The 135572-nt window shown below is 42.2% G+C and overlaps 1 protein-coding gene across 3 annotated transcripts; it reads right to left on the reverse strand.

The window, feature by feature from the left end:
- Window positions 1-10301: 10301 nt before the first annotated feature.
- On the reverse strand, window positions 10302-86564 carry SLC9A7 (solute carrier family 9 member A7). Of its 3 annotated transcripts, none has more exons than XM_075265241.1 (17): window positions 86126-86564; window positions 53443-53642; window positions 44017-44094; window positions 41482-41558; window positions 36745-36857; window positions 36230-36335; window positions 35173-35319; window positions 34386-34486; window positions 32089-32177; window positions 31860-31973; window positions 29779-29890; window positions 27810-27963; window positions 21407-21466; window positions 17995-18058; window positions 16056-16138; window positions 13916-14021; window positions 10302-11503 (listed from the first exon to the last, which is right to left on the reverse strand). In XM_075265241.1, the coding sequence occupies exons 1-17, from the start codon at window positions 86352-86354 to the stop codon at window positions 11258-11260; spliced, it is 2079 nt and encodes a 692-aa protein (XP_075121342.1). In that variant the 5' UTR covers window positions 86355-86564; the 3' UTR covers window positions 10302-11257. The 3 variants fall into 3 exon arrangements, with proteins under 3 accessions (XP_075121342.1, XP_075121341.1, XP_075121343.1); XM_075265240.1 differs by having other exon boundaries at window positions 34386-34491; window positions 35178-35319; window positions 86126-86563; XM_075265242.1 differs by lacking the exon at window positions 21407-21466 and having other exon boundaries at window positions 34386-34491; window positions 35178-35319; window positions 86126-86562.
- Between the last annotated feature and the right edge of the window lie 49008 nt (window positions 86565-135572).

Consider the following 135572-nt stretch of genomic DNA (forward strand, 5'->3'; position numbering starts at 1 on the left):
GCTGGTTAGAGGCTCCCTCCACCATGAATTGGTCCAAACTGGGGTTTTTAGAGGCTCCCTCCACCATGAATTGGTCCAAACTTGGCTGTTTAGAGGCTCCCTCCACCATGAATTGGTCCAAACTGGGGTGGTTAGAGGCTCCCTCCACCATTAATTGGTCCAAACTGGGCTGGTTAGAGGCTCCCTCCACCATTAATTGGTCCAAACTGGGCTGGTTAGAGGCTCCCTCCACCATGAATTGGTCCAAACTGGGTTTTTTAGAGGCTCCCTCCACCATGAATTTGCCCAAACTGGGCTGTTTAGAGGCTCCCTCCACCATGAATTGGTCCAAACTGGGCTGGTTAGAGGCTCCCTCCACCATGAATTTCCCAAAACTTGGCTGTTTAGAGGCTCCCTCCACCATTAATTGGTCCAAACTGGGCTGGTTAGAGGCTCCCTCCACCATGAATTGGTCCAAACTGGGGTTTTTAGAGGCTCCCTCCACCATGAATTGGTCCAAACTTGGCTGTTTAGAGGCTCCCTCCACCATGAATTGGTCCAAACTGGGGTGGTTAGAGGCTCCCTCCACCATTAATTGGTCCAAACTGGGCTGGTTAGAGGCTCCCTCCACCATTAATTGGTCCAAACTGGGCTGGTTAGAGGCTCCCTCCACCATGAATTTGCCCAAACTGGGCTGTTTAGAGGCTCCCTCCACCATGAATTTGCCCAAACTGGGCTGGTTAGAGGCTCCCTCCACCATGAATTGGTCCAAACGGGTTTTTAGAGGCTCCCTTCACCATGAATTGGTCCAAACTTGGCTGTTTAGAGGCTCCCTCCACCATGAATTGGTCCAAACTGGGGTGGTTAGAGGCTCCCTCCACCATTAATTGGTCCAAACTGGGCTGGTTAGAGGCTCCCTCCACCATTAATTGGTCCAAACTGGGCTGGTTAGAGGCTCCCTCCACCATGAATTGGTCCAAACTGGGGTTTTTAGAGGCTCCCTCCACCATGAATTGGTCCAAACTTGGCTGTTTAGAGGCTCCCTCCACCATTAATTGGTCCAAACTGGGGTGGTTAGAGGCTCCCTCCACCATTAATTGGTCCAAACTGGGCTGGTTAGAGGCTCCCTCCACCATGAATTGGTCCAAACTGGGTTTTTTAGAGGCTCCCTCCACCATGAATTTGCCCAAACTGGGCTGTTTAGAGGCTCCCTCCACCATGAATTGGTCCAAACTGGGTTTTTTAGAGGCTCCCTCCACCATGAATTGGTCCAAACTGGGCTGGTTAGAGGCTCCCTCCACCATGAATTGGTCCAAACTGGGGTTTTTAGAGGCTCCCTCCACCATGAATTGGTCCAAACTTGGCTGTTTAGAGGCTCCCTCCACCATGAATTGGTCCAAACTGGGGTGGTTAGAGGCTCCCTCCACCATTAATTGGTCCAAACTGGGCTGGTTAGAGGCTCCCTCCACCATTAATTGGTCCAAACTGGGCTGGTTAGAGGCTCCCTCCACCATGAATTTGCCCAAACTGGGCTGTTTAGAGGCTCCCTCCACCATGAATTTGCCCAAACTGGGCTGGTTAGAGGCTCCCTCCACCATGAATTGGTCCAAACTGGGGTTTTTAGAGGCTCCCTCCACCATGAATTGGTCCAAACTTGGCTGTTTAGAGGCTCCCTCCACCATGAATTGGTCCAAACTGGGGTGGTTAGAGGCTCCCTCCACCATTAATTGGTCCAAACTGGGCTGGTTAGAGGCTCCCTCCACCATTAATTGGTCCAAACTGGGCTGGTTAGAGGCTCCCTCCACCATGAATTTGCCCAAACTGGGCTGTTTAGAGGCTCCCTCCACCATGAATTGGTCCAAACTTGGCTGTTTAGAGGCTCCCTCCACCATGAATTGGTCCAAACTGGGCTGGTTAGAGGCTCCCTCCACCATTAATTGGTCCAAACTGGGCTGGTTAGAGGCTCCCTCCACCATGAATTGGTCCAAACTGGGTTTTTTAGAGGCTCCCTCCACCATGAATTTGCCCAAACTGGGCTGTTTAGAGGCTCCCTCCACCATGAATTGGTCCAAACTGGGCTGGTTAGAGGCTCCCCCCACCATGAATTTCCCAAAACTTGGCTGTTTAGAGGCTCCCTCCACCATTAATTGGTCCAAACTGGGCTGGTTAGAGGCTCCCTCCACCATGAATTGGTCCAAACTGGGGTTTTTAGAGGCTCCCTCCACCATGAATTGGTCCAAACTTGGCTGTTTAGAGGCTCCCTCCACCATGAATTGGTCCAAACTGGGGTGGTTAGAGGCTCCCTCCACCATTAATTGGTCCAAACTGGGCTGGTTAGAGGCTCCCTCCACCATTAATTGGTCCAAACTGGGCTGGTTAGAGGCTCCCTCCACCATGAATTTGCCCAAACTGGGCTGTTTAGAGGCTCCCTCCACCATGAATTTGCCCAAACTGGGCTGGTTAGAGGCTCCCTCCACCATGAATTGGTCCAAACGGGTTTTTAGAGGCTCCCTTCACCATGAATTGGTCCAAACTTGGCTGTTTAGAGGCTCCCTCCACCATGAATTGGTCCAAACTGGGTTTTTTAGAGGCTCCCTCCACCATGAATTTGCCCAAACTGGGCTGTTTAGAGGCTCCCTCCACCATGAATTTGCCCAAACTGGGCTGGTTAGAGGCTCCCTCCACCATGAATTGGTCCAAACTGGGGTTTTTAGAGGCTCCCTCCACCATGAATTGGTCCAAACTTGGCTGTTTAGAGGCTCCCTCCACCATGAATTGGTCCAAACTGGGGTGGTTAGAGGCTCCCTCCACCATTAATTGGTCCAAACTGGGCTGGTTAGAGGCTCCCTCCACCATTAATTGGTCCAAACTGGGCTGGTTAGAGGCTCCCTCCACCATGAATTGGTCCAAACTGGGTTTTTTAGAGGCTCCCTCCACCATGAATTTGCCCAAACTGGGCTGTTTAGAGGCTCCCTCCACCATGAATTGGTCCAAACTGGGCTGGTTAGAGGCTCCCTCCACCATGAATTTCCCAAAACTTGGCTGTTTAGAGGCTCCCTCCACCATTAATTGGTCCAAACTGGGCTGGTTAGAGGCTCCCTCCACCATGAATTGGTCCAAACTGGGGTTTTTAGAGGCTCCCTCCACCATGAATTGGTCCAAACTTGGCTGTTTAGAGGCTCCCTCCACCATGAATTGGTCCAAACTGGGGTGGTTAGAGGCTCCCTCCACCATTAATTGGTCCAAACTGGGCTGGTTAGAGGCTCCCTCCACCATTAATTGGTCCAAACTGGGCTGGTTAGAGGCTCCCTCCACCATGAATTTGCCCAAACTGGGCTGTTTAGAGGCTCCCTCCACCATGAATTTGCCCAAACTGGGCTGGTTAGAGGCTCCCTCCACCATGAATTGGTCCAAACGGGTTTTTAGAGGCTCCCTTCACCATGAATTGGTCCAAACTTGGCTGTTTAGAGGCTCCCTCCACCATGAATTGGTCCAAACTGGGGTGGTTAGAGGCTCCCTCCACCATTAATTGGTCCAAACTGGGCTGGTTAGAGGCTCCCTCCACCATTAATTGGTCCAAACTGGGCTGGTTAGAGGCTCCCTCCACCATGAATTGGTCCAAACTGGGGTTTTTAGAGGCTCCCTCCACCATGAATTGGTCCAAACTTGGCTGTTTAGAGGCTCCCTCCACCATTAATTGGTCCAAACTGGGGTGGTTAGAGGCTCCCTCCACCATTAATTGGTCCAAACTGGGCTGGTTAGAGGCTCCCTCCACCATGAATTGGTCCAAACTGGGTTTTTTAGAGGCTCCCTCCACCATGAATTTGCCCAAACTGGGCTGTTTAGAGGCTCCCTCCACCATGAATTGGTCCAAACTGGGTTTTTTAGAGGCTCCCTCCACCATGAATTGGTCCAAACTGGGCTGGTTAGAGGCTCCCTCCACCATGAATTGGTCCAAACTGGGGTTTTTAGAGGCTCCCTCCACCATGAATTGGTCCAAACTTGGCTGTTTAGAGGCTCCCTCCACCATGAATTGGTCCAAACTGGGGTGGTTAGAGGCTCCCTCCACCATTAATTGGTCCAAACTGGGCTGGTTAGAGGCTCCCTCCACCATTAATTGGTCCAAACTGGGCTGGTTAGAGGCTCCCTCCACCATGAATTTGCCCAAACTGGGCTGTTTAGAGGCTCCCTCCACCATGAATTTGCCCAAACTGGGCTGGTTAGAGGCTCCCTCCACCATGAATTGGTCCAAACGGGTTTTTAGAGGCTCCCTCCACCATGAATTGGTCCAAACTGGGGTGGTTAGAGGCTCCCTCCACCATGAATTGGTCCAAACTGGGCTGGTTAGAGGCTCCCTCCACCATGAATTGGTCCAAACTGGGCTGGTTAGAGGCTCCCTCCACCATGAATTGGTCCAAACTGGGGTTTTTAGAGGCTCCCTCCACCATGAATTGGTCCAAACTTGGCTGTTTAGAGGCTCCCTCCACCATTAATTGGTCCAAACTGGGCTGGTTAGAGGCTCCCTCCACCATGAATTGGTCCAAACTGGGTTTTTTAGAGGCTCCCTCCACCATGAATTTGCCCAAACTGGGCTGTTTAGAGGCTCCCTCCACCATGAATTGGTCCAAACTGGGTTTTTTAGAGGCTCCCTCCACCATGAATTGGTCCAAACTGGGCTGGTTAGAGGCTCCCTCCACCATGAATTGGTCCAAACTGGGGTGGTTAGAGGCTCCCTCCACCATGAATTGGTCCAAACTGGGCTGGTTAGAGGCTCCCTCCACCATTAATTGGTCCAAACTGGGCTGGTTAGAGGCTCCCTCCGCCATTAATTGGTCCAAACTGGGCTGGTTAGAGGCTCCCTCCACCATTAATTGGTCCAAACTGGGCTGGTTAGAGGCTCCCTCCACCATGAATTTGCCCAAACTGGGCTGGTTAGAGGCTCCCTCCACCATGAATTGGTCCAAACTGGGGTTTTTAGAGGCTCCCTCCACCATGAATTTGCCCAAACTCTGCTGGTTAGAGGCTCAATCCACCCTGATTTTCAAAACAAATGTTGGTGCCAACCTCAACTTACTACAAGGGCCAAATTCACTGCTGGTGACAAGCTCTCCTCACTGCAAGTGCCAAATACACATGTTTCAAGGTGTTTTCCTACTGTCAGAGAGGTGGTATTGAGTGTGTAAAGTGTGTAGTTGTTAGGCTGTGATGTTGGGGTAATAGAGGGTCTTTGGTGTGTTAGATGCCCCCAGACATGCTTCCCCTGCTGTCCCAGTGTCATTCCAGAGGTGTTGGCATCATTTCCTGGGGTGTCATAGTGGACTTGGTGACCCTCCAGACACGGATTTGGGTTTCCCCCTTAACGAGTATCTGTTCCCCATAGACTATAATGGGGTTCGAAACCCGTTCGAACACACGAACATTGAGCGGCTGTTCGAATCGAATTTCGAACCTCGAACATTTTAGTGTTCGCTCATCTCTACTCTCCATTCCTGGGTGTAGTTAGGAAATAATGCCTTTGTATATTGTCTGTGCTCGAGTCCTTTAAAATTGTTATACTCAATGGGCACATTTATTAAGGTACTTGTGCCTTTTTTGGGATAAATTGTGTCTTTTTGAGGTCATTTTCTTCCCTACACTTAATTTATGAAGCATCTGCACCATTTCCAGATGTTCTGCTGCTCTCACGCTTTTGCTTTATGGTCTAAATGGAGATGTTTTCTCTCCTAATTCACTGGGGGACACAGCACCATGGGTATAGAGCTGGCGACTAGGGAAAAGCTGTTGTCTCCACCCCCAGGCTATACCCTGCCACAGCACTGTGCATGAATTCAGGTTGAACCTAGTGTCCATAGAAGGCAGACATGACTTGACTCAGTTATTCCATCTTAGGGTTGGTTCACATCTGCTTTTGTATTCCGTCCAGGGAGAGTCCGCATGGGGACCCCCCCTGAACGGAATACCATCACAATTGCAAGCGCTGTCCTGTAAAAGCACACAGACCCCATAGAATATAATGGGGTCCAGGCGCTGCGCGCACGAATCATGTAGACAGGAAAGTAGATTGGGAACTACTTTCCTGTCCACACAATCCCTTTGGACATCTGCCGGTAAGCCATAGTCTATGGGGTCCGTGCGCTTTTACAGCACTTGCGTTTGGTATTCTGTTCGGGGGTAGTCCCCATGCGGACTCCCCTGGACGGAATCCAAACGCTTATGTGAACAGGGCATTACATAGTATTTCTTTTAGGTGCAGTGAGTGACCCTGTGTCGCTTGAATACGCCAATCAGGCGAGTATAAGGCTGCGTTCACACAGAGTTTTTTGGTCAGGAATCTGCCTCGAAATCCTGACCAAAAAAACGCCTCACCATACAGTTCTATGTAATCTCTTTTCCGCTAGCAGAGAAAATCCGCTAGTGGATTTTTCCACTAGCTGAAAAAAGAAGTGACATGTCCATTCTTCAGGCGGATTCCGCCTCAGGAAATCAATACAAGTCAATGGGAGGTGGAAAAACCACTAGCATTTTTTGGCAAAAAACACCAGGTGTATTTTCCACCTCCCATTGACTTGCATTGATTTTTTTTCAGGCAGAAATGCCTGAAAAACGCCACATGAATTTTCCCGAATCTGATTTTTGCTGACCAAAAAACCCAGTGTAAAACGCAGCCTATGGGCCCCTTCACACGGAATATACGCTCACTGATTCTGAACGTGCAACACATTCCGAATCAGCGGCGTTAAAACAGGTCCCATTGCTTTCTATGGGAGCCAGCATACGTGTGCTCCCCATAGAAATGAATGGGCTGCTTTTTTCCCTATTGCTTTCAATGCGATACGCGCATATACTCCGTGTGAAGGGGCCCTTAGAGTAGAAGACAGGTGAGTATGAAAGTTACCATGAAGTCTCTCCCTGTAGGACAGGCACAGGAAGCGTAATGTAGTGAAGTCATCACACCACCTGCGCTGCAACGTCCTTTGTGTTACCGTCGAACCCCTATAGCAGATCAGGAAATTTTCAGCTTCCTGTATCATAGGATTAAACAGTATCGCCAATACTGCTGTGGAGCTCCCGGGATTCACGTCAACAGGCTGAAAGCCTAATGCACCGGTATAAGTGAATTATGCTATCAGGTGAATTTCTTGTTTGTTTGTTTTTTCCTGCATTATATGTTATTCTAGATGTACAACCTATTCATGTCTATGCATTCACATAACAACCTAGCAGTAGACAGTAAAGATGCAAGGCTTATAATTATATGCTATTACATCTATTCAATTTAGATAAGAATAGATTTTATTACACAAGGCTCTATAAATTATAGCCCCATTAAATCCATTTGTACTTTATGCTTTCTCCAGTATCAGATTATTTCCTAGTAAACAATGGGCATGATATGGGTGAAAGAATGTCTGACAATGCAAACACAACAAAGACGGCAAGATTTTCAGAGCTATTTGGCTACCATGGGGATACAAAGCATATTTTACACCACCATATAAACATACCTCCCCACACAGTATAATGCTCCTGCTGTCACTATAACATGATATAGCCCCACATTATAATGTCCCCTCCAGTTGCCCTCACAGATGATTGTCGCGAGTTGTTCCTCCCACTGCCCAGTTGCAGTTGCTTCTTTAGCTCAGCAGCTTTTCAGCAATTCATTTACTACCCACACATTTCCCTTCCTGCATACACAGTTCTAGCTCCATGCTCTAACTCCACACCTACAATTCTGCTACTTCCAGGTTCCCTCCCATCCATACTTTGAGCTCTTCTACCTCAACTGCCCCCTCCACACATACTCCCCTCTGCTATCTCCATGCCTCCCCTACAAGCAGCTCTGGACAGCTTCCATACTCTGACCTATTTCTATGGGTTGTGTTTGCTATTGCAGCTAAGGGGTATGGAAGTGTATGGGGTTGAGATGTAATTCCACAACCAAAACTATAAACAAACAGACATGGCAGTGTTTTTAAAAGAAAACCACCATGTTTCTGAACACTCCCTTTAATGTCTATGGTGAGGACTTGGTCACTACTTTATTCACTATACCTTGGAGTGTTGCTTCTCTAGGTACAGAGGAAGGCATCATCCAAGGTATAGTGCAGGAGTTACCCAACATAACAGAGCAAGTATGCATGCTGGGCATTGTAGTTGTAGAATATCTGAATTGTCAAAGGTTGCTGACCATGGTATACTGAACATAGTATATTCAGCAAAGTTTCAGTTCTTCTCCATGGGACCTTTTTCAAGGCATAGGACTGAAATATTACATTAGTGAATAAAACTATCCACTTGCTTTATTTACTACACTTTGGAGAGCTGACTATTTTTTTGCATATCTTGGGACATTAGTTGGGGACCCCTGGAGACTTGCACCCATCTCCTATTGTGGCAGTGCTGCTATCTATTTGCATCTTAGGCTTCAAGGTTTTCAACAAATAAGGCACTACTTACTCATCTACCATAAATCAGTTTTTTCTAAGAAACACTTTCTTAGAGAGACAGGACTATCATATAAAGGAAACCACCATTTCCTTTCAGCTTAGTATGTCAGTTTGCAGACAGCCAAATGGTGCATTTAGATAGAAGAGAAATATATAGACTATACAGATATCTAATACAACACCACAGGTACCTGGGCTGTAGTCAGACCCCAAGTGATTGCTGAATGTACATGTATTCAACTAACCTGTGAATCCAGTGGGACAACTCCTTTAATTCACTCTGTAAAGTTAGGCTGGGTTCACACTAGCATCCGTGTCCGACAGCTAGTGTCCGTAGCTAACGTCCGCACAAGATTTTAGCATCGGACATAGTTGTGTCTGTTTACAATTTCCATTATTTTAAATGGGATATTATGTTGTGTCCGTTTACAACCATGTCCGATTTTTCAAGCGGACAGCAAAAGGATTAAAGGACACAACATATCCCATTTAAAATAATGGAAATTGTAAACGAACACAGCTAGTGTCCGATGCTAAAATCTGGCACGAACATTAGCTACAGACACTAGCTGTCGGACACTGACGCTAGTGTGAACCCAGCCTTACCCATCTAGATCTAATCCAGAGTTTCAATCTCTATTATATCCCAGAGATGTGTACACAACATTACAGATTTAAAGTGTACCTGAGTTTTAAGATAAAAGGTTGTTATATTGTTTGCTATAATGCATTATCTGATCACTTCACGTACTTCTTTGAGGAATAACTCAAGTCCACCATTTCAGATAACAAAGGGACAAAAATATAGTAGCAGTTAGGCATCTTTCACCAAAATAACTGTTACCATACCAATGAGTACAACACACACAAAAATAAGTATGTGGACTATGCATTCCCAGACCTGCACAATGCCGTAGAGAATATCATTTATTTTAGTGTGTTTACTGCACATAATGGGGCAGATTTATTAAGAATGGCATTTTTGTATGCAAGGTATAATAAAGGCTGACAGGTGCAGGGCATGGCTGATTTATGAAGATGCTCCTGTGTATCAGAACAGAGATCAAAAAGCTAGTTACACAAAGCATTGATATCCTGCCACAGAGACAAGACAGTCACTGAAGAAACCCCAAAACGTCAGATCTTCCCACAAAAAAAAATAAGCCTTACATAAAGCCATTACCAAAAGGTATGGATCTTGGAAAGTGGCAGTGCAAAAAAAAAAATATTACAAAGGGTTTTTACTTAAAAAAAATAAAATTAAAAAGCTTAAAAAATATATACAAATTTGATCTCAATTTCATCATATTGCCCCATTAAATATATGTAGCATGATATTTAAGCTATAATGTGAATGGCACAAAATTTATACCATAAGAAGGCAGTGGCAAAATTGCTGTTTTCTTCTATTCCTTCCCTGAAAGGGTTAATAAAAGTTAATCAGTGAGGCATATCTAACTCAAAATAGTGCCATTAAATACTGCCGCTTGTCCTGCAAAAAACCATGCCCTCATAAGTTACACGGATGACAAAAAGTTATAGGGCTTGGTAGGTGATGATGAAAAAATGCATAGAATGGTTTGGTCATCAAGGCCTAAAACAGACCAGTCAACTAAAGGGTTAAGAAAAAACCACCCAAAACATTACATTATGGTCCCATGCTCTATTAGATGAAACTAAGTTATCCTAAAAGTGACCATTTAAAATGGCACAATGTAGCTATACTATAGAAAAACAGCAGGTAAATCTAGGACACTTACAATTAGATATCCAAAACCACAAGAGACACCTTACGTATAGGTCGCGGAAACTGTTAGAGTGAAAGTTTTGTCACACTGCTTTTATGCATGTAAAAAGTACGAAACCAACTACTAAGCATTAAAGCGTCCATTTTAATAAACTGTAATGTACAATTTCATGTCAGTCAACAGGTCTTAAAATATTGCATTTCTGGATAATTATTTACTTAAAACTAGACCTAGATGAAACACAACATGGAGAAAGTTTTACATTTCAAGCATCTTCCACATGGCAGTCCTCACATGTATACAGTCTGCTCTTCTATGCTATAGTGAAATAGCTTTGTAGGCAACTGTGCTTGGGCTCACATTTTGGAACATGTATAAATATAGGAAGGGCAGAACTTTAATGTACAAACTTCTAACAACGTACTGTGCACTGCATTCATTCACTAGCCTAGGTCACGTGTGAATGGGAGACTATTTCACTACGACATTACATTTATTAGTCATGCTTTATCATTAAACATACATTAAACCTAAATATACAAAATGATAAAAAACCAAAAATAATCTTATTCTTTATGTAAACTGTCCATGTCATCATGCAGTTCAGATGCTATATACTGTATAGTACAGGAATTGTAAAAATCTTAGTTAACGCTTTCAGTCACCATAACATTGCCACTTGCTCTTTAAATGACAGGCACTTTCCAAAAGAGGATTCTCCTCGCTATTATGAAAGCTGCTAGTATACAGGATGGGATAAAGCAGTCACAAGTACCTTACAAATATATAGTTAGGATTAAGCCATTTAGATTTCTACTAGAAAGGAGAGGAACAGGCAAGGATAGATCCACAGCCAAATTAAATTGCAGATTTGTGTGCCATATCTAAAGAATCTCAGTTTCCGTATTGGATGAGGAATTAAATAGTCTTGTAGGTTCGCCAACAGTACCACAGAATGGTCATATTTCTAGTGTGTGAACTGCACCCAACTCTTCATCACCACACTGGGCCTGAGATGCTTCTGGTACCACATACTGTATGGTCGTACATCTTTCCTTTCATTGTGTTACTTGCTTGATGTCATGCATTCTCTTCTAGAGGAAACACTAGTCGAGTTCCTCTGTTTGTGATCTCATAGTCTCCTCCAAGTTCTCGTTCCAAAGCCTCCTCTGAGCTGCTTTTTGTTCTTCTGCCATCAAGGCTTGTGGTGGCTGTATGTGAGCCAGAGGAGCCATTGGCTGTTATGGTGGTGTCACCATACGTTAATGTTAAGTCACCATCATTAAGAATAAAGTCTGCATCGTCTTCCCTCAGCTGCTCCGGGTTCTGAACAGAAAAAAAACAAACACAAAGCCTTTATGCCTGAGATATGACAAAATTGGACTTCCCCATGTTAACTGACCGTTCAGGAGACCATTATCTTTATTTCAGCCATGTAAAACCAGAAATTGAGCAGTTGTACAGCCCTTTCCCCCTGGATACTGTTGTATGGAATAGTGCAGTCTCCTGTGTGATTTCATACTGTTTTTTAATGGTATACTGATATATACTGTACCATCCAGAGACCATGTCTGATGTAACCTATAGGCATGATGAATGTGCACATTAAGACCTTTCACAATGTACACACTAGAGATGGACAATACTCAAAAGATTTGTTTGGCAGATACCTGTGAGGTTCACTTATCAGTTTGTTTTCAGACCAATCTTCTTTGTTCCTAAAGGTAAGTGGTTTCTTGAGACCCCAGAGTATAATAAGCAGAGGCCACGAAAGGACCAAAGGCACACATGAAGGAGCATCAGACACCACAAGGGAGCCCAGGAAAGGTGAGAGAACGTGAGCAGTTACTTTTTTTTTTTTTTTTTTTTTACACCTTCCCTGGGCCTTTACTTGTTACACTCTGGGTTCTCAAGACACCCCTGAATATATATCCTTAGGACATATCATCATAATCAGAACTGTGGGATCTGACAGAAGATTGAAGGGGTAAGGGCTCTCAGGTGAGTGCTACAGCCTCTTTAGTGTATACCAGGCATAGTGCCATGCATAATGTAGTAACTGTGATATAGCAGTTCAGCCCTTTTCACTTTCTAAGAATAACATGAATGGTATATTGTCAGACACTAAGAATAGGCCGTACTGGTCACCTGATCACAGCAGCCCCTTCACCTGACCAGTGTCAGAAGTCCAGAGATCTGATATTTATCACCTATCCTAAGACTAACTCATCACTAGTAATATCCCAAAATATGCATTTAACCCCTTCCCTCTGCATGTATTTTTCAATTTTCATTTTTGACTCCCCCACGTTCCAAACCCCATAACTTTTTTTATTTTGCTGTTCAAGGAGCCATATGAGGGAATCATTTTTGAGGGCCAAAACTTAAAGGGATTCTACCACTAAAACACATTTTTTTCTAGTTAACACGTCGGAATAGCCTTTAGAAAGGCTATTCGTCTCCTACGTTTAGAAGTGCTCTCCGCCGCGCCATTCGTTCAAAATACCGGTTTGTACCGGTATGCTAATGAGTTCTCTCACAGCGATGGGGGCGTCCCCCATTGCAGGAGCAGCGATGGGGGCGTCCCCATTGCAGCTCGAAAACCGACCGCAGCGCCGCCTCTATGGTCTTGGGTATCCTCCCCTTGCTTCTTCAGCGTCCTGTCGGAGGCCTGCGCAGTACGCTCTGTTCAGCGAAGATTGCCGAACGTACTGTGCATGCGCGAAATTGCAGTGCCCGCACTATGGCTGGGACCACAATTTTGCGCATGCGCAGTACGTTCGGCAATCTTCGCCGAACAGAGCATACTGCGCGGGCCTCCGACAGGACGAAGCAAGGGGAGGATACCCAAGACCATAGAGGCGGCGCTGCGGTTGGTTTTCGAGCTGCAATGGGGATGCCCCCATCACGGTTCCTGCGATGGGGGAGGCCCCATTGCTGCGAGAGAACTCATTAGCATACCGGTACAAACTGGTATTTTGAACGAACGGCGCGGCGGAGAGCACTTCTAAAGGTAGGAGACGAATAGCCTTTCTAAAGGCTATTCCGACGTGTTAACTAGAAAAAAATGTGTTTTAGTGGTAGAATCCCTTTAAATTTGTAAATGGTATTATTTAATATTACGTACGATGTGCTGGGAAGCTGTAAAAAAAATAAAATAAAATTCTGAATGGGGCGAAACTGGAGAAAAAGTGCATTTTGCTACTTTCTTACAGGCTTTGGTTTTACGGCATTCGCTGTGCAGCCAAAATGACATGTCACCTGTATTCTATGTTTCGATACGATTCCGGGGATACCAATTTTATATTTAACCCCTTAAAAATTCCAAACCAAAGCTTTGTCAAGCACTGCCCTGGCACTTTAGTTCCTTGTGTGAAAAAAACCCCCCACATTATGGCTGGGGCCCCACATTGCAGAAACACAGCTTTTTTGTTGCAAATTTTGTTGCTTTTTTTGAGCCAAAGCCAGGAGTGGATTGAGTAGAGGGTAGAAATATAAGAGCTTCCTATATCATTCCCATTCCTTATGTAGCCATTCTTGCCTTTGGCTCAAAAAGCCGCAACAAAAAAAGCTGTGTTTCTGCAACATGGGGCCTTAGCCTATAAATATTTATTTTCGTAAGTTTATACATTCAAGTCATCTTGCAGTTTCTGTTGATTTGCATAAAATCCTAACCAATATATAAAAAAATAAGTTAACCTGTTATATAAACTTACTCTCACCTGCTAATATACTTACATTATAGACTTGTGGACTAGTGAAACACCTGGCCACCAAACCACACCAGCTGGGCAATGTTGTGGTTAATGGAGGACCACTGTGCGTCAGCATTGGCTTGAGATAGCTGATTTTTCTGAATTAAGGATTTTACTGCAGAAGGAGATTGCAAACTAAAAGGGAAACTAAGGTCAGGTTTTCATGTAGCATTTCCACTGAACTAACATGGAAATAAAACCAGCAACTTGGAGATATTGCTCTGGACAACGCTTCTAACAATATATCATCGCTTTATGATAGGCAAGGGCTCCAACCGCTAGGAACCCCACACATCCATCCTGAGAATGAGAGGGATGAAAAGTTGGGGTAGGACTGTATCTCTTATTTTTACCCTGTAGAGAGGCCCCCAGGGGTCAGACACCACTGATCATAAGGTGATGGCTTATCATATTGATTGACTGTCTCTTGACAAAATTAGAATAACCATTTCAGGACCAGTCAACACTGCTCACATGTCTGTCTGTGTTGGTAAAATAACATAAGACAACAAGTGTGAAGCACATGGACAATCCCCAGCTGGTAACATGTAGTTGTAAAATTAATTTATAAGCTTCTACTAGGAGAGCACAACATAGTTCAAGAAAAAGCTGCTACAGGAGTTTTACTTCATGGGGATTACTATTATTTTCCAAAACATACATGTCAGGAGGGGCAACAGGTCATCTTTAAAGGGATCCTATCATTAAAACTCAATTTTTTCTGCCTACCACGTAGGAATAGCCTTAAAGAGGACCTTTCACCATTTTGCCCACAGGCAGTTCTATATACTGCCGGAAAGCTGACAGTATGTTGAGTTCAGCACACTGTCGGCTTTCCCGATGTGGGCCCGCCCCCTCCCTCCCTGATAATGCTCGTCTATGGACGAGTACTGCGAGCAGAGGGAGGAGGCGTTCCTCCCGGCTCTCACAGCACAGCGCAATTGGCTGTGCTGTGAAGAATGACGTCTCTGGCTAAGTGTCAGAAACGCCCTTCTGATCATAGAAGAGCTACGGTACCGGACCATAAGCTCTTCACACCGGGCCCACATCGGGAAAGGCGACAGTGTGCTGAACTCAGCGCACTGTCAGCTTTCCGGCAGTATATAGAACTGCCTGTGGGCAAAATGGTGAAAGGTCCTCTTTAAGGCTATTCCTACGTGGTAGGCAGAAAAAATTGAGTTTTAATGATAGGATCCCTTTAAAGATGACCTGTTGCCCTTCTTTAAGAAAGGCTATAATTCTCCTACCTTTAAATGTCTTCTCCGCGCCGCCGTTTGGTATATAATCCGGTTTTTGTCGGTATGCAAATAAGTTCTCTCACAGCACTGGAGGCAGGCCCCAGCGCTCAAACAGCACTTGTGGGAGTCCCCACTGCTGCAAGAGAACGCTCCACCACCGCCTCCATCTTCTTCAGGAACGGGTCTTCTTTGCATCTTCTTCTGGCGGTGGCTTCAAACTTCTAGGTCTAGGGCAAAACAGACTGTGCATGCCTTCCGGCCACAAGAAAATGGTCACTTACAATACTGTGTAAGCAGCACTGGGGGCCATCCCCAATGCTGTGAGAGAACTCATTTGCATACTGACGAAAACCGGATTATATACCGAATGGCGGCACGGAGAAGACATCTAAAGGTAGGAGAAGAATAGCCTTTTCCTATGTGGTAGACAGAAAAATTGAGTTTTAACAGGTTATTAGTATTCCCATGTGAAACAAACAGATACCTATTAGATGAATGGCATAATGGTTAAACTTATACCGGTACTTAATTCATGTTTATAGGGTTCAGTGTTAAGTGGTAAGGGTACCTCAAGGTAGAAGTCTACTGTTGTAAATCAGGTTATACAGGATTGGATAAAATTGTGTCAATGCATCTGGACACTATTAAAGGAATCCTATCATTAACCTTCGTCCGGCTGAGTAGGTGCAATTGTCTTCCCACAGTGGAGGTATATATGAAGGTACCTCTGCAGCCTGTTAATGTTGTAAAATTATGCAGCCTGACGAAGGTTAACACAATAAAAATAGATTTTTTTTTTGCACACTGTTAAGGTGTCTGGTGAAGCTGAGAAGTTGATACAGAAAATACTAATTGCGCCAAGATCAATTAACATGAAGAGGATACTTGTGATCAAAGCTGTACCAAAGTCTAAATATCCAGGCACTTTCCTGCTTTGTGCGACTTACTCCATTCGAAATTCCACTGTCCTACAAGAAAAAGAAAAAAAATATTGTAAACATTTCTAAATACATGAAATGTCTAAACATAAATTTACTATCCCATGTAAAAAGCAATATCCACAGCCCTACATAATATCACAGCCCTGTGTACATCCAAGGCTTGCATGTCAAGAAGTGGGCTGCAAATATAAGCTAGAAACCCAAGCATAAGAAGCCCAAGGTTATCTAAAGAGGTTGTCTGTTAGTATTCCGCTTATCCACATTATATAAATGAGATACCTCAGTAATACCTCTCTCTTGTAAAGTCACTGACCCTCAGTTTACACCTCAATTGTTAATACAAGTTGTGACTGAGGAGGAAAGGGCCGTACAAGTAAAATGGTATTATATGGCTGATGTGTTTATTTCAAAATTCAATGAGGAAATAGTATTTTTTTTACTCTCCACTGTATGTGTGTGTTTATGTGTTTGTGTCTATATCTATATGACAAACATACACTCACCGGCCACTTTATTAGGTACACCATGCTAGTAACGGGTTGGACCCCCTTTTGCCTTCAGAACAGCCTCAATTCTTCATGGCATAGATTCAACAAGGTGCTGGAAGCATTCCTCAGAGATTTTGGTCCATATTGACATGATGGCATCACACAGTTGCCGCAGATTTGTCGGCTGCACATCCATGATGCGAATCTCCCGTTCCACCACATCCCAAAGATGCTCTATTGGATTGAGATCTGGTGACTGTGGAGGCCATTGGAGTACAGTGAACTCATTGTCATGTTCAAGAAACCAGTCTGAGATGATTCCAGCTTTATGACATGGCATTGCATTATCTTGCTGAAAGTAGCCATCAGATGTTGGGTACATTGTGGTCATAAAGGGATGGACATGGTCAGCAACAATACTCAGGTAGACGTACTGTGCGTTCAGAGATGCTCTTCTGGCTACCTTGGTTGTAACGGGTGGCTATTTGAGTCACTGTTGCCTTTCTATCAGCTCGAACCAGTCTGGCCATTCTCCTCTGACCTCTGGCATCAACAACGCATTTCCGTCCACAGAACTGCCGCTCACTGGATGTTTTTTCTTTTTCGGACCATTCTCTGTAAACCCTAGAGATGGTTGTGCGTGAAAATCCCAGTAGATCAGCAGTTTCTGAAATACTCAGACCAGCCCTTCTGGCACCAACAACCATGCCACGTTCAAAGGCACTCAAATCACCTTTCTTCCCCATACTGATGCTCGGTTTGAACTGCAGGAGATTGTCTTGACCATGTCTACATGCCTAAATGCACTGAGTTGCCGCCATGTGATTGGCTGATTAGAAATTAAGTGTTAACGAGCAGTTGGACAGGTGTACCTAATAAAGTGGCCGGTGAGTGTATACCTACTAGTATTTGTTAACAGCAATAACTTATATGGATGCCGGAAAGTGCAATTGCTCTAATATTATTAACATCATGCACAGCCCGGTCAGACATAGCAAAAAAAGTAACCCTTTTAACTCAGTTTTATGTACTATGCCTTATATTACCAGTATGTACTGTCACTGCTTGGACGATAAATGTCTGGCAAGCAACCACAGAACGCTATGATTTATATTTATTAGGTATGTGGAACTAGTTAAGTATTACAGACTGGATAATATTAATCTTTAGTGTACATATGGGTACAGGGCTGGGTGTTTGTGGATACCTTGTACAGCTCTGTAGACTACATTAGCACAACCAGCATTACAGCTCTACAGCAGCTTTAACCAGTTACATTCTTTATGACATATTTAACACTGAAATGGCTAGCTGAGATTGCTTCATGGCCAGCAACATTTTTACAATATTTCACAAAGTGATTTGTCAGTGAATGTTCTCAATTTTGTTACTTACTGCATGTAACACTTGGAAACTGTCATTAGTTGGAGGGGGGTCTTGATCTGGATCAACACCAACCCTGAAAGAACAAATAAGGAGCATGAAACATTGAATATTATAGAACTCTAAACCCTATTACTGGTTGGGGATCTCTAATAATGTCTGTAACTGCAATCAACTGCAACAAGCATAATATTGCATGGCGGCAGAACAGGGATCCATAATGCAGTGTTTTTCTGACAGATTAAGCAAAAATAAAATCCAGAAACAAAAAAGCATATTCCATTAAATGCCATGTTACGGCACAGGATCTAGAGGATAACTCTGTGCTTCTGTATAGAATCCTTTATACAGCTTTGCTATGCACATGAGCCACAGCCGTTTAACGTATACTGATGGCGACGCATCCTTCATTTCATTAGTTCACACATGTGGCGGTAGAGTCAGTGTTAGTGTAACAGATGGGATGGGTTCTCACATTGCGGTTCAGTTGTAATATGGCACACATGTAAAAAGGTGTTTTAAAACAGGCTTGTGTTTTGCCTTTTTGATCAATAGCAACTGATTAAAAGGCAATACATGTATGCCCTTAAAAAAAATAAAATAAAAAAAGCTTTCTTAATGTGTTTCAAAGCACAACGTGTGAACCAAGGCGTGTGCAACCATTTCCTTTGACTTTGCATAGACAAGAGAACGAGAAGCAAACATGTTTAGGAAACAAAAATGCTGAAGCAGCAGCTTAAGACAGACACCGGAGGAGTGGGGCTTTGTTAAAAAGTTCTTGAATGTCTAAACTTGCAGCTTCCTGTGCAGAATTAACCATTTGAGGAATTAACCATCAAGGATTGTAGTTACAGCTTAAACAGTGGAGAACATCTAAAAATACAGCAGAGAAAACTGTGCAGAGGAGTGACACCTTCACAAAAACCCATCACGTCACCTCCCAAAAACACATACAAGAGGTGCAAAATGAAGAAATTTAAATTTACAGAACCTGTAACCTAGCAACAGCAACTATTCACACCACTGACACTTTTATACACATGTGCCAATAGGTGAGAATCACAAGACCAAAGCAGTTTACAAAGCCATTATGTAGCATGAAGTAAACGTTGTAAGGGTTGTCAGCAAATGAGGCTTTGCTTTGAGATACAAGTGTGATGGCAGTGGCAGCAGCAGGCTGTGCTTGTAAATTCTAGATAGGATCCAACAAGAGGAAGGTAGTTCCTTGTTTGTTTTATCAGCGAATGAATGGAATTTGTCCATTCTTCTCAGATAGCAGCTGTGGAATGACACAGTCCATTCGAAGGGCTTTTTACATTCATTTCAAATCAATGGCCGAGACACTGTGAAAACAAGAGAGCCTTGATCTCGCTACAGAGCCTCTATTGTTGGCCTATTGGAGAGAAGTTTATGTGATTTGAAGGGCATGTCATTGGAGCCCAGCCAGCGTTGAAATAGACAAGCGCTCTACTAAGTGCATTTACTTAAGAGAATGTTACCAGTTTACCACTTACAGTAACAATGTAAGTGACCACTCGTAGTGACCCGCTTTAGACTGGATTTAGGTCACTTACATGGTAAACACAACAATCAACATCAATGGTGTTGAAACACATGAAACAAATAGGTCAATTTATACATATGTTTCTTATTGCATGACTAGTTCGGGGAAGTGGCTCATTCGGTTTGCCTCAAAATTTCAGATGTAAAGTAACTTTTCTTTTTTTTTTTTTTAAAGTAGGTTTGGATTCCCTCTTTATAGTACCTGCTTATGGTAGGCCTTATATCAATCTAATAGGGTAAGAACACATTCCTGAATTTGTCAGGAATATTCAGCATCTTGTCTTCTTGCAAGCAGTCACTGCAAAAAGAAAAAAAAAAAAGCCCCCCCCCCCAAAAAAAAAAAAACAAAACAAAAAAAAAAACAAAAAAACTCGAAACTGGGGTTTCTTTTTTCCAGCTGACATGTAGGAATCCCCAAGGTCCTTCAATTGCTTTGAATCTTTGTAACAAATAAGTTGAAGGCTGCTGGTAAATTCCTCAGCATGACATACTATAGATTTGACACCGCTGCAAGTTTTAGTCACAGCATGTACAGTAGATGAGATTTGGTGAAGTGTTGTCCAATGTACAGTTACAGTAAATTGTAGCAGGTTAGCTCTTACATACTCTCCATGAGTACGTCTAGTGCAGTGGTTTTTAACCTTGTTTGAGGTACCGAACCCACCAGTTTCATATGCACATTCACCAAACCCTGCTTTAGTGATAAATAAAATATGATTTTTTTTCCAAATTCAAGACATAGGTATAATGTTTTTTTTATTGGTATACAAAATGAACTGTGCATATGGCCTAGGGTTCGATCGAACCATGGTTAAGAACCACTGGTCTAGTGTTTCCCCAGACTTAAGGCTTTAAAATACTTCCAGTGTATGGGAAGATGTGAACCTAGCGTAGTCAGACATCTACCTGGTGCTTACCACATGATCATGGACTGTACAGCACATACAATAGCCCCCAGAATAGCCCATAAAACAAAAATTCCTGAGCAAACCCTTTAATGATAGCTCATCAGTTTTAAAAAGGTGGATAATCATTTTAAAGAGAACTCGTCATATTTTACATGTGGAAACAAATTTGGTATACATGGTCAAGCATGGTGGTGGGAGTGTCATGGTTTGGAGCTACATGAGTGCTGCAGGCTGTGGGGAGCTATAGTTCATTGAAGGAACCATGAATGCCAACATGTACTGTGACACACTGAAGCAGAGCATGATCTCCTCCCTACGGAACTGGGCCATAGGGAAGTATTCAAACATGTTGATAACCCCAAATACACTTCCAAGAAGACCACTGCCTTGCTAAAGAACTGAGGGTAAAAGGTGCTGGACTGACCAAGAAAGTCTCCAGACCTAAACCGTATTGAGCACCTTTGGGGCATCCTTAAACAGAAGGTGGAGGGCTAAGGCAGTGCTGAAAAATAATGGTGGCCATAAAAAATATTGACACTCTGGGCACAATTTTCACATAGGGGTGTACTCACTTTTGTTGCCCGGGGTTTAGACATTAAAGGCTGTGTGTTGAGTGATTTTGATGGCACAACAAATTTACACGGTTATATAAGTTGTGCACTGACTACTTTAGATTGTATCAAAGTGTCAGATATTCAGTGTTGTCCCATTAAAATATATAATGAAATATTGTACATAGACATAAGAACAGTATACATATGTATATAAAATGTCATATAAACCGTATTCAAAAACACTAACCACAGTGACAATAAAACAAAATAGATTAGAACATTACAGATGACAAGGACAAATGTACAGAAGCGCTAATGTGATACATAAGACTACACAGACAAGGAAAAGTGAGAAGATCTCAAGCTGAGTGTTAATTACACATGGCAAAAACCAGTCACCTGAAATACTGCCAACGACTAGCGTTGAGATCGTCCAACGATGGGATATGGTCACCAACTCTGGTACAGTACAAGAATGAAATGGAAATGAAGGTTGTGGAATGGGTGACCTAGAATATTGAGCTATTTCACTACTTAAACTGAGATTACAAGAGAAAATCCAACAAACCTGTTCATATAGAAATTACAATATACCAGCTGGAAACTTACCTTCTCTACTCTACATCACATGGGACAGAAGTACAGTCACTGCCTGAGCTTCTCCTCTGCTTGGTTAACAACATTTAATGACATGCTTTACAACATAGTCATGGCCAGAAGCAGCAATATATCTATGTGTCCCATATGTCAACAGAGTCTATGGGAGAGTTTAGATAAGCAGTGCGTGTAATTTGTCAGTAGTGGATGCATTTATGGGATACTGGGTATGATCTGTACAGATGTGATCTATCCTGATCGTGTCTAATCTGGAATCTAAATGAGGTGACTGCTGAAATGAAGATCCCTAGAACTGTTAAGTGTCAGTCAAATATAAGGTTAATTGAAAATCACAGGAGATAGATAGATAATATATATATATATATATATATATATATATATATATATATATATATATATATATATATATCTACATACATACATATACATATTATTCGGCCCCCTTGAACTTTTCAACCTTTTGCCACATTTCAGGCTTTAAACAAAGATATAATTTTTTTTTTTTTTTTTGGGGGGGGGGAAATCGACAAGTGGGCACAATTGTGAAGTGGGACTAAATTTATTGGATATTTTAAACTATTTTAACAAAAAAAACTGAAAAGTGGGGCGTGCAAAATTATTCAGCCCCTTTACTTTCAGTGCAGCAAACGCACTCCTTTCAGTTCAGTGAAGATCTCTGAATGATCCAATGTTGTCCTAAATGACTGATGATGAGAAATAGAATCCACCTGTGTGATCAAGTCTCTGTATAAATGCATCTGCTCTGTGATAGTCTCAGGGTTCTGTTTAAAGCACAGAGAGCATCATGAAGACCAAGGAACACACCAGGCAGGTCTGAGATACTGTTGTGGAGAAGTTTAAAGCCAGATTTGGATACAAAAAGATTTCCCAAGCTTTAAACATCCCAAGGAGCACTGAGCAAGCAATCATATTGAAATGGAAGGAGTATCACACCACTGCAAATCTACCAAGACCCAGCCATCCCTCTAAACTTTCATCTCAAACAAGGAGAAGACTGATCAGAGATGCAGCCAAGAGGCCCATGATCACTCTGGATGAACTGCAGAGATCTACAGCTGAGGTGGAAGAGTCTGTCCATAGGACAACAGTCGTACACTGCACAAATCTGGCCTTTATGGAAGAGTGGCAAGAAGAAAGCCATTTCTCAAAGATATCCATAAAAAGTGTTTAAAGTTTGCCACAAGTCACCTGGGAGACACCAAACATGTGGAAGAACGTTCTCTGGTCAGATGAAACCAAAATCAAACTTTTTGGCCACAATACAAAATGATCTGTTGGTATAAAAGCAACACAGCCCATCTCCCTGAACACACCATTCCCACTGTCAAACATGGTGGTGGCAGCATCATGGTTTGGGCCTGCTTTTCTTCAGCAGGGACAGGGAAGATGGTTAAAATTTATGGGAAGATGGATGGAGCCAAATACAGTACCATTCTGGAAGAAAACCTGTTGGAGTCTGCAAAAGAACAGAGACTGGGACGCAGATTTATCTTCTAACAAGACAATGATCCAAAACATAAAGCAAAATCTACAATGGAATGGTTCACAAATAAACGTATCCAGGTGTTAGAATGGCCAAGTCACAGTCCAGACCAGAATCCAATCGAGAATCTGTGGAAAGAGCTGCAAACTGCTGTTCACAAACTCTCTCCATCCAACCTCACTGAGCTCCAGCTGTTTTGCAAGGAAGAACGGGCATGAATTTCAGTCTGTCGATGTGCAAAACTGATAGAGACTTACCCCAAGCGACTTGCAGTTGTAATCGCAGCAAAAAGTGGTGCTACAAAGTATTAACACGAGGGGACAGAATAATTTTTCATGCTCCACTTTTCAGTTTTTTATTTGTTAAAAAAGTTTAAAACATCCAATAAATTTCATTCCACTTCACAAATTGTGTCCCACTTGCTGATTCTTCCCCCCAAAATTAAAAATTGATATCTTCATGTTCGAAGCCTGAAATGTGGCAAAAGGTTGAAAAGTGCAAGGGGGCCGAATACTTTCTCAAAGCACTGTGTGTGTGTGTGTGTGTGTATGTGTATGTCTAATTATATATATATATATATATATATTATATACATACATATATATATACATATACACACACACACACACACACACACACAGCACAGCCCAAAAGTTTGGACACACTCTCTCCTTCAAACAGTTTTCTGTATTTTCATGACTATGAAAATTGTAGATTCACACTGAAGGCATCAAAGCTATGAATTAACACATGTGGTGTTATATACTTAAAAAGGTGTGAAACAACTGAAGATATGTCTTATATTCTAGGTTCTTCAAAGTAGCCACCTTTTGCTTTGATTCCTGCTTTGCACATTCTTGGCATTCTCTTGATGAGCTTCAAGAGGTAGTCACCTGAAATGGTTTTCACTTCACAGGTGTGCCCTGTCAGGTGTAATAAGATAAGATAATCCTTTAATAGTCCCACATTGTGGAAATTTGGGGGGATTTCTTGCCTTATAAATGGGGTTGGGACCATCAGTTGTGTTGTGCAGAAGTCAGGTGGATACACAGCTGATAGTCCTACTGAATAGACTGTTAGAATTTGTATTATGGAAAGAAAAAAGCAGCTAAGTAAAGAAAACGAGACGCAAAAAAGAAAAAAAGGTGAACAAATGGACTCTACATGCCTGGTTCCCACAGTGAAGCATGGAGGAGGAGGTGTGATGGTGTGGGGGTGCTTTGCTGGTGACACTGTTGGGGATTTATTCAAAACTGAAGGCATACTGAACCAGCATGGCTACCACAGCATCTTGCAGTGGCATGCTATTCCATCCAGTTTGCATTTAGTTGGACCATCATTTATTTTTCAACATGACAATGACCACAAACACCTCCAGGCTGTGTAAGGGCCATTTGACCAAGAAGGAGAGTGATGGGGCACTACGCCAGATGACCTGGCCACCACAGTCACCAGACCTGAACCCAATCGAAATGGTTTGGGGTGAGCTGGACCGCAGAGTGAAGACAAAAGGGCTAACAAGTGCTAAGCATCTCTGGGAACTCCTTCAAGACTGTTGGAAGACCATTTCCTGTGACTACCTCTTGAAGCTCATCAAGAGAATGCCAAGAGTGTGCAAAGCAGTAATCAAAGCAAAAGGTGGCTACTTTGAAGAACCTAGAATATAAGACATATTTTCAGTTGTTTCACACTTTTTTGTCAAGTATATAATTCCACATGTGCTAAATCATAGTTTTGATGCCTTCAGTGTGAATCTACAATTTTCATAGTCATGAAAATACAGAAAACTCTTTGAATGAGGCGTGTTCAAACCTTTGGTCTGTACCATGTACGTATGTACGTAATAATAATATTATTATTATAAAATAACAATTTGGTTCACCTTGTATCCTTTGACTATTTTGAATACCATGTTCTTAACCTGGATAAAGTGGTGGCATCGAATGAAAAACAGTTGAAATCTTGGCAATCTTTCCATTTCTCTATATGGTAGTATTAGCCTTTTAAAATGAGTTTCCTCTCTAAAATATCACTACTTTTTCCATTTGTGCCCCATACTACTGCCAAAAAAAATTTGTTCTATCAATTGGATGGATTAATGCCAATCAAAACTGCTGCTCGTGCCTGGCAAGCAGCCCAAGCTATCTTGAGAAGAAACTCTGCTTCCCAGCACACCCCGAGGACCTTCACCCTCTGGTTGAATCCGCATTTTCCACTTTATCAGTTTCTGTCTTTAGTGGTGCTGAGGACAAAAGCGGGGGTTCTGGGTCAACTCCACTAAATAGGGCCGCCTCACTTTCTGAGTTTGTGGGGCATCACTGGTTCCCAAGGAATGCCTTTTTCCAGTTACCTTTAGTTTCAACATGCCTTTTTAGCACAGTTTGGATCTCTTGCTTCTCAGGTATTTCCAAGATGGAGGATATCCTTGGGTCCTCTGACCTTCCCAAAACCACTTGCATAGTACTATAACCCTCCTGCAACCTGCTAGGCCTAGGCCCTTAGACAGTGTCATGACCTTTTTTTTGCTACTGTGAGTGCTAGAAATTCCCTAATTCAATCCAGATTTCTACATAACATTACACATCAAGTCGCCAACACAGTAGGGTGTTTCCAATTCTTCTAGTTGTTCAAATTGTCAAGTTGAGCTGCGATCTGTTTTGCACTGTGTGGTCATGCTCTAATGTTCCCCCCAAGTAGTTTCCTTTCTTCAAGATCATTTTGAGTTTTCTTGTACATTTCTGCTCCAGGTATGTCTTTTTGGTATTATGAATGTGGCAGAAAGTTACTATATGACTGTATGGCGAATATGTGTCTAGTAGTGGCCTAACATCTCTTTGGGGACGGGGGTCGTCGGCAAAAACAGTTTGCTCCATCCTCTCCTTCTCCCAATGCCAGCAGTGCTTAGTTGGGAACAAGTAAATGGGATCTGCACTCACTAGGCCCAGTCACCCATATGGAAAAGCTGTTGTGTTTGTGTAGACTAACAATGAGCTATGTGGTCAGTTTCTTGTGTTGATCCACAGGGGGTGGATGTCCTGCAATCAAATATTTATTGCCTGTCCTAAGAAAACAAAAAACTGAAAATTAAAGACCAGGAAATCCCCTTTACTGCATCAGCCACTTGAGTAAGCAGAATTGGCTATTTAAACTTCCCTTTCCCAAGTACTACTGATGCAGATAGATTTCCTGTCTATTATTTTACAAATTAGCCGTGACATGGTCAGGGATTTCTTCATTAGCAGGAAAAACCCTTCACACTTCAATTTAGAAATCCTTCATTTACACTATGCTGACAACGCATTTTATCAAATAAATTGGCAACTCTACTCGACACAAGTGTGCATCCCTTTTTTGTAAAAATGTCCAGTGTTGCAAAAAGTACAATAAAACCACAAACAAAAAAAAAGGCATTGAAGCTGTGAAAAATTGTATTAGAAAGGTAATGAACACACCAAATAAGAAGTTGGCATCAGTACAATTACACCAGGCCTTCCATTTATCATAGTATGTATTATTGTAATTCATCAGTATCTATAGCATGTGCACGACTAGCCAATGAAATCACTGCCATGAGGCTATAGTGCTGGTTAAAGAAATTCTATCATTGGCAAAAGCGGTTTTTGTACTGTAGCCTTTATAAAAGCTTTTCCAGCAGTACCATTGTTTTTCAGATGCATCTTGTAGATTTTAAATCAGCTCACTTTCCTTCTTTATCTTCAGCCTTCTAAGGGAGTACTGGGGGCATATACTTTCACCACAGAGTACTGCAACTTTATCCTTCTGGTCCCACCTATGTACCATTATGCACCATCCTCTAGTCCTTTCTAAGCCTTCCTCCACTCTTCATGCTAGTATTGTCGCTACCATTCCAGCACTGCTCTGACCACCTACTTGTTCCAAATCCAGCGCATGTTCAGTACATACATCCACTTCAGGTCTCAGCTAATATGCATAACATTTCCAAGAAACCTATGCGAGTTAAAATGTCTGTAGCATCATGCCCCTGGTTTGGGGCAAAAGTAAAAACCTTTAATACCACAGTGACTCTTCTTGTTATAGCTAAAAATATTATTTGACCCTACAATGTGGAGGGCACAGTGTGTCGTGGGCCTAGTTTGATCCCTGAACATGATAAAATACTTACTATACCAGTAATAGTTACACTTGGTGTCACAAATATTCCCTCAGCTGGACATAATGAGATCCAGAAGATATGTTCTAATATTCATTCCAGCCATTTCATCTCTATACAACAACCAATATGATTTTACATATACATACATACATACAACACATGATGCCTGTAAGATGTAGTCCTATGGTAGGCAGAATTCTTCCACTTTTCATGTCTTATATTGTCAGACGGTCCCCTGTTTCTGCTCATTATCATACCTTATACTTCAGTTCTACTAATTTTGATTGGATTAGGGTAAAAGCATAAGGCCACCACGTTTGTTTGTTTTTTGTCCTTCAACCCAATACATTTGGTGGTAGCCATTATTTTCCCTTGTTAACTAAATACTGAAACCATCAAAACCAGAAAAATACCATCATGATAGTCTGTAAACATTACTATTATGGATGATAATTGTAAAAAATAAGTTAGCTAATACTCCTTTTGTCAAGACAATCTCAGATCAACTTATCTGGTTTAACTTGTGTGTTTAGAAAAGTACATACCTAATATTAAGCCAAGATAGCATAGGTGTTGTTCCACCTCCTATGACCCACACAGTAAAGAAAACAATCAAGAGCGTAGTAGAGAACATCATCTGGTGGGCATAAGTAGCAGTGTCACGTATAGAAAGTGCAAATGCCATGGCTCCTCGGAGGCCTGTTGAAAATAAAACAAGTGGGTGGGGGTTTAAGATCAACAAAGAAGAATTGAGCTTAAATAGTGTTAACACCAGACTTCTATTATAAAAGGTTTCCAGAAGTTTTTGAAGACCAACTAGCGTATTCAATGCCAGTCTTCATATTCCCTGTGTTGGTGGAGGTTGCATCTCATTTATGAATCAGTGCAAGCATCTACGTAACTCAGATGCACGCTAAAATCAGATTTTAGGTATCATTTAGGTCAATACCTCTATGTACTCCATTCATGAAAGTGCCATGGGTAGCACAAAATAGAAGGGTATCGCAAATTTTTGAAAGTCCGATTTGCAAAAGAAACTTGTAAACTACATAAGCGTCAAACAAGGTATAATAAAATCGGCCTCAATATCAATATTCAGCCCTCTAGATCTTGTCAATTGCCTCACAAGATAGCAAGAAAGAGAAGGGTCCAAAGACTCAACTTGTACATTTTTTACTTTTTATCTGACAGTAGCAGGCTGTGTAGGCCGTGCCTACATGAGACGGTCCAGTCAACCACCAGATTAGAACTTTGTAAATGATAGGAGACCGCTCAAATCATATTACAGGAACTGCCTCATTTTTCTATTATGCACCTTTAGATAAAATCATCCCCCATTACGTCTTATGCTTTTTGGACACAGATTACAGTTTTAAGTCATAACTAGTGAAGAGGGACAACAACTCACAATGGGATCTTTGGTGTGACTTAGAAGTATTTCAGGTGCTTAAAGCAGTCCTGACCATAAGATTGTCATTTCATATTTTCAATGTGTATTGGACTTGACTCAGGCATGGATTAGCCTTTTGGAAAACCTTGGAACAAATCCAATAAACACACAAACAGGCAGACCGATACTTTATATCCGGGAAGAGCTGGGTACTTCTTCTAGCATTATAAATCAAAAACAAATACTTGTTGTAAAATCTACCAATTATAATCATTATAGTGACACAGCACTCGGAGACATTCAGTAAGAGCTCTATATAAGCATTGACACAAAAGGTTAAATGCATATTTATGTCAGTGTTGAGAAAAATGATTTTATACACCTCTAACTGAGCTCTTTTCCCTAGGGAGCAAAATCATACGTACTGAAATCCAATGGTACTGTCCTTATTTCCCCCAAAAACCTTTAGAAGTTGGTGTGTTAAAACACTGTGCACCAAACTTCAACTAGAGCACATGAAAATATTGGAAGATTGCCGATGGGTAAAATTAGGTCTGACAGATATCAAGAGGACAATTTATGCTCAAATGAGTCACCATCTGTAAAAGTTCAGGGGTCCAAGACTTCCCTCATACATTCAGCCCCTTTGTCATTAAACACTGGAACCAACTGTTTGAGAAAGGGTCTCTCTCTTTTTTAGCATACGAGAGTACCCAGGAATATTGAAGAACTTGAATGTTCTTGCAGAGCTTAAATCCCAACCCCATACAGAACCACTGGGTGGCTTTAGAACCCAGCTTTGAACCAGAACTTTGTGCATGGCATTAGTACCTACTTACAGCAACAATTCGGCCGCATGTACACAGCCATACTATGGTTTGGATTTGTATAATATTTTATATTTGTATTTGGAATCGCTACGATATATACATACGTGTCTGATTTTAATACATGGGTTTTCACCCCTCCAAGCATTGCTTAGTACCAGACATACAGCACTTGGAGCCTACATGGCTAAACATAGGGCATATATAATAGAGAACCATACGCACTATGTGCACGGTGTACGCAGCTCTGCCACATACATGAGTCTATAAATGTAGTATGAGGGTTTGTTCACCAACCTGAAAACATCATCATATGCTGAAAATTCCATCCAATCTTGTGTCTTCTACCCAAGTTTAGGAAAAACGACAGCGGGTATACGTGAGCTGCTCTACCAACAAATACAGCTATCTGAAATAGGCAGGAGTTAAGTACTCAAGACATGTATTAAGTTGAAATGATTTCTAGTGTGTGAACAGCATATTATGTAAGGGCTCGTTCACATCTGCGCCGTACTCCGTTCTGCAGGTTTCCATTTCCTGCACAAAACAGGGCAGGAGACAGAAACCTGCCGGCATCTTTCAAACCCATTCATTTGAATGGGATTGAAAAGTGTTCGGCCGTGAGCGCTTTATGCGATCCGCGGCGAAACAGTTTTTTTTTTTTTTAAACCGGACACAGAGTCGGACATGCAGTAATCTGTGTCCGGTTTAAAAAAAACTGTTTCCCCGTGGAGAGCATAAAACGCTCACCGCCGCTCACAGCCGGACTCGGCATGACAGGTTTCCGTCTTCTGCATGCGTCCAGACGCTGGTGTGAACCCAGCGTAACATGTTAGCAGTTCATTTACAGAACAGTCTGCCATAAACAGCACATGACCTGCTACCCACAGAATTCTAAATCATCTGCTAACTTGCCGGTTATTATAGAATCACTATCAAATGTGAAGGGACTAGGTAATTCAGATAGCTTTTCTTTACAGAAGTTGTTACTTGTTCAGTAAGGATGCTGAAAAATAAATAAATAAAAACACCTTGGAGTGATGCACATCATTTTTTAACCCTATTAATGCAACACCCCTCTGCTATACAATGTTACTTACACTATTTTTAGCCTCTATCACTGAAATGAAGAACCTGTATCCTGCATCTAGCTAGAAGACCAAGAATATCATTAATGCTTATTCAGACTGCTGACATTCTTGGCCTTGGTGCCAGAGTATGATTGACTAGACTGAGGGGACAAGGAGAAATTATAGTGAATGGAGTCATACACACGGGTCAATTCATTGATTTTTTTTTTTTCAAATCGTCCATGGCTTGTGGAGGCACCATTGACAAAAAGCAAAAAATTGACATGTTAACCACTTCCGTACCAGCCAATTTATAGACCAGGACCAGACACATTTTCAGGGTTTTTGTACGTTCTGCTTTGAGGGTTATTATATTTATATCAATTGGGTTGTTCAACTAATTTCTGTGTCTTTTTTCGGTGACACATAGGGCTTTATTTTTGTGTTTTTATTTTTGCATGAGTTTTATTTTTTTTTTTATTTTTACATCCGGGACAATATAAACCAAAAAAAGAGCAGGGGAAAGTGCCTGTTTTTCACTAATTTTTTTAAAAAATTAATAGTATAAAGTGCTACTAAAAAACTTTATAGTTTTTCCTTTCCGTTAGGGTAATTTTTATTTTGTATGGTATCATTAGGGGTGGGGTTAAAATCTGTAATAGGGGGGCGTGTTTTTGACATTTTATTTATTTATTTAATACATATTGTGTTCCCATGAGGTCATAATAGACTTTTTGGGACATCTGATCACTTTTTTCGTGGGGGAGGCTGATTTTCCTGGTAACTGGGGCTGGTACATGTAGCCTCAGTTGCAGGAGGAATACAGCCTCCTGCCCATAACTATAGAGCTGATCTGGGTCCTGTAGGACCCAGCAACTGTACAAGCTTCTTATCCTGGCGGATCACATGGCCAGGTCAGAGGGAGGCCGTATGTACAGCGCTATTGAGTGCTGTGTACACAGAGATCTGAAAGGCAGGGACAGTAATAAACCTTCCCTACCTTCTCTATGGGAGCTCTGGCTGAAGTTACAGCTGGCTCCCAGTTTCAGCACCTGCACAATTTCATTCAACTGCTGAAAACTGCTTAGACGTACTAGTACATCCTTGCAGAACTAGACAACCAGTCTCCGGGTGGAAAAACTCAAAGGGCGGTCCAGAAGTGGTTAATAAGCTCTTAAAAGAGAAAATGTGTTTGTTTTTAAATTCAAACTAACCCTAAAATGAAGTGCAAAACTACATGATAAATCTAAACACACATTGTTAAACACATTATGATGTGAAGTTTTACCGCAATAATGAAAAGGATACAAAAGCGCCAACAATAAATATTGGGCTAAATACATGTTTCTGAAAGGTGAAGAGTGCTAATCCCATGTATGAAAATATGAAATTTTCAGCCAGGAAGTGTAGGACCTCAAAAAGCTGCAAGAAAATATGAAAAGGAGGACATCAAAATGTAAATATTAGATTACACAAACATACACTGAATGTTACAGCCATAAACAAAAAAAAAATTCTCATAAATATCTCACATTACCTGTTTAGTTCTATTTCTTGACTCAGGCGATAAATTATTATATGTATAATGGGCTTGTGTGATACCACAGAATAAGACAGCAACAACTCCTGCAAGTGCAAAGGAACAGCATTAAAGTCAAAACCTAGTATAATAAAAGCAAGCATATACTACATCAATCAGGACCACAAAAAGAGCAGAAAAATATGATATTGAAAAAATCCTCTGTAGGAAAGTTCTAAAAGTATATGGAATTAAGGATGGGATGTGAATATGCACACTTGGTGTACGTGTATCCATGCATGTGATCATGTGAAACCTCAGGGACTGTATTCAGTGAATTTGTATTAAGATAACATGAGCAGGGCCAGTGAATGTACCGGTGTTCTGAACAATTTGTTCTAGAAGTGTCGAAGAACTAAACATGCTATAATAGAATATACATTATACAGTATTTCAGCAAATATCTTAGATCTTGTGACAAATGGAGGAAGTTTGGGCGTGAGTATATGTATGGCCAGGTAGCTCTGAATAGTCGGCATATACTTACAGTTCAAATAAACAAAATGTAAGTATACAGATGGAAAATCAGCAACCAGTACAAACTGGTAAAAAAACATAGTTTAATTTCCAGAGGATAACCAAAACCAATAACTCCATCAATTTACATATTTCAAAGAAAAGTGCTTAGAGGGCTTGTCCAGTTTTAGACCAACATTAGGAGACAAATGTTATTGCTTGAATAATAAAGTTCGACAATTTTCCAATATACTTTTTGTATCAATTTCTTACAGTTTTGCCGTCATTCATTCTGATCACTCCCACTGGACAAAAATCAGTCCATGGTCATGTGATGAACACTCAGGTGCACAGCTTGTTACCAGGCACATGTCTGATTACTGTGCCGTCACTATAACAAGCTGTGCACCCGCGTGTCCATCACTATATCACATAACCATGGACTGTACATATCACATGGTCATGGACAGTATATCAAATGATCATGAACTGATTATTATCCAGTGCAAGTAAGCAGCATGAAAGACAGCGAGCAAAAAACCCTAGAAAACTGTAAGGAATTGATACAGAAAGTACATTGGAAAATTGTCAAACTTTTTATTATACAAAAAATAACTCAATAGGGGTCTAAAAGTGGACAACACCTTTAACCACTGCAATGTGCTCTGAGTAAGAACTCCAGATGGAAATGCATAATGTGATGGAGATGGGTGTAATTGCTGCATTCTGTGTATTGGATCTTCTTATCTTATCTTTCCTAAAAAAAAATAAAATAAAAACCTAACGCTATCTATCTATCCATCATCTATCTATCTAATATCTACATTATGTGATCAAAAGTATCCAGATACCCCCCAAAACATACATTTTTCATATTAGGTGCATTGTGCTGCCACCTACTGCCAGATACTCCATATCAGCGACCTCAGTAGACATTAGACATCATGAGAGAGCAGAATGGGGCGCTCCGCGGAACTCACAGACTTCGAACGTGGTCAGGTGATTGGGTGCTACACATTACGCAGGTCAATGCCAAACAACGCCTCGTTTGGTGTAAGGAGCGTAAACATTGGACGATTGAACAGTGGAAAAACGTTGTGTGGAGTGACGAATCACAGTACACAATGTGGCGATCCGATGGCAGGGTGTGGGTATGGAGAATGCCGGTGAACGTCATCTGCCAGCATGTGTAGTGCTAACCGTAAAATTCGGAGGCGGTGGTGTTATGGTGTGGTCGTGTTTTTCATGGAGGGGGTTTGCACCCCTTGTTGTTTTTTTCATGGCACTATCACAGCACAGGCCTACATTGAGGTTTTAAACACCTTCTTGCTTCCCACTGTTGAAGAGCAATTCGGGGATGGCGATTGCATCTTTCATCACGATCGAGCACCTGTTCATACTGCACGGCCTGTGGTGGAGTGGTTACATGACAATAATATCTCTGTAATGGACTGGCCTGCACAGAGTCCTGACTTGAATCCTATAGAACACCTTTGGGATGTTTTGGAACGCCGACTTCGTGCCAGGCCTCACCGACCTACATCGATACCTCTCCTTGGTGCAGCACTCCATGAAGAATGGGCTGCCATTCCCCAAGAAACCTTCCAGCACCTGATTGAACGTATGTCTGCAAGAGTGGAAGCTGTCATCAAGGCTAAGGGTGGGCCAACACCATATTGAATTCCAGCATTACCGATGGAGGGCGCCACAAACTTGTAAGTCATTTTCAGCCAGGTGTCCGGATACTTTTGATCACATAGTGTATCTAATCTGCACAGTCATATCATATTCACACCTACCTGTAAAGCCACACGCTTCAGCCAGGAGGAATGTGCTCCAAGACAGTAAAAAGAACAAGGCAGTTTCCAGTAGGGGGAAGCAGTGCAGCTTGGTAAACTTGGTTACGTTACGAAACAGTTAAGGAAATAAAATATTACTAAATTGCACAAAGAAGAAACAAAGACCTTGGAAACTAAAGCACTGAGGAAGCAAATAAATATAAAGTTTAGATGTTAACAGTTTCTTCACTGTAATCCAAAGGAGTTTGTGTTAAGTAAAACCAAATGGCAGTATTGAAATGAATAACCAGAACTTTATAGGCCAATATTTTCATAGCCTACTTGCAATGCATACTACCCTTCTTACCTGGCTAACTGACAGATTTCTCCCTATTCTTGTTCACCAGCCAGTTGGGGGATCAGCCCAGTGGACACTTTTTTATGTAGAATCTTTGCACATATATAAAATTATGTACATCATGTTTTTATTCTAAAGCTGTCAAAATAAAGCCGCTTTCACATTGGCATTTATGTTACATATAAGACTAACAAGGTTGTCCGGGATAACTATAAATCCCTACACTAATCTAAACACTGTACCCCCTCCTACTTTCTAAATTACATAATTAATCATTAGACATTAAATAATTTAATAATGAAAAAAATATTTATGTCATGTATAGATTTAATGATTTGTGAGAAAACAACTTTAGTTCTGTATGGATGGACACAAAGTGGTATGGGAGATTCTTCTGAAACATATTTCTATTTTTGCCTTTATAAATGTAATTTTCTGCAAACAATAAAGGATATAAGAGCTGTGGAGACACCAGTGCAAACACCCATTGCAAAAGATCCACTGAATATGCCAACAAAAACGCCAACAGACTTGAAAAAGGCAGCCGCATCAAATGTGTGCGAGTTCTCACCAGTTGGTTGGTACGCAACTATAGACCTAAGAAAAAAAACAAAAGGTTTAGGTTTTTAGAATCTCAGGGCAAAAGTGAGAACTACTTTCATGGATAAACTGAGACTAAGGCTGGGTTCACATCTCCGCTTGCTCACCATTTGGGAACTCTGTCCCCCATTCCGCTTGAAAAATGCGGAGAGAAAAGTCCTGTAAGCAGGACTTTTCTCTCTGCATTTTTTGCATGGAAACTGGGCAGACCCCATTATAGTCTGTAATTGCTGGGTAACCACTTTTTAAGCAGATTGGGATTCTGTTTTTTCAGGTCCCAAGGAAGACTCAAAAAACGGAAACTGAAGCGCAGGTGTGAACCTAGCATAAGAGACTAAAAGGAGGTAATTGCTTTGACAGAACTCAATATATTATATTTTCAAGATTTCAGAATTATTGACATTGATTATGATTCATCATGATCTATTTCCCCACAGTGGTTGTCCACCAATTACTATAAAAACTTTGGATGAACAAAACAAAATAAAATAAAAAATTTGCAATGCGCCTCCGCTGGTCTGGTTTACTACCTACAGCAGCACAGGAAAATGTGACATTCACATCTCATGTAGGCCCCATGTCGGGTGCATGTTCTGGAAAAGATACTGCACTTTTTTTTTTCTTAAAAATAAAGAAGCCTATAAGTGACAAATTCTACTGTATGCCTGTGACAGCTATCCGTCTTGTATATCTCAGAAATTCTCCCTGACATATGCCTGTGAGCAATGACTTTGAAAGAAGTCACTTATTGGACATATTACATATATTATTTTAGAACCATATCGAATAATACAGTTTAAGGGATCTTACAGAAACAATCTAAGGAGTCTTTCTAAACAAAGTTTCACAACTGTCTACAAGGAGCATAGCTATGTAATATTACCCAATTAAAGGAAGTAATACTCACGAAGACAATACAATGGCAACTGCATCATTAAGCACACTTTCCCCAAACAAGAGTGCATATAGATCCACGTCTGCACGCAGTTCATTAAATATTGCTAGGACGGTCACTATGAAGAACAAGGGTGGACATTAACTTTTACAGTGCAAAGAAAAATTCCTAAGAACTTGTATTTTATTTCATGTAAATGCAGATTTCTTCTGAGAACTTATTTATTGTTGAACACTAAATACAGCCTCATCATGGTGCCTAGAACATTCTCCATTAGCCTTCATCTGTTATCGTTTTGCTGTAACCTACTGCAGTAGTTATTTCTGAGCTATCTACATTCAGCGGCAGGCACAGAAGATGAAACACTTGGCCTGGACATCCAGATGCATGACAGCAGATCTCCTGGGGACACTAAGCTGGACAAATTGTGTTCGCTTATAGTCTTTCCAGATGTTGAAGGGTATGCTAATAAATAACAGTTGTGGTATAAAACAACAGATACTATAATATCATATAAGTCACATTACCTGGGTCTGTAGCAGAGATGATGGCTCCAAAAAATAGACAGTCAGTGTAGTAAAATTTACCATTCAGCTGGCCAACAAATGTCATTAACTTCACCACTCCGTACATGAGATTTCTGTTCCAAAATAAAAAATAAAAAGCTTAGTACTAAATAATAAATATACATCTATAAAATAAAAACCATAATGGGAAACCATGATATCCATAAGCTATACAATGGTTGTCATAAAGAATAGAGATGAGCGAGTAGTATTCGATCGAGTAGGTATTCGATCGAATACTACGGTATTCGAAATACTCGTACTCGAGAGTACCGCTTGCTATTCGAATGGAAAAGTTTGATGCAGAACCAGCATTGATTGGCCAAATGCTATACAGTCGGCCAATCAACGCTAGTTCTTCTCCTATCTTTAGAAGTCTTCTCTGTGCAGCTTCCCCGCGGCGTCTCCCGGCTCTGAATCCACTCTGCCAGGCATCGGGCCTGGGCAGAGCCTACTGCACATGTCCACTTGTAGTGCGGACATGCGCAGTCGGCTCTGCCCAGGCCCGATGCCTGGCAGAGTGGATTCAGAGCCGGAAGATGCCGCGGGGACGCTACACAGAGAAGACTTCTCGGAGGATGCAGCCCGACCCTCACTCGTGGACTTGGTAAGCATAATTTGATCGCACGTTGCCTACCCCTGAAACGAGCATTTTCCCCCCCATAGACTATAATAGGGTTCGATATTCGATTCGAGTAGTCAAATATTGAGGGGCATACATACATACATTCAATAGTTTAGACAGGGACAGGTAAGAGCTAGGACATTTCTTTTGTCACCATGCATTATTCCGTATTCCTGCTGGCGTTTGTGTACGACTACAGATTCAGTGTAGTAGCAGTTAATATTGGTAAATTGTGGATATTTTCTATTGGGAAGCAACATGCGTCATTTTAAAACCCGATTTTTAGTTTTTAGATAATAAGGCATTATATTTTCACATATTTAGGTGAGAGGCTATTGTATATATGCATACATTTTGTGATTTGATAAAATAAAAGTGGATCTGTCAGCTTAATATGAGGTTGATATACTATACTCGAAACAGTTTATGAATGGCGAGCAGCCTCCATGCCTCTCCTTTCTTCTCCTACCACTCAACATTGACTAGAAGATGTCATACATATACATATAGAGTGAGAAGTTAATGGGCAGGTGCTGGAGTCACAGTATATCTCCCCCTAGCTACCTTCCCCACAATATATATGTCAGTAGTGTGTCACTCACTGTAAAGTGGTCAGGGGAGCGCTCCGCTTATGAATACTCCAGATTCATAAGCAATGTATCGCCCTATTACTTCAGTTCTCCTAGTAGCTAAACTGTTCAACATTTACTAAACCGATTACTAGAATAGTTTCATATTCTCACATTTTTATTGTAGTTTTCCAGATCCGGGAGATCATTATATCTTTGAACATGTCAGTTTCCATATTTGCAACCTCTGAGACAAAGTCAATCTACTTTAATCCTACTAATATTATAAGTGTGAAAGTTTGTGTGTTTGGATGTTTGTGAGTTTGGATGTTTGTTCCTCAATCACGCTAAAACGCCTGGACGGATTTGCATGCAATTTTCCACAAACATAGTTTTCCCTTAGGATTGAGTCACAGGCTACTTTTGATGCCCCTAAACAACATGGCTTCCTAGCAGGAGACTCACAAAAGCAGGACTCCTAGCCCCAGCTATAGACTCACACACACTGCCTGGCATTTCCTGCCTCAACCTGCCTGCACACTCCTTACTGTCGCCTCAGGAGTAGCCCTCACTCTACTCACTCACATTTACATATAGCTTTCCACTATATAACACATCACATTGTCTGTATCACGACATACACAATACAACACATCACATTGTCTGACACAATACAACACATCACATTGTCTGACACAATACAACACATCACATTGTCTGACACAATACAACACATCACTACACACGCAATACAACACATCACATTGTCTGTATCACTACACACGCAATACAACACATCACATTGTCTGTATCACGACATACGCAATACAACACATCACATCACATTTGCTAGCCCACCAAACTTTTTAAAGCACTTTTACAGTTTCACACGTCTGTGTCCACCCAATTCTCAAATCACCGCAGACGAAGTCGCGGGTAAAAGCTAGTCCAAATATAACTCTCTGATACAGTGTTGTGTTCTTGTGGTCAGACAAGAGTTATATAAATCTAATATGCCAGCACATAGGCACGTTATAAACTGTACTCCACATCTTTATCCAGACATGGCCACAATATCTCATCCATTAGCTTTCAGCAATGAATTATACCAATAGCAAATGCTGGTCATTATCGCTAATGTCCTCAATTATTTACAACACTACAGAACCATCTGTGTCTTGCTGTTTAATTGCATTTCTTTCCCTGTAACATTTTAGTATCAAACAGAGAAAGTTTATTGAAACTAGACATCAGAAGACACAATGTATGTAGAATTCAACAGCGATGGTACAAAAGTCCGCTAAATAAAATGAGAAAAAGACAATGAGATACATACAGGTGAACAGAATATTCGCAGGAAACATATAGCATAACAGCACAAGTATTTAAAGGGGTTTTCCAGGCAAAAAACCCCCAAAACCCTTTATGTTTCAGACTGAAACCCCCCAGAAATGCAATAATAAGACTATACAGGCTTACATTATTGTAAGAAGTGTACATGGCTTAAGTCAAGACACCGTGGGCCAGATTTATTAAGACTGGTTTTTCACTAAACTCTGGTCTCTTAATAAATTAAAGAGGACCTTTCATCAGATTGGGCACAGGCAGTTCTATATACTGCTGGAAAGCTGACAGTGCGCTGAATTCAGTGCACTATCGGCTTTCCCGATCTGTGCCCTGGGTAAGCACTATCGGTCCCGGTACTGTAGCGCTTTACATTCAGAAGGGCGTTTCTGACAGTTAGCCAGGGACGCCCTTCTGCCCAGCAGCGCATATCGCGCTGTGCTGTGGAGCGGGGAGGAACGCCCCCTCCCTCTGCTCACACTACTGGTCCATAGACGAGTATTATCAAGAGAGGGAGGGGGCATTCCTCCCCGCTCCACAGTACAGAGCGATAGGCGCTGCTGGGCAGAAGGGCGTCCCTGGCTAAGTATCAGAAACGCCCTTCTGACTGTAAAGCGCTACAGTACTGGGACCGATAGCTCTTTACCCGGGGCACAGATCGGGAAAGCCGACAGTGCACTGAATTCAGCGCACTGTAGGCTTTCCAGCAGTATATAGAACTGCCTGTGCCCAATCTGATGAAAGGTCCTCTTTAAGCACACGCCAGTGTAGTACAGAGGAAATCCACCCCAGACAGGAACTGGCATATATTTCCTGTATAACTGACTCCAAAAATCTGGCATGGGTTATAATATATTTGTCTTGCACCAAATGTGTGCCACATTAGCATGTATCTACGCCAGAAAACGGGTATAGATGGGGAAATTTATTTAATTTACCCCATGCTAGCTACATTAAAGGGAGTTTGTTACACGAATCAAGCCTCACAGCTAGATAAGGGTCACCTGAATTAAATAGTGTTCTCTCCTTGTGAATTGGTGTCTGCATTGCAGAGTTATCGCATTTGACAATATACAAAATGAGCTCTTAGAAGCAATGAGGGTATTGGTGTTGTTCTAAAGTAGTAGCAGAGTGCCCTCGTAGCTCAATTTGCATATTGACAAACAGCGATCTCAGCCACGTAGGCACTAATCCACAAAGGGAAAATACAGTTTGGTTCAGGTGACCCTAACCTATCTATGTGCAGGGCTGGGTTAGTGTGCGGGGTTCTATTGACAAACTCCATTTAAAGCAAACCTGTCACATTGAAAATGGAGCCCAATTTGCAGGCATCTTGTTATACAATAGGGAATACTGAGCAGACATACTTTTGTGGGGGGGAAAAAAAAAACACATTCTGAATAATATAACTGCTACTTCTATGCAAACGTCAAGGGAGCTGTCCTAGTCAATGACTGACAGTTCTGTCTGTATGGAGTGTGCATACAAGGATTGCTGTCAATCATTTAATAGAAACGTCGCCTTTGCTTCTCAACATAAAAATAGTAGAGATATAAATGGAAAAAATACAGATTGTACAAAATCTTTTCCCCAAAAAATTATGTAATAATTTTTCACTCATTTATTTGTGAATTTTATGCTTACATTATAAATTAAGTGATTTTACGTCATGATCTGTATGTCAAGGCCAGTACATGACTGAGGGATTATGAAGACCGGCGTACTAAAAGCTGGACTTGATAAATTACCCCATTAGCTTCTCAAAGAGGACCTGTTTGTGCTCAAAAACTGCAGCGACGGAAAGCAGAGAACGGGACAGCCATCACTCCATACATGTCAAAGTCTTTGGCAGTGCTTTGATTCCTTTACTTCTTCCCTCAGAGCCTCAGGAAATCAAGGATTAAGGTAAACCATTTATGAAAGGGTTAACCTTTGTTTCCTATTCTATAAACATCTTCCGCTAAAAGAAATTTAATATATAACAAATTCACTTTTGTGGGACAATTCCTTCAAGAACTGCAGAGCGGCGAAAGATAAATATAGCATCTTTGCTAGCACACAAGAAATTCAGTACGCAAGCGCACGCAGATTATTCTCAATTGCGCAGCCCGTTTCATGGAATGACTGTATATCCTCAATGTCCTCACACTTATGACTCACCCAATGATGAAGCACGAGACTGCAGTACCAAAGAATGCATAGGTGAGGATTGAGCCAATATTTCTGAAGAAGTGTCTCTGGGGGACAAAAACAAAAAAAAGGTGAAAAACTGGTAAACATAAACTGAATGTTTGTATGGAAATCAGGTTTTACAGCAACAATATTGAGTATTGTATATTGCTACTCACCATCCAAAAGATAGATATATATATATATATATACATACACACACACATATATATATATATCCACTCTAATCTTGACATATAAAAGAACTGAAGCCTAATAATAAATCTTATTCCAGATTTCTTTAAAGGTGCAGTGTTTTCATAAACATATAGATCACCCCAGGGCCCCTGTAAATGACAGCCTCCGCTTCTCCTTGAAGGGGTTGTCTAGATAAATGACACTGATGACCTTACTAATATCAGATTGGCAGGAGGTCAATACCCCTGCCATCAGTTTTCTCAGCAGCTGCTATACAAAGAACAGAGCCTGAAGCATATATCTTATCTGTATAGTGACTGTGCTGACTTCCTGCAGATTAGTTTCAATTCACTTCTATAGGAGCTGAGGGGCATTAAATCAGTCTAAGTGCTACATAGAGGATCTGTTGGCAGCTCTGATCTCTGTATAGCGGCTGCTGGGAACAGCTGATCATCAATACAACTGATTATTACTGACAATCACTATTCCTTTTATCAATATAAATCTAGGATAAAATAGAAATATAAGACCCTCTTATGGGTGAGAAAAAATTCTGAGAAGCATTACGTTCCTTAAAAATGACCACTGAGGTCAATAATTGTAGAATAGGATTTCCGGTAACAAGGACATGGCACATGACTGAATGGATACCAGCGGCAGAAAACAGGGTGCCAGTAACAGGTTAGTATTTTTTATTTTATTTTACTGTTACACCTTCCAATTGTCTTCACAGGGGTTTTTCCAAGTCCTGGACAACCCCTTTAGAGTTTAGCTACTACTACTTTCACCTGGAGGGTCTTCTCCTTAACCCCACCAATCCCATGCTGATGACCCATCCTAAGGTCAGAAATATGTAGTCTTGAACAAAAGGGAGATTCCCATGAACATATTTAAATTTGTAGACAGTTAAAAGTTAAGTTGTTTGCAAATATTCAAATATAACATTTTGCAGAGTTTTATAGGGTCTCTCCAACCATCTTAGTGGTGAGTCTGTTGTCTTGAGTGGTTGCCAATGAATAGAACCATAAATGCCGGAACTTTCTATGCTCTAGGACTTATTAGAAACCCACCCAGGATTTCCCTATTGTGGACAGGTTATTAGGCAGGGAGGCTACATGCATGAGAAGATAAGCCAGCCACAATAACCAAGCATTAATGGTCATCTCCATCAGCAACCGATTAAGACAACACACCAAGATGGTTAGGAAAAATTATTTTTAATCTCTGCTATTTTTTTTAATTCTATTTACAAAAGTGTTCAAATTGTTATTGGTCTACAAATTTAAATGTGGTTATGTTTGTGGGAAGTCCCCTTTAAGTGATGTCCAATGGAAGAGCTGGTAGAAGTATTGTGATGTTTAGAAAATGTTAAAAAGGGTATACCTAAAACTTTTCCAATCCAATTTCTGTATCAATTTCCCATGTTTTTCAGGATCAGGGCTTTGATACAATATTCAAGACTTTAATAACATTACATCCATAATATGGATTTTAAACACAGAATATGCTGTATAGTTTTTCTTTTATCGGGGGAAGACTTTTCATGAATCACATAGTTGTTCAGTTCATCCATAGTAAAGCTGTCTCTTTATATGCCATGTTCTGCCACTTAAACGTTAAGTAACAAACACACAAAGACATTTGAAGCATAATCTAGTTCAAGAAATCACAATAATGTAAACTTTACAAGCATAGCTATACAAAATAAGCGTTAAAATAGGCATGTACTTTAGAATAAAGAAACAAAGTGCAAATGGCTTTCCATATTGATTAATATGGGATGACAGTGATATCTAGTGGTCATCCTGCCTGCAACATGTAACCTACTTTATACATGCAGACAAGCTTTGGTGTTCAGCCCACCAAATATAGATAAGTGACTGCTATAAAAAGTTTAAAAAAACAAGAAGGCCAAAGATACATACGGTAAATAAAGGATCAATATGACAGCAACAAAAGGATTGGCTGGAACTGGTAGAGAGAGACAAATGCTCCACTTATGAAAAAGAGGAATATATATAAAGAAACCCAGGAACAAATGGGAAAAAGTAGCACTGAGATTCGGTTAGTAATGCATATCTATATTCAATATAAGAGCTTTAAAATAAATAAATAAATAATAATGAGACACAAATGCACATTTTCCCCTAAAAGAGGACAAAGACAGCAGTAGAATTGGAATTGTGAGTACAGTAAGGAGAGTGCAGTTCCTTTTGTTTCTTTAACCCATTCTACCAAATTTTTACGGAAACAAAAAAAAACAAAAAAAAAAACACAACCTGCTGAAAAAAAAAAAAAAAATTCTAGATAAGGAAAACTTTGCCTTACCTTTTTTAAACTGTACCCAGCATGGAAAATAATAGGTGGCAATAGAATGTTAAAGAAGACTTCTGGGTCAAAGGTCACCTGAAAGTAAAATACGAAGTGATAAGACCATATCATATTGGTACTGGAATTTAGGTTACAGTGTGTGATAGCTGAAGACTAAACATGCATAGATAAGAAGATCACCGGCTCTCTTAATTGACCTAAGCGCCTTAAGCTTGGCCACAGCAGTCAGTTATGAAGAAAAGCATGTGATGTTAGACTGCAAGCACTCTTCTGATGCCTCTGTAAATCAGATTACCTATCATAAAACTTCTTACATTTCATAGACAATACCAGGAAATTAGGTGCTCATACACATGTGGTGGCAGCAGGCAGAGATTTGGATAAATGGATACTCTAAAATGAAGCGCGAAGCGAAGTGGAAACTGTAAAACCTATACACATATTTATACATCCATCAGTGCAAATAAGATACCTTAAAGCGGTGTTCATTAATTTTTGCCCCGGATTAGACTCTCGCCATAATGGGAGCAACACTAAGGAATATGCTTCCTACAGAACAGACCCACTTTTCCAAAATAGGGGCCCTGAAACATACAGATTAACTGCTCAGTACATCTTACTAATTGATATAATGAACCGGGGTACAATTCAATGCCTTTTCTGGTGATGCTCAGTGATATATACAGATGAACATAAAGTTTACATGTATAAAAATCACATTTGTAATATCCGATATTTATATATAGACAGAAAATTAGCTATATAAATAAAATTTATTATTATTAAATGAGTACCTGGTCACAGTACCATTATCCTAGATGTATATTGTCTAACGGAAGCTACAAATAACACTCATTTAACCTTCATTGGTACAAAGAAAGCCTATAGATAGTTTTAACATATGCATCAAGAGCCATTGCCAACTAATATGGCTTAAAAAAAAAAAAAAAAAAAAAGCTATGTTAAAAGTAGTCTTTAGCAGGAAAATGGGTATCAGACTAATGACTCTACCCCATAGGGCTGCAGCTACACGTCCCAAAGATAACTTTTTTATTCTACATATTAGCTGAAGAAGGGCTTTAGGTGTTTGTATGTAAGTGCTAGCCATCACTCAAGCAACGGAGGGTGGAGATGAGCAGCAGTTACAGGTTATTGTGCAGAGTAGACAGAAGTCCGACAAGAAACGCCCCCTAAAGCCCCTTTCAGCTAATTTGCATAAGAATAAAACACTACATTTCATGACAATGGAGCTGTAATGCAGAATAAGAGAGACATCTTTAGGGAGTGTAGAAGCTACAAGATACTGTCAGTAGTTTAATGCCAATTTTCCTGTTGGCTGACTCCCTTTAAAGAAGTCTTAGAAACAGGATCCCAAGATTACCAATATTATGTACCAAGAGAGAGGCCATAGATCCTAGTCATAAAGGTTAACCACTGTGGAAAACTTTATAGGAACATGAATTGGAACGTAACTTCAGGGACCTCAGCGCCTCTTAAACCAGGACTAAATCAGAGTAAAACACAAACAGTCTAGGACAGTGGTGGCGCACCTTTAAGAGACAGAGTGCCCAAACTGCAACCCAAAACTCACCAATTTATTGCAAAGTGCCAACAAAGCAAATTTAACATTAATACTGTTTGGATCCAGAATTGCAGACAGTTACAGACCCACCAAATAAGGTCATGTAAATGGAGTTTTACAGAGCTTTCAATGATACAGACAACTTTGTACTGAAAGGTAAAGGTTTACATTTTGTACTTTTACTCTTTTTTACAATTAATGTTCACTATTTACATTGTACAGGATCTGTTTTATAGTAACCGTGCAATGTTATTACAGCCTGTACTAATACCACATCTGCTATAAAACAGATACTGTGTATTATAAATCGTGAAGGGACCCCATGCAGTACAATGTACACCACAGTGGCCCCCAACATAGTGCAAAGTGACAATGGCCCAACAGTATAATATACAATGTGTGGGCCACTGTGGAACATTATTTACTCCACAGTGCCCCCCACACAGTATAACATGTTGCTGTACTTACCTGCACTTCCACAAAGAGCAGCAGGGTGACCTCCTTCCACCGCTAAGCAGGAACTGATGAATCGCGCCTGCGTCGTGGCAGAGGTTTCAACCTTCTGTCAGTGTAAGCCATGGACCCACGGCCTACACTGACAGATTTCAGGTGTAAGAAGCACTTGCTGGGGGGATCTGGGACAGCTGTCCTGGATTCCTTGTTACTGAGCGATGCATTAGCCTGGCTCGATTGTCCCCCTCTGGCTTGCATGCCATAGGCTTGCCACCATGGCTATGGGAAGTCTCTCTCCTCATAGCATTACTCATTTAGTTTGATATTTGGTAACAACTTTCTACAACTAAAACACATTAATGCTTTGGTTTCATTATTTGGCTTCTAGTACCGTCTACGTAAACTGCTTTGAGCCCTACGTGTATGACAAATGCCTCAAGTACAATTGTGGTCACCATGAAGAAATCTGGTCTATTGCTTTTGCAGTTAATGAGCAGCACACATAGAATCCTCTGCAACAGAGTATTTTAGGCCACAGAACTGAAACCTCTTAGGCAAAGCTGGCCAAGTTAGTGCTAGCCTCCAAGGCAAGTTTCAGATGTGCAATGAAGCCTGAGCATCTCTCAAGTTGTGACCAAGATTCAGGCAATATAAGATGAAACCAAAGTAGAAAAACACTCTCGCATACAAAGCAATTTACCTTAGAGCGCATGATAAATGCAATTAAAGCAATTTTGTGGCAGAACATACAAAGACTGATATGTCTCGTAGAGTAACCTAGCCCTGCCGAGCACAATTCGCATTTCATAGTTAAGCAGTTGTACCACTGTTGTCTCTTATTCTGAGCTGGAACAGCAACAGGATGACACACACTAAAGATGAATGTGTCACAAAGATCTAAAGACATACACCATAGTAAGTATTTACTAGACACTGCCATGCCGTCAGCATTAGAGGATGTCAGGAGAACCTCGCCAATGGTCCTTTTATTCACTGATTGTCTTTACTATAGGAGTATGTCACACAGTTTTTTGCCAGCGGATTTTGACATGGAATTCGTCTAAAAATCCTCTTGCACAACATCTCCCATTAATTTTAATGGGAGCCACTAGTTTGTTTTTTTCCGCTAGCGAAAAGAAAAAGGAACATGATCTATCTTCAGGCAGATTCTGCCTGGAAAAACCCAATGAAGTCAATGGGTGGCGGAAAAACCGCTAGTGTTTTTTTAGGCATTTTTTTTGCAAAAAAACACAACAAAACGCTTCAAAAACCGATAGCGTTTTTCAAAGAGGTCCATACACTGTGCTGGAGCAAAAAAACTCAAAAACTACAAACATTTCAAAAAACACTCCTGAACATATCCTGACAAAGAAATTAATATATTTATATAGGCTTACTATGTCCCTGAGGCATATGAATACCTTTATAATAAGAACATTTTAAGCTAGACACAAATACTCTTTCCACTAACATTACATGATATTACTGCACATTCTGGAGAAAACTCAGGCATGTCACTTTGATGGCTGTTGCCTTTAAGAATCCTTCACGTGGCTACATGAAGTTCTGCGGAACAGCTATATACTTTTTATCTACATATTCCCTCTTCCTTGATATACTCTGCACATTGTCCTCACTGAACTGGACTCCTATCACTATAATTGTGCAACATTCACATCCGTGTCAGAGTCTGAAATTGCTGGATAATAAAAGTGCTGCAAGTCCAACTTTTTCATATGGAAATTCCAGCTTTAAAAAAATAATAATAATTAATAATAATAATAATAATAATAATAATAATAATAATAAATATAAAAAAAAAATTCAACAGACCCCTTTATACTCAATGGGGTCCATAAGGTTCCATTCATGTCAGTCATAGAACAGATCAATTTTTGCTATTTTTAACATTTTTCTGGTCCTGTGCCAGAAAAGCAATGGAAAGCAAAACGTAGTGCAAATTTAATAATGAATGATAACTACAACTGCTAAAACACAAAACACACCAACAGTGCAATACACCACTGTGTGCACCAGATGGCAATAGAGCAGCTTTGTTGTTTAGAAACTACATGTTTTTTTTCTTGTTTTAGTGCTCAGATTAAGTGCAGCAAGAAGTTAGATAAAATATATGTGTAAATACCATGTCAAAAATCCAGTGCACTCTGCAGGAAGCTTGTTATCACCAATAGAGCAGATTGATATACAGTTTTATTAGAACCATTACAATATAACTTCTTAATACCCATGCTTTTGCTATGCTTAGGAGTCTAGCAGGTGGTTATCAAATACCTCTATAGGTATACCCTTACAGGAAAAACTGGAGGACCGATAACTTGACTGCTGAGGGCGGGTTCACATCTGCGTCCCGGTCTCCGCTTTTAGGTTTCCGTCTTCTGTTGACAGGAGACTGAAACCCAGCAGTGTCCGCCCGTGAGCGTTTTGTGGTCTCCGCAGCGGAATTGTTATTTTCTTTTTTTAACCGGACACAAAGTCCTGCTTGTCCAACTTTGTGTCTGGCTAAAAAAAAAATAAAAAAACTGTTTCGCCGCGGAGAGCGCAAAACGCTCACGGGCGGACACTTTGCAAACCTATTCAAATGAATGGGTTTGAAAACTGACTGCCAGTTTCAGTCTCCTGTCCAGTTTCTTGGGCAGAAGACGGAAAACTAAAAGCGAAGACCGGGCGCAGATGTGAACCAGCCCCAAGCAGAGATATAAACTGACAAACACGTTATACTGGAACATTCCTTACAAAACTATATATCCATCTGCTGAGCTTCTCCTGCTCTATAGCCACCTATATACGTCCACAGATAGGTTTACCTTAACCCGTTCAAGCCACAACCATTTTTTGATTTAGATTTTTTTTCCCCCACTCTCTGAGCTGTAGGAGGGCTTAGTTTTTGCGGGACATATTGTAGTTCATAATGGAAACATTTATTATTCCATATAATGAACTAGAAATCTGCAAAAAATTCTGAATGATGACTAGATAATGATGACGATTAGAGACAAATAGTATTAGAAAATTCAGGAAAATTTACAGTATTCAGTGTGTAAGCCAAATTGACACACACTCTATATTCTGCAAGTCACTACAATTATGGTGATACCAAATTTCTGTGGTTCTTGATGTGTTCTAACACCTTTAAAAAAAAATAAAAATAAAAAACTATTTACTGGAGTTGCCATATTCAGATGTAATTTATAGGCTGGGGCTCCAGGGCTCACAAACTGAGGATTGCGCATTGTATGCATTTAACTTTATTTTTATATATGATATAGCCTAAACAATGAGATTTCAATATTTTATTTTATTTTTTTTTTTTAAAAACCTTTACATTTTTATTTTTAGGCTCCCAGGAAATCTGATGTCTAGTACAGTCCTTTACAAATCTAATGTACTTCAGTATATTGTAAAATCCATCAGGTTCTGCCTAAGGCACACTGTAACAAAACTACACTAATGACAGCCTGGGAGCCTTCAATAGGCCGTGATCAGCACGCTCTGATCGCAGGCATTGCCTCTGGGTCTGTAGCTGTATTATATAGTGGAGTGCCCTGGGTGGTCATGTTTAAAGATTTGATATCCGCTGTTATAATATGGCAGATGTCAAGAAAAACGTAAAATTTAAGTTCTATGTTAACACATTTTAAGATTTTTTTTTGTTGAGTTTTCTTTTTAATATTACAGGCATTACAATTATTTTACAATCTAGATTTTGAAAACATTCTGTAGTTCTGACTGTGGCCACCAAGTCAAATAATATGCTGAGTGCTGACACTTCCTGTTTTCTGTAAGAGATGTATTTGCAGCAGTCACCTCATTTATCAGCACAGATTATCAAAACTATCATATATACATAAGTAAGGCACAGTAACCAAGAGTCATAATAGGTCATTTCTCAGCTTATCTACTGTAGAAATGACCGAGAATTTCAATTTAAAAAACAAACTTGAGTCTTCAGTAGTTGATACCTTTTTTAATGGCTAACTAATAATGATGACAGATTACAAGCTTTCGGGATAACTCTGATCCCTTCCTCAGGTATAGTATCTGAGGAAGGGATCAGAGTTATCCCGAAAGCTTGTAATCTGTCATTATTAGTTAGCTATTAAAAAAGGTATCAACTACTGAAAGCTCTCAAGTTTTTTGTTTTTTATATTTCATACCCACTGGCTAACATGGTACAAAAACAAACATTTTTCTTATACTAAATCGAGAATTCCAAGAAATACAACCTACAATAACATTAATGCCACTACACCATCTGTATCATCATCTACTATATCCCTCTTCCCTTAGATTGTAAGCCCTTGCAGGCAGGGCCCTCGGTTCCAGTATACCAGTTGATCACTATTAGCATTGTACTTGTTTTGTCTATTTCGTGCACTGTATGTACAGCGTCATGAAATTAAATATAATGTACAGCACCATGGAATCAGTATAATGTACAGCACCATGGAATTAATATAATATACAGCACCATGGAATATAATGTACAGCACCATGGAATTAATATAATGTATTGCACCATGGAATATAGTGTACAGCACAATGGTATTAATATAATGTATTGCACCATGGAATATAGTGTACAGCACAATGGTATTAATATAATGTACAGCACCATGGAATAAAATGTACAACACCATACAATTAATATAATGTAAAGCACCATAGAATATAATGTACAGCACCATGGAATATAATGTACAGCACCATGGAATATAAAGTACAGCACCATGGAATTAATATAATGTACAGCACCATAGAATTAATATAATATACAGCGCCATGGAATTAAAATAATGTATTGCACCATGGAATATAATGTACAGCACGATGGTATTAATATAATTTACAGAGCCATGGAATTAATATAATGTACAGTACAGCACCATGGAATTATTATAATGTACTGCACCATAGAATTAATATAATGCACAGCGCCATGGAATTAATATAATGTACAGTACAGCACCATGGAATTATTATAATGTACTGCACCATAGAATTAATATAATGTACAGCACCATGGAATTAATATAATGTAAAGCACCATAGAATATAATGTACAGCATCATGGAATATAATGTACAGCACCATGGAATATAATGTACAGCACCATGGAATATAATGTACAGCACCATAGAATTAATATAATATACAGCGCCATGGAATTAAAATAATGTATTGCACCATGGAATGGAATGTACAGCACGATGGTATTAATATAATGTACAGAGCCATGGAATTAATATAATGGACAGGACCATGGAATTATTATAATGTACTGCACCATAGAATTAATATAATGTACAGCACCATGGAATTAATATAATGCACAGTGCCATAGAATATAATGTATAGCACCATAGAATATAATGTACAGCGCCATGGAATTACCGTAATATAATGTACTGCACCATGGAATTAATATAATGGACAGCGCCATGGAATTAATATAATGGACAGGACCATGGAATTATTATAATGTACTGCACCATAGAATTAATATAATGTACAGCACCATGGAATTAATATAATGCACAGTGCCATAGAATATAATGTATAGCACCATAGAATATAATGTACAGCGCCATGGAATTACCGTAATATAATGTACTGCACCATGGAATTAATATAATGGACAGCGCCATGGAATTAATATAATGTACAGCACCATGGAATTAATATAATTACTGCCCCATGGAATTAATATAATGTACAGCACCATGGAATTAATATGATGTACAGCACCATGGAATTAATATGATGTACAGCACCATGGAATTAATATAATGTACAGCGCCATGGAATTAATATAATGTACAGCACCATGGAATTAATATAATGTACTGTACCATAGAATTAATATAATGTACAGCACCATGGAATTAATATAATGTACAGCACCCTGGAATTAATATAATGTACTGTACCATGGAATTAATATAATGTACAGCGCCATGGAATTAATATAATGTACAGCACCATGGAATTAATATAATGTACAACACCATGGAATTAATATAATGTACAGCACCATGGAATTAATATAATGTACTGTACCATAGAATTAATATAATGCACAGCGCCATGGAATTAATATAATGTACCATATGACAGACTTTACTCCATTGATTTCTCCTATGCAGCATATATACCCTAGAATAAACTAGCTGTGGTTCAGACACAAAAGCGGCTCAATTTTTTACGTTCTCCGACTATAATATACTGTCAGGTTATTAACTAATGGCTTCCATCAGTGAGGAAAAGAGAGCATTTTAGACACATGCACCCCTTAGCATAGCCATGTTAGAAATGTTATAGAATTTCTTATTCAAAAAGGTCCTAGTAAATTTCCGTTCACTAAATGGAATCTGAAGTGCTATGAGTCAGATGTAACTATGCCCTGTGTGGTTATCCTTCCTGACAAGCGGCTCACATGACAAGCTGTTACACTTGTAAGAAGCAAGGAGTATCAAAAGGGAAGATACAGTATCTGTTGTGCACCTATTAATAGTATTCACTCCTTCCGGTTTAATTAACACTTCTGGTGGTATATTTGGTAAAAGGGAACTTGTCATATGAAAAACGTGGTCCAATCTGCATGCAACAAGTTATAGAGCAGGAGAATATATCAGGTTTGTTGCTAAGATATCAATAAAACCTGTCATGTATCCACTGAAATCTCTGGTCTTCCATGTTGAGTAGTCAAGTAGGCTGTCCCATCAGTGACTGATAGATATTTTTGTATGCACGGTAAGAGGAGAGTCTGTCGATCAATGATAGGACCACCTGCTTATATTTAAATAGATAAATGGCAGGTTATACTGAGGCTTTTCTCTACAAATCTATATATCAATCTGCTCAACGCCTCCTATTTTATAACATACTGCCTGCAAACTGAACTGCATTTTCTGTATCACAGGTTTGCTTTAAGTATTATAAAGACATTTTCATTTTATTATATTCTGCTTTAAAGGGGTTTTCCCGTCAGTGAGGATCTGATCATGCAGAGTTTTGTTCCCTGTCCTGGAGAGGTGGCCGTGCATCATGTGCACTGCTCCATTCATTTCAATGAGAACACCGGAGATATTTGAGCGCTGTACTTCAGCTACCTCTGGCACTTCTATTGAACTAACAGAGCAGTGCGTGTGCTGCATGACCAATGCTCCATTCTGAATGAAGAGACCAGTACTACTTACAAAATATTTTACGATCAGCTCAAACTGTGTGTCAAAATGCAAGCATTACATGTTCTTCTTCAGACCTCATAAAAATATTCAAAAATGAAATATAATACAGATACTGTAAAAGTAGAACAACCCCCAGAATTCACTACAAAAAAAAAAAAAAAATAAGCAAGAGTCACTTACTTTTCTCAACATGTCATTCTGTTCCACATTATGAATCTTCTCAGGGATAATTTCTCCCTTCAATGTGTACTCAAAGAACTTCCCACTGACGTTGACAAGGAGTGTGGTGAATGCCCTCTCTTCCGGAGAGCAGCTGATGGCTTTGTCATAGGTGCTGGTGGAAGGTGTGCCGTACCTTAAGATCACCCCAACAATTAGACCTAGAGAGTAAAACAGAATTCTGTCAAAGCTAAACATCATTCTATTATTTAAATTCAGATACTTCTTTGGTTCTGTCCTCAATGGTGTATCTTCAATGGTGTCCCCAATTCTGCATTTTAGGATCCATAATAGATCTAGTACAATCTGTCAAATCCATTGGGATCGGTTTTTAATTTTAATGTTAGAGACAACAGCCATTTTTAAAAACCGCTGTCCCTATGCTACCCAAAGAGCAGTCTCCTCATGAATACAGTGAACTCATAACTATAGCCTACCCTTTTCATTAATGCTGTTAGACAAACTGTACAATGCACTGGTAGAAATTTCTGGCACTCAAAATGACTTCCAGATATAACAAATTTATTGCATCCACCAAAAAACATTTTGTCCCAGCACGGACCTTCATATCTTAAATCTTGGAATAAAAGCAATATAATAAATATTACCCTAGTAATTCAAATATGACTAATAAAAAGCAAATGTGCAAATATATACATGAGTATATACACATATATCCATATACATCGTTCACTATTTCACGTTACATACAAAACAGCATATAATGGTGAATAGTGAACGATGTATATGGATATATGTGTATATACTCATGTATATATTTGCACATTGCTTTTTATTAGTCATATGAGTAATCCATTCAGCAGATTCTATTATATACTGTTCTGTTTGTATACAATGTCTTATTGAGTGCCAGAAATTTCTTGTCTACTTTTACATGGCTATGAGAAGCCTTTTCTGAGCACCTCTACATACAAGCCGAGTGACGGACATTACTACATTGATGTACAATGCACTAGACCAGTCTCCATATTATGCTGCTCTTAAAGAGAACTTGTCACCTCTTCTGTCATGTCGGCTTTAATAAATAATTGCAATATACGTAACATAATAGCTTGTGTACAGTTGAGTTTCTGGTCATCACTACTTTGGCACATGTTGTCCTCAGTGGTACAACAAGGGCTGTTGAGAAATGTGTTTGCACTCAAAATTTATGGAGTAATACATGATACCAGTCTTAAAAACAGAAAAGTTACAGACAAAACCCACTAGAATGTATAATAGAGCACAGTGTCCTAATTCCTGTACAAGCTTTTTTCTTGTTTACACCTGGTTGTTCTGGTTTAGGCTTATTACTACTTTAACTGCATTACACATCCCGGGTACTATTGCCAAGCCTTCAGGGAGGAACGTGGAGGGCTAATATTAGACAAGAAAAACCTGAATATAAGAATTTAGTAAGTTAGTTGTGGCTTTATATTCCAGTAATATAATTATCCATATCTCTATCCAAATTATTTCTTAGAAGATAATGGTTCATCTTGTCAAGATCCAGCTCATGTAAGAAGTCCTACACTCCTGGGGAAGAAAGGAGTTGTCCAGCTTGAATTGAAAAATCAATCCCTAAAATAAAAAAAAAATTAAAAAAATCTAAAAACCTATAGACCAGTCTCGGGTATGAAGTGTCACTTCCTTCCCTTCTGTAGACTCTGGCATAATAGAGCTTTATTGTATTGTCGCGGGCAGAAGTGAAGAGCATATACCACGCATGTGCAAGAAGTAGACGGAAGATGATGGTGGCAGGACCAAAGTAACTGATCTCCAGAACACAGAAGACAGGCAAGTATTAATTATTAATTAATATATTTAATTTATTTATTTGGGGGGGGGGGTAATTTGGGCTGAGATAGATAGACAGATAGATAGATAGGGCTAGTAGTCTACTGGCTAAATAGGGAAGCAGGGACGTGGTATGAGAGAGGGAGTGAGACGGGGATCGCGGGAGTTGTAGGCTGGGGAAGCATGTATACAAATGAAGAAGATGCCAGAAACTCCAAGAGAAAGCCAGAAACTACTCAAAACACTGCTAAAGGTATTTTGATGCAAAATTATTAATCCATTAATAGAACTAGAATAGCTTAAAAAAATTATATATATAATATATATATATATATATATATATATATATATATATATATATATATATATATATATGGTGGGCGTCAGCGCACGGCATAGTCAGGCAAGTGCCGGGGCCCTCAGAGCCTCTGGGGGCCCCCCGGCACTTGCCCGCCCCAGCACTTGCCTGTCCCAATTTCAGCTCATCAGCGTCCGACGGTCGATGATGTCATCACATCGCACCTACACACGCAAGCCGGCTTTAATCGCCTATGTGAATGGAGTGAGAGAGCGGAGAGAGGAGCGTCGGGGGAGCGATGGAAGGTGTTAAGTGTTTGTTTTGTATTAAATATTAAGGTGGAACATAATGAAGGGGGCGGGGAGAGAACGACATGAAACGGGACAGAGATGGAGGGGGCCCAATGAAACTGGGGGGCAAATGAAGGCGGGGGGAACGGCATGACACTGGGGCAGATACGGGGGGACATGAAACTGTGGGCAGATGAAGGGGGAGAACGTGATGAAACTGGGGACAGAGATGGAGGGGGGGGACATGAAACTGGGGGCAGAGGAAGGGTGTATATGAAACTGGGGGAGAGATGGAGGGGGGGCATATAATTTACGGGTGACTGTAGGAGGATTATACTGTGTGGGAGCACATGATAAATTAATGAGAATGGGCGGAGTCAACAAAAGTGGGTGGGACCAAATTTGCCACAGCGCGCAGAGTGCGCTGCACATTTTGCCCCTCTTTCTACTCTTTAAAAATTGGGAGGTATGGCGTTGGTGACGCCACACTCCTGCGTGACGTCACTCGCTTCATCTGCGACGCACAGTGTCTTGACTCCCCCGCCTCCTTTACAAGGGGGCCCCCTGAGGCTCTGTCGCCCAAGGGCCTATAAAAACCTGGAGCCGGCCCTATATATATATATATATATATATATATATATATATATATATATATATATATATATATATAGTGATGCAGGGAACAGCTAGTAAAATAAAGCCAAGCAAATGGTGCACAAGGGAGCAGTGAGTACTTAGAACAGCTGTGGATGCATTTGCAGATAAAGGGGGATACAGTCCTACAATAAATGATTCCTTTGTAAAATGGAAGCAATGACAATGGTGTTAAATCCTCAGGGATCATGTGTGAAAACTCATCTGCATCACTGAACATAGTCTGAATGTAAATAGTATGCTTAATTTGGATACTATGTATCCTTAGGTTGGATTCACACTACAGTTTTTTAATGTCCATTGCTCTTGCCTGTCAGAGGATGAGAGCAACGGACATTAATTACTGATACAGACGTTGGTCCCCTTCATCTGGTGTTCCCCTGCATTCATCCTCATGTACACAAGGTATTCAGAAGCTGTCCTTTGTCTTTTTTTTTTTTTTTTTTACATTTCTGACAGAAGAAAAAGTCCTGACCCATATCAGTTAGTCTCATCCCATGATAGATGAGAGCAACAGATATTCACAACTGACGTATGAACATTCCCTTAATGTCATGTATACAGAACACATAAAGTGCCTAAGTGCTTCAACATGAAGATTGTATGGTCTTCCCAAAGTGGTTGAGCAGCATACACAGTTTCAAAACCCACTAGAAACTACATTTTTTAGAGTCTAAATGTAACAAATCTGATGGAGTATGGCACAATGTTTTTCAAAAGGTATCACACAGTAAGTATACAAATACCTCTGTACAATAATTTGCCATCAGATGAAGATATATAAACTTCCACAAGATTACTTCCAAAGTATAAAAGCTAGAGATGAGCGAACACTAAAATGTTCGAGGTTCGAAATTCGATTCGAACAGCCGCTCAATGTTCGTGTGTTCGAACGGGTTTCGAACCCCATTATAGTCTATGGGGAACAGATACTCGTTAAGGGGGAAACCCAAATCCGTGTCTGGAGGGTCACCAAGTCCACTATGACACCCCAGGAAATGATGCCAACACCTCTGGAATGACACTGGGACAGCAGGGGAAGCATGTCTGGGGGCATCTAACACACCAAAGACCCTCTATTACCCCAACATCACAGCCTAACAACTACACACTTTACACACTCAATACCACCTCTCTGACAGTAGGAAAACACCTTGAAACATGTGTATTTGGCACTTGCAGTGAGGAGAGCTTGTCACCAGCAGTGAATTTGGCCCTTGTAGTAAGTTGAGGTTGGCACCAACATTTGTTTTGAAAATCAGGGTGGATTGAGCCTCTAACCAGCAGAGTTTGGGCAAATTCATGGTGGAGGGAGCCTCTAAAAACCCCAGTTTGGACCAATTCATGGTGGAGGGAGCCTCTAACCAGCCCAGTTTGGGCAAATTCATGGTGGAGGGAGCCTCTAAAAAACCCAGTTTGGACCAATTCATGGTGGAGGGAGCCTCTAACCAGCCCAGTTTGGGCAAATTCATGGTGGAGGGAGCCTCTAACCAGCCCAGTTTGGACCAATTAATGGTGGAGGGAGCCTCTAACCAGCCCAGTTTGGACCAATTAATGGTGGAGGGAGCCTCTAACCACCCCAGTTTGGACCAATTCATGGTGGAGGGAGCCTCTAACCAGCCCAGTTTGGGCAAATTCATGGTGGAGGGAGCCTCTAACCAGCCCAGTTTGGACCAATTAATGGTGGAGGGAGCCTCTAACCACCCCAGTTTGGACCAATTCATGGTGGAGGGAGCCTCTAAACAGCCAAGTTTGGACCAATTCATGGTGAAGGGAGCCTCTAAAAACCCGTTTGGACCAATTCATGGTGGAGGGAGCCTCTAACCAGCCCAGTTTGGGCAAATTCATGGTGGAGGGAGCCTCTAAACAGCCCAGTTTGGGCAAATTCATGGTGGAGGGAGCCTCTAACCAGCCCAGTTTGGACCAATTAATGGTGGAGGGAGCCTCTAACCACCCCAGTTTGGACCAATTCATGGTGGAGGGAGCCTCTAAACAGCCAAGTTTGGACCAATTCATGGTGAAGGGAGCCTCTAAAAACCCGTTTGGACCAATTCATGGTGGAGGGAGCCTCTAACCAGCCCAGTTTGGGCAAATTCATGGTGGAGGGAGCCTCTAAACAGCCCAGTTTGGGCAAATTCATGGTGGAGGGAGCCTCTAACCAGCCCAGTTTGGACCAATTAATGGTGGAGGGAGCCTCTAACCAGCCCAGTTTGGACCAATTCATGGTGGAGGGAGCCTCTAAACAGCCAAGTTTTGGGAAATTCATGGTGGAGGGAGCCTCTAACCAGCCCAGTTTGGACCAATTCATGGTGGAGGGAGCCTCTAAAAAACCCAGTTTGGACCAATTCATGGTGGAGGGAGCCTCTAAACAGCCCAGTTTGGGCAAATTCATGGTGGAGGGAGCCTCTAACCAGCCCAGTTTGGACCAATTAATGGTGGAGGGAGCCTCTAAACAGCCCAGTTTGGGCAAATTCATGGTGGAGGGAGCCTCTAAACAGCCCAGTTTGGGCAAATTCATGGTGGAGGGAGCCTCTAACCAGCCCAGTTTGGACCAATTAATGGTGGAGGGAGCCTCTAAACAGCCCAGTTTGGGCAAATTCATGGTGGAGGGAGCCTCTAACCAGCCCAGTTTGGGCAAATTCATGGTGGAGGGAGCCTCTAACCAGCCCAGTTTGGACCAATTAATGGTGGAGGGAGCCTCTAACCAGCCCAGTTTGGACCAATTCATGGTGGAGGGAGCCTCTAAACAGCCAAGTTTTGGGAAATTCATGGTGGAGGGAGCCTCTAACCAGCCCAGTTTGGACCAATTCATGGTGGAGGGAGCCTCTAAAAAACCCAGTTTGGACCAATTCATGGTGGAGGGAGCCTCTAAACAGCCCAGTTTGGGCAAATTCATGGTGGAGGGAGCCTCTAACCAGCCCAGTTTGGACCAATTAATGGTGGAGGGAGCCTCTAACCAGCCCAGTTTGGACCAATTCATGGTGGAGGGAGCCTCTAAACAGCCAAGTTTTGGGAAATTCATGGTGGAGGGAGCCTCTAACCAGCCCAGTTTGGACCAATTCATGGTGGAGGGAGCCTCTAAAAAACCCAGTTTGGACCAATTCATGGTGGAGGGAGCCTCTAAACAGCCCAGTTTGGGCAAATTCATGGTGGAGGGAGCCTCTAACCAGCCCAGTTTGGACCAATTAATGGTGGAGGGAGCCTCTAACCAGCCCAGTTTGGGCAAATTCATGGTGGAGGGAGCCTCTAACCAGCCCAGTTTGGACCAATTAATGGTGGAGGGAGCCTCTAACCAGCCCAGTTTGGACCAATTAATGGTGGAGGGAGCCTCTAACCAGCCCAGTTTGGACCAATTCATGGTGGAGGGAGCCTCTAACCAGCCCAGTTTGGGCAAATTCATGGTGGAGGGAGCCTCTAAAAAACCCAGTTTGGACCAATTCATGGTGGAGGGAGCCTTTAATTAGCCCAGTTTGGACCAATTAATTGTGGAGGGAGCCTCTAACCAGCCCAGTTTGGACCAATTAATGGTGGAGGGAGCCTCTAACCAGCCCAGTTTGGACCAATTCATGGTGGAGGGAGCCTCTAAAAAACCCAGTTTGGACCAATTCATGGTGGAGGGAGCCTCTAATTAGCCCAGTTTGGACCAATTAATTGTGGAGGGAGCCTCTAACCAGCCCAGTTTGGACCAATTAATGGTGGAGGGAGCCTCTAACCAGCCCAGTTTGGACCAATTCATGGTGGAGGGAGCCTCTAAAAAACCCAGTTTGGACCAATTCATGGTGGAGGGAGCCTCTAATTAGCCCAGTTTGGACCAATTAATTGTGGAGGGAGCCTCTAACCAGCCCAGTTTGGACCAATTAATGGTGGAGGGAGCCTCTAACCAGCCCAGTTTGGACCAATTCATGGTGGAGGGAGCCTCTAAACAGCCCAGTTTGGGCAAATTCATGGTGGAAGGAGCCTCTAACCAGCAGAGTTGTGGGAAAGCAGGGTGGAGGGAGCCTCTAACCAGCAGAGTTGGTGGAAATCAGGGTGGAGGGAGCCTCTAACCAGCAGAGTTGGGGGAAATCATGTTGGAGGGAGCCTAGTATTAGCAGAATTGTGCAACGCTTATGGTGGATGAGTATGAGGATGCGGAGGAATTGGAGAGGTTGAGTACAGACATGGAGTTTCATGTTGGGGTGCTTTACACAGGTGGGCACAAAAATGACGGCTCTACCCAGTGGTGGTTCATTTTTATCAAAGTGAGCCGGTCGGCACTCTCAGCTGACAGACGGGTGCGCTTGTCAGTGATGATGCCACCGGCTGCACTGAACACCCTCTCAGATAGGACGCTGGCGGCAGGACAGGACAGCACCTCCAAGGCATATAGGGCAAGTTCAAGCCACAGGTCCAACTTCGACACCCAATACGTGTAGGGCGCAGAGGGGTCGGAGAGGACAGGGCTGTGGTCGGAAAGGTATTCCCGCAACATGCGCCTATACTTCTCACGCCTGGTGACACTAGGACCCTCCGTGGCGGCACTTTGGCGAGGGGGTGCCATCAAGGTGTCCCAGACCTTAGACAGTGTGCCCCTCGTTTGTGTGGACCGGTGAGAACTTGGTTGCCTACTGGAGGAACTGCCCTCCCTGCCGCCACTGTCACATGCTGGAAACATCTCCATCATATTCTGCACCAATTGCCTGTGGCAAGCATTGATGCGATTGGCCCTCCCCTCTACCGGAATAAAAGACGAGATGTTGTTTTTATACCGGGGGTCAAGGATAGCAAAGATCCAGTACTGGTTGTCCTCCATGATTTTGACAATACGCTTGTCGGTTGTAAAGCACCCCAACATGAACTCAGCCATGTCTGCCACAGTGTTAGTTGGCATGACTCCTCTGGCCCCACCGGAAAGTTCAATCTCCATTTCCTCCTCATCCTCCATGTCTACCCATCCGCGCTGCAACAATGGGACGATTCGAAGTTGCCCGGAAGCCTCCTGTATCACCATCACATCATCGGACAACTCTTCTTCCTCCTCCTCCTCCTCCTCCTCCATTAAACGCAGTGAAGCGGACAGATGTGTGGACCTACTCTCCAGCTGTGACGGATCGGATGCTATCCCTAACTCCTCTGTGTGATCTGAGTTATCCCTGATGTCAATCAGGGATTCTCTCAGAACACACAAGAGCGGGATTGTAAGGCTCACCATCGCATCCTCAGAGCTCACCCTCCTTGTGGACTCCTCAAAGACCCGTAGGATGTCACAAAGGTCTCTCATCCATGGCCACTCATGGATGTGAAACTGAGGCAGCTGACTTTGTGGCACCCTAGGGTTTTGTAGCTGGTATTCCATCAAAGGTCTCTGCTGCTCAACCACTCTATTCAACATCTGAAACGTTGAGTTCCAGCGTGTGGGGACGTCGCACAAAAGCCGGTGTTGTGGCACATGCAGGCGTTGCTGGAGAGATTTTAAGCTAGCAGCGGCTACTGTCGACTTGCGAAAGTGGGCGCACATGCGCCGCACTTTCACCAGTAGCTCTGGAACATTGGGGTAGCTCTTTAGGAAACGTTGCACCACTAGGTTGAAGACGTGGGCCAGGCATGGAACATGTTGGAGTCCGGCAAGCTCCAGAGCTGCTACCAGGTTCCGGCCGTTATCACAAACGACCATGCCTGGGCCCAGGTGCAGCGGCTCAAACCATATTGCCGTCTCATCGAGGAGGGCATCCCTCACCTCGGAGGCAGTGTGCTGTCTGTCCCCCAAGCTGATCAGCTTCAGCACAGCCTGCTGACGTCTACCAACGCCAGTGCTGCAACGTTTCCAACTCGTAGCTGGGGTCAATCTAACAGCGGAGGAGGAGGCGGTGGCGGAGGAGGAGGCGGTGGCGGAGGAGGAGGCGGTAGAGGAGGAGGAGGAGGGGGGTGTTCTTCTCGTGTCCCTGCCAGGAATGTTAGGCGGGGAGACGAGGTACACCGGGCCAGTTTGGGAAGCAGTCCCAGCCTCAACTACATTCACCCAGTGTGCCGTCAGTGAAATGTAGCGTCCCTGTCCGCATGCACTTGTCCACGCGTCGGTGGTCAAGTGGACCTTTGTGCAAAGCGCGGAACTAAGGGCCCGCCTGATGTTGAGTGACACGTGCTGGTGCAAGGCGGGGACGGCACACCGGGAGAAGTAGTGACGGCTAGGGACGGCATAGCGAGGTGCCGCAGTTGCCATCAGGTCCAGGAAGGCGGGAGTTTCAACAAGCCGGAACGCCAACATCTCCTGGGCCAGCAGTTTAGCGATGTTGGCGTTCAAGGCTTGCGCGTGTGGGTGGTTAGCAGTGTATTTCTGCCGCCGCTCCAATGTCTGAGAGATGGTGGGTTGTTGTAAAGAAACGCCTGATGGTGCCTTTGATGGTGCAGGAGAAGGAGATAAGACAGGACCAGGGGAGGATGAGGTAGAAGTCAACAAAGTGGCGGAGGCAGATGAAGTGGTGTCCTGGCTCGTCCTCTGGAGTGCATCGCCAGCACAGTCAGCAGTGGCAGTGGCAGAGGCAGAGGCAGTGGCAGTGGCGTGAACGGCAGGCGGCCTTTGTCCTGCCGTTGCTGCCTGCCACTGATTCCAGTGCTTGGATTCCAAATGACGGCGCATTGAAGTGGTGGACAGGTTGCTCTTCTCAGAGCCCCTAATCAATTTCGAGAGGCAAATTGTGCAGACAACACTATATCTGTCCTCGGCGCATTCCTTGAAAAAACTCCACACCTTCGAGAAACGTGCCCTCGAGGTGGGAGTTTTTCGGGGCTGGGTACGAACTGGAACATCTTGGGAGATTCCGGGTGTGGCCTGGCTTCGCCTAAGCTGCTGACCTCTGCCTCTGCCTCTAGCTACCCTTTTTGGTGCTGCACCTGCCTCAACATCCACACTACTTTCCCCGCTTGACATCCCCCCTGTCCAGGTCGGGTCAGTGTCCTCATCATCCACCACTTCCTCTTCCAACTCCTGTCTCATCTCCTCCTCCCGCACAATGCGCCAGTCAACTGGATGCCCTGACGGCAACTGCGTCACATCATCGTCGATGAGGGTGGGTTGCTGGTCATCCACCACCAAATCGAACGGAGATGGAGGAGACTCTAGTGTTTGAGCATCTGGACACAGATGCTCCTCTGTTAGGTTCGTGGAATCGTGACGTGGAGAGGCAGGTTGAGGGACAATGAAAGGAGCGGAGAACAGCTCTGGGGAGCAGGGACAGTTTGGGTTATTGTTCTGTAAAGCTTCGGAATTTTGGGAGGAAGGAAGACAAGACTGTTGGGTAATAGGAGGAGAGGAGGCAGAGTCTGACTGGCTGCTGGACAATGTGCTGTAAGCGTTCTCTGACAGCCATTGCAAGACCTGTTCCTGGTTCTCGGGCCTACTAAGGTTTGTACCCTGCAGTTTAGTTAATGTGGCAAGCAACCCTGGCACTGTGGAGTGGCGCAATGCTTGCTGCCCCACAGGAGTAGGCACGGGACGCCCTGTGGCTTCACTGCTACCTTGCTCCCCAGAACCATTCCCCCGACCTCGCCCACGGCCTCGTCCACGTCCCTTTCCGGGAGCCTTGCGCATTTTGAATTCCTAGTTAGAAATTGGCACTGTATACCAGTAGTAAAAATTGTGGGTGCACGTAACCCCAATATATTCTTTGAATTCCCAGTCAGACACTGGCACTATATGGCAGTAGCAAGAAATGAGGGTATTTGTATTCCCAATATATTCTTTGAATTCCCAGTCAGACAATGGCACTGTATACCAGTAGTAAAAATTGTGGGTGCACGTAACCCCAATATATTCTTTGAATTCCCAGTCAGACACTGGCACTATATGGCAGTAGCAAGAAATGAGGGTATTTGTATTCCCAATATATTCTTTGAATTCCCAGTCAGACAATGGCACTATATGGCAGTAGCAAGAAATGAGGGTATTTGTATTCCCAATATATTCTTTGAATTCCCAGTCAGACAATGGCACTGTATACCAGTAGTAAAAATTGTGGGTGCACGTAACCCCAATATATTCTTTGAATTCCCAGTCAGACACTGGCACTATATGGCAGTAGCAAGAAATGAGGGTATTTGTATTCCCAATATATTCTTTGAATTCCCAGTCAGACAATGGCACTATATGGCAGTAGCAAGAAATGAGGGTATTTGTATTCCCAATATATTCTTTGAATTCCCAGTCAGACAATGGCACTGTATACCAGTAGTAAAAATTGTGGGTGCACGTAACCCCAATATATTCTTTGAATTCCCAGTCAGACACTGGCACTATATGGCAGTAGCAAGAAATGAGGGTATTTGTATTCCCAATATATTCTTTGAATTCCCAGTCAGACAATGGCACTGTATACCAGTAGTAAAAATTGTGGGTGCACGTAACCCCAATATATTCTTTGAATTCCCAGTCAGACACTGGCACTATATGGCAGTAGCAAGAAATGAGGGTATTTGTATTCCCAATATATTCTTTGAATTCCCAGTCAGACAATGGCACTGTATACCAGTAGTAAAAATTGTGGGTGCACGTAACCCCAATATATTCTTTGAATTACCAGTCAGAAACTGGCACTATATGGCAGTAGCAAGAAATGAGGGTATTTGTATTCCCAATATACTCTTTGAATTCCCAGTCAGACAATGGCACTGTATACCAGTAGTAAAAATTGTGGGTGCACGTAACCCCAATATATTCTTTGAATTACCAGTCAGAAACTGGCACTATATGGCAGTAGCAAGAAATGAGGGTATTTATAACCCCAATATATTCTTTGAATTCCCAGTCAGACAATGGCACTGTATACCAGTAGTAAAAATTGTGGGTGCACGTAACCCCAATATATTCTTTGAATTCCCAGTCAGACACTGGCACTATATGGCAGTAGCAAGAAATGAGGGTATTTGTATTCCCAATATATTCTTTGAATTCCCAGTCAGACAATGGCACTGTATACCAGTAGTAAAAATTGTGGGTGCACGTAACCCCAATATATTCTTTGAATTCCCAGTCAGACACTGGCACTATATGGCAGTAGCAAGAAATGAGGGTATTTGTATTCCCAATATATTCTTTGAATTCCCAGTCAGACAATGGCACTGTATACCAGTAGTAAAAATTGTGGGTGCACGTAACCCCAATATATTCTTTGAATTCCCAGTCAGACACTGGCACTATATGGCAGTAGCAAGAAATGAGGGTATTTGTATTCCCAATATATTCTTTGAATTCCCAGTCAGACAATGGCACTGTATACCAGTAGTAAAAATTGTGGGTGCACGTAACCCCAATATATTCTTTGAATTACCAGTCAGAAACTGGCACTATATGGCAGTAGCAAGAAATGAGGGTATTTGTATTCCCAATATACTCTTTGAATTCCCAGTCAGACAATGGCACTGTATACCAGTAGTAAAAATTGTGGGTGCACGTAACCCCAATATATTCTTTGAATTACCAGTCAGAAACTGGCACTATATGGCAGTAGCAAGAAATGAGGGTATTTATAACCCCAATATATTCTTTGAATTCCCAGTCAGACAATGGCACTGTATACCAGTAGTAAAAATTGTGGGTGCACGTAACCCCAATATATTCTTTGAATTCCCAGTCAGACACTGGCACTATATGGCAGTAGCAAGAAATGAGGGTATTTGTATTCCCAATATATTCTTTGAATTCCCAGTCAGACAATGGCACTGTATACCAGTAGTAAAAATTGTGGGTGCACGTAACCCCAATATATTCTTTGAATTCCCAGTCAGACACTGGCACTATATGGCAGTAGCAAGAAATGAGGGTATTTGTATTCCCAATATATTCTTTGAATTCCCAGTCAGACAATGGCACTGTATACCAGTAGTAAAAATTGTGGGTGCACGTAACCCCAATATATTCTTTGAATTCCCAGTCAGACACTGGCACTATATGGCAGTAGCAAGAAATGAGGGTATTTGTATTCCCAATATATTCTTTGAATTCCCAGTCAGACAATGGCACTGTATACCAGTAGTAAAAATTGTGGGTGCACGTAACCCCAATATATTCTTTGAATTCCCAGTCAGACACTGGCACTATATGGCAGTAGCAAGAAATGAGGGTATTTGTATTCCCAATATATTCTTTGAATTCCCAGTCAGACAATGGCACTGTATACCAGTAGTAAAAATTGTGGGTGCACGTAACCCCAATATATTCTTTGAATTCCCAGTCAGACACTGGCACTATATGGCAGTAGCAAGAAATGAGGGTATTTGTATTCCCAATATATTCTTTGAATTCCCAGTCAGACAATGGCACTGTATACCAGTAGTAAAAATTGTGGGTGCACGTAACCCCAATATATTCTTTGAATTCCCAGTCAGACACTGGCACTATATGGCAGTAGCAAGAAATGAGGGTATTTGTATTCCCAATATATTCTTTGAATTCCCAGTCAGACAATGGCACTGTATACCAGTAGTAAAAATTGTGGGTGCACGTAACCCCAATATATTCTTTGAATTCCCAGTCAGACACTGGCACTATATGGCAGTAGCAAGAAATGAGGGTATTTGTATTCCCAATATATTCTTTGAATTCCCAGTCAGACAATGGCACTGTATACCAGTAGTAAAAATTGTGGGTGCACGTAACCCCAATATATTCTTTGAATTCCCAGTCAGACACTGGCACTATATGGCAGTAGCAAGAAATGAGGGTATTTGTATTCCCAATATATTCTTTGAATTCCCAGTCAGACAATGGCACTGTATACCAGTAGTAAAAATTGTGGGTGCACGTAACCCCAATATATTCTTTGAATTACCAGTCAGAAACTGGCACTATATGGCAGTAGCAAGAAATGAGGGTATTTGTATTCCCAATATACTCTTTGAATTCCCAGTCAGACAATGGCACTGTATACCAGTAGTAAAAATTGTGGGTGCACGTAACCCCAATATATTCTTTGAATTACCAGTCAGAAACTGGCACTATATGGCAGTAGCAAGAAATGAGGGTATTTGTATTCCCAATATATTCTTTGAATTCCCAGTCAGACAATGGCACTGTATACCAGTAGTAAAAATTGTGGGTGTATATAGCCCCAATTCTATTGCTAGGGGACTTGCAGGGTATTTCTGGGGTGAAGGTGGGGGGGCACACCGTTGGAACGGGTATCGGGGTATATATCGGGTATACGGGAATACACTGACAGTGTATTCCATTCAGGATCCTGGGAAAGCTGGGTTGCGGCGATTGAGCCCGTCAGTGCCACGTTACACTGACAAGCTTCTCCCTGGAATTTAGCTCTTACAAGAGCTGTTGGTTGTCTTCTCCTTCCTATCCTAGCCTGTCCCTGCCTACCCAGAATCTAAGCCCTAGCTAGCTGGACGGAAACCTCCGTCCTCGGTGAATTGCAAGCTCAGAATGACGCGAAGCTGGGCGGCGCTGTTCTTTTAAATTAGAGGTCACATGTTTTCGGCAGCCAATGGGTTTTGCCTACTTTTTTCAACGTCACCGGTGTCGTAGTTCCTGTCCCACCTACCCTGCGCTGTTATTGGAGCAAAAAAGGCGCCAGGGAAGGTGGGAGGGGAATCGAGTAATGGCGCACTTTACCACGCGGTGTTCGATTCGATTCGAACATGCCGAACAGCCTAATATCCGATCGAACATGAGTTCGATAGAACACTGTTCGCTCATCTCTAATAAAAGCCTGTAAAATAAGAAACTTTTCTACAGCCAATACAATTACCGTAGGTGCATGGACTAGCCATGGATTTCCATCACATGAGAAAACAATGCACCATAACTGATTTAAATGACAAACTGAATAGCACTGAACATTACTTGTTTCCCCAGTACATTAAATATAAAACAAATATTTGCAGATCATTTCCTCTCTAGCGCATTGACACACAGTTTGAAGCGTTCTTACAGTATCCACAGAAACAGAATGGGTCCCTGTATAAATGTATACCAGATGATTTGCTGACAAAATGAGGGCATTGGGGTATTGTAGTTAAGAGTTGCTGCATATGCAACATTTTAGTTTGTTGAGCAAACAAAGGTGTACAGATGTATGTCTGTAAAGCCTATGATAGTAAAGCCTATTGCAAATGAGAAGCCATATTTCTACGAGACAATTTTATTTTTTATGTCGCAATTGCTTTGAGAAAACACAAATCACGCAAAGTGCATTATAACAATACAAACTAGAACTTAGAACTTTATCTTAACTTAACCCCATTCTTAGTTCACACCATCATTATTGATGTCCGTTGCTTTCATCCATCATAGGCTGAGAGTAATGGACATTAAAGGGAGTCTGTCAGCACAAATTTGAGATATAAACTAATCACAGTACCTTGTAGGGCTGTCAGAAGAGCTTACAATGATATATTTCTAATTTATGACTGTTGCTCCATTCTTGTTAAAATCGACTTTTATGCCTATGCAAATGAGCAGTAAAGGGGCCTTGCTTTCCATCAGTGGGCTAAAGAGGCGTTGCTTTCTATCACAATCTGCTGCTGTTGACTGCTTCTCAGCTCTGCCCACCAACTGTAGTGTGCATGTCTGATGATAACACACTGCACCCACAAGTGAAGGAAGCTGGCTTAGGATGGGGGACAGCTGATACCACCTTTTTTTCATTTCCGTGTACAGCGTGACTTCAGACATGCACAGGACTAAGCTGAGCAGAGCAGGAGCAGATAGTGAAGCCCACTGATGGAAATCAACACCCCTAAAGCCCTTTTTTTCTCATTTACATAGGAATAAAAGGCAGATTTTTTCTGAATAAGAAATACATCATTGTAGACAGTGCTGACAGCCCTACAAGGTACTGTGATTAGTTTATATCTGAATTTTATGCTGACAGACTCCCTTTAACGAAACCAGAATACCTGAAGCAGGCAGAGCACTGTATATGCATTAAAGAGGACCTTTCATGTCCTCGTACACACATGGTTTTATACACTGCTAGTAAGCTGACAGTGTGCTGAATTCAACACACTGTTGGCTTTCCTGTTATGCGCCCCGGGGGAAGAGCTATCGGTGCAGTTATCATAGCTCTTCACTTTCAGAAGGGCATTCCTAACAGTCTAACTGGCCCCTGACAGTACGGTATTTAGCGCTATACTGTGAGGGGGCATTCCTTACTGCCCAGCCATGATGCTAAGCGGTGACAAACGCCCCCCCCCACACACACACACACACACACTATTCTTCTATGGACGAGTACTGTCAGGGAGGAAGGCGTTCCTCACAGCTCAGTGTCATTGGCTGGGCTGTAAGGAACGCCCTCTCACAGTATAGCGCGTCACACTGTACAGTCAGGAGCGGCGCTCCCAGCTAGACTGTCAGGAGCGCCCTTCTGACAGTGAAGAGCTATCAGTAACGGCACAAACAAACATGACTTTTGAGGTTTACTTATTTTTTAAAATTTTTATTAGAGTGAATGGGAATAGACGCCAGATGGAAGGTACTCCGTCTGCATCTGTCACTCTATAGCTGTTAGTGTTCAGTGTCCTCATGCTGTGACGGGTGAGGGCAACAGACATCTATAACATTAGTGTGAACATCCCCTAATGATTCTACAGATATTAGTAGCATTTATCTTTCCTGTTTTCATCAGGAAATGAGGAATAATGTAATAAGAATACTAACACTTAGCTGAACTACATGATATAAAATATTAACATCTTATCAAAAGTCCCTGAAAAAATTTCTAAGCAGCTGTAGGTCATGATCAATGACATGGTAACTCTATTCAACTACATTAACTGTATGAAACAGAATCTGTAGGCTTGCTTCATACCGTCCTTTTTTTAAATCAATAACTCCAAAAGTTTCCATTTTCAGCAATGCATCTTTGACTTTTTGGTTTTAGGTACCAAGGTTAACCAATATGTTAGGACTATAAACAGCTGCATAAGTTTTCATACTACACACACATTAAAGGGGTTTTCCGAGCAAAAAAAAAAATCATTTTTACAAAAAAGTCTGTTAGTGCTATTAATGGGTTAATAAATGTCACCAAATTCCTTTAACAGTGTTTTGAGTGATTTCTGGGGTTCTGTTTATATCACTAAGTTCCTCTTCTGTTTCCTAAAAGGTCCAGGATGCCTCACTTTTCCTCCCTCTCTCACACACTCCCCCTCCCTGTTTCCTTAGCTAGCCTGCCCACTACACCCTCAACAGCCATCATTATAATACTTGCTATCCCTAACCGCACCTCCCTCTCACAGTCATTGTCCCCCTCCCTTTTTCCCTAGCTAGCCAGCTAATGCATGCGCAATAATTCGCTGTGTGTGTCGCTGATGACGCAGCCAGAGAGGAGATGGCAGGAAGGAAAGGTAAGTATGCCGGATCTGCTGTAGTGAGGGGAGGGGACAGGAAGTGAGGAGACGGGAGCGGAGGGCTGGAGATGGGAGGAGAGAGAGGGGGATATAGTATGTGACCCCCGTCTCTGGAAGTGGTAAGATGGAGAGTCACAGGATACTATAAAGATCTGCCTAGGGCGGTCATGTGAATTATAAAGTAGTGGGGGGGGGGAGGGTTAGTTGAAGGTAAACATTTCTTTTTACCCTGGACAGCCCCTTTGAGCATTACTCTAGTCAGTAGAGACATCAGTCCATAGCCACTCAGCTCTAATACATTTTGAACCAAACCTTCACTTCCTAGGATATTTTGGAAACTCCCACAGAAATTATGTCATGCATGTACAGCCACAGGACAGCGATCAGGGCACTCCTGTTCTCAAAAACCCCATATAATATACAAGATGCGAACACCCATCTACAAAGTGAAAAGGAAGAAATAACAAATGAGTTTTGTTTTGAGTCATTTCTTCACTGTGCTTCTGAACACAAGAGAAGGTCTCTTGCTCAACCTTGAATAATCCTAATAAAATATTCAGCCATTTATCTAGAAATCAGCTAGTCTATGAATACCAGTCACACACCCATAGCTGATAGCATAAGTAAACAAGCTAAATCTGTTCAAGTAGTTGCTCATAGACTTCAGTTGCTGGCAGTTTTCAATAGATCCACTCATAATATAATGTCTATTGGCAACATGCCACACACCCCTGTCAGAACTGCGAGACGAGACTGGAAATATAACAACAGGGGAGAGAGGGTGTAATGTATTTTTGAGGGGAGGGTTGATCGTGAATAATGATCTTGTATAAACAGAAAAGAAGGAAAATTTTGAAAAACTGGCATCCCATCTCTCTCCAAAATGTGGACTACAAGATCCTCACCAAGGTACTGACCAACCAACTATAATGCATTAAATGTGTGATCCTTGGGCATGACAAAGATTGCAGACAGCTATTCCCTCACAACCGATAGTGAATTAAGTGAAGGCCCGGCTTATGTCCACAACCCTGGTTAACCATGACCAGAAAAAAAAAAAAAAAAAAATTTGATTGTGTTTTACCCATCTTTATGAACAAGGATCTGCAAAGGTTTAGGTTGGGGGAAAATGTTCTGTTCATATGTTAACTTCATGTACCTTGAAAATTTTAGCTTGTGAATGGATGGAAGAATTGCCCTTCCCAGTCTTCTCTGGGAATAGCCAAGACTGCCTTCTTTAAGCTCTTCTCAACAGAATTCAGAGGTCAAAGCAATTACAAAAGTAGAACCAGATCAAGTGGCAAAGCGCGTGCTCTACATGGATGACACTACAGTTTTCAGTAATGAACAATCGTTGACCTCATTCATCCAGATTTGTAGAACATGCAGTCAAGTTTCGGAATCCAAGGTGAAATGATTAAAGTTGGATTACAGACATCCTCTGCACAGATTCCCTTCTACAATCAGTTGAACTTCATGAAGATGTATAAACTATGGTTTAGGAAGAATACAGTGGCCCTAAAGTCTTGCCAAGTTGTTTTGCTATTGTCAACCAATAGAATGGACTGCTTACCACCAAAGCAAAGATTCTTATGCTGCGCAATGAGATCTTGCGTGTGCTTTAATACACAGAGGATAGCAGACGGTGCACACAGATACTTCTTGAGTGCACGGAGAAGGCTAATTAGCATATGAATAAAAAGTGACTTATTCAAAGACTACTAAGGCAATTTACATACAAAAGGTATGTGTGAAATAACCTTTCTAAAGGCTATGCAAGTATGTGCTTAGCTAAAAATGACTTCTCCCAATGATAGAGCCCCTTTAAAGGAAGAGTTAAAAAGAATAGTCCATTTAATGAGTTTAAGTATATAAGAGTCAGCTTAGGGGATGTGAATAAGCCAGCCTAAAAAAGTGTGTTTTAGAGAATGCTTGAAACTGTAGAAATTGAGTAATCCAATGGATCGGGTTAGCACATTCCAGAGAATAAATGCAATTTAGGAAAAATCTTCGGGATGGGAGCGGAAGGATCAGATTATGCTGGTGTTAGTCTAAGATCGGTGGCAGAAAGGAGAGCACAGGTAATGCACAGATGAGGGAGAAGATGTAGGAAGGTACGGAACTTCAGAGAACTTTGTAGATCAGTTTGCTTAGTTTTAATTGTACTCTAAAGTAGATGAACAACCAATGCAGTGGCGTGGACTGGAGGCATCGGTGCAGTATTTGGACTGCAAGAGTAGTCTGGCTGCTAATTCAGGCTAGATGGGACAAGGAAGAGTCTAGTAAGTGAAAGACCGATTGGTAAGGCATTATATTAATACAAGAATGAGTAAGGGGTTTTGCTATTTTTTTATGATAAGAATAGGTCAGATTCTATATTTTTGAGGTGCAGGTGATCAGAGTAAAAAAATGCTTGAATATTGTGGGTGAATAAAGGGGTTATGTTTGACTCAGACCTAAGACAGTGGCTATGCTGTCTTGGAGTTATGGCTAAGACCATAGACTGAAATCGAAATGTCAGAATTGGGTAGATTTGTAGATGGTGGAAAAACAAGAATCTTAGCTTTGAAGACATGATGTTATACACAGCATCGCTGTTTTATAGTAGCACAGAGATGATGTTATAGTAAGAGGTATATAGCCGACTGTCATCTTGAGAGGTTCCACTTTGAACAGGAAATGGAACATAAACATAAACAGATTAAAGCACTAGTAAAAACAATAAACAGCATGTTCCTATATAGAGACCATTTAGTCTAAACATTTTGTTGTTACATTAAATAATACATTGTGGCACTATAACAAACTACACTACGTACAAGGGATGTGCAACGTAGCAAAAGCAACACATAGCAAAACCTGATGTTAACATATACTAGTTTGAGCTATTGAGGCTTGATCAACAAGTGACAATTTCATTCACATACAAACTTACAAAGATATATAGTTACTCTTTTAAACCACTTAAGGTGGATACCTAGCACAAACATCTATGGTATATCAATAGGATATAAATGTTATATTACTTAATACTATAGTCCTAAGTATTCCATTCACGTGGTGGAATCAGGCTCAAAATCCAAACCAGATTCAACCTCCAACTGAGTGATAAATTTGGACATAATAGCATAGTAACATAGTAGATGAACTTGGATGTAGACACAAGTGCATAAAGTCCACCAAGTTGATCAAGAGATAGCATCACCCTCATGGGGGTTTAGCCTAACTGTCCCATCAGAAAAAAAAATCCTTCCCAATTAAAGATATGGCAGTGGAACCACATCCCTGCATTAACATCCTATCAAGAGCACTTGTACCTCCCACACATGATATTCTTACTTTCAGGAAAGGCATCCATGCCCCTCTTGAGCTTGTACAACTTATTAGCCATCACCACAACCTGTGGCAGAGAGTTCCATTGCCTCACTGCTCTTACTGTAAAAAAAAAAGACCCACCTAAGACTATGGTTAAACCTATTTTCCTCTCCAATACCAACGACAAAAACCTGTTCTCTTTGTTGGACCTGAAGTTCCTGAATTCCCCCATTATAACAACCTCATTATGTTTTGCATGTTTTTCTGGTCTATTTATTTTATCAGTAGATTTTCTGCTTCTTCCATTATACTTTGGGAATTGTAATGAACCTTTATCAGTATTTTATTGCTCTTTATCCCTTCTCTTATCTCCACCTGTAAGTATGTCACATATTTATTTTCCTTCCAGACCACATTACACAAGACCAGCTTAAAGAGGATCTGTAACCAAATATAAAATTCTAAATGTCATACATTTGATCCTTGTCATCTCCCTGATCAATTTGGCGTTTTTCTTCTTTAAGTCTGTCAACCCATTCAAAAGACATGGCCCCACGAAGATAATATGTTGACTAGCTGTGATTCTCCAAGTGGGTGAGAATCTTCTGTATTTCTCTGAGAAACTAAAGAGGTTTCCACCCACATGAATCACATATAACCTTCCTGGAGCCATATCTTTTGAACATTTGGATAGATTTTTCGAATGATGCATGGCATTTAGCACTTTGTAAGGGGGCATTCACACGATGTAACGCGGCGTTGATTCTGACACGATAACTTGTGTCAGAGTCAGTGCTGCAGAACAGAATCCCATTGACTTCAATGGGTTCCGCTTAGCGCACGTAACACATAGAAATCAATGGGGGGCTTTTTAACCCATTGATTTCAATGTGTTATGCGGGATTCTGTTTTGCAACGCTGATTCTGACACGAGTTATCGTGTCAGAATCAATGCCGCATTACATCTTGTGAATGCCCCGTAACAGATCCTCTTGAAGGCCGGGGCCCCACGTGGCATAAATGCTGGAGAAAACCACTGCATTTTACAGTCACAGTGTAATGGATGGGATTCTAGCAAACCCCATCCCCACAGTGTGGTAAAATACGCATTTTTGGAAATCGCAACATGTCATTTTTATCTACAGAAAGGCAGGCGGTTTCCCTATAGGTGTAACTGAAGCGGAAAGTGCACTTAGGAAACCTCTGCAAACCTTCTGTGAAAAGCACTGCGGCAAAAACTGCAATGTACTGTTGCCGTGTTTTTCCCATAGATTTTTTTTGCTGCGGGTAGGATTGAGCCGATCTTGAAATTTCAGGATCGTTTTTAAAATCCTTTGAATTTTCCTTTCAAACCTGATCCCGATCCCAATGCAAGCCAATGGGATCCTATTAATATTATAAATGTGAAAGTTTGTGAGTTTGTGGGTTTGTGTGTTTGGATGTTTGCATGTTCGGATGTTTGTTCCTCAATCACGGAAAAACCGCTCCACCGATTTGGCTGAAATTTTCCACAAACATAGTTAATACACCCGATTAAACAATAGGCTACTTTTCGTCACAATAGCGCACATACGTTTGTGCCAGGACCCCCACAAAACCCAAACTCACACCACCATCTCTGCAATCTCACACACTTTGGACCACAGCAAGCCAAAAAAATTCATATTACCCTCTGCAGCCTCACCCCTAACCCCACACAATCACATATACATATACTTTACCACTTTGCCCCTCACCTTAACGATACTCCAGGATGCTCTCTTTAACGCTCCGGAGCAGCCATGTTTGCCGACCCCCACCACTCTAACAATCCGCGACACCGCCCACCCATGTCAATATCCCTAGGCGATCTAATAAATGCAAAAAAAAAAGTTTACAAAAAGTAAAAAAAATATAAAAAAAAAAATAAAAAGGATTAAAAATTCAAATCACCCCCCTTTCCCTAGAACACATATAAAAGTAGTTAAAAACTGTGAAACGCATACATGTTAGGTATCCCCACGTCCGAAATCGCCCGCTCTACAAAGCTAGACAAATTTTTCCTGTTCGGTAAACGCCGTAGCGGGAAAAATGGTCAAAAGTGCCAAACCGCCATTTTTTAACTGTTTTGATTCTGATACAAATTTGAATAAAAAGTGATCAAAGCAATAACATTTCCCGAAAATGGTAGAACTACAAAGTACACCCGGTCCCGCAAAAAAAGACACCCTATACATCCCCGTACACGCACGTATAAAAAAGTTACGCCTGTTGGAATATGGCGACTTTTCAAAAAATAATTTTTTAACACAGTTTTGGATTTTTTTTAAGGGGTCAAAATGTAAATAAAACCATATAAATTTGGTATCCCCGGAATCGTAACGAAACACAGAATACAGGGGACATGTCATTTTGGTTGCACAGTAAACGCCGTAAAACCAAAGCCCGTAAAAGTCGCAGAAATGCATTTTTTCTTCAAATCCACCCCATTCTGAATTTTTTCCCTGCTTCCCAGTACATTATATAGAATAAATAATGGTGGCATCATGAAGAAAAATCTGTCCCGCAAAAATTAAGACCTCATATGACTCTGGGAGCGGAGAAATAAAAAAGTTATGGGGTTTAGAAGGAGGGGAGTCAAAAACGAAAATCAAAAAATGCCATCGGCGGGAAAGGGTTAACTTCAAATACCTCTGTCCCAAAGTCACTATGTAAAGTTTCTCACAACACCGTATAGCAGCTCAAATACAAATTAACTTCAACACAAAAGTCTCACGTATTCTCTGAATAAAAACAAGATACAAAGTTACATTTCATATCCCATACCTTATACACACTACGAAAATCTTACCCGCGCCTGTATATACCCACTTCTACAATCACCGCAGACGAAGTCGCGGGTACCAGCTAGTTTTTTTAATAATCGAAGATCGGATTTTAAAAACTATCCTATTCACTATTCCGCTTCTATTCATTCCTATGGGTGCTAAGCTTTTCCCACAATGATTGCCCAGTAGCCAAGCATTGTGGGAAATAACCTCCGATCTCGATCCCGCCCGAAAAGATCGGGATCGGAATTCCGATCGCGATATTTACTCGATCGCCGATCGGAATCCGAACATTTCCGATCCCGATCGCTCAACCCTAGCTGCGGGACACTACTTGGGGTCTTGGCCCTAGGCAGAATTTTGCATCCAAGCAAACTGCTCCTTTCCTATTTGAACTTTCTTTTCTCGATAACCCTGTAGCATAACACTAATGTATGTTGGTCTACTTTGTCCAGTAAAATAATAAATACCATGACTGAGACATGATGGAACACCACCATGGTCAAAGAAGTCAGTCAGTATTGTTAGTGTATGGATGTAATAGATCAGGCACTGAAATCTCTCTCTCTGCCCCTAGGAAATTATAATTATATATATATATATATATATATATATATATATATATATATATATATATATATATATACACTCACCGGCCACTTTATTAGGTACACCATGCTAGTAACGGGTTGGACCCCCTTTTGCCTTCAGAACTGCCTCAATTCTTTGTGGCATAGATTCAACAAGGTGCTGGAAGCATTCCTCAGAGATTTTGGTCCATATTGACATGATGGCATCACACAGTTGCCGCAGATTTGTCGGCTGCACATCCATGATGCGAATCTCCCGTTCCACCACATCCCAAAGATGCTCCTCTATTGGATTGAGATCTGGTGACTGTGGAGGCCATTGGAGTACAGTGAACTCATTGTCATGTTCAAGAAACCAGTCTGAGATGATTCCAGCTTTATGACATGGCGCATTATCCTGCTGAAAGTAGCCATCAGATGTTGGTACATTGTGGTCATAAGGGGATGGACATGGTCAGCAACAATACTCAGGTAGGCTTTGGCGTTGCAACGATGCTCAATTGGTACCAAGGGGCCCAAAGAGTGCCAAGAAAATATTCCCCACACCATGACACCACCACCACCAGCCTGAACCGTTGATACAAGGCAGGATGGATCCATGCTTTCATGTTGTTGACGCCAAATTCTGACCCTACCATCCGAATGTCGCAGCAGAAATCGAGACTCATCAGACCAGGCAACATTTTTCCAATCTTCAATTGTCCAATTTCGATGAGCTTGTGCAAATTGTAGCCTCAGTTTCCTGTTCTTAGCTGAAAGGAGTGGCACCCGGTGTGGTCTTCTGCTGCTGTAGCCCATCTGCCTCAAAGTTGGACGTACTGTGCGTTCAGAGATGCTCTTCTGGCTACCTTGGTTGTAACGGGTGGCTATTTGAGTCACTGTTGCCTTTCTATCAACTCGAACCAGTCTGGCCATTCTCCTCTGACCTCTGGCATCAACAACGCATTTCCGCCCACAGAACTGCCGCTCACTGGATGTTTTTTCTTTTTCGGACCATTCTCTGTAAACCCTAGAGATGGTTGTGCGTGAAAATCCCAGTAGATCAGCAGTTTCTGAAATACTCAGACCAGCCCTTCTGGCACCAACAACCATGCCACGTTCAAAGGCACTCAAATCACCTTTCTTCCCCATACTGATGCTCGGTTTGAACTGCAGGAGATTGTCTTGACCATGTCTACATGCCTAAATGCACTGAGTTGCCGCCATGTGATTGGCTGATTAGAAATTAAGTGTTAACGAGCAGTTGGACAGGTGTACCTAATAAAGTGGCCGGTGAGTGTGTATATATATATATATATATATATATATATATATATATATATATATATATATATATATATATATATATATATATATATATATATATATATATATCTCTTTCCAGGCACACATCCAGGGGAGCAAGCCCGACTCCTACCACCACCAAGCTTGGCTAAGCCACCGGAGCAAACCAGATACTCACCAACCAAACAGCCAACCATCAAACCAAAAACACCTTCAGATGATAACCAAGGCCGAAAGAAAGGCGACCACAGAGGCAAACAGAGAGCGGTACATTGAAGAATGGAGAAACGAAATAAATAACTCCAAGAAACTCACCGTGTACCAATCCCTACAAAGAGACTACACCATGGCCACCTACCTGGAGAGAATACGCCACCCCAAGCACAGACAGACCCTGAGCCGGTACAGACTGAGCGCCCACAACCTAGAGATAGAGACGGGACGATACAGGCAGACGTACAAGCCACGGGAGAACAGACTGTGCCAGCACTGTGACCAGGGGGCCCTAGAAGACAACACCCACTTCCTGCTACACTGCACCAAATACTTAGCTGTGAGGGCCGTCTACTACCAAAGACTCTCTGCCCACATCCCAGACTTGGGACGTGGGCAGAGAGAAGAGGAAACTCTACATTCTACTGGGAGAAGAAGAGGCCAATGTGGAGATCGCTGCCCAATACGTGTCCAGCTGTCACCAAATAAGAGGAAGATGAGACTCCACGGACTGTTATATTTATCCCAATACACCCGCCCCATCCCCCCATATAGCGGTCACCAACGAAGAGGAAGATAAGACTCCACGGACTGTTATAACCCAAACCAACCGCCCCGCCCCACCCCACCTCCCCATATAGCGGTCACCAACTAAGAAGAAGACGAGACTCCATGGACTGTTATAACCCAAACCACCCCACCCCCCCATACCCACCACTCACCCACCCGAATCCAACCCTCCCACACACACACTCTACTAGCTTTGGCAATGCCAAATATCTATTCGGACGTGCCAATAAAGCTTTTTTGATTTGATATATATATATATATATATATATATATATATATATATATATACACTCACCGGCCACTTTATTAGGTACACCTGTCCAACTGCTCGTTAACACTTAATTTCTAATCAGCCAATCACATGGCGGCAACTCAGTGCATTTAGGCATGTAGACATGGTCAAGACAATCTCCTGCAGTTCAAACCGAGCATCAGTATGGGGAAGAAAGGTGATTTGAGTGCCTTTGAACGTGGCATGGTTGTTGGTGCCAGAAGGGCTGGTCTGAGTATTTCAGAAACTGCTGATCTACTGGGATTTTCACGCACAACCATCTCTAGGGTTTACAGAGAATGGTCCGAAAAAGAAAAACCATCCAGTGAGCGGCAGTTCTGTGGGCGGAAATGCGTTGTTGATGCCAGAGGTCAGAGGAGAATGGCCAGACTGGTTCGAGCTGATAGAAAGGCAACAGTGACTCAAATAGCCACCCGTTACAACCAAGGTAGCCAGAAGAGCATCTCTGAACGCACAGTACGTCGAACTTTGAGGCAGATGGGCTACAGCAGCAGAAGACCACACCGGGTGCCACTCCTTTCAGCTAAGAACAGGAAACTGAGGCTACAATTTGCACAAGCTCATCGAAATTGGACAATTGAAGATTGGAAAAACGTTGCCTGGTCTGATGAGTCTCGATTTCTGCTGCGACATTCGGATGGTAGGGTCAGAATTTGGGGTCAACAACATGAAAGCATGGATCCATCCTGCCTTGTATCAACGGTTCAGGCTGGTGGTGGTGGTGTCATGGTGTGGGGAATATTTTCTTGGCACTCTTTGGGCCCCTTGGTACCAATTGAGCATCGTTGCAACGCCAAAGCCTACCTGAGTATTGTTGCTGACCATGTCCATCCCTTTATGACCACAATGTACCCAACATCTGATGGCTACTTTCAGCAAGATAATGCAATGCCATGTCATAAAGCTGGAATCATCTCAGACTGGTTTCTTGAACATGACAATGAGTTCACTGTACTCAATGGCCTCCACAGTCACCAGATCTCAATCCAATACAGCATCTTTGGGATGTGGTGGAACGGGAGATTCGCATCATGGATGTGCAGCCGACAAATCTGCGGCAACTGTGTGATGCCATCATGTCAATATGGACCAAAATCTCTGAGGAATGCTTCCAGCACCTTGTTGAATCTATGCCACGAAGAATTGAGGCAGTTCTGAAGGCAAAAGGGGGTCCAACCCGTTACTAGCATGGTGTACCTAATAAAGTGGCCGGTGAGTGTATGTATATATATATATATATATATATATATATACACACACACATATATATGTGAAAGTAGGCTTAACTATCAGCTATTTGGTTTGCATCATGTACACACAAACCAACATAAATGGGGAAATAGAATAAATAAAAAGTCACAGGTGCATTATATATGATTCAGAGTCAACACCCAGCTCTAACATTATTTGGCAAGCTGTCAATAGTAATGCTATTTGGAAACCAGCGGGAATCGAAACAAAAAGAAAAAAGTTTTGCAATATGAAAAAAAAGTAAAAAAGTATTTAGAGAAGTTAAACCCTTTAATGGCACTTCTTACATACATGTAGGCTAGAATTTGTTGATTTTAGACTATGTGATTGAAGATGCTTAAATACAGTTCTTCAAGTGGATGCCAAGAATGGCAATACATAGATTTAGTCACTGGGTCAACTTTTGGCTTTGGTTAAATAATATGCAACACAACCTGCCTATGTGATCTAAAAAAAATAAATAAAAAAAAATGTATTCACTGTAAAGAATAAACAACCAAACTGTCACCAAAAATATAAACTGCGAGTATAAAAGTGCTGCAGGTGAATTACCCTCATATGTCGCAGATTTGGTTTGAGATCTGTGAGCATCCTAGCAGCACAGTTTCAAGGATATATGCGGTCGGCTCAGTGTCCTAGCTTGGTAAACACGCCAATGTCTTAAGACGTTGGCATGATATGGTACAGTGATGCAATATCTCGTAACAAGTCTCCAATAAATGCCCCCTAATGGAACCACCACCACAATGACACAGTAATGCACACATACTTCACAAATATTTCTACCTTTTGGCATAGTGTGTCCTCCCTCACTTCTTGGATTCACAGGCTACTATAAGGCCAGTGACACACTAGGCATATTATTGCCCTGAGCGGGACAATTGGCAGGCAATATAGTCCAGCTTCTACGATTGTGCCCTCATGATATCCAAACTTTTTCATAGGTTGATTTGTTTTGGGGTTTTTTTGCACCTTCAATTCTTACTTATTAACACAAACTAATTCTGAAATGTCATATTTGATTGTGTTGTTTGCCATTTGTACAATCAATGACTATTTTAAGAATTTTTTTTTTTTCAATGCTGATATATTACAATTTTTATGTATTAACTTATTATGCTAGGTTCACACTAGTATCAGCTGCCCGAATGTTCTACTCAGTCAGAGGATCACAACATTGGACAGACAAACCTCTAAAAATAGTGGTTACAAAGGGAGCCCTATAGACCCCACTATACAGACCTGTTGCTTTTAGTTTAAAAGCAGCAGACGAAGAAGAAAAAAAAAAAAAAACTGGTGCAGGACTTCTATCTGCTGATTTCAGGTGGACATTGCAACCGAGTCTTTACTTATGACTTTTGCTATTGTATGTTTGTATTGTATGTACTATATTGTTTTGGTATTTTAGCAAATGTCTATAAATATTTAGAAACAAAGATTTAAAAAAATAAATTAATTCATAATTCTCAATCTGTAGGTCACGACCCTTTCATAGGAGTCGACCTAAGACCATCGGAAAACACAAATGTCTGATCTGGTCTTAGGAACCGAGACACCGCTCCTCTACCCATAGCATATACACACAGATACTGTTTAATTATATGACAGAGCAGGAAGCTGGAAGGTCCCTGCTTTGCCATAGAGGACGGCGAGTACCACACAGGGCATCATGGCGCAGGTGGTATGACATCACTGCAGCGTGCCACCTGTGCCACTGAAGTGGGAGTGTAGTAAGGAGAGTACAAAATGTATTGTTATATGGTAAGGGAATGGGATTACCTGCTAAAGGGACAAACTTATTTATAGGAGGCTAATATTCATAGTGGTGAACTATTAAATATAAAGGAGGCTAGTATTTATAATGGAAGAACTATTATAGGAGAGGAATGATATATAAGAGGGCTATTAAATATGTGGCCTATTATAAGGGGGAATAATTAAATATAAGGGCGCTATTATTTATAATGGAGGAGCTGTTTTAAATAAGGAGTGCTATTATAAGAGAGGAATTATATATAAGGCACGCCATTATAAGGTGTGACTATAGGAGAGGAACTACTATATATAAGGTGGATTGTTATAAGAGGGATGTTATGTATAAGGGAGGAATTATTTATAAGGGGCTATTATAAAAGGTAACTAATATATATAAGGCAGACTATTATTTATAAGGAAAGTATAGGCCTATAATAAGGGGGGCATTATATGGGTGACTATTATAATGTGGTCTCATTTATAAGAGGGAAACATTTATAAGGAGGGTATTAAAGGGGCTTTTTATAAGGGGGGAGTGTTATTTACAAGAGGGCTAATATTGATAATGTGGACAATTATTTTATAGGGTTACCGTAACTATTATTTATGAGGGTGGCTATTACCGATAACGGGGAATTATTAATAATAGGGGGCTCTGTTTATAAGCAGGGACTATTGTTTATAAGGAGGTGCGGAAATCCAGCAGTACAAAGGTGGTTATTTGAATTGTGTGAAGGCATAAGAGGAGGTGGTTACTGTTTTGGAAGCAGAAACGGGTAGTTATTAAAGGGGCAGTTACTCTGTTAAAAGAAGCTTTTATTCAAAGCAGCAGTATTGGAGGTAAAAAAAAAAATTATGGTTGGGGGATCACCACAACATTGGGAACTGTATTAAAGGGTTGCATCATTAGTAAGGTTGCGAACCACCGATTTAGGCTAAGTGAACTCGTTTAAGATTTTGTTTTGAAGTTTGAAACAAAAATGTGTATTTTAAAGTAGGAGAAATTGTAAGGCCACGTTCACACAGGGTAAGAGGGGATGGATTTTGGCACTGAATCCACATCATAATCCGCCCCCTCACAATAGCGGTCTATGTAGACCGCTAGCTTACTTTTTTTTTCTGTGAGCGGCATGTTGCCGCTCAAGGAAAAAAGAATCAAGCTGCCCTTTCATCAGGCAGATTCTACGGCTGATTCAGCACCTGCGTCTGCCTCGCGGCAGCATCCTCCGTTCATTTGGGCCTACTCCGGAGCAGGAAGCCTTGACTGTCGGAAGCTGCAGAAGTCGTGGCAGGCACATTTTGGCCCTATGCCCTTTGGCCGCGGGAAGCCGCGTCAGATTCAGGACCAAAATCCGCCATTCCACACCCCGTGTGAATGGGGCCTATAGGATAGGCACGAATACTACTATTTTGTTCAACGCACTCCTGGTTTGGTTTCACAAAACAAAACAACTCTAGGTTCACACCTGCACCTGATCTACGTTTGGGGCTTTCCAATCCTGAATCCGCTTAAAAAAATGCAAGCACGACTTTTCTCTCCACATTTTTCCACCTTTTGCAGGTGGAAACCCGGTGGTCCCCACTATAAAAAAAAAAAAAAAACGGATCAGGTTTCAGTTCTTGGGGGTCCCCAAGCGGGGGAATTCCTCTTCATTTTCCACTGCGCCACAATGAGATGCTCATGCAGGTCGTAGACATTTTGTCGTAGCTTTCTGCTGCCGATTAGACTCAGATGAATGTGACCAGAAGGGAGTCTCAAGCTGCAGATTCTGCAGAAATCCGTGGCAATATCAAGCAAAACACTTATTTTTTCCCATGTCTTTCTCTGATCTCTGCTTTTCATGGAAAAACAAAAGGAGGCAGATTCTGTGTGGAATTCGCCCCTAAATTCGCAGCAAATTCTGCTGTGTGAACATACCCTTACAGGACCGACTGCTGTTTAGTCTATGATTTTTGATAAAATTTGCAACACAGGCTCAAATACAAATGTAAGGCTCAAGGTTGATTAGTACAGCTATTGCCACCATTAGGGGCTGTTCACATGTGGCAGATTACTTTCAGTATCTGTGCAACTCTGACTGCTTCAAACATATGAATGGGGATTGTAAAATTCAGTGCACGATAAAGAAAAAAGACCAGCTAAACGGAAGATTTTAACATAAACATTTCCTGACATCTAAATTAATGTAAAGTAAATAAGACAGGAATCGGAAAGACTCATGAATATAGCAGAGATTTAAGGATCACAAAAGGAAACGCTTCATCTTCACATAGTAATTTTGGGTGACGATAAGCTTAGTCAGAGCTTATAATACTATCCAATAGCAGTGTCTGTATCTGGTCAGATCGAATTTCAGAATGCCTCGTGTCCTGACTGTTCAAGAGAAACCACTTTCATGGAAACAAGATACAATAATAAATATTTAAAGGCAGGGGAGCCAAACAGGAACATCTGTGACGTTTAACAAAGGCTCGTGTTTTTTTGTAGGAAGGCCACCAAGTCTATAGTACAGGGCTAAATACACCACTGTCCTTGTAACAAAATGTTACACTGCAACAGTAATGTGTTTACAAATATCAGTGACAAATATTACTCATCCAGCTTCTACTTGAAATGCAATAGAAGCGGCTAGGACTATAATGAAAGTGTCATCTTGGAAGAGGAGAAAGAAGTAGTTGGGTGATTGAATGAATGACGTAGTACAGATTTTCCAATAGAGCCATCTGCTCCACGGATAAGACAAAGTGACAAAACCAAATGCTAATGTGCTCCAGCCAGACCGTATAGGCCCCGGCAGTCAGTTCAGTAGACAATTGTTCAGAAAGGGAGAAGTCTACTAAATCTAGTTACAATGTCACATCTGTTCTGGATGTCAGGGCAGTATTATTATTATTATATAGGTTTCTGTATGACGGTCCTAAAACTGTGCAACAAAGTCTTATCTGGCCTTAGCAACCTCAGTCCTAGAGGATGCTGCAAAATATTCATGGCAACATAGTCACTGGCTCAAGGTCCCAGCACCACTCCCCTAGTGACACCACACAGCATGCCAACCCTGCAAAGTGCCATAACACAGCCATAGTGACTGCTGCCACCACAGCATGCAGCACCACTGTCACCAGAGGGTTGAGGGGAGAAGAAGACAAATAGACAGAAGTGCCCCCCTGCCCCAGGAGACCATTGTCTGCCTCACCGTAGATCATGGCCAGGCCAGTCTCATGCAGGAAGCGTGCCCGGCGGTGCTTGAAGAGCCAGATGGTGAGGATGGTTAAGGTGAGCAGCAGGATGAATGTCAGCAGGCTCACACTGTCCTGCCTGTGGCTCTCCTCAGCCTCCTTCTCTGTGGCGATCTCCTCCATGGCGCTGTCCTCAGCCCGTGTCCAGGGGATCCAGGGGATGAGCAGGTACAGAAGCCGCTGCATGCTGGAGCAGAGCTATTGCTGCCTCCCTCCCTAATCCGGTGCCTGCTGCCCCAGAACCCACGCCGGCTGCTAGGACTGCTCAGCAGACACACGGCTCATTCTCCTTCCTCCTCCTCCCGGTGACAATTAGTGGAGTCTTCAATGCGCAGAATCCCCTCTGCAAGCCCATAGCGATTAATGGAGCTGCGCTTCCCCGGCGTGCTCTGCAATGCACAGCGCAGCCTGCCGAGCCCCGCCCCCGGACACGCCCCTATAAGGGCAAGGCCTGACCCTTCAGGGTGTTATCAGCCCTGCCGCCTGAAGGGCGCTACACCCGTACTAATATGTGCGCCAGGACTGGCAGGTAATGCTCACGTGTGGTGACAGTACAGGAAGACTGTGACAGGGCCAGCTGATATACAGTATGTTCTGTCACCATGTATGACTACACACGTCCACTACCCAGTTAGAAGATGCCAGCAATTGTATGTCTCTTCTTACATTTCTAAGATAAGTTTTTGCTGCCATTTTTCCAGTGACATTGAGGATAAATTTTATGCCTTAGTCACAAAAAAGACCTTAATCGCTATTTTTGTAACATTGCCAGGGGATTTATCACCAGTTTTCTGGCATAGATGGGAAATATTGTGGCACACGGTACCAGGCCCATCTGCATGCCACATCCCTGTTCTGCATCTCACTCACCATATTCTGCATTATTTTGGTTTTAACGTACCATACGTCACCAGTTCCTTTCTGATTCACGTGGGATGCAGTTCTGTCAGAGAGGCTGAATGGACAGCGGCAACAGACAATGGAGTACTGGGGACATGCCAGTATGATTCTTTTATGTGTAGTTTGTCCAATTCCTGGACAACCCCTTGAAGACTGTTTGCAGCTGTCACCCTGATGGTCTGGACAAAAATACCTTCCAAAGAATGGATCTCTCTCACCCTTTTTGTTAAAGGGATTCTACCATTGAAATTAATTTTTTGGGCGATCACATGTTGGAATAGCCTTTAAAAAGCCTATTCGTCTCTTACCTTTAGATGTGATCTCCGCTGCGCCGTTCCTTAGAAATACTGGTTTTTACCAGTATACAAAGTAGTTCTCTTGCAGCGATGGGGGAGGGCCCCAGCGCTGAAAATGCAATGGGGGCGTCCCCACTGCTGCTCGAAAACATGCTCCAACGACACCTCTATCTTCGACTGGATCCTCCCTTTTTTCCGTCGTCTTCCTTTGCGTCACCTCCAACGCCTGCACAGTTGGCTCTGCCAGTGAGACACAAGCAGAGCTGAGTGCGCATGCTGGCCGGCGGCCATTTTTGGGAGGCCGCTCTTGCTCTTGTAGTTCAATACAGGAGCGGCCTCCCAAAAATGGTCGCCGGCCGGTATGCGCACTCGGCTCTGCTGGTGTCTCACTGGCAGAGCCAACTGTGCAGGCGTCGGAGGTGACACAAAGGAAGACAATGAAAGAAGGGGAGGATCCAGGCGAAGATAGAGGCATCGCTGGAGCGTGTTTTCGAGCAGCAGTGGGGACGCCCCCATCGCATTTTCAGCACTGGGGCCCGCCCCCATCGCTGCCAGAGAACTAATTTGCATACCAGTAAAAAACTGTATTTCTAAGGAACAGCGCAGCGGAGACCTTGTCTAAAGATAAGAGACGAATAGCCTTTCTAAAGGCTATTCCGACGTGTGATCGCCAAAAAAATTCATTTTAATGGTAGAATCCCTTTAATGTTATGGTGACCAGAAAGGTTGTGTTGATCAACAGATAATAAAAATCTAATTCCTGTAGAAAGCTTAAAAGGGCGCTCAGATCACCTGTACGAAGACCAGTTGAACATCCCAAACAGAAAAGGGATTTGGTCATATAGACCTCATCTTCTGAAGCACTGTGAGAAATTGTTTTATCATCAGATCTCTTGCCCAAGAATGTCTTGTGAAGGCTGTGATACTGAGACTTACACCCTAAGGCTGAGTTCACATGTGGTATTTTGGTCAGGATTTTGAGGCCGTATCCACCTCAAAATCCTGACCAAAAAGATGCTTCCCATTGAAATCAATGGGAGCCGGTCAGTTCTTTTTTTCCGGCTCCTGGAAAAAAGAATGGACATGCTCATTCTTCAGGCGGAGTCGCCTCGCGAATCTGCCTGAAGACACTCAATCCTCCCGAATAGGCCCATTCATTTGGGCCTACTCCGGAGCGGAGTGTGCGACTGGATGCTGGTGCACTGCATCGGCATCCAGTCGCAGCTACCCGTATTTTGAACCAGAACCAGAGGCGGCCTCCACCTGAGGTTCCGGACCAAAAAACCCCATGTGAACCCAGCCTAAGAGCTAGTTCACACGGAGTTCCGCATGTACACATTCCGTCGTGGCTGCCGCAACGGGATGCCGGGGGAGTGCACTGGCATCCCTTTGTGGCATTCCGCGATGGATTAGGCCCAAATGAATGGAACCTCACGCTGCAGCTGATTCAGCAGCAGAATCTGTAGCAAGATAGGGCACCTCGCTTCTTTTTTCCGCTACCTAGTAGGTAGTAGCGGCTCCCATTGAAGTAATTGGGAGCAGCAGATTTTGAGGCGGAAAATTTGTTGCCAACTTGCCCCTTGTGAACTAGCCATAATGGTAGCTGTATAAGAGCCTTCTCAACATCAACCGTGTTCAAATGGTGAGGCAGTGCCATTTTAACACATTGGTGGGCTCAGTGCCAAGATTCTATAAGTGGAGCCCTCCCATTACCACCACTTTGACCCACCTCCCAACTTTTAGAGTCACTCAAATAGGCCTGAAGCCTGCTAGGATCTTGGAAAGGTAAGTAACACGTTTATTATTTTCCTTTACCTTTCCGGGGCCTCTGATCATAGTAATCGGGGGTCTGAAAAGACACCCGAGTATAATAATAGTGCTTGTGGGGCCCGCGGCGTCACTTACCGATCCCGGCCTCTGCCAGGATCGGTATGTAAATAGGGCCCATTACCGGCTGGAGTAACTCCAGTCGGTAACGGCCTATTAAGATAAGAAAAAAAACACAGGGGTAGCGGCTATCGCCAGGCCCCTAATGTCCCGGGCCCTGTGGCAGCCGCTACCCTGCTACCCCGGTAGTTGCGCCACTGCCTAACAGTTCCCTAATGTAGGATAAAAAGGAAAGGGGTAATATTAGGGCCCTTTGCACATGACAGTGCCATTTTTCATGGACATGTGAATACACACATTGAATACAATGTGTTCTCAAAATGGACGTGTGATGACTGTCACATATCCGTTTTTCACGGACCTTTCGCTAAATTGCAATGGGGGCCCTGAGGATTGCTTGCTGTGTTTCGTTCTATAAATTGGGAACATGGAATTGTCCACACATTGCTATTTGTGTTGAACGTTAGATACAGTGGCGTAACTAGGAATGGCGGGGCCCCGTGGCGAACTTTTGACACGGGCCCCCCCCCCAACCGACACCGACGTCGAAGACCTCGACTGACCCCCTCCTACGCACTCTATTATGTCCCTTAGTAAGCCCTGCACACAGTATTATGTCCCATAGTGGCCCCTGCACACTGTATTATCCCCCATAGTGACCCCTGCACACAGTATTATGTCCCTTACTGGCCCCTGCACACAGTATTATCCCCTATAGTGGCCCCTACACACATTATTATGTCCCTTACTGGCCCCTGCACACAGTATTATGTCCCTTACTGGCCCCTGCACACAGTATTATCCCCATAGTGGCCCCTCCATACAGTATCATACCCCATAGTGGCCCCTGCACACAGTATTATGTCCCTTACTGGCCCCTGCACACAGTATTATCCCCCATAGTGGCCCCTGCACACACTATTATGTCCCTTACTGGCCCCTGCACACTGTATTATCCCCCATAGTGGCCCCTGCACACAGTATTATGTCCCTTACTGGCCCCTGCACACGGTATTATCCCCTATAGTGGCCCCTGCACACATTATTATGTCCCTTACTGGCCCCTGCACACAGTATTATGTCCCTTACTGGCCCCTGCACACAGTATTATCCCCATAGTGGCCCCTCCATACAGTATTATACCCCATAGTGGCCCCTGCACACAGTATTATGTCCCTTACTGGCCCCTGCACACAGTATTATCCCCCATAGTGGCCCCTGCACACACTATTATGTCCCTTACTGGCCCCTGCACACAGTATTATCCCCATAGTGGCCCCTGCACACAGTATTATGTCCCTTACTGGCAGGGGCGAGCCTGCTCCTTTCGTCGCCCGAGGCTAACTGCAGAAAGCCGCCCCCCCCCCCCCCCCCGCCGGGAGGAGGGGGGAGCAGGGGCGTGGCCGGGCGGGTCAGGGGCATGGCCGAGTGAAGGGGGCGGGGCTTAGCGCCGTTCGCTGGCAGAGAGTAGGCCCGGAGACTGCCTGTTCTCTGCCTGAGCGTGAGGGGAGGCTGCTGGAGCAGCGCTGCTCCAGTGGCCTCCCCAAACCTCCGCTCGGTGATAAGCCAGTCCAGGACAGCTTGTCCTGGACTGGCTTAGGGAAGCAAAAATGCCGCCCTCCCTGAGGCCCTGGCATAGTGCCGCCTGAAGCGCTCGCTTCAGGTCGCCTCATGGGAGGTGCGGCACTGCTTACTGGCCCCTACACAAAGTATTATCCCCAATAGTGGCCCCTCCATACAGTATTATACCCCATAGTGGCCCCTGCACACAGTATTATGTCCCTTACTGGCCCCTGCACACAGTATTATCCCCCATAGTGGCCCCTGCACACACTATTATGTCCCTTACTGGCCCCTGCACACAGTATTATGTCCCTTACTGGCCCCTGCACACAGTATTATGTCCCTTACTGGCCCCTGCACACAGTATTATCCCCTATAGTGGCCCCTACACACATTATTATGTCCCTTACTGGCCCCTGCACACAGTATTATGTCCCTTACTGGCCCCTGCACACAGTATTATGTCCCTTACTGGCCCCTGCACACAGTATTATCCCCGTAGTGGCCCCTGCACACAGTATTATGTCCCTTACTGGCCCCTGCACACAGTATTATCCACCATAGTGGCCCCTGCGCACAGTATTATCCCCCATAGTGTCCCCTGCACACAGTATTATGCCCCATAGTGGACACCCATAAACAATTATACTCTGGGGTCTTTTCAGACCCCACAGTATAATAATCGGAGACCCGGGGGAATAAAAACATAAAAAAATTACTGTTTCTTACCTGTCTCCGGCTCCCACGCTGTCTTCTCCGCTGGCGTCCTTATGAAATGACGTCAGACGTCACATGACCCGGGACGCAGGCCGGGTTCATGTGACGTCAGAGACGTCAGAAAGGAGGCCTGCCAGGATCGTGGAGAGGTAAGTAACACTGTTTGTTATGTTCCTTACCTCTCCCGATCCGCCGATCATTATACTCGGGGGTTTGCAAAGACCCCCGAGTATAAAGATAGTGCTTGTGGGGCCCGTGGTGTCACTTGCCGATCCCGGCCCAGCCAGGATCAGCAAGTGAATAGGGGCCCTAACAGCCTATTTAAAAAAAAAAAAAACAAACGCAGCGGTAGCGGCTGTCACCGAACCCCCTAATGGCCCAGGCCCTGTGGCAGCCACCTCCGCTGCCTCTACGGTAGTTACGCCCCTGGTTAGATATCTTCTGGACACTGTGCTCGCTGGTTTAACCGCTATATCTTTTCTATAAAACATCTTGTGACATATGGTTTGTAAACTTTGAGAGCCAATAAATTAAATGTCATAACCATCTCCATGATGTTGTAATTCCATAGTTCACTGCAACCTTTATTAGTCACTGCCAAGTGATCTGGGACAAAAAGATCTTACAGTAAGATATGAGGAAGTTGCAAAGTGCTACACTTGGAACATCTGTGAGCTGTCTGAAGGAGGGATCTGTGAGCAGTGTGGAGAAGTGAGAATACAGTTCATTAGTCTGTGGTGAAGCCTGAAAGAGACCAGTGTTCCTCTCTAATAACCCCACTGTTTTCTATCTTGCTGAACTTGCATATCAATGAACAGAGCCAAGAAAAAGACCATTTAGATTTGTAAAGACTGGTCTCATGCCATTATTGTTGCAGACCCTGAGGAGGAAGCAGAAGACACAATAAGGCCTCCATCTTTAAGAAATGACATATGTAAATGTCTACTAGTCTAAGATGGACTTATGTTAGGGAAATGACCGTCTTTAAACTCTGAGCATGAGAATCAATTTGTAACCTTTTTATGTGGTAATGTATGAGCATTATAAATCAAAAGTCATTTTAATACAGGAATTATTATTTATAGAATCAGACAATTCTGCTGTTATGACTTTTCACCTATTTCTAGGGGTTATTAATATGGAGTGGATGTACCAATGAGGACCCTTAAAATAAAGGCTAAGGTTATGTTCAACAGATTTTACCCTATGTATTGCAAATGGCCAAAACTCCCTATGAAAATACACAATATAAATTGACTGCTGTGCACTTACAATCTGCAGGTTAGTTTATGCTCCATGGTATGTGTGTGAGATTTTGTATAATCTCCAAAGATGCAGGTAAGAAAAAACAGACTGGGAACATAAACTGGCTCTGGAAAAAAATCTAGAAGTGGCCCTCCATAGGCAGGTTAAATTGACATAGCCAACACACCAACGTTTTCCTCGCATATCAATACCAATAGGCCACAAAAGCAGCACTCAAACACCACACCAGCCAAAGATGTGGAAAAAAGTGGAAAGTGATCCAGGGGCGGAGACCTCAAAAAAACCCTTTTGCAGCATGAGACACGGTGGATCACTGTTTTGGATACGGTTTCACCTAGTGGCTTAAATGAGGCCATTAACTTTGGTTCTTTTCTTTAAATAGGGTTCCGGTTGTTTTTAACTTTGTCTAATGCTTTATACAGCAGGTTTATGTTGTTTTGTGTTGTTTACTTACTTTTGTTCTCTTATTCTTATGTCTAGGGGTCTATAGAGTATTTGATTTGCTATAATGGCTGACGATATGAGGAGAATTCGGCAGGAGTCAATGGAAAATCTGTCCAACTGATATTTACAGAAATATGTATATTGCAAAGTCTGTTTGTAATGATTCTATATATTTATTCATTTGCTGTGGTATATACATATATATTGCACTTTTTCACTTTTATTGTAATCATACTTACCTTATTTTATATTTTTTTAATTTTCACTCATTAATTGGCACTGGTCACTTTCCACTTTTTATTTCATTCACTTTTTTATAGAATTTTTTATAGAATCTCTATATCATAATTATGTATTGTCGTTTCTACATATATATGTAATTTTATATATTTATTCACTTGCTGTGTTATTTATATATTGCATTTTTTTACTTTTATTGTAATTAAACTTACCTTATTTTTATATTATTTTTATTTGTCTCTAATTTTCACTCATTAAATTGGCACTGGTCACTTTTTCACGTTTCACTTTATTGTCACTTTTATATAATTCTTATATCATAATTGTGTATTGTTGTTACCACACATATATGTAATTTTTTGTATTTCTGTATGTCAAATGGGGGTCTCTTTGGTCTGTTTTGGCCTGATTCTAACAATATATTAGATCTATACATATATATATATATATATATATATATATATATATATATATATATATATATATATTATGTTGTCACAACTTGCTGTGTCTATTTGGATGCACATATATATATATATATATATATATATATATATATATATAGGGTTCTTAACTCCTGCTGTGCTCCTACTGCACTGTTACATCTATTACCATCTCCCTTTGAGTCCTTTCAGAGAGCCGCGCGGCGTGCGTGCGCTGCTCTCGTTTGACCCGGTCACGTGCCTCTGTGTCACATGATCGGCACGTCTTTGACTGTGCCGACCGTGTGCGCATGCGCGGCCCGGCTCGTGCGACGGCATCACGCATTCCGGCGCGCTCATACATCTGATTGGACGCACTACCGGCCTCTCTTCTCTATATATACCCTGCTTGTATGGGGTATGGTTATGCCTCCTGAGGAAGCCGTTTGGCGAAACGCGTTGAGGCGACCCTCCGGGTACCCGCATTTGTGGTGCATCTCTTTTAGGGCAGGTGTTGCAGATATGGCTACAGGTACTTAACTCCTTAGTATTTTGGATCTATGTTTGTTATGCTGGCTCTCTCTGATTAGGCATATATACTTTCACACCATTATGGGCATGGCATTTATAGAGATATAGTGTGTACATGTATTTACTTCCTGCTATTTGGCTCTACTTATTGTGGATTTGAATTCCCTGTTATTTGAAGGAGTTAGATATATGTCTATGTGCTTGTCTCTGGAGTTAGTTATATATTCATCTACTGATTACCCATTCTACACCCACCTGTCCAGTATTTAACTGGTAGATTTGGAGTGTGTATGAATTTTTGTACCTGTTATGCACATTTTGTCTGCAAAAAAGATACATTCCATGATATTATATGCATGATATTTATTTATATTTTCACCTGCCTTACATGTTCGTCTAGTGTTGTGTTGTCTGAATCATGTTCTTTACCATCTGCTGTTATTTTATTATATCTGACTAAATAAATATTGTATTTTACTTATTACTGTCTAATTTTCACGGTAAATTGACATAGCCAACATTAATAGGTTTGCAATGGGGTAGATCAGTTAAAATGTAAGACTATAAGAGACTATGACTACCATGGTGTATTTAAGAACAATATACATATCCCAGGGGACTTAATTCACACCTTCAAGCCCCCCTTCCTCAGCAAAATTCACCAGAGACCAGATCTTGAGGAGAAGTGTCTAAAAGCAGCTGTGTGTAGGATGGAGGTAATGTGTCCCATGCACAGGTCAATAAGGGCTCCTATCTGTGTAGGAGGACAGTGGGAGTCAATGGGCATAGATGCATTTGTAATCTATGTGGAGAAAGGTTGGACTCACAGGATATGTGAATAACACATTGACTCTGTACTGGGTTGGAGTTCAGGCTCACTGACCTCTACTGATAAGAAACTGAAATCCAGGCCAAATTCTTCAGAGAAGACTCTGTGGAGAAATTATTACTCATATGAATGATTTATACAGAAGTGTCCACACAAAACTGATCTCAGATTCAGTTACAGGCGGGTTCACATCTGCGCCCAGTCTCCGCTATGTGGGTTTCCATCTTCTGCCCAAGAAACTGGACAGGAAACGGAAACCCGCCAACAGTGTCCACCCGTGAGCGTCTTCTGGTCTCCGCGGTGAAGCCGTTTTTTTTTTTTTTTTTTAACTGGACACAAAGTCCTGCATGTCCAACTTTCTGTCCGGTTAAAAAAAAAAAAAAAAAAAAAAGTTTAGCCGCTGCGGAGAGGCAGAAGACGCTCACGGGTGCTCCCTTTGCAAACTCATTCAAATTAATGGGTTTGAAAACTGACTGCCGGTTTCTGTCTCCTGTCCAGTTTTTCAGGCAGAAGATGGAAACATAAAAGTGGAGACGCGCGCAGGTGTGAACCCACCCTAAATATTCCAATTTGTTTTTATGCAGCCTCAGCTGTCACATAGGGTGCGCTGACGTTATTATGCCAGCACACTCCATGTGACCACTGAGGCCTAAGTACAGGCCCCACCGGTGACCTCTAGGACATGTGACATTAGTCGCAGACCAGAGAAGCCCAAAGAGGATGCTGGACAGAGCTGGAAGGAGTGAGTTTAACCAGGAGAGATGAGGCAAGGTGAGTATAACTGTAGGTTATTTTTATTTAGCTTCACCGGACCTCCATTTATTATAATCTAGGGTCTGAAGAAACCCCAGAGTACAATGACGACACCAAAATGATATGGAGGGCCAAACCTCACGAATATTTGTCAAAAAGAATTTTGTATATACTGTGTGGAAAAAAAGCGACGACCTATCTTCAGGTAGGAATGACGGAACGTCACACTTAAGTTGTGCCAAAATGCTTGGTTTTTTATTAAACACTTGTGATGTCAGTAGAGACAGAGTCTGTCTCTACTGACATCACGAGTGATTAATTAAAAAAAACAAGCATTTTGGCGCAACTTAAGTGTGACGTTCCGTCATTCCTGCAAGCTTAAGGTTGGGACCCTACGTTCACACCAACCATCATCTCTAATTGTAACCCTCTACTCTATCTTCAGGTAGTTTCCGCCTTGAAAAATCCATTAAAATCAATAAGAGGCGGAAAAAAGTGATTTTTTTTTTTTATGCTTTTTTTCTTTTGGCAAAAACCACTAATGTTTTTTTTAAAGTGGAATAAAGAAAAAAATCATTGCAAAAAAAATATCAGTTAAAATATGCCATTGCTCTTTGTCCACAAGCCCTGTGCTGATTTTGTGTAATGTGGACAACAGATGATGGTTGATTAAAATAGGCAGAGGAGTTCAAGGGATTGCACATGATTCACCTTTAAACCCTACTCCAAGGTATGAATAATCCTACAGGAAATCTCCAGGTAGTTAACTTCAGGATTGTTTTGTGAGTAAAGACTTTGCCGTGTTAATACCAAGTTGGGTTTATATTGAACAAACACAACTTCGCAGATTCATTTCTCAATGAGAAGAGATGTTGGAAAACAACACAAAAGTGCCATTGACAAATTCTTGAAATAGGAATAGGGGCATTACAAAATTCGAAAGCCATAAAAATATACTTGAAATACCTATCTTGAGCTTTGAAAGCCATCTTCAATAGAGATGAGCGAACAGTGTTCTATCGAACACATGTTCGATCGGATATCAGGGTGTTCGCCATGTTCGAATCGAATCGAACACCACGTGGTAAAGTGCGCCAAAATTCGATTCCCCTCCCACCTTCCCTGGCGCCTTTTTTGCACCAATAACAGCGCAGGGGAGGTGGGACAGGAACTACGACACTGGGGGCATTGAAAAAAATTGGAAAAAGTCATTGGCTGCCGAAATCAGGTGACCTCCATTTTAGACGAATAGTGGATTTCAAATCCGGGTCATATGAGAATGTGAACTTTGTGACTATGAGACAGGGATAGCTGTACAGGCAGGGATAGCTAGGGATAACCTTTATTTAGGGGGGAATGTTATTAAAAATAACTTTTTGGGGCTCTATCGGGTGTGTAATTGTGATTTTTGTGAGATAAACTTTTTCCCATAGGGATGCATTGGCCAGCGCTGATTGGCCGAATTCCGTACTCTGGCCAATCAGTGCTGGCCAATGCATTCTATTAGCTTGATGAAGCAGAGTGTGCACAAGGGTTCAAGCGCACCCTCGGCTCTGATGTAGCAGAGCCGAGGCTGCACAAGGGTTCAAGCGCACCCTCGGCTCTGATGTAGGAGAGCCGAGGGTGCACTTGAACCCTTGTGCACCCTCAGCTCTGCTACATCAGAGCCGAGGGTGCGCTTGAACCCTTGTGCACACTCTGCTTCATCAAGCTAATAGAATGCATTGGCCAGCGCTGATTGGCCAATGTATTCTATTAGCCTGATGAAGTAGAGCTGAATGTGTGTGCTAAGCACACACATTCAGCTCTACTTCATCGGGCTAATAGAATGCATTGGCCAGCGCTGATTGGCCAGAGTACGGAACTCGACCAATCAGCGCTGGCTCTGCTGGAGGAGGCGGAGTCTAAGATCGCTCCACACCAGTCTCCATTCAGGTCCGACCTTAGACTCCGCCTCCTCCGGCAGAGCCAGCGCTGATTGGCCGAAGGCTGGCCAATGCATTCCTATGCGAATGCAGAGACTTAGCAGTGCTGAGTCAGTTTTGCTCAACTACACATCTGATGCACACTCGGCACTGCTACATCAGATGTAGCAATCTGATGTAGCAGAGCCGAGGGTGCACTAGAACCCCTGTGCAAACTCAGTTCACGCTAATAGAATGCATTGGCCAGCGCTGATTGGCCAATGCATTCTATTAGCCCGATGAAGTAGAGCTGAATGTGTGTGCTAAGCACACACATTCAGCACTGCTTCATCACGCCAATACAATGCATTAGCCAGTGCTGATTGGCCAGAGTACGGAATTCGGCCAATCAGCGCTGGCTCTGCTGGAGGAGGCGGAGTCTAAGGTCGGACCTGAATGGAGACTGGTGTGGAGCGATCTTAGACTCCGCCTCCTCCAGCAGAGCCAGCGCTGATTGGTCGAGTTCCGTACTCTGGCCAATCAGCGCTGGCCAATGCATTCTATTAGCAATGTGTGTGCTTAGCACACACATTCAGCTCTACTTCATCAGGCTAATAGAATACATTGGCCAATCAGCGCTGGCCAATGCATTCTATTAGCTTGATGAAGCAGAGTGTGCACAAGGGTTCAAGCGCACCCTCGGCTCTGATGTAGCAGAGCCGAGGCTGCACAAGGGTTCAAGTGCACCCTCGGCTCTCCTACATCAGAGCCGAGGGTGCGCTTGAACCCTTGTGCAGCCTCGGCTCTGCTACATCAGAGCCGAGGGTGCGCTTGAACCCTTGTGCACACTCTGCTTCATCAAGCTAATAGAATGCATTGGCCAGCACTGATTGGCCAGAGTACGGAATTCGGCCAATCAGCGCTGGCCAATGCATTCTATTAGCCCGATGAAGTAGAGCTGAATGTGTGTGCTAAGCACACACATTCAGCACTGCTTCATCACGCCAATACAATGCATTAGCCAGTGCTGATTGGCCAGAGTACGGAATTCGGCCAATCAGCGCTGGCTCTGCTGGAGGAGGCGGAGTCTAAGATCGCTCCACACCAGTCTCCATTCAGGTCCGACCTTAGACTCCGCCTCCTCCAGCAGAGCCAGCGCTGATTGGCCGAATTCCGTACTCTGGCCAATCAGCACTGGCTAATGCATTGTATTGGCTTGATGAAGCAGTGCTGAATGTGTGTGCTTAGCACACACATTCAGCTCTACTTCATCGGGCTAATAGAATGCATTGGCCAGCGCTGATTGGCCGAATTCCATACTCTGGCCAATCAGCACTGGCTAATGCATTGTATTGGCTTGATGAAGCAGTGCTGAATGTGTGTGCTTAGCACACACATTCAGCTCTACTTCATCGGGCTAATAGAATGCATTGGCCAATCAGCGCTGGCCAATGCATTCTATTAGCGTGAACTGAGTTTGCACAGGGGTTCTAGTGCACCCTCGGCTCTGCTACATCAGATTGCTACATCTGATGTAGCAGTGCCGAGTGTGCATCAGATGTGTAGTTGAGCAAAACTGACTCAGCACTGCTAAGTCTGCATTCGCATAGGAATGCATTGGCCAGCCTTCGGCCAATCAGCGCTGGCTCTGCCGGAGGAGGCGGAGTCTAAGGTCGGACCTGAATGGAGACTGGTGTGGAGCGATCTTAGACTCCGCCTCCTCCAGCAGAGCCAGCGCTGATTGGCCGAATTCCGTACTCTGGCCAATCAGCACTGGCTAATGCATTGTATTGGCTTGATGAAGCAGTGCTGAATGTGTGTGCTTAGCACACACATTCAGCTCTACTTCATCGGGCTAATAGAATGCATTGGCCAATCAGCGCTGGCCAATGCATTCTATTAGCGTGAACTGAGTTTGCACAGGGGTTCTAGTGCACCCTCGGCTCTGCTACATCAGATTGCTACATCTGATGTAGCAGTGCCGAGTGTGCATCAGATGTGTAGTTGAGCAAAACTGACTCAGCACTGCTAAGTCTGCATTCGCATAGGAATGCATTGGCCAGCCTTCGGCCAATCAGCGCTGGCTCTGCCGGAGGAGGCGGAGTCTAAGGTCGGACCTGAATGGAGACTGGTGTGGAGCGATCTTAGACTCCGCCTCCTCCAGCAGAGCCAGCGCTGATTGGCCGAATTCCGTACTCTGGCCAATCAGCACTGGCTAATGCATTGTATTGGCTTGATGAAGCAGTGCTGAATGTGTGTGCTTAGCACACACATTCAGCTCTACTTCATCGGGCTAATAGAATGCATTGGCCAGCGCTGATTGGCCGAATTCCGTACTCTGGCCAATCAGCACTGGCTAATGCATTGTATTGGCTTGATGAAGCAGTGCTGAATGTGTGTGCTTAGCACACACATTCAGCTCTACTTCATCGGGCTAATAGAATGCATTGGCCAATCAGCGCTGGCCAATGCATTCTATTAGCGTGAACTGAGTTTGCACAGGGGTTCTAGTGCACCCTCGGCTCTGCTACATCAGATTGCTACATCTGATGTAGCAGTGCCGAGTGTGCATCAGATGTGTAGTTGAGCAAAACTGACTCAGCACTGCTAAGTCTGCATTCGCATAGGAATGCATTGGCCAGCCTTCGGCCAATCAGCGCTGGCTCTGCCGGAGGAGGCGGAGTCTAAGGTCGGACCTGAATGGAGACTGGTGTGGAGCTATCTTAGACTCCGCCTCCTCCAGCAGAGCCAGCGCTGATTGGTCGAGTTCCGTACTCTGGCCAATCAGCACTGGCCAATGCATTTCTATGGGGAAAAGTTAGCTTGCGAAAATCGCAAACTGACAGGGATTTCCATGAAATAAAGTGACTTTTATGCCCCCAGACATGCTTCCCCTGCTGTCCCAGTGTCATTCCAGGGTGTTGGTATCATTTCCTGGGGTGTCATAGTGGACTTGGTGACCCTCCAGACACGAATTTGGGTTTCCCCCTTAACGAGTTTATGTTCCCCATAGACTATAATGGGGTTCGAAACCCATTCGAACACTCGAACAGTGAGCGGCTGTTCGAATCGAATTTCGAACCTCGAACATTTTAGTGTTCGCTCATCTCTAATCTTCAATTTATCTCCCTTACACATGAGAATTACATAGATTATAGGCTGCTCCAGTCCAGTTTAATGAATACTTGTAGTTCAGAGACCGTGGACAATGGGTAGTTGTTGATTTTATTTGGACCTTGATAGTCTGTGCAGGGACACAGAATCATATTCTTTTTCCCACAAAGAAAAATGTTTTTGTGAGCAAGAAAGATATCAGTATGAAATTTCAGATTGAGGAAGGATTTTAGCTTGATGCTTACTGTAAACTTCACCAAAGTCCTCATAAACTTTTTTTTTCTAATAATTTTTTTATTTATAAAAATCAAAACAAACAAGCATACAATACAAAAACACAAAAGCAAGCCCCTAACAGCAAGGGCCAAAAAGGAACATCTCAAACAAATGACAATAGTAAAGCATATTGGTAGAGTCCACGTGCAGTGATCATAGGATAATTAAGAAAGAAGGAATACGAAGATAGAAAAGGAGAAAGGGGGGATGGGGAACAGTGGGGAAACAATAAAGAAGAAACAAAAAAAGGCGTGGGGTTAGGATAGACCAGAAACCAGGAGCCCGAACAACCATTCCAGGGAAGTGGAACCTGTCAAGTGGAATTTAACTCAACAGATCCCTATAATCCTGGGTACCTTGAAAGAGAATTCATGGTATTAAGGCATTCAATGAAAAAGATATGGTGAGATGCTCCATTCCCGGGATATCCTCCACTTTATGGCTCCAATGGAGGAGTGAAGGTGAATTCTGTGACTTCCAGAATGCAGGGCTGAGGGGATATCGTCACTCCATAAGGAGAGAACCACCATTAAGGTGTGTGGAGTCTTATTAAGACATGAGCGCTCTACTGTGCAAAGGAACATGGGAAGAATATGCGCTTGGGGCGCCCTCTATTGGTGTGCATACTTGAGGCACTAACATCCTAATTACATCATGGAAGTCATATTCTTCCCATGTTCCAGAACACAGTAATTCATGCTCTGGTGGTGTTAACCATGTGTCCTATATAGAGGATTTTATGATAAGAGAAGAGGGAGTAGTCTAAGAGCTGGCGTAGGAAGAAAGCTGGCATGAAGAGAAGGATAACCTGGAAAACTTTACAAATCACCCGATGGACTCCCTCGCAAAAGTCTCTCATCCCAGCGCACATACATAAGACATGGAGTAGTGTCCCTATTCCAGCACCAGCATCTCAGAGAGATGGATGGGAAGAATTTGTGTAATTTAGACGGGATGTGGTACCATCTGGTCAGGAGTTTGTACCCTGCTTTTTGGTATTTACTCGCTATGGATCTCTTGTGGGAAAATTCAAGGATCCTAGTGTACTGTGACTCAGAAAAGGTCATATCCAGATCGATCTCCCACTTAGACAAGTAGTAGGGTTTGTAGTCCGGAGAAGGAGAGACCAAATAAAATTCAGACAGGGAGTGCCTGACAGGGCCAGACCCAAAACAGGCCCTCTCGAACTGTAAGAGCAATCTATTGTAGCCCAGGGAGTCGGGCAACAAAGTGAGAAAGTGCGTGAGCTGGAGAACTCGCCAATGACCCAGTCCTCATAAACTTTTGTTAATCCAAGTAATAACAAATGGTGAGAAGAAGGTGGAAGGATGATAAGAAAGCAATTAAGCGGGCATGAATCTCCCCAATGGAGAATGTATCCAGTGTTCCAGTTGATATTAAGTATGTGTTTCTGTAGTTAAAGCAGACCCAGAAGGAGTGGTCAGGTGATCCTCTGCAAGAAACAGATGAAAATGTGTTTCTGATGAAGAGCTCCTGCATACAGAGACAAGAGCATGGCAATTAAGCAGAAGGTCTCTGTGACACCATTCATAGAGGGGTTGAAAAATGTTTTTTTTTTCCCAATGGAGGTACAGGAATCTGGTACTGGAAAACAAGGACTGATGAATGAAATCCAAAAGAGAGCCATAGCCCAGGAAGTCTTGCATACAGAGGGAACGGGAAAGGTTATTTTCCAAATGATGGGACCTTTGACTAGGGTAACTTTTCCTACTTACCTTAGATATTAGACATTCCTGGGATTCACATGACAGAATTGGACTACATATTTTTCCAAAACCATGAGCTGGAGTCTGTCAACTTCCATTATCTCAACTTGAGAGACCCGTGCATGTGCTTGGAGCAGCCTATGAAAGGTGGGTGTAAAGTCTAGAAATCCTGCATATTTGCCTGATCCTTTTATTCTTCTTGGAGATAATCCACCACTAGACAAGTCTGATAGCAGAAAATAATAAGACACTCAGCTGTACCAAGTCTAAGCAGGTTATTCTCAGATTTTGGTGATTGAAGTTGGCCATGTAGAATAGATACATTTTGTCCAAATCTGCCAGTTTCAACAAAATCACACACAATTTGATATTCTGATCATTGTATAGGAACTGCTAAAACAACCTTAGCACTTCCCAAAGGATCAGAACAAACCATGGATGTGGCAAGGCTTTTCATAGTCTAGGTGACTAGGGAATTGTTTGTTTTAGTGAATGGAAAAGTACCTGCACGACTGCTTACAATTACCTGGATACACATACACAATACATATTCAGTTTTTTTAATAGGAATAGTGTACTACTGTTCAGTAATTTATGTGCATATATTTTCTTTGTATTTGAAATACTCTCCCCCACAATACTTTATCAAGGTGGAGGTTCTATACCCACTGCAGTGGTTCAAGGTACTATGGGAAGAATATGCAAATCTGCCTTCCATGATGTAATTAGGAAGACAGTTGCTGCCTCAGTGTTGCAAACCAATAGAGGGAGCTCACTGGAATGTGCAAGCCTGTCTTAAGACAGGATTCCAGTGAAATAACAGGCTTGCACATTCCAGTGAGCTCCCTCTATTGGTTTGCAACACTGAGGCAGCAACTGTCTTCCTAATTACATCATGGAAGGCAGATTTGCATATTCTTCCCATAGTTCCTTGCAAAGTGGAGTGCTAAAGGCTTAACAAGTCTCCACATACCTATATGGTGGTCTCTCCCTAAGGAGTGACAATATCCCCCGATCAAGGTAGTAAGACATGGGAATCAATAATGTTCTTCTGTTATCACGTTATTGCAATTGTGTAAATGTATTACGTATTTATTTATGTTGATTACTTACATGGAGCAAGCATAGCTCATAGCCCCTTACAGATATTGTCATCACTCATTAACTTAAGTAGGATTCATAATCTAAGAGTCTTATCAATAAATCTGCTTTTACCACAAGAATAATGGATTCTGATGGATGGACTCATGGAGTATGATAAAAAAAATTTTTAACAATAGTCCATCATACAGCATGCCATTCTATAGATGTATACTAGCCTAGAAGCATTGCTTGTATACTGTTCATTATGCATCAGCACATAGTGACCAACATTTTAAACAGCTAATGTCAGGGGTAGAAAAGAGTGAATCTCCAGAAATTTTTATTGGTGTGATTTTCTCATTTCGAGGAGAAATTTAGATCTGATCCAAATAAATTTGGACCAAATCACAAGTGCCGTGTTTGTTTTGAAAACCAGTGATGTGAAGGAGTTAATAACATGAACCATAAATATCTGATTGGTGAGAGTTGGACAGCTGTTTAGGGCTACATCCGATTCCCCTACTATACACTTTGCAAAGTTGAAAGAAACAGAGCTGCAGTAACGCTTCACAGCCACTATCCAATGTACAGAGTCATCTGCTTGCTCTGTACACTATATAGTACAGGGCCCAGAGGCAGCTCTGAGCAGATGTTTATGGCCTATCCTAAGGATCGGCCATCGGGAGAGTATCAAAAAGCCCCATACAAATAAGACTCTGTGCCCTAGTTTAGCATAAGTCTAAATCCATTGCAATCCAGGAAACACATATTTTCCCTAAGTAAGCCCCAAAACACGAATTTTGGGTGTACTTTAGTTTACAGTGGCTTGCAAAAGTATTCATACTCCTCGAACTTTTTTGTTTATTAACTTAATCGTATTTTACTGCCAGTTTAAGTGATAAACCAACACAAAGTAGCAGATAATTGTGAAGTGGTTTTCAAATTTTAATCAAATAAAAAACTGAAAAGTGTGACGTGCAAAAGTATATAACTGTCTGTACCCTGATACCCCTAAATAAAATCCAGTTAATAGAGTCCAGCTCTGTGTAATTTAGTTTCAGTATAAATACACCTGTTCTGTGTTCTGTTCTGTGAATTGGTTTGTTAGAAAACACTAGTGAACAAACAGCATCATGAAGACCAAGAAACTCACCAGAGAGGTAAAGTTGTGGAGAAGTTTAAAGTAGGTTTAGGTTATAAAAACATATTCCATGCTTTGAGCACCCCAAGCAGTGCTATAAATACTGGGGGCCCCTGATGCATTTTTTTTTTTAATAGGATGTTACCTGCTGGAGTAACCCCAGCAGGTAACGGGCCCTATTTACTTGCCGATCCCTTCACCCACTCATGGCCCCCTGGGAAGCAGAGACAACTGTGAGGAAGAAAAGGGATTGGCAAGTGAGGCCTCGGGCCATAAAGGTCAACAAACACTGCTATCATAACACTCTAGGGTCTTTTCAGACAACAGAGTATAATGGTCGGAGACTCAGGGAGTGAAAATAGATTTTGCTGCACACACTGTTTTGTGATCAAAGGAATATAGAGATTTATTTTACAATATAGTTAACGCCTTTTGACACAATGCAAAAAATTGGCATAGAAAGACAGGCTAGATCAATTGGATATGACGTTTCGGTCCTTAGACCTTCATCAGAAGCGATCTAGTGTGGTAGCAGGATCAGTATAAGTGTCAAGGCAAGACTGTCTGAAGGCCACTTTGGAACATTATTGTGTGTGTGTAAATGGGGTATTTTACTGTGTGGGGGCCAGAAAAGGGGACGCTATGTCCTGGGGGGGCACATCAAAAGTTTGCTGTGGTGCCCAGTCATTGCTAGTTACGCCACTGATCCCAAGGAGCACTGTTCAATCCATCATCCAAAAATGGAAAACGTATTAAAGTATTCTATAACTGCAAACCTTTACCTATCAAGACATAACCGTTTGCCTAAACTGACAGATTGAGCAAGGAAAACACTGGTCAGAGGAGCAGCCAAGAGGCCCATGGTCACTGTGGAGGACTGCAGAAATTCACAGCTCAGGTGGGAGACTCTGTCCACAGGACAACTATAAGTCGTGCACTCCACAAATCTGGCCTTTATGGAAAAGTGGCAAGAAGAAAACCATTGTTGAATGAAAGACATAAGTGCCGTTTGCCACAAGAGTAACACTGCCTATCACCATGAACACACCATCCCCACTGTGAAACATGGTGGTGGCAGCATCATGTTGTGGGAAGGCTTTTCTTAAGCAGGAACATTGAAGCTGGTCAGAGTTGATGGGAAGATGGATGAAGCTAAATACAGGGCAATTCTGGAAGAAAACATGTTGGTGGCTGCAAAATCCTTGAGACTGGGAAGGTGATTCACCTTCCAGCAAGACAATGACCCTAAACATACAGCCAGAGCTACAGTGGAATGGTTTAGATCAAAGAATATTCATGTATTAGAATGACCCAGCCAAAATCCAAACCTAAATCCCATTGAGCATCTGTGGCAAGACAGGAAAATTGCTTTTCACACACACTCTCCATCCAATCTGGCTGAGCTTCAGTAAGGTGACAAAATGTGAAAAAGTTCAAAGTGTATGAATACTTTTGCAAGCCATGGCATATATAGCATGAATATAAAATAAAGTTTTGGTTTCAAACTACCATTTTTCAGATGCTGAAGGGCCTTGCTATTGAAAGAGTCATTAGCTTTAAAGGGATCCTATCATTGGATACCCTTTTTTCTGACTAACACGTAGGAGTAGGCTTAAGAAAGGCTTTTCTTCTCCTACTTTTAGATGTCTTCTCCGCTCCGCCGTTTGGTAGAAATCCGGGTTTTCTTCAGTATGTAAATGAGTTCTCTTGCAGGACTGGGGCGGTCCCCAGCACTCAAACAGCACTGAGGGTGTCCAATGCTGCGAGAGAAATCTCCAGCGACGCCTCTATCTTCTTCTGGAATGGCCTCTCCCTGCGTCTTCTTCTGGAACGGCCTCTCCCTGCGTGTTCTTCCGTCCTGGGTTTCAATCTGTTAGGCATGTGCAGTCGGCTCTGCCATCGGTCCTCAGGCAGAGCCGACTGTGCATGCCCCGCGGCCACAAGAAAATGGCCACAGTAATCTGTGTAAGTGGCAATTTTCTTGTGGCCACTTAAACAGTAAGCTGGTGTAAGCGGCCATTTTCTTGTGGCCGCGGGGCATGCGCAGTCGGCTCTGCCTGAGGCTCGATGGCAGAGCCGACTGAACATGCCTGGAAGATTGAAACCCAGGACGGAAGAAGACACAGGGAGAGGCTGTTCCAGAAAAAGAGGCGTCGCTGGAGAATTCTCTCGCAGCATTGGGGATACCCCCAGTGCTGTTTGAGCGCTGAGGACTGCCCCCAGTGTTGCGAGAGAACTCATTTGCATACCAAAGAAAACTTGGATTTCTACCAAACGGCGGCGTGGAGAAGACATCTAAAGGTAGAAGAAGAATAGCCTTTCTTGAGGCTATTCCTATGTGTTTGTCAGAAAAAAAAGGGTATCCAATGATAGGATCCCTTTAAAAGAGTTAGCCAGTTTCAAATATTGATGATCTATCCTTCAGATAAGCAACCAATATTATCTCTGTTATACAATTTGTAGCAGCAGATTTTGGTACTGCATAATTGCCATAATAAATAATAATAATAATAATAATACATTTTATTTATATAGCGCCAATATATTCCGCAGCGCTGTACATTTTGTCAGTGGGTCAGTGCTGCGGTACCAAAGCCCTCTGCTACAAACCATTCAGTGAGTGAGCAGTGCAGTTCCAGCATGTAAATATTACTAGGAGTGGCACTGTCCCAGAGCAAATGATGTAAAGGGGTCCTGGATGTCGGACCCTAGAAGACCTAATATTGAATAATCACTACCCAGCGTCATTGCTAAACAAAGGCCTCTTGGAAGGTCGGGCATGAAGCTAAAGGGAGCAGCCATTATTGGGTTATTTCACTGGAATCCTGTCTTAAGACAGGCTTGCACATTCCAGTGAGCGCCCTCTATTGGTTTGCAACAATGAGGCAGCAACTGTCTTCCTAATTACATCATGGAAGGCAGATTTGCATATTCTTCCCATATTAGATACTAGTTAACCCTTTTAAAGCCAATGACTCATTCTCACCATTCACTGCAGCTTCTAACATGAGACTACCATCATTTTATAGGCAATGCTCGTGGCTATCTTATATTTAAGTTTGACTTACAACTATTTCACATATGATTAGTTATGCAGATTCATTGTTGTCATGTAACTGCATTGTTACTGTTTTGCTCCTGGTGGTGGAAAAATATTTTTCTTCTTGTATACTACAAATTACTACCTGTTCTCTCATTCCCTAATAGCCAGAGGCATAACTACTGGGACAGGGCCTGGGACATAGAGGGCCCGGAGGGTCCCTAATGTTTTTTTTTTTGTTTTTTTTTAATAGGCCATTACCTGAATGACTAGCTCCAGCATGTAAAAGACCCTATTTACTTACCGATCCTTGCTCCTGTTCACAGCCACCAGGTGCTAAATCTCAAATACTTTAATTTCCTAACAGACAAGTGGGGAATGCCACAAATAGATTTGATGGTGACCAGAAACAATGCAAATCTACCAATGTTTTGTTCTCTGAATCCTTGGCCTCTGATAATTATACTCGGGGGCTCGCGGCATCACTTACCAATCCCGGCCCCTGCCAGGGTCAGTAAGTAAGTAGGGCCCGTTACCGGCTGGAGTAACTCCAGCCTGTAACGGCCTATTAAAAAAAAACGCAGCAGTAGCGGCTGTCGCCGGGCCCCTAATGTCCCAGGCCTTGTGGCAGCTGCTACCTCTGCTACCTTGGTAGTTACGCCACTGGTCTGGACATCCACGCTGAGGGACCAGCCTTTGGCACAGCAGTGCTTAATACAGTTTCGAGGAAATTTTCTTTCCTCTTTAGATTTATTTAGGCTACTTCTGTGCAGCCGCAGGATGAATAAGAAAATGAAAATTGGGTTTACCTGGAAGTTTGCTTTCCTTGATTCCAAAACAGAACAGTATATCTGCCCAACTCATTCAATAAACACAAAGGAATAGAGGAAAGGGAAAGGGGAGGTTCTTATAGTACTGAATATTCTAATTAACTGTTTGTTGCTATGTAAGTGGGCCAGTCCTGGAAAAGAGACAAAAGAGGGGATAAAACCCCCTCTGTGCTGCCTTTGGACTCATGGAAAGCAAAATTCCAGGTAAACCTAATGTTTACTGTATTTATATGTATCCAGGCTGCTAATATCTGCTGTCAGGATACAGTGCAGTTGTCAAGGTAAGTTGTTATTTTGGTCTGTGCTAAACGGAAAAGAATAAATGATTCTGAAAGCCCATCCTCCAACATTTCTATAAACTAGACCGTTTCGAATAGCACACTCCCATAGAAATGAATGGACATAGCCGGCACATGAGGGGATAAGCGGCCGCCCGCCAGCAAAGTCTGCGTGCTGGCCGCTTCCATTCATTTCTATGGCAGCATGCTATTAGAAACGGCTGTTTCGAATTGTGTTCGCTCATCTCTACGAATGTGTGTTTCATCTGCTGGATCATCATTGCATTACAGCCTGGGCCCACAAGAGAATCCGCCCAACACTGCACATGGTGTCTACCTCTATATTGTCCCTGCATAGTAGTATGCAATAAACTGCCTGAATCCCTATTTGCTTTATCTTATTTTATTGCTTTTCATTTTATAAGGGGACACCATATTATATTTTTGCCTGGGATAAAGAACAGCCGAGTTTCACTTAAAAGGTACAAAGGAGGTTGCTGCAGGATATGATGACGGCATACACTATATATGCTTTTTGGCTGACCCAAGGTTGAGGAAAAAAGAAAAATCTTTTTGTCTTGAAGGTGGCAGGAGTTGGTAATAGCTTGTATATACAGTGTGAGTAACAGAGTACACTGTCTCAAGGGAATATACGTTCAAAATATGACTATGTATGTGTATAAATGGTCATGCAAGACAGAATGTACAGTCATGGCCAAAAGTTTTGAGAATGATACAAATATTAATTTTTACAAAGTCTACTGCTTCAGTTTTCCTAATGGCAATTTGCATATACTCCAGAATGTTATAAAGAGTGATCAGCTTAACAGCAATTACTTGCAAAGTCAATATTCGCCTAGAAAATGAACGTTATCCCCCAAAACACATTTCAACATCATTGCAGTCCTGCCTTAAAAGGACCAGCTAAAATAGTTTCAGTGATTGCTCCATTAACACAGGTGTGGGTGTTGATGAGGACAGGGCTGGAGATCAGTCTGTCATGATTAAGTAAGAATGACACCACTGGACACTTTAAAAGGAGGCTGGTGCTTGGCATCATTGTTTCTCTTCTGTTAACCATGGTTATCTCTAAAGAAACGCGTGCAGTCATCATTGCACTGCACAAAAATGGCCTAACAGGGAAGAGTATCGCAGCTAGAAAGACTGCACCTATTGCACCTAGTCAACAATCTATCGCATCATCAAGAACTTCAAGGAGAGAGGTTCCATTGTTGGCAAAAAGGCTCCAGGGCGCCCAAGAAAGACCAGCAAGTGCCAGGACGTCTCTTAAAAGTGTTTCAGCTGCGGGATCGGGCTACCAGCAGTGCAGAGCTTGCTCAGGAATGGCAGCAGGCAGGTGTGAGTGCATCTGCACGCACAGTGAGGCGGAGACTCTTGGAGCAAGGCCTGGTCTCAAGGAGAGCAGCAAAGAAGCCACTTCTCTCCAGAAAAAACATCAGGAACAGACTGATATCCTGCAAAAGGTATAGGGAGTGGACTGCTGAGGACTGGGGTAAAGTCATTTTCTCTGATGAATCCCCTTTTCGATTGTTTGGGACATCTGGAAAACAGCTTATTCGTAGAAGACGAGGTGAGCGCTACCACCAGTCTTGTCTCATGCCAACTGTAAAGCATCCTGAAACCATTCATGTGTGGGGTTGCTTCTCAGCCAAGGGAATCGGCTCTCTCACAGTCTTGCCTAAAAACACAGCCATAAATAAAGAATGGTACCAGAATGTCCTCCAAGATCAACTTCTCCCAACCGTCCAAAAGCAGTTTGGCGATCAACAATGCCTTTTCCAGCATGATGGAGCACCTTGCCATAAAACAAAGGTGATAACTAAATGGCTCAGGGAACAAAACATAGAGATTTTGGGTTCATGGCCAGGAAACTCCCCAGATCTTAATCCCATTAAGAACTTGTGGTCAATCATCAAGAGACGGGTGGACAAACAAAAACCTACAAATTCTGACAAAATGCAAGCATTGATAGTGCAAGAATGGACTGTTATCAGTCAGGATTTGGTCCAGAAGTTGATTGAGAGCATGCAAGGGAGAATTGCAGAGGTCCTGAAGAAGAAGGGTCAACACTGCAAATATTGACTTGCTGCATTAACTCATTCTAACTGTCAATATAAGCTTTTGTTACTCATAATATGATTGCAATTATATTTCTGTATGTGATAAAAACATCTGACAGACACACATAAAAACCAGAGGGCAGCAGATCATGTGAAAATATAATATTTGTGTCATTCTCAAAACTTTTGGCCATGACTGTAATATAGAAAATCACCAATTAGGGATTAGTTTACTGGAGTCAGAAATAAGATACATGTAAGTTTGATGATTAAACATCAGCATTAAGGAAGTATAGCACATGGCATACGTATGAGAAATATGCACACTTGTTTTTAGTAACATAGAGTCAATATTAACTTTCATTCCTACGTCTGTAGTGCCATCTTCAGTTTATTTAAAGTACAACAGTTAAACATACATTTAAAAAAAAAAATCCCTGGCTATCCAACTTTATGGAAACATGCATTTTTACAACTGTGGAAAAAAACACAAACACACAAAAAAAAAACATTATAAGTCTGACAAAACCGTATCAATGAAAAATGGGGACCACATAATTGTGAACACCAAGGGAAATGTGTGGTTGGGAGGAGGGGACTTTAAAAGTATTTACAATTAATTGTTATTTTATACCAAATACCCTGTCAACCCTGTCCAAACCTACAACCCTAAACTATCGAGACATTAACATTCAACAAATTAAAGTTGCCTGAGGTTAGGGTTGAGTCTTGTTCTTCATTATTCTGTGCCAAATTTAGCATAAATAGTAAATGGTCACAAACTTTTCAGACAACTTAGTCTAATTTCTTACAACATGTGATTCTGGACCAACATGCAGTGCACTTTAATTAAAAATGTTGCTGCTTTTTGCCTTAAAAAAAAAAAAAAAAAAAAAAAAAAAATTTGATGGGAGGGGCTGATTTTTTTCACAATCTCACACATGTCGGCAAACTACCAGGACTGAAGATTCTGCTTAGCATACAATGTAAGAAAAAAGTCCTTTATGTACTTGTACTGTATGTACTTCTGCCTGCTTGTGTGATGATGATAGATGATAGATTATTCAAAGACAGCAGTGATCTTTACTGACTGTGCACATAGATTGCACTTTTCCTGTGTCATGCCTACATGGTACTGTTTATCTGCATATATCTGCTGTAGTTTTGCAGATCAGTGTTCCTGGATCTCCTATATCAGTGATGGTGAACCTATGGCACGCGTGCCAGAGAGGGCATGCAAAGCCCCCTCTGCCGGCATGCGTGTGGTCGCCTGGATCGCTCACTATGGGGAATACGGTACAGGATTCCCCATTAGTGTGTGATCACTGCCTTCAGCTGGTTGTGCAGTGTAGGTCATGTGTTATGCCAACGCTGACTACAGAATGTGACTTCTGCACCGGTGCAGGCTTGATGATGTAAGTCATCAGCGCCCGCAGTGAACAGGAGAGAGGACGCACGACGGCTCTTCAGGTAAGTATATTTGTGTGTGTACTGTCTGGGGAGGGGGCTGCTGGGGACCATTTCATGCTGTGTGGGGAGGGGGCTACTGTAGACCATTTCATGCTGTGTGGGGACAGGGCTACTGTGGACCAATTCATGCTGAGTGTGGAGGCGGGAAACTGTGGACCATTTTATGCTGTGTGGGGAGGGGGCTACTGTGGACCATTTCATGCTGTGTGTGGAGGTGGGCTACTGTGGAACATTTCATGCTGTGTGGGGAGGAGGCTACTGTGGACCATTTCATGTGTAGGGAGGGGGCTACTGTGGAGTATACAGGTATAGTCCTTTGTGGGGGCCACTGCGGGGCAGATTGTACTGTGTGTGTGGGCCACTGCGGGGCAGATTGTACTGTGTATGGGGGCCACTGCGGGGTAGATTGTATTGTGTGGGGGCCTCTATGGGCCAGATTGTACTGTTGGTTGGGGCCACTGCAGGGCAGATTGTACTGGGGGGGGGGGGGGGGGGGGCACTGCGGGCCAGATTGTATTGTGTGTGGAGGCCACTGTGGGGCAGATTGTGCTGTGTGTGGGGGTCACTGCGGGGCAGATTGTACTGTGTGTGTGGGGGGGGGGCACTGCGGGCCAGATTGTATTGTGTGTGGGGGCCACTGTGGGGCAGATTGTGCTGCGTGGGGTCCCCTCACTATTTATATCACACAGTATCTGTTTTATAGCAGACATGATATTAACCCCTTCCCGACCCATGTGGTACTATTACCACATGGATGTCTAGTGCTTCACGACCGATGTGGTAATAGTACCACATGGATGTAAACAATCCCCGCAGCGCAGTGCGGGCATTCTAGGAGCGGGTGTTAGTTGTATCTGACACCTAACACCCTGCTCCATCACCCTCCATCGGACATGAGTGCCGATTTTGGGTTTTAACCCGTTGATTGCCGTGATCAAACATGATCACGGCAAACAACAGGTTGCCCGATCTTGTGGGGGTCCCCGGCACCCCCCGCTGCGAGATCGGGGGGTGCTGGTACCCCCACTATGTGGCCAGGGGTCTGTTTAGTGACCCCAGCCAGCCCTGAGTCCCACTTACCTTTTTATCCTGGTTTTATCCTGGCCGGGATCTTCTGTAGTGAGTCTGTGCCGTCCGCACAGCTCACTTCCTGTTTATAGAGTGATAACACGCAGGCTGTCACTGCAGCCTGTGTCTCACTCTATACTAGAGAATCAGTGATGCAATCATCACTGCTCTAAGTGTCCCATAGGGACACATGAAAAAGTTAAAAAAAAAAAGTGGAAAAAAAAAAAAAGTGTTTGCAAACATTTAATAAAGTTATAAAGCCCCAAAAACCCTTTTTTTCTATAGAAAACAAATTATATAAAAAAACCCCTAAAAATTAATAAAAACAATACATATTTGGTATCGCCGCGTCCGTAACAATCTGTACAATAAAACTGAAACAATATTTAATGTACACGGTAAATGACGGGAAAAAAAAAATGGAAAAAACCCGCTGGAAGTAGTGATTTTTTTGCTATCTCACCTTACAGAATGTGCTATAAAAAGTGATCAAAAAGTCAAATGCACCTAACAACAGTACCAATAAAAAGCACACATTGTCCCGCAAAAAATAAGCCCCCAACCAACACTGTCAACCAAAAAATAAAAATGTTACGCCTCTCAGAAGATGGCGATGCAAAAAACATTGATTTATGTCCCCAAATGTGTTTTTATTCTGCAGAATTAGTATTGCATAAAAAAATAATATAAATGAGGTATCGCCGTAACCGTACCAACCCACAGAATAAAGATAATATGTTACTTATACTGTACGCTGCATGGCGAAAAATTTAAAAGGTAAAACGCAATACCAGAATTGATTTTTTTTTTTTAATCCAGCAAAAAAAGAGTTAATAAAATGTATTCAGTAAGTTGTAGGCACCCAAAAATGGTGTCATTACAAAATACATCGCATCCCGCAAACAACAAGCCCTTATATGTCCACGTCACCAGAAAAATAAAGAAAATATAGCATCTAATAATGCAAGAACAAAAGCCCGTAAAAATCGCCAAATTATTAGAACACAACTGGCTGCGGCAGGAAGGGAATATATAAGCGGTGCGAGCGGATATCAGGGGACACCCCATGTTTATAGCTTATGAGCGAAAAGACACCAGAAGTGACCCCCAAAGTGACCCCCAGAGTGACTCCCCCAATTATAGGAGCTACTGGGACATAGTAGGGAATGTGGTGTTCCCAATGTCCTCCGCACCGCTTATATATTCCCTCTTCGCCATCCGCTGTGCAGTCACGTCCAGGATACTAATACTCACTACACCCCCTGAGAAATTTTTTGAGGGGTGCAGTTTTCAAACTGGGGTCACTCCTTTGGGGAATCCACTTTTCCGGTACCTTACAGGCTCTACAAACATGACATGGCGTCCAGATACCAAACATCTGAATCTGTACTCCAAAAGCCTCATCGCGCTCCTTCCCTTCTGCGCCCTGCTGTGTGCCCAAACTGCAGTTTATGCCACATGTATGACACATGTATGACACTGGTGTAACCGGGATAATGTACGTAATGTCATATGTGGTATAAACTGATATAAGGGCACATATATGACACTGGTGTACCCGGGATAACATATGTAATGTGATATGTGGGTATAAACTGATATTGGGGCACAGCCGGATACAGAAGGAAAGAAGGGTTATTTGGTTTTTGGAGCACAGACTTAGACGGTTTGGTTTTTTTGGATGCCATGACACTTTTGCAGAGAGCCTAAAATTGCCCTTACAAAATGGGGTCACTTCTTGGGGAATTCCAGTTCACTGGCACCTCCAGGGCTCTGCAAAAACATGGCGCCCAGAAAGTCCCTCTAAATCTGTACCCCAAAAAGCGCAGTGCTCCTTCCCTTCTGAGCCCTGCTGTGTGCCCAAGCAGCAGTTTACACCCACATATATAATTTTTTGCCCCTCAGGATGGCCCACTTAATAGTTTTAGGAGTGCAGGTCTCTGACAACACAAAGTGGGTGCAATGTAGTGGACACCAAAATGGCATATTTCTTGAAAAATTAAAATTTTCATTTTGTACATTAATTTTTGGGAAGCATTTTTAGGCTCAAAATGATAATACCCCTTGATTCATTCCTTGACGGGTGTAGTTTCTAAAATGGGGTCACTTTTGAGGGGTTTCCATTGTATTGGTACTTTAGGGGCTCAGCAAATGCGACATGGCACCAGAAAACTGCCCTCAAAAGCCAAATAGCGCTCTTTCCATTCTGAGTCCCGCCATGTACCCATACAGCAGATTATGGCCACATATGGGGTATTACCATGTTCAGGAGAAATTGTGTAACAAACTCTGGGGGGCTTTTAATTCTCTAACTACTTCAAAAATTTAAAATATGGCGCTAAATGGACAATTTATTGGAAAAAAAGTAATTTTTCATTTTCACATCTCAATGGTAAAAAAATCTGTGAAACACCTGTAGGGTCCAAGTGCTCACTAAACCCCTTGATAAATTCTTTGAGGGGTCTAGTTTTCAAAATGGGGTCATTTTGAGGGGGTTTCCACTGTTCTAGCACTTCAGGGGCTCTCCAAATGCAACATGGTGCCTGAAACAGATTTCAGCTAAATTTTCCCTCCAAAATCCCAATAGCGATCCTTCAGCTCTGGACCTCACAGCGTGCCCATACATCACTTTACATTCACATATGGGGCATTTCTGTAGTTGGGACAAAATGCGTAACAATTTTTGGAGTACATTTTCTCTTTTATCCCCTTGTGGAAATGCAAAATTTGGGGTTAAAGCAACATTTTATAACAAAAAATGTCACTTTTCCATTTATCGGGCCAATTCTGTTACACTCCTGTAGGGTCAAAGGGCTCACTATACCCCTTGGTAAATTCCTTGAGGGGTATAGTTTCCAAAATGGGGTCACATTTTGGGGGTTTCCACTGTTTTGGCACCTTGGGGGCTCTGCAAACGGGACATGGTGCCTGAAAAGTATTCTAGCAAAATCTGGCCTACAAAATCCAATTAGCGCTCTGTCCGCTCTGAGAGCGACCGTGTGCCCGTACATTAGGGTACCAGCACATATTGGGTATTGTCGTGTTCGGGAGAAATTTTGTAACAAAATGTGGGGTGCAATTTTTCCTTTAACCCCTTGTGAAGATGAAAAATTTGGGGCTACAGTGACATTTTATTATAAAAAAAGTAATTTTTCATTTTCACATCTCAACGGTAAAAAAATCTGTGAAACACCTGTAGGGTCCAAGGGCTCACTAAACCCCTTGATAAATTCCTTGAGGGGTCTAGTTTCCAAAATGGGGTCACATTTTGGGGGTTTCCACTGTTTTGGCACATTGGGGGCTCTGCAAACGGGACATGGTGCCTGAAAAGTATTGTAGCAAAATCTGGCCTACAAAATCCAATTAGCGCTCCATCCACTCTGAGAGCAACCGTGTGCCCGTACATTAGGGTACCAGCACATATGGGGTATTATCATATTCGGGAGAAATTGTGTAACAAAATGTGGGGTGCAGTTTTTCCTTTAACCCCTTGTGAAGATGAAAAATTTGGGGCTACAGTGACATTTTATTATAAAAAAAGTAATTTTTCATTTTCACATCTCAACGGTAAAAAAATCTGTGAAACACCTGTAGGGTCCAAGGGCTCACTATACCCCTTGATAAATTCCTTGAGGGGTCTAGTTTCCAAAATGGGGTCACATTTTGGGGGTTTCCACTGTTTTGGCACATTGGGGGCTCTGCAAACGGGACATGGTGCCTGAAAAGTATTGTAGCAAAATCTGGCCTACAAAATCCAATTAGCGCTCCATCCGCTCTGAGAGCAACTGTGTGCCCATACATTAGGGTACCAGCACATATGGGGTATTATCATGTTCGGGAGAAATTGTGTAACAAAATGTGGGGTGCAGTTTTTCCTTTAACCCCTTGTGAAGATGAAAAATTTGGGGCTACAGTGACATTTTATTATAAAAAAAGTAATTTTTCATTTTCACATCTCAACGGTAAAAAAATCTGTGAAACACCTGTAGGGTCCAAGGGCTCACTATACCCCTTGATAAATTCCTTGAGGGGTCTAGTTTCCAAAATGGGGTCACATTTTGGGGGTTTCCACTGTTTTGGCACATTGGGGGCTCTGCAAACGGGACATGGTGCCTGAAAAGTATTGTAGCAAAATCTGGCCTACAAAATCCAATTAGCGCTCCATCCGCTCTGAGAGCAACCGTGTGCCCATACATTAGGGTACCAGCACATATGGGGTATTATCATGTTCGGGAGAAATTGTGTAACAAAATGTGCGGTGCAGTTTCTCCTTTAACCCTTAGTAAATGTGTAAATTCTAGGGCTAAATAAATATATTAGTGACAGAAATTGAAAAATGTAAATTTGACCTCCATTTTGTTGTAATTGCTGTGAAATGCTGAAAGGGTTAAGAAACTTTCTAACTGCTGTTTTGGATTCTTTCAGTAATGCAGTTTTTAGAATGGGGTGACTTATGGGGGGTTTTATTAGAGAGGCTTTTCAAGTACCCTTCAGAACTGAACTGGTCCCTTGAAAAATGTGCTTTGGAAATTTTCTTGAAAATTTAGAAAATTACTGCTTGACTTGTAAGCCTTATAATATCTGAAAAAAATGAAAGGGTGATTAAAATTTGATTGCTACATAAATCAGAGACATGGTTAATTATATTTATGAAAAAATTTGGGTAGTATGGATTTCTATTTAAAAGGCTTGCAATTTCAAAGTTTGAAAACGGCATTTTTTTCAAAATTTTCACCAAATTTCCTATTTTTTCATAATTAAAGACAAAACATATCGACTAAAATTTACTACTGACATGAAGTACAATGTGCTAAGAAAAAACAATCTCAGAATCACTTGTGTAAGTTAAAGCGTCTCAAAGTTATTGCCATTTAAAGTGACACATGTCAGTTTTGAAAAAAGAGGCCTGGTCCTCAAGTCACTTTTGAGCTGTGTCTCTATGGGGTTAAAACAGGCTGTAATAACATTTCACGGTCACTATAAAACGAATCCTGTGTGATATAAGTAGTGAACATTAATTGTTCAAAAGTACCAAATGCAGAGACCTTTACCTTTCTGTACAAGCTCTGTAAAGCCCCACTCACATGACTGTAATATATGGGTTCATAATTGTCCGCAATTGTGGATCCACAGAGTTTTAAGGTTAAATTGCCGTGTTGGCACTCTGCGATAATTTATTGGGTTTTGGGTTGCAGTTTGGGCACTCAGTCTCAAAAAAGTTCGCCATCACTGTCCTATATGATGGTCACTTGGGCTTTTCTCAGCTATTTGTTTGGTACTGTACAGTTACGCCTGGCAGAATTACATGTAAACAAACCAAACTAATTCTAATGGATAGTGGAGGGGACAGACTTATTGTACACGCCATGCCCTCAAAGAAAAATGCAAAATGTGCTTCAGCCAAAATGTGGACATTAGCAGCATAAAAACTGATAGGACACTTTACATGAAGGCATGTACAGTCATAGAACAGACAGCCCAACAACTTTTCATGAAAATTAGGTACTCTTTAAGTAGCTCCTAGGATGTTTATCCCACACAGCTCTTAGCATAAGATGCATATAGAGCATATATGACTTGTTTGATCCTACAGCTGACATAATTCTTCAAAATAAATTCTCCATTTCCCAGGTTAATGACAATGGTATTGGGGATCATATATTGATAGATGTTGCAGTTTCTCAAGGAAATAAACTCTTCACTGAATGGTTCTACCAATACTTGCAACTAGTCTATAAATGTAATTGCTTTTGTTCTCCTTGGACCTATTCTGTAAGATCTAATAAAAATGATTGTTACATTTTGTCTGCATCTATTGGTGTACACCTTTATTCTGTTGTCTCTTTTTTTGTTAGTTGTGGACTACTGGTTGTGGTTATGGGAGGATGCACCCTGTTTTTATTTATTGGTAGTGCCTATCACTTTTTTCCCTATTCTATGGGGAGACAATCAATATTTGTCCTGAGACATGTGCCTTTTTATAGGTCTTGCTGCTTAGCTTTTTGCTTTTATTTTAGTGCTTCTATAGAGACCAAATATTATTGACACGACCTATTGTATAATGAAAAGAGGATCCAAAAAAGGTATGTTCCTCTAGCTATAATGAAATGAGTAATATGGTGAAAGAGAAGTGGTTTGCTACTTAAAAGGATTCTCCAAGTTCCTTTAAATCAAGTTAGTTAAAACAATTACAGGGCCAGACATTCAGAGGCCCTTGATCGAAAAGAATCACTCCCTAGTTACAGTACCATAATGTTTACACTAGAAATTAACCTTGAACGACGACAAACGCAAACAAAGGCTTAGATAAGGTGAAAACACAATAACTGATAAGGAAAAATTGTCAAAAGACAGGATCACCATAAAAATATTGTATTTATTAGTAATCAAATATAAAAACCACCAAAATTGTAGGTCATATAAATATCAAAAATACTGGCTAAATATAGGAGGACCAACACACCACAAAATCCGGTGAGTGGCAGGCAACAATAAACAGTAAATTATAAACATGCAAAAGTGTAACAAAGTGTATAAAACAATAATATTATAATAATGTGTCAGCTAGTTGAAAAGTATATGCACAAAAAATATAGTAGCAATACCCCTTAATAGAGATAGAACTCAGTGTAGGTGCATAAGGGAATACACACATGTAGCCATATACACAAGTGAAAGCATGGTAGCTAAATAATGAAGTGAGTGCAAGGCTGAAAAGACATTACAAGTAAGGCATGACACAAAGATTAACAAATGAAAGACTTTGAACACAATATATTGCAGAAATAATAATGAATATGCCTACCAAAGACCGGAACGTCCGACGCGTGTTTAACCACGGATGGCTTCGTCTGCAATATATTGTGTTCAAAGTCTTTCATTTGTTAATTTTTGTGTCATTCCTTACATAACTGTCGGCAGATTTTCACTATCAAAGGCAATCTCAAGGATCCTATGTATACTGTTAAGCTTCTGTAAATTGAAGAGTTTTAGTAATGCTTCTTAGTTATCCTGCAATGGGAAAGTATTCCTCCTATTGTTTACACAGTGTTTCCATGGAGCCAGACCTGTGTGACAAGACAGAACAGATGACATCGCTCACTGTTCAATCGCTCAATGTGAAGGTAAACCATGTCCATTCTTATTTTTATACATGCTTTATACTGCTTAAGAAATTATATTTTTCTTTGTGCAACGTTTATACATTAAGATGGCGCCTGTATTCGGTACCGCACCCAGAGGCTGACGCACACAATCGTCATGTGGTTTACAAGAAAGACAGTATCATTTCTCTGGAAATCGAAATCTAAGAGATGTTGAAACTTAAGAGCCAATGACTGATCGCCAGTGTATTCGGATACAAGACGTATATGCTTACAGCCTGCCGTTATCTTATCTTTCTTGCATTCCTGTATAAGATTTGTGACTTTCTCAATAAACCTCAGTACTGTGTGAGCAGGCACAGCGCCTTGTTGCATGGACTGAGATGAAAACTGACTCAGTGTGTCAGAATCTATCTTAGCCAGCGCGCACATGCATGATTGATTTGGAGCAGGTGACTGACCACTGGAAGTGACCCGTATTCTGGCGGAGGTCACTACCTCAACAAGTGGCGCCCGAACAAGGACTACGGCCATAGGACCACCGTGGACGACCGACCCGCGCCGGACCCTGGATGTCGGACGGCGTCTCACCGACCCGAGGCCTGATCACCCTCATTAGCGTCACGGTAAGTGTATGCATATTCATATGAATATGTGTCATTTGCCTGTGACTGTCGGTGTGTCGTTGTCTGGCTGACAGGTGATCCAGTTGGATCGATTGTCCAGTCCGAGTGATACGGATAGGTGGGTCCTGGAGCCGTAGTCTGAACTTGTTTTTCCTCACCGGTATATATATATCACCGAGTGTTCAGTCACCTGTGTTGCTTCAGATTCCGGGAAGTGAATTTCTTGCCCTCTTTGATGTAGAGTAGTGCGTGTGATCTTTTGGACGATCGCAACATTTGGTCTGAGCATGAGGCCGTCAGGGAGTAGGACGGGTGCTGCTGTGTGATTTGATTGTTGATCCATAGCATTAGGCCGTTAGGGAGGAGGACGGGTGCTGTTGGGTTGGTTTATTTGATATTGCCCAGTGACTGCAACCTGTGGTCAGGGACCTGACAACAAGAGTCTGAAACCGGTAAAGGTGACTTTGTTGGTGGTGAGGTTGTGGGGTCACATATCCGTCAGTGCACAGGCGGATAAGCAATATTTGGGACCGTGAGAATGTTGCGGTTGTTCAAAAGGGAATATGTTTTGCCCGACGGGGCACAGACTGCTGTTGATTTGGTTCGAGTCGGAGAGGGCAAGAAATATGGAAAGAGGCTTCGAGAATGTATAAACTGGCTGAGGTGCCTCCTACGGGCCGATTGCAACCTAGTATGTGGAGAAAAATGTTAGAAGAGTCACGGGGAATGTTAGAAGATAAAGGTTTGCTGGAAGCCGCCCAAGCTCATTACAGGGTCGCAAGGACTCTAGAACGTGAGGGATATGCAGAATTGACAGGCGAGGGAGGACATGAAAATGCTGAACCTTTGTTTCTTTGTTTGGTTATCTGAAACTTGATGATAAAAAGAATATGCCGAGTATAATTGCTTGTGCGCCACTGCCCTACAATGGCGCCGAGAGTAGTGGAGATGGGTGGATCTGTGACGTCTGTAGACGGCAGAATCCTGATTGGCAAGATGTCTGTGTAGCCTGTGGAGCTCCCCACCCATGCCCCTGTTGTCTCATCTTCTGAACCAACGCCCAGGGATGGCGGAAGTGAGGTTATGGCTGTTCCCACTGGCAGCCATGTTAGTACACCCAGACCAACATCTCCGGCCCCCACCGCCCCTCAGATCACGCACCCTTTATCCGGTGATAGCCACATCCAGTTCCTATCACAAACCCTCAAGCCCGAAAGAGGTCAAACCCCCGGTAGCCCCCTTTCCGAGTGTCCGAGTGTCTATGCCCAGTTCAGCTATAAAAGACCTCACTGTATACCACTATCATGATGTTTAGAGGATTATACGTTCAAAAACTTTCATTGGGATCTAGTAAAGAAAATTGTAAAAGTCTGGTAAATTTCCCTTAACTTCAAGTATAGTTTAAAAGATTCTGAACACTTGTGGTAATTACTAGAGTGAGGTTTGCTATGAAAATAAAAAATTGCGCAAAAATATTAATGTGTAATTTTGGTGTCAGTATATTAACTGCTGTTTGAGTTTTATTCCTATTTTATTTCGGTAGAGAACAATCAAAGCATTTTAATTGACTGCCAAGAGCTTCAAGGTCGTTTTATCTCATAGACTGCCAGATGCTGGAGGAAGTGCAGAGAAGACGAAACTTGGCTTTGTGCCAGCACCAGAGTCCACAGTCTATGTATTATATCAAAAGAAGTGATTTGGTACAAAAAAAAAAAAAAAAAGGGTTAACCTGAGTAACGTATAATGACAATGAGTATGCAGGGATATCCAAGCATATGATGTAATGGTTATGTTTTGGATTATTGTTTGTCTGTTATTGTCTTTTAAACTGTTGTATCCACAAAAGAGCAAAAAGGTGATAGTGAAAAGTTTTGAATCTTCACAGCGTAGGTATGGGAGGTCACGGAGGGGGAGACGGCCACTCACCCTCTGTCGCCTCAGCAACCTACAAACTGGGGTTTTATCCCAAGCTGAAATCTTTGTGCAAAAGTTCACAGCACACAGAGATTGGATTACTGGTATCATCTATGTATTACAGAGAATATTCTGATTTTTACTTGTTTGTTTATATATCTATGTGTTTATGTTTTATTTATTTATGGGGAATAATGAGATGAAACTTCTTCTTTGTGTCTTATCCCATAATTATGTGTTGAAACTTATGCTGGAATTTTATATCCCGTTATGTTATGCTAATTATTCTAACGTGTCTTCTTCTTGTCTAAAAATGTATCATAAGAGACCAGAATCCTTTTCCTGAGCTGACTCAGATCACGGTTATGAGGGAAGGTAACTCATCTGGTCTGTGCTGTATTTTAATCTTTGTATATTATTCTTTATAATTTGTATCCTACAGAAGTGTGCACAATATCACACTAGCTTCCGTTCTCTTTTTATGTAGTCACTGATCCAACATAGAATTGTCTTAGTAAAGCATTTGGTGTTGCCTTCTTTAAAGCCGTACCCGACCCCTAGTTAGTTAGTTAAGATAGTTGGAAAACCATATAGTGCTATAAGAGGGGTACGGTAGAAGGTTTTCCTTGTTAGGACTGTGTTGTTAGCAACATTTTGACTTTAAAAGTAAAATTTTAGGAAAATTCTGATAATCTGGAATTTTGAGACGTCCATCCAATAATCCGGAATATAGTGTGAAATTGTGTTAAACATGTATTTTGGTCAATGAGCGGTCACAATGTGTTAGATTATGTGAATCGTGAAATGAATGGTTGAAAAATGTTGATGTAATGAAAAGATGCCAGAAAGTGGCAGGAAACAGGAGGTTTAGGTATGTTGGGTATGTTGCCTAAGTTTAGGATGTCAAAAAGATGGAATTTAGAATGTTGAAACATAAAGTGATGTGACAATATGCACATAATAGGATGGGTATCAGATTTTAGGTTGAAGCAAGTGGAAAGATTGCTCCAGCAAGTGAAAGGATTGTGCAAGAAAGTGAACATAGGTTGAGATAAGCTGATTGAAACCAGGATCGTCCCCCATTGTAGGAAAACCGTTATTGAAACTTAGAAATTCAGTAAGGTGTCCGAATTTGAAAACATGTGTGTATGTTGATTGATAAAAAAAAAAACGTAGAACAGATTATCTCTGTAATGATGTTTTGGTTTTAGGAAAAAGAAAAAGAGAGAGAAAAATTCCTTTGTGTCTATACTAAGTGAATTAGAAGTCACTCTCATATCTGTTGTGTAATGTCCTGTGTGTATGATTGTGTTGTGTGAGCAGGAGATTGATTTGATCCTTCAGTTAATGTTTCTGCTTTCTCTGCTGATATATATATGTTCTGAATATGTGCCTAACCTTATTGTATTGATATTATGAGATTGTACACATGTGTTTCTGTTTCTTTAAGAGAGATTGCTGAAGTCTGTAGTCCTACACAAGACACAGCTATGAGATACAGGGGGGGATACCCAGCCGCAGCTATGAGTGGGATAGGCAGCTATGTGAGCTGCAGCATGATAAGATAATACTGGCTCTTCTTGTATTGTCTAGCTTTGACCTTGCAGAGACTCTGTATATCTCTCCCACAGAACATGAAGTACTTTTGGAAAAAAAAAAAAGAAAAGCAGAAGACCAAAAGCCATTGCTAATGAATATTGAATTGTAATTAAACGTTATTTTCCTCAGGTCCAGTCCACGTACATTAAGTTGTGTTAAAGTTCATTTCTCTGACAAGTCACATTTGCTTGCTGCATTAGAAGGTTTTTGTTTTGTTTTTGTTTTTTTTTGTTTTTTTCCAGGGGGGAAAGACAGCACAGCCATTGTTGTTTGTTTTTCAGCACGCCCCATCCTATTTGTTACCGTTGGCAGCTGCACCTATTCTTTCATCAGGGGTGACCATCTTTAGTATCCCAGTCCCTAGCCTCTTTCAGCTCTCACCCCACCTGTCTGTTAGGTCTTCGTGTTTAGAGAGCCAGAAGTTGTCGGGGCCAAGTTTAGCTTGGGAACAGCTGACCAACACCCGCAGGCAGGGCCTAGTCAGCCAGTAGCGCCAGGGAGAGTTTTCCTACCCCATTCCCATAGAGGTGCATGCAGCATTCAGTATATGGTTGTTTGGGCATTGACACAACCGAACAGTGATGTTATCAATATCTTCAAGGGGGGGGTGAAGAAGACTAACATAAGTTAAGAAAATTTTGCTGATATGAATCTATTGATAACTTTTTTGATTGAGCTCTATTATAGATGGTCTTATATTTGGGAAAGATGGTGAATCCTGCATCAGATATGCCACAGTCACCGTATATGAGGTAAACCAAGCGTAAGGAGACCTATTATGGGACTCCACGGGTCTCAGCTGAACTTGAAGCCATCGCTTGAATGTCTGAGGGTAGGTGTTGGATATAGTAGAATTATGGTCCGATCTGGAGGGCAAGAACTTTTGTGTGATGGAGACCCTGCGGCTGCTCATAGGTTGGTACAGTCAGAAGTCATGGCACACACCAAGGCTGATACGAAAGAAAGTAGAGGTAGCATGTGGGCAGACACTGCCATTAGCCCAGCTGCAGAAGCCTAGGGGACATGTTTTACAGATAAGACCCAAACCTTTTAGCTCTCTTTTCAGGTTTTATGACACTGATACACCGAAGATGGTCCAGGAGGAGAGGAGACTTGGAAAGAGGATGTACAAGTCCTGGTGTCTGGTGGTAAGAGAGTATGTACTGAGAACATCGTTCCCACTTATGGCATAAGCAGCTTCTTACTAAGTGTACTGTTTAGAAGTAGCCATGTGTGACCTGGTGAGCGGAGGATGGGCAGCTGCAGGATTTAGCATCACTATAGTCAGATATATATGTGAGCCCGCATGGCATGTGCTAGGCCAGTGAGCCAGGCCTGAAGCCCTTGTACCTGTTCCAGAGATTGCAGGTTGAGTATATACAGTGAGACGGTATGAGTAAGTGCTTGTGTGTAGTCGTCTCCCTTCAGGATGGCTTGGGGCATATCTGGTGAGGAAAAACCATCACAAACAGTCCGTGTACGAAGTCCACTAGTTCTGGGGCAGACGTGTCTACGCGTGTCATTATTGTTTACCTGAATCTATTGTCCATAAGTATGCAGTGTGTTTCACACTAAGTTGAAAAGAGGAAAATTGATATTTAGCCCTGTCTTTGGATTGTATTTTTTATAAATGTTCCAGATGTAATATGTTGTGCTGACTGACTATGTGACGAATCATCAAAGACATATGATTAATGTATATTCTCGAGTTTTTCCCTTTTCCCTCCAGATTCTAAGTCAGTGGAAGGAACTTATAAACTAAAACCCAAAGATTGGATGGTGATAAGGAGATATATGAGATTCAATGGTCACTTCCGGTTCCTGTTGATCGCCAGTACAGCTGTGAGAGTATAAGGAAAACCTTAAACCTTTGCCCACTTGATAATGTTCTTAAAAATAAATGGGACAATAAACTGTTAGAGGATATGGACCTTGAGAAGAGAAAATTTGAAGACTGTTGGATCTATCTGAACTTATATTCCTGTTATGTTTCTATAGTTATTATATTCATATTGCTTATAGGTCTGACAATAGTCAATGTATATGCTTTTTATAAGATCCGCCAGTAGTGAGAGATAGGGACAGACATCCCACCCTGCATTCCCTTTGTCTGGAGCTGTTTCAAGGGGGGACTATTAAGGTCATGTGTATATACATGCTGGTAACTGTACCTGCTTTACTGCCAATGAAATATCTGGAGTCAAACTAGGCATATTTGGCTCTGACTTTTGCATGGAAAACTCTACCACACCCTCCTCCTCTCTCCAAAACCAACTAGCTATAGATATGATCACAGCAGAAAGAGGTGGAGTCTGCTCCATGATTGGTGAAGAATGTTGTACTCACATTCCCGATAACACTGTGTAGAAATTTCAGGGAAAGAAAAATATAATTTAGGGGGGAATGTGAAGGTAGACCATGTCCATTCTTATTTTTATACATTCTTTATACTGCTTAAGAAATTATATTTTTCTTTGTGCAACGTTTATACATTAAGATGGCGCCTGTATTCAGTACCGCACCCAGAGGCTGACGCACACGATCGTCATGTGGTTTACAAGAAAGACAGTATCATTTCTCTGGAAATCGAAATCTAAGAGATGTTGAAACTTAAGAGCCAATGACTGATCGCCAGTGTATTCGGATACAAGACGTATATGCTTACAGCCTGCCGTTATCTTATCTTTCTTGCATTCCTGTATAAGATTTGTGACTTTCTCAATAAACCTCAGTACTGTGTGAGCAGGCACAGCGCCTTGTTGCATGGACTGAGATGAAAACTGACTCAGTGTGTCAGAATCTATCTTAGCCAGCGCGCACATGCATGATTGATTTGGAGCAGGTGACTGACCACTGGAAGTGACCCGTATTCTGGCGGAGGTCACTACCTCAACACTCTCAGTAGGGCTGAGCTCTTACTGTTATGTACAGCTTTGCAGGCATGGCAATCAGTTCAGCTAATTGCAGTTTGCTGATAAAGCCCTGTCTGTTATCTCTCTATGTAAACACACAGATAATACTAAGTCCCTCTCTAGAAGCAAGTACATATTATTTGATCTGCATTTACATTAGATTTCCACTAGCTTACGCATAAAATGCAAAAAATGTGCCCTTTATTACTGCAGTTTACAGAAGCATGCCGTTCTTAAGTGGCAACTAATCTTTCAAACAATTTTTTATTTTGTGGCAAACTTTATTAAAGAGGTTGTACAGGCAAAAAAAATATTTTTTAATTAGGCCGGAGGAGTAGAAAAACAAACAAACAAAAAAAACATACTCACCTGTCCCCACTGCTCCAGTGTCCTCCCAGCTTGGTCCAGTTCTGCTGCACCTCGTCGGCTTTGATGTCCCAGGTCCCTTCTACTGAGGCCACTGATTTCTATCTTTTGAAAGTTGTGAGGTATGTGTACCCGATGTACTCTGCACAGCTTACATATTCACTTTTCCCCATCCACTGTGCATTCAAATCTGGGTTTACCTAATGCTCACTATGCCCCTTGATAAATTCTTTGAGGGGTGCAGTTTTCAAAATGTACCACTTCCTTGAGGATTCCTCTTTACTGGTACCTCAGGGTCTCTGGAAATATGACATGGTGTCCAAACAACAAACAATTTAAACCATACAATTTAAAACCACATAGCACTTCTTCACATCTGCTATGTGCGCAAACTAGTTTGCACTGTTTATGACACCAATGTACATAAAATAAGGTACTTAATGTCATATGTGAGTATAAACTGCTGTTTGGGTACATAGCTGTGCAAGGAGGGGGAAAGGAAAAAGCACAGATTTAGATAATTTGGTTTTTGAAATGACAGTAAAGTGGAATCCACTGACATGTGACCCTCTTTTGGAAACTGATCCCCTGAAAGAATTTATATGGGTGGAGTGAACATTTTGCATTCATTTATTGTGTAGAAGCTGATGGTAAAAAGTGAAAATGGCAATTTCAGTGCCCAATTAATGCTCACTTAATAGTTTTTGGAGTATGTGTCTCTCCTGATACAAGCTGGGCGCAACATATTGGATACTGAAATGGCATATTGCAGTTTTCACTTTTCAGCTGCAAATTAATTTCTGGAAATTAATTAAATTAATGCAACAACAGACAAAGGTTTTAACCTGCTACGCCAATTGATTAATCCCTTGAGGGATTCGCCATCCCAACGCTTGTTTTGCCATCTTGACTCAGGGTCATATGCATTGTTTCCATTCAGGTATAGTTAGAATTCCATTTTAATTACTTTATGTATGTGCGCTGGTCGCTTTATTTGTATTCACATGGATAATGCATCATTATTGGCTTACTATTCTTACCTGATTTATATGTCTCTACATTGGCCTTGAGTGTTTGTTGTACTATTTATGTGGTTTAAACTCTCCTCCCATTATATATTGTTCTTAATACATGTTCTAATAAATTTATACCATTTTATTATGCTTTTTTGATGTGTCAATGTAGGTACTACAGTGTCATACATGTGGGATAAACTGCTGTTTGGGCATGCAGCAGGATGCAGAAGTGAAGAAGTGCCATTTAGCTTTTGGAGATCAGATTTAGAATATTTACTTTTTAGACACCATGTCACATTTACAAAGACCCTAAAATGGCCCCTACAAAATGGGGTATTTTCTCGGGGAATTCCAAATTACTGGCACCTCCAGGGCTCTGCAAAACTATATGACATCCAAAAACCAGTCTCTTGAAAGAGCTTCTGAGCCCTGCTATGTGTCCAAACAGCAGTTTACGCCCAAATATGCTCCTGGGGTAAGCCACCTAAAAGTTTTAGGAGTACCTGTCTCTATTGACACCAAGAAGACACAACATGTTCCACTGTTCCAAAATATCAGACAATGGCATATTTCTTTAAAAATGTCTATTTTCACTTTGAACATTATGTTTTTTGATAGTCCTTGAGAAATTCCTTGAGGGGTGTAGAATTTAAATAGAGTCATATTTATTTTGAAGCCAGATGTTTATGGAAAGCCATATTTGGCCATGGATGCCAGATTTCTCAGTGACAGGCAGTGAAGACCTCTCAGCATCTAAATTACTTCTGCAAGCTTTTGAGACCCAATGTGGTAGGGCTGTTTTAGGCTTTCTCCTGGACTGCACTGCAACTAACTAGAAAGCAGAATTGCTCTCAAATATGTTTGGTCACCACTCCAACTAACTACACACTAACTGCCAACCTCTTAGTTGGTGACTGCTATATGGGGAGGTGGGGTGGGGTGGGTGGTTTGGGGTATAACAGTCCGTGGAGACTCATCTTCCTCTTAGTTGGTGACAGCTGGACACGTATTGGGCAGCGATCTCCACAGTGGCCTCTTCTTCTCCCAGTAGGATGTAGAGTTTCCTCTTTCGTCTGCAGATATGAAGTCTGGGATGTGGGCAGAGAGTCTTTGGTAGTAGACGGCCCTCACAGCTGAGTATTTGGTGCAGTGTAGAAGGAAATAGGCCTCGTCTTCTAGGGCCCCCTGGTCACAGTGCTGGCACAGTCTGTTCTCCCGTGGCTTGTACGTCTGCCTGTGTCGCCCCGTCTTCATCTCCAGGTTGTGGGCGTTTAGTCTGTACCGGCTCAGGGTCTGTCTGTGTTTGGGGTGGCGTATTCTCTCCAGGTTGGTGGCCATGGTGTAGTCTCTTTGCAATGACTGGTACACGGTGAGTTTCTTGGAGTTATTTATTGCGCTTCTCCATTCCTCGATGTACCACTCTTTCCTGTTCACAGAGATGACACAGCAGCAAAGGAATAGCATTATTGTTCATCCTTCATTAAGGGGAATTTCCAGGCTTAATAATTTATGCTTTATCTTTATGTATAGGTCATCCATTGAAGATCAGCAGGGGTCTGACACCCAAGACCCACATCGATCAGTTCAAGAGGCTGTGACATTCAATTGGGCATAGTGGCTTCTTCACTACTTACCAAGCATAGCACCGTACATCTGTGTAGTGATTGTGCTTGGTATCGCAGCTTATCCCATTTAGAGATGAGCGAATAGTATTTGATCGAATACCTCCCCTGCATAGGTATTGGTGTAAAAAAGCACCAGGGAAGGTGGGAGGGCATCAAATTTTTAGGGCTAGTTCACACGTAAAAACCTCCTGGCTTATTTTGGTCCTGAAAAAAACCGCTTCCTAATTAGGAAGCTTTTTTTTGACATTGCCAAGCTTTTTTTGGAGCTTTTTTTTGTAAAAACCGCTTCCAAAAAAAGCCAGGCTGTTTTCCCCTCCCATAAAGTGCATGGGCTGAAAAAAACGCTAGCGTTTTTATTCCGCGCGTTTTTTTGCAAAAAAGTGCATCGCTTATTTTTGCAAAAAAACGCGCGGAAAAAAAACGCGCGGTTTTTGCCTCCCATTCACTTCTATTGCTTTCTTCAGGCGGAAAACGCCTGAAGAAAGGTCATGTCGCTTTTTTTTTCTGCTAGCTGAAAAATAACTAGCAGAAAAAAAAAGCTAGCGGGAAAAAAAAGCTAGCTGTTCACATAGGGCTCCATTGTAAAGGGGCTGATTTTGAAGCGAAATCCGCTGTCAAAAAACTCCCCTTTGTCCACGTGTGAACTAGCCCTTACTGCGTTTACCACAGGTTTATTTAGAAAAAACAAAACAAATAACTAGATAAATAAACCTTCACTTCAGGCACAAAATGAGCAAAATAAAATACAGCCTTAACTTCAGGTAAAATGATGTGAAACAAAATACTGGGCAAAAACAAAATACTGCTTGTCCGAGTTCTTAAAGGGATTCTACCACTAAAATACATTTTTTTTCTAGTTACCACGTCGGAATAGCCTTTAAAAAGGCTATTCGTCTCCTACCTTTGGAAGTGCTCTCCGCCGCGCCGTTCGTTCAAAATACCGGTTTGTACCGGTATGCTAATTAGATTTCTCACAGCGATGGGGGCGTCCCCATTGCAGCTCGAAAACCGACCGCAGTGCCGCCTCTATGGTCTTTGGTATCCTCCCCTTCCTTCTTCAGCGTCCTGTCGGAGGTCTGCGCAGTACGCTCTGTTCGGCGAAGATTGCTGAACGTACTGCGCATGCGCGAAATTGCGGTCCCAGCCATAGTGCGTGCACCGCAATTTCGCGCATGCACAGTATACCAAGAACCTGAGAGCTTCCCTTGTAAAGCTGTCTATACACTTTAGATTTTAGACTGCTGAAGTGGCAGATTTTAGACTGTCTGCTGACAGTTGTTCATGTATAAACCTACGACAGTCTGCCCGATACAACAATCCATCAACTAAACTTAGTAAGAACCAAATCTGTTGGATTTTTTTCTGCAGTCAGTCTCCCGGGATCTGATGTGTATGGGCTAGACTGACAGGCCTATGAGTGATTTTTGGGCACTTTTGTACTGCTAACACACCCACAAAGTATCCATCATTTCCTCTTTTCAGCACATCAGTAGTACTGAGCTTCTTTCATCTGTTAGCCCAGGGTCATGATACTCCTGTACTTGCTTGACCACAACGGTGTAAATCAATCAAACAACATCTGGTTGTGCACAGCCAGGAAAATCTATTTCACCTCTGACCCCCTCCCTTTTGTATACACATACCACGGAGGTAAATTGATAATACAAACATAAAACAGTCACTAAACAACATCACTATGACCACAGGTATTGCAAGCCAAGACACCCCACCCCCACCCCCATAGTGGAAAAAAATCTAATAAATTTTAACAAAAAGTGATCAAAATATCACACAATGGTATTACCAAAAATACATCTGGCCTGGCAAAAGAAGATGCATTATGCATCCCCATGCATAGAAATATAAAAAATTACAGGTGTCAGAATATGGCGACAGGCAGGGAAAGCAATTTGTGTACATGTACAGTCTATGAGGAAAAAAGCCTCTGCCCTCTGCCACTCTGTATGAGGAAAGAACAGGCCCTCACGCTCTGTTCAATATGTTCCTGTCTTAACCGATTAATGACCAGGTCTAAAAGTACCTTATGGACCAGGCCTTTTTATTCAAAACTGACGTGTCACTTTAAATGGCAATAACTTTGAGACTCTTTAACTTACACAAGTGATTCTGAGATTGTTTTTTCATGACACATTGTACTTCATGTTAATGGTAAACATTGATCAAAATTTTTGTATATATTTCTAAAAAATTTGGAAAAAAAAAAATCGCAATTTTCAAAATGTAAAATACTCTGCTTCTCAGGCAACTAGTCATACCTCCTAAATACATGAATAAATATTATCTACCATATCTCTGCTTTATATTGGCATCATCTGTTAATCTAAAATTTAATTCATTTAATTTATTTTGGATGTTAGAAGGCTTTGAAGTGTAACAGTGATTTTCCAGATTTACAATAAAAGTTCCCAAACTCATTTTTAAGGGACCACTTCAGTTCTGAAGAGGATTATAAAGGCCTATATATTAGAAACCCTTATAAAGCACCACATTTTTAAAACTGCACCCCTCAAATAATTCAAAGGAGCATTTGGGAAGTTTGTTAACCCTTTAAGCATTTCACAGGAATTAAACAAATATGGAGATGAAATTTAGACCTTTCATTTTTATCCAATTTATTTTTTTTCTCGCACTTCACAGGGATCCTTGAGAGGAATCTGCTACACGCCAGCGTTCTATTTACACAAGATCTGACGAAGGGGCAGGTGTTTTCACATGAAATGTGCTATCCTAATTAAATAATTGTTGAATATACCACCTGTGTCTTTGCATTTGAGGAGTGCGTCACACTTTTTCACCACACTGTTCCTCAGTGTATCCGTTTGTCTTCTCCTACTGACAACCATTGGCCCACACCAGCCATTTGGTCATCAGGTGACTCCTGCATCCTCCAGGCATACCATTCTTACAGTCTGCATCATCTTTGTCCCATCATTTGGGTAGTGGTTTGTTTCCAGTCTTTATTGGAGGTAAAGCTCGCTTGCCACAAGTGACTTTTATTTACCATTCCCATCTCTGTTTTTTTCCTCCAACCACATCATTTTTATCCAATAATATATTCATTTATGCCTAAAATTAACACATTCACAAAGGGTTAAAGAAGAAAATGCATCTTACAGTTTGTTATGCATTTTTTCCCAGGCACAGAAATACCCCATATGTGGGTGTAAACTGATTTTTGGGCAGACAGCAGCATACGGAAGTGAAGGAACAACAGTGGGGGTATGAAAAGCAGAATTTGCTGGAATAGTTTTCAGGTGCCATGTCTCATTTGCAACGCCCCTAGAGTAGCAAATCAATGAAAACCCCGAAAAAGTGACCGCATTTTGGAAACTACACCCCTCACAAAATTCATCAGGGGGTGTAATGAGCATTAGTATCCCCAAGCAGGATTGCACAGCGGATAGTGAAAAGTGAATACAAAGCTGTGCGGGGTACATTGGGTACACAAATTCCCTACTATATCCCCAATAGCTCCTATGATTGGGAGGGTTACTTTTACTTTATTTTCCCTTATAAGCTGTAAATATGGGGTGTCCCCTGATATACACTCATACAGCTTATACATTTCCTTCTTGCCGTTGCGATTTTTTTTTTTTTTTTTTTTCTTCACATTGCTAGATGCTATATTTGCGAACATAAATGTGTTGCCGCGGTCGTGAAGCCCGGTCATTTACAGGGATAGTAAGCAGCCTATGTTCTAATCCGTATGCCATTCTATCTATGTGTGAAATTTCAGGCAAATCCGTTTAGCCTTTTTTTCGTGATTGAGGAACAAACATCCAAACACACAAACTAGTATTAGTAATAGTAGGATTAGTAGGATAGGATTTTTTAAGGTGAGCCGACGAAAATTCACTACTTCCAGCGGGTTTTTTCCGTTTTTTTTTTTCCCCCGACCTTCACTGTGTACATTAAATATTATTTCAGTTTTGTTATACAGGTTGTTACAGACACGGCGATACCAAATATGCATTGTTTTTATAAATTTTTAGTCACATGAGGTGCAGGACTCCCAGCAAGAAGGCACAAGACTTAACGGACATTGGCAGTGGACAATGGAGCGCCAGGGAGAGGCGCTCCCCTTCCAGCTGCCCGAGTTTCATGTCCCCCTCTAGTTTCCCCCAGTTTAATATCACCCTCCAGCAACCCCTATGGTTTAATGTCTCCTTCCAGCTGACTGAGTTTAATGTCCCCCTCTAGTTTCTCCCAGTTTAAACTGGGGCACCAGGAGAGGGACTTAATACTGTGGGGCAGTTGGAAGGGAACATTACAATGTGGGGACATATAATGTACGGGTGACTGTAGAATTATACTATGTGGGGCACATGAAAACTGAATGAAGATGGGTGGCATCAAGGTAAA

This window comes from Leptodactylus fuscus, chromosome 2 (genome assembly GCF_031893055.1).
Source record: "Leptodactylus fuscus isolate aLepFus1 chromosome 2, aLepFus1.hap2, whole genome shotgun sequence".
Taxonomy (NCBI): Eukaryota; Metazoa; Chordata; class Amphibia; order Anura; family Leptodactylidae; genus Leptodactylus; species Leptodactylus fuscus.

Bases quoted from the DNA above. Each gene is read 5' to 3' on its own strand.
- SLC9A7 (XM_075265241.1), bottom strand. From the start codon at position 86,354: ATGCAGCGGCTTCTGTACCTGCTCATCCCCTGGATCCCCTGGACACGG. The intron at 41,559-44,016 runs GTAAGGCAAAGT...TTTGTCCCCCAG, and splicing joins CTGGGTACAGTTTAAAAAAG to AGACACTTCTTCAGAAATAT. The intron at 36,858-41,481 runs GTGAGTCATAAG...ATTTTGGAACAG, and splicing joins GTCTCGTGCTTCATCATTGG to AAATCTCATGTACGGAGTGG.